At 42.7% G+C, this 144,179-nt stretch overlaps 1 protein-coding gene across 2 annotated transcripts; it reads right to left on the bottom strand.

Moving 5' to 3' along the window:
- Positions 1 to 23,900: 23,900 nt before the first annotated feature.
- zgc:172282 (leucine-rich repeat and fibronectin type III domain-containing protein 1-like protein) lies at positions 23,901 to 143,197 on the bottom strand. 2 transcript variants are annotated; one of them, XM_064301891.1, is made up of 7 exons: positions 142,209 to 143,195; positions 98,351 to 98,553; positions 74,983 to 76,380; positions 39,022 to 39,662; positions 37,493 to 37,606; positions 36,769 to 37,092; positions 23,901 to 24,292 (listed from the first exon to the last, which is right to left on the bottom strand). In XM_064301891.1, exons 3-5 carry the CDS (start codon positions 76,359 to 76,361, stop codon positions 37,539 to 37,541), a joined length of 2,088 nt encoding a protein of 695 aa, XP_064157961.1. In that variant the 5' UTR covers positions 76,362 to 76,380; positions 98,351 to 98,553; positions 142,209 to 143,195; the 3' UTR covers positions 23,901 to 24,292; positions 36,769 to 37,092; positions 37,493 to 37,538. The 2 variants fall into 2 exon arrangements, with proteins under 2 accessions (XP_064157961.1, XP_064157962.1); XM_064301892.1 differs by lacking the exon at positions 37,493 to 37,606 and having other exon boundaries at positions 142,209 to 143,197.
- Between the last annotated feature and the right edge of the window lie 982 nt (positions 143,198 to 144,179).

Below are 144,179 nucleotides of genomic sequence, written 5' to 3'. Positions count from 1 at the left end.
CGAATCAGGAAAAATAAATAAATAAATCACAACCAATCTGGCAGTTTCCACAGAGAGAAATGTCTTTGGAGGAAAAAGACTACCTCTGTAATGTGGATAATACGCTGGGGTGATTTGAGGACATATTGATCATTCAGTAATGTGCGGCATGTTTTTTTATGCCAAATCAATAAATCATGAAAATGCAAACATACATAAGCCCTGAGCCACGTCTACTACATAAATTGGACAAAACATGTACACATTTATCTGCTGTAGTGTTTTTGTTTGAAATGTAGCTTTTTGTCAGGTGATAAGTAGTTATTTCTGTGATTATGAAAAAAAAAAAACTGAAATGATAACATTTGACATATACAATCGATAACATCAGAGTTCTGATAATGGCAGTCTCTTTTCTCAGCTGAGAGAGCAGCTCTAATATAAGACAAATGCAGCTCACCCTTTTATAAACATTTTGCTGCACTGAACGTTCCTATTGCAACCGACAGGTTGATTGTGTTTGTAACTCTGAAGTACTGTGGTCAGCTACACACTTCATATCCTTTCAATATGTTACCACAGCACAAAACAAGTATAGCCCAATGTTCCCACCTCCACGACATGGTCACAAAACATGCAGCGAAAGTTCAAACTGACCTTCAAATTGAACAGTTCAATAGGCAAAATTGTCAAAACGTAACCCTCACTGAGGTCATAAGTTGGCTGATAAAGTTACCTCTATCCCTTTCTTTTCTTTTTATATTTATTTCCATTTCCCTCCTCATTTCCCTTTACTATAGACCCAAATCATGGGAAATCAGTACAGAAGTAACACTCAGAGAATTAATATTATTCTGGGTTTCCCACCTCTTGAGGTTTTCATAAGCAACAGTATAACAGGGCTCAGTTTGATCCCTTTAACATTTGGATGGTGGATATAAATTTAATCTCAATGAGAAGAATTTGATTTGATCATTTGAGGTGAGATTTTAAAAATATAAAAGCGAGTGGGAAGTAGGCCCACTAATGCACTTCCATTAAACTGTCATGTTTCTAGACAAAGCTTACATTTTATCACATTTTTTAGCAGCCCCGGTCAAATTGCATAGGCCTACTTTGCTGAGTTTCCAAGTGAAAATAATTTAACACAATCTCTGCAGGAAACAAAATTAAACATGAAATATTTCTGTTTATTTAAATGTACAATGACTTGTGTTTGCTGAATTGAACAAATAAAAAGATAATTTGGTATAAACAAATCTTCCTGTTGGGAGCAGGAGAGCATGCCAGATTGAGGACTAACTCGCTGCCGGACCCATACAGCATATATGGAGAGGGTGGGAGGGGCCAGGCGGAGAAGCCTAAGAAGTAACGGGAAACAGCCTCTACTGCACATGCTTGAGGGCAAAAGCCCATTGAATTCAGTGTGGAAACCCAAGGTGTTTTAACAACCAAAGAAAACTTAATAAGTCAATTTTTTTGTGATCATACATTTTATTATGTGTGGCCGTTCGTGACAGTGACAAAGCAATAGGCGTTCTGGTCCAGACGTCTTGGGAAAATGTTTTTTAAAAAGTACATATTTAATCATATATTACTTGCCTTTTTGCTTTTCATATGAAATGTAACAACCGTTGATCGAGCTTCAAAATACCATCAGGGAAGTTTTATTTTGCCATCAAAAGTCTAATATATCCCCATTCACTTTAATGGGAGCTCCAATGTTTTGCCCTCAGCATGCGCTGTACAAGGCTTACTTCCGAGACTTTGCAAACTTAGGTTAGCTGAAGGCGTACTTGCCTGTCTAATTAAATATGCATCTCTATGGCTGGAACATGGTGACAGTATTTGCTCTTTTTTAAAATGTATTATTATTATTATGATTATTATTAGTATTAGTATTAGCCTATTATTATTTGATCGAGTGTAAACCAGATTCATAACACTGGATAGCATTGGATGAACTCATAAATTATTTGGGGAGACAGTGTTAAAACAACACTTGTGAAGAAACCACTCTTATTTTTGTTGTAATTGATCATGTCCCAACTAAATTCAACACTGGCTGTTCAAGAAACAATAGCCGGAATAGAAATTTTATAGATCTTTATTTAAACGACCTGTACTTGGTTGAAAAAAGTTACTGAACTCCACTAATTACTTTGCGGAGAGTCGTCAAAAGAAAGAAACCAATGGAACTGAAGATACAATGAAAGTGAGCCATGATATTATTTTATCAATTCATGAAAAACTAACAAAATTGGATCTGTTTGACTCGCTCAAAAGGCAAAATGAACTATGGGGAATTAAAAACAATATATGCATCTTTAAAAACAACAAAAGGTGTGCTTTGTAATATATGAAACTAAAATGTCCACCAATTATATAATTTCACTACCCAGCATCGAGCAGGGTAGTGAAATGTTAAATTAGATTAAATTGGATTGGCGGCATTCTCTTCTCCCTCATCTCTCTAGCTAATGAAATAAACACCAACAGATTTATTTTCTTTTCCTCAAACATCCTATACATTTATTTGCTACATACTGCAAATGCCTCTGGTTGCTTCTTAGAAGACAGTTTACTGTTGGTAAGTGCTGTCCACAAATGTACGTTTGTGAAGATGCAGGATTCCATAGCCTGCTTGCCGTCCTCTCTACTAATAGCCTTTAGTTCTTCTTTTGGGATCTTTATTTGGATGCAGCAAATGTGCAAAATGCAAATAGGGGTTTCTCAATACATCAGCTGTGGAAGTTCACCACAGAACAACATTTGGCCATTTTGGTAGTTTTTTTTTGTCGTCTTCTTCCTCTTTCAGTGTTTTTTTCCCCCACTGGGAGCAACTAAATGTTTTCCTCCAAGAAGGGGCATAGCCTTCACAATGACTTTGATTGACATATGACCGCAGTAGTCTATACTTTTGCCCTTGCTGTGAAAGAAAGTGATTACCTGTTGCTCTTGGGAGAGTGGTTCAGTCTCGGAGGGTTTGCCACCTTCACTCACTGCCATATATAACCAATGTTTGGTCTCCAGCCTGCTGATAATTAGGCTGTTCATGCGGGTGTACTGTTCCAGGTTAGCCACTCGACTTTCCAAGGGGGGTAATCCTCTCCTTCTCATTTAGCATTTTCAGCTCCCAGACCTCTCTCTCAATCTGCATCATTATCATTTCCTGTTTCTTAGAGACAGCTGAAATCTCTGTTCGTTCAGGGAAATGGCTAGCTTTGCAATGTGGGTCAAGAAGAGTGGCAAGGCCTTGCGCTCGAAAAGTGGGTGTGAAGCACCTCTGCAGCTGTTCACTCAGGCTCGTTGTCGGTCTCTTAGCTTCAAGGCTCAATCATTAGCATCAGCACCATGACCTCCATCTTGAAGCATTGACTGAAAACAACAGAGGACAGACCATGCACCAAAGGAATGACCTCAGAGATGGAGGAGCTATGTTTTGACAGTGTCATCGCAGCCTCCTCAAAAGGATCAAGGACAGCTATTATGTCCACCCTCCACTCATCTGGATAGGTCTCTGTGGCTGCTTTGCCACCTCCCAAGTCCGTCGACTGTCGACTCATTAGTTGGACATTATTTCCAGCAGCCGAGCACAGCGCATAGCTGCTGCAGTTCCACCGCGTTTTGATGTCAGTGATAAGGGTCTGCCATAGGGAGATTGAGCTGTAACTGTAAGTCATGCAATCTGTGCCCTGCCCTGCTTGTTCTATAAATGAAGCCTGATTCGCTGCAGGCTTTAGCAAGCAGGCCATTCGCCACTCTGTGAAGCACTAGTGACTGTCACCACCATTTTGTATGCCCGTATCACTTTTCCAGCACAGCATTAGTCATATTTGTCGCATTGTCAGAGTCCACAAAAGCCACCGGGAGCTCTTTCTTCAGCGCTGTCTCCCTTGCCAGCATTTTACTTCAGAAGCAATCCAAGATGTTATGTGGCGTGTGTACTATATCAAAAGCGCCCGCATTTAGCAAGGCAGAAGAGCACCGATAAGACCCAGAGGGGGAAGGCGGTGGCTTGTGCTCACACCAGTGAGCAGTCATGCAGATTTAGACATCTGCGCTGTTTTTACTGGTTCAGAGATCTTTAGTGCAGTTTATTATGCCCCGCCCCCGTGGTGACATCACACACCCATTCAGCTCTTATTTTGCTCATATAGCTCTGACATTACTGATCTGCTGAAGTGGGTTTGTTATGGTTTTCGTACGGCAGCTGAACCCTTCAATTTCCACCACTGAGGAAGGCTCGAGTTCTTTACATATACTCTGCTCTGTGAGATTTTTATCCCTTGGATGATTGTCTAGAAAGGGAGTCTTAGCATGGATAGCTGATGAAATGGGTGACGAGCAGCCCTTGTTCACAGAGCCACATACAGTTGCATGTATATAGTACGGCTTGCTGAGGGACAGTTTGGACTAGCTGAGGGAGTGTCTGAGTCTGAGCCGCCAATCACTGTCTGAGGAAGTTTAACACATTGGTAAAGGCGCAGGCGGTTGTGCATGCAGGTTGTTTTTGAGGGATCTCCTTTGCACGCTGTGAAATTCTCAGACACAGAAGATCTTCCATTTCAAGGGTTGATCACCATTACTGTCACCATCAGTAGACCTAAGTGTAGGAGAGCATATCGGGGGTGAACGTCTAAGAAAAGGCTCATCCTCCTCACTGTCATGCAAATGGTTAACTGAGCTGCAGTTTCCCTCAGCATCAACATAGCTGTCAGGCTGTCAGTATCAATTCTGTTAGACACCAATGAGTCGTGGCCCATTGAAGGAGCAGGGGGCAGAAGCAGGGGCCGAAATGAATCAAAATTTTCATGCTGGAGGGGGACTTTTACCAAGTCAGCAACAATAGCATATAAAAACAAATTCAAAGTCACAACAGCTAGTGTAGGCTCAAGGCAATTAGCCAGGTAGATAGTGAGCTGACAGGAGGGAAGATGAGACCCTTGCTTTTAGCAAATGGTACAAAACTTGATACACCAGCAACTGCCTGTAGACAGTTAGCAAGCTATAGTCTACATATTAACGTAAGTGCAAGCTGAGGCAATTAAGCCAGTCAGCTAATATTGAGATCTGGGAACTCTGCGGGCAATTGTGAACGGAAGTCACTCATGTTTGTGGAGCCAGTTTGAGATGATGTAAGCTATATAGCATGGTTTGTTATCCTGCTGGATAATATACATTTGAAAAAAGGTAGATTATGCACATAAAGGGATGCACATGGCCAGCAACAATGCTTAGGTCTGCTGTAACATTCAGATGCTCAGTTGGCATTAAGGGGCCTAATGTGTGCTAAGGAAACATTCCCCACACCATTACACTACCATTACCATCTCACCAGTTTGCACCATTAGCAGAAGGCAGGATGAATCAATGGATTCATGCTGTTTACACCAAAGTCTGACTCTACCATCTGAATTAAGCAGCAGAAATCCAGATTCACCAGACCTGGGGACGTTTTTCCAATCTTCAGTCATCCTGGTTTGGAGATCACGTGCCCACTGCAGCCTTATTTTCCTGTTCTTAGCAGACAGGAGTGGAACCCTGCATGGTCTTCTGCTGCTGTAGCTAATCCACTACTAAGGTTCAATGTGTTGTGCATTCAGAGATGACCTAATGCACACCGCTGTTGTAAACAGCTGTTATTTGAGCATTTGTGACCTTTCTATTAGCTTGGACAAGTCTGCCTATTCTCCTCTAACCTCTCATTAACAGCCACAGTGTTGTTCTCAGTGTTCTCAGCCACAGAACTGCCACTCACTGGATATTTTCTGTTTATTGCACCATTCCCTGGAAACTCTGCACTTCAACCACATGTGAATTGTTTGAGCCCAAACATTTATATGTCTCACTGTATATATATATATATATATATGTGAATGTATTTTAAGGCCAGTTTCCATGTCAATGCTGATAAAATCTAAATGTTTTCCCCGGACTATTGGGGAACGTACACAGTTTTTATTTCGTGCTTTCAGTTTTATTTTCAGTCTCTATTATAAGACAGCAGGTTGTTCTCCATTCAGGTTGATAAAAGTTTTATGAGTGCATCTCTTCGTGTTTAGTTTTCTCACAGTGTGTTTAAATGTTAATGCGCGGGGCCACGGTACACATTGAAAACCTAACGTGCGGTAGGTGAGTTTGTGCATGAATGTCAGATGCCTGCTTTCGGAAAAGAGATTAGGAATGTCAGGTCTGTTCTGTTTAAGTCCTGAGATAAGGGGACAAGGCATATATTCTAAACTGAGGCCGGTTAAATGGATGACATTAAATGGATAGAATTGTTTGTTTTTTTGTTTTTTTTTACATTAGTTCAGGCTGTCAGTTTCGCATGCGTGTGGACATCATGGGAAATGTGCGTGTTCAAGTTTTTCTTCATCTGTACGTATGTCAGGCGAGGTAATTATTTATTATTATGTTGGTACTCCTTATGTCTTCATGCATTTATTTTTTTTTACAAAATAGTATCTGTTTCATTGGTTTTCAAACGTTTCTCAATGAATCATTTAGGGTGGTAAAACCTAAAGAGAAACAAAACTGAATTTTACATGCACAAACCATCAAAGACATCTGGCCTTCTTTTTTCAATGGAAATCAGTTAGGCCTTCATTACAGCCGTTTGGATTTAAAAAAAAAGTTCAATATCAACATTCAGAAAACATCTGTACTCACCATTTTCAGCCAAGATATTTCAAATGTTTCAGCATATTGCCTTTGTCTGTGAAATGCTGAAATTGATTAGATAATGCAATTCACTTTAGCAGTTGGGCAGTTATTATGATGGATTGCCCATTGCCATCAATATGGTTTTACTTAGTTTTCTCCAGGAAGAAGAAGAAAAAAAACAACAGACGAAAAACAAAAAAACGGTGTATATTTGACTACAATAATTAGACAATTAACTCTAATTAACGTGAACACCGGTGGTCATGAATTGAATTTGGTATACCAAACTACAATCAACACACAACACCTTCAGTTGATGAAGGGAATTTCCCCAGCCATTGGAACCTTTTAGCCTCATTTTAACTAAAAGCACTGAGGGTGGATCTCTTCTGAATGTAACCTTGTAATATAAGTGGCTTTCAGAAGATTCAGTGGGTGCCTATAAGAGGAAACCCTAACAGTCTTGGTTGAAAGTAATGAATTTTCTGCTCATCAATTCAAATTGTATTAAGTTTAGTGTTCTCTCACCCTAGTCTAGTGTAGTGTTCCTTCTGCAGTGTACCTTCATCTTACTGTTCGTCCAGTCATGGCCATCCTGCTCCAAAAGCCCGAGAGGACATGACTGTTGTATCTGACAGCAGATCCATTGTACTTTCTGGCTATTTTATTGTCAACTGAACGTGGTTTGAGTTTTGTTATTTTTTGCAATTCATTCCAATCCCCTTGATTCATTCAAGGACACGTAGCCAGATTTCATATATATATTCAATTTAATCTAACCGGATTACTTTGCTTAAATCAAACCTTAAAAGTTTTACGACTGAAAAATCCAAGAAATAGGAAAAGTTCTAGACTGAAAATGTCAGTGCCTGGACTGGAGGCAGGAGCTTTATTACATAGAATCTATTTGCCTGCATCTTTCTTCATAATTGCTTTTTATTTATTTGTTTTGTCAATTGTATTTAACCAGGAAGTCTCACTGAGTTTGAAAAAATAAAAGTTGCATACAGACAACACAACAACATTGTATCCAGCTAAACAAAACAACAAAAAAAGTGCTATTCTTTTCAAGCTTGACAAATACTTAGAAGCAGAACCCACCACAGTTGTTGCTGAAGTTCTAAAGAGTGATGATGTCACCACAGTCATTGCTTAAGTTCTAAAGTGTGATGATGTACGGTGGGCTGTACAAATAACAAAGCCAAGAACCCTAATATCAATTTTTATGTCCTCCCCTGCAAAAAGGCCAACCCAAAACTCAGAGATCCTGAATCAAGTCACTATATTTATAGTTACTTAGCCATTTTTTCCTCAGTAAGTACTTGTAACTTTCATTAGCTGTAGCTAAGAGGCTGTCAGAAACGGTAATTTGTATGGTTGTTGAATCTTTTTCCAGATGTGATGTGACATGAAACTGCATAGCTTGCAATGTAACATATCACATCCTAAAGAAACAATGTTAGCTAGCTAGTTAACATTATGCTAATTCGTCTGATTTAAACTAAAATGCATTGAACTAATGTTATTAGCTGTGATAGCTGCTGTTAATACGTTAACATTGATGGAATCGCTTGATGTGTGAACACAGGATAAGGAGTTCAGTTTTTAATCAGATGTAATATGACATAACGTATGCCTTGTTAAAATGGTTAGCAGTTATAATACTTATGCTTCCTGAATGTCACACATGACAGAGTGAAAGTTGCTTCATTCTGTCAAAAGCATTTGTTCTTGCTGCATGATAAAATGTAAAGGACACTGCACAATAATATATGTACTTTTTTCACCAAATTCTTGTCTCATTTTTAAATAGCATTAAAGCAAAGGAACCAAGAATTCAATTAATTAATTCAGTTAATTTGGACTGGTAATTATTAGAATACTGACATATATAGTGTTTCTATATAAATGAACACCCTCAAGAAGCAGGTTTTTTGGGATTTATAGAATTGAACAAAACCATGTGTAAAATCATCTGCATAAAGATTAAAACTTTACAAAAACCATGCAGCTACTGCAATATGATAAATGTACTGTATGTAATCAAATGATCTATATGGTAACAAAACAGCTTGCTGGGAATCAATTAAACCACTGATAAAACCTAAATCTAAATACAAATCTTGCTGTCTTAAAGCCTGTGGTAGATTCCATATTAGGCTATATTTGTTGTGAACAAAAGCAGTCAACCTTGCTGCGGTAAAAGAAATGAAACATCATTAACTTATTTTTTTTTATTATTAGGAAAAAAAACCCTACTGTGCCACTCTATTTTTAAGACATTTTTTTTGAAAATGTATATTTTCTTTGCGTATGTATTTTTTTAATGCATATTTTCTATTCGGTAACAGTTGTCATTGTTAGGGCAAATATGACTGCAATCTCCTCCTCCTTCATTTTTTCTCCTTCTCTTGGCTGTCTGTGGGTTTTCTGGCCTTCACCTTCAGTATTCTGTGCCATTGCTGTGGTTACCATCTCTCTGATCACAAAGGGGCTATTCACACGCACACGCACACACACACACACGGGGCTATTCACACACACACCCACACACCTCTGCCTTCAGTTCTCTCACTTCTATTCTTGTTTATTGCCCCTTGAATGAGTGTTTTGTCCTACAACCATTTTAACTAAAAATCTTTCTTGTACAATTCAAATTTACCCCCACCCATACCAAAATAAATATACACATAAAAAATACTTATTACAAATTAACGCAGATGTGAATATAATCAGTAAATTACTTGCCACCAGTCTTTAACCAATTGTGCAACGATTAATCAGTCTGGTTTTATTAAAGGCAGAGAATCATCCAACAAGCTTTTTAAACATAAAAATAATCAAACTAAAAATTAATGTAGTCATTCTGCCTCTTGATGCAGAGAAAGGTTTTGATAAAGTGAACTGGTCATTTTGTTCTTAACATTACAAAAATGTGGGTTCGGAGAATTGTTTATTCAGTGGGAATTGTTTATTCAATTCACTCTTTACACTGTTTATTGAATGCTTAGCAATGCTAATCGACAAAATCAACTCATAACTGATATTTAAACCTCAAATCACAACATCAGCCTCTAAGCAGATGATGCTCCTCCTACACAATGGTATTCCTTCACTGCAAGAAACCTACAACTTCATTAACGTTTGTAATGAGGGGTTTATGCACTGCAACCCTACTATGATATCCCGTTCTATGTAATTGTTGACAGACTGTTCTTGCTAATACAGTCTGAACATGTCCTGCATTGACATTTTCAGTCACCTGAAGAAGAGTTGCTCTTCTGTTTTTCCGTACGTATCGCACAAATGCACGAGCATCATGGTCATCGAATGTGTGCTTTCAACCACAATTTCTGACCCTATTTACTGATGTCTTTCCAGTAAGTCTAAATGCAGATGTCACTTTAGGCACTGTTCCTATTCAAACACTAGAAAGTTGAGCAGTCTGAAGTTCCTGCCATTCCAATAATGAAGCCTCTTTCACAGTCACTTAGATCTTTTCCTCTTGCCGTCTTGATCCAAAATCGAGGTCAGCTGGGCCTGCTCAGCATTTTTATACATCCCACAGTGCATGATAGGATGTCAATTGCTTAATTGTATCATGCAGTACACCTGTACGGAAGCATCTGCATTCGTTATGCTTCGCCACACATTTATTCAGGTTTTCTCTTTAATTTGTCACCCATCTGTGTATACCTTTGTGGCATAATCCAGGGTTATAATACAAAAAAAAAAAAAAACTTTTATAAAAGCTCACAAAGTATGGAATATAAAAATATTTATATTCATAATGTAGATATATGTAAATACATAAATGATAATGTTTTTATTATATTCACCTTTATATAGTAAAAAGTAGGCCCCAATAAAACAACGCCATACAGTACATCATACAAATAAATATAAATCCTCATATTCTGCATAACACAGCCCCAATAAAACAAATGCAAATCAATGAATGTAATAATATAGTTATGGACATTAAAAACTCACAATAACTATAAAATACACACATTTCCTTTAGAACGTGTAATAATTTCTAGTTGCACACTGACATCTTCTCTGTTCTGGCAGACACTACCCATCCCTCTTCCCTGACATTTCTGTAAAAACAGAATAGTTTTTGCAGCAACTTCACTGTAATACTCCCTTTCCAAGTTTAATTAGTTTCAACTGTGTTCACTATGGGGATGGCATGCTGTCTCTCCTTGACAGTTACTAAAACACACTTTTTCCATGGGGATGAAGCTGTAACAGCAATACCTTCCTTGCTTTCATTCACCTCTGTAACAAATCAGATGCCAAACTGTCTGTCTGAACAGTCTGCTCTGTTTAACTTTTAGGGGATTTCAGGTATCTCTTTGCAAATACAGTACATGGACACTGGACTTTCAACAGTGTCAAATTAATAAGTTGCTTAAAGGCTCCATCACAGAGCATTGCCACTGAACTGATTCATTTATGCATTTGTTTGTGTTTCAGTAGTGCAGAGTCTTTGCACAAAAGCCTTTTTAAAAATTGCACTGGGTTGTCACGAGTCAGAGCATTAAAACTTATTTCAATTGCTGCACGTTGTCTGGACAACAGTGGTAGAACGTTTGGAGCACCAAATATACTGCATGAACATCACCTAAAAGTATATGTTTCTAGTCTGATCTTTTGCCAAGAAGTCCACTGCAATACTCAGACACTAGAGAATTTGTCTCTGTGATATAAATATTCATGCATCTAGGGATGTCAGGTCATAGTAGAAAAATACAGAAGATCTGTCTGGGGACACAATGGGTGTCATGAAAATAAAGCATTAGATTGCGATTATTACTTTCAAAAGTAAAAGCAGATGTGCACCACAATGGAACCCATGAATTCACCTACTCAACTAAATGGGTAACTTGCGTGTTAAAGCTGACATGTTCCTTACCGTACGATAATTCTACCTGCGTTAAGAGTTTGTGTAAAGCTAGATCAGCCTTTTGTAAGCCTTGTCACGGTATGATGGGTAAAAGGACCATTTACCTTGTATAATCCATATAAGTACCCAGTGATCAACGTACTTTGAAGGCAATGCACTCGTAAGATGTGTCACCAAATATAAAGTACAGAACCAAACTTTTGAATTCTGAAGCGCTCAAAAAATTTCATCCTGTCTAGTGAAGCAGGACGAGCTACTTCTTTTTGTGGTTTCAGTGCGAGGATCCGTCTCTTATGAATATTTAGTTTTGTTCCAATGTACCAAGGTTGAGTATAATATGAGCTGTCTAATCACGAGGTAAGAAATTGATGCAGAACGCTTAACAGAACAGCATTCATATAATGTGGTTCAAAGCTGGTCATGATGTTACAGAGTGGCAGGAAAGAAAAAGAAGAAGGTAGGTAAAGATGAAGGTAAGCATCAGCAGGATTATCTGAGCTATTGTGGCACCAGTCCCTGGATATATGTGCTCATCCCCAAAATTCAGATGGAAAGGCTCCTAAAACATAAAATCCTTTTGTTTAGTTTTATACTTTACTCTGAGGATGACAGAGTGAGTAGGTACAGTAAGATGATACAAGTCACAAAATGATTTGAATAATGAAATTAAATATTGTTGTTTATGACTGTTAGGTGCAGTTGCATAAAGAAATGTGTAAAAAAAAAAAAAAAAAAACTTAATACACAATCTTCATCATCTGAGGGAAAGTTAGTGTCTCCCTGGAGTACAACATAAATAACACAATTAATACTACAGAATATTCATTAAATATAACTAAGAATGTAAACATTGAGTTTACAAGATTAAGAGATGGAAAAAAATAAAAATATGGAGCTGTATGCGACATGGGTTACATTCATCAGGGATGAATTTCACACAGAAATAAGGAAAAGTAGTTTCAATGGCTATGTACCTCAAGATTAATTGGGCCACCACATTCTGCCTTTAACGTGACACCAATAAATTATGCTCAGGCTCTCCAAATACAGCTGACATAAACTAAGTCAAGTTAATGCCTTAGAGTGAGTCTACCCTGGTATTTCGCTCAAAATATCAATATTTTATCATAAAAGGTATAATATATTTTGCCATATCAATACATGCGCCATAAAAAACCAAACCTGTGCTATGAGCTCCTCGTTTTCAATCACATCTGCTTTTGCTCTTTCCTGAGGGAAAAAATGAACTGTGTTATTACATGTGTAAGCCCCTCAATAAACACATATTTTAGTATTGTAAATCTGTGAAACAAATTAACTCTCTATCATATGCATTGTGACTCATGCATTTAAAAAAAAATTAACCACATAATCACAATAAAAACAGATATTTTTAATTTTTTTGGGATACTTGGCATTATGTTACCTTTATGCACTGAATCGCAATGGGAAAAAAAATTTGATGGGAGAACTTACTTTTATCAAAAGTAAGTTCACAAATGGATAAATGTAAAAAAGACAACATTTTTGCTGGAGTTTGTGTAAGTGTGATACCTTCAGGCAACACTACCAAAAAGGATCAATTTAAAGCAAAAACAGTTTATAAGACTTATAAAATCTGAACTGTGTTCTTGGCTAGAAATAGCTGTACAAAATAAGTATTGTACCTTACTGAACCTGTGTTTAGCAGTTGTCTATGACCATGAAATGCACTTTTTGTACGTCGCTTTGGATAAAAGCGTCTGCCAAGTAAATGTAATGCAATGTAATGTAACGAGAACAGGCCATTCAGCCCAACACTGCTCGTCTATTCCTATTTGCTCAAACTTGAGCTGCGTTACTCCTGTTTAACAATTTTCACCCACGGGCTTGAGCGACATGTACTCTCTGAGCCCCTCCCGTCAGTGTGATCGAAATCAAGTAACTGTTTCTGAACTGAAACTAAACTGGCAACTGGCTACGCTGAATAACTAATACGTGAAGGAACCGGATCTGCAATGAGTTACACAGTTGCTGCAGCCCTGCCACTCTTCCTCACCCCAGTGTCTTCGAATTGCAAGGACAAACACTTGCCTGAGTGAAACTTGAAGCTGTTGGCTTACAGCTTAGCCCAGCTCAGTTCTTCAATTGCATGATGCAATGTAGCCTAAATAAAACCTGAACGAAAGTGTATGTTTTCAGTATGCATTTCCCAACAGATTTTCTATCAATAAAGCCATGCATTTATTAGAAATTGTCCATACCGCTAAAAATTTTTCCGTTTTAATAAAATAGCCTATATATTCAAAACTCAAATGAACAAAATGAATTGAACCTACTGAAAGACTCAAATCAACAAGAAGTACTGAAAGATCCAATTGATACCCCAAAGTAGCCTACTGTACGAGGAACGTGGAGCGTAAGATGTTTTATGAACCAACTCCCTACCTGTCACACCGGTTCCAATAATAACAAAGCCGTATTTCTGTTGCCAACATGTTTTTAATCATGTAGGCTGTGAAAGGGCTTTTAAGAACTAGAAAGGAAACTGTCTTTCAAAACAGAGCTTTTTCCATGACCCATAGTTTTTCTCTGACGGGCCAACGTGACATGTCACACAATCACGGTCATTTTGTCCTTTTTGCAAATTAGAGCGAATCGCACGTAAATTCAAGAGTTTCTTTTGAGAATGTAAATCTAGTTTTTTAAATTGATGTCAGGCTCCAGAAACTGTATTGCTGCCTTTCTCCATTTCTTGTTTCACTGGGGTATGAATATGAGATTACGCACATGTAAAATCCCTTTGTCATCCGTCGCCATGGGGAAAATCAAAGAGCTTTCGAGCCAGAAGACTATTGTATTGTACTATTTGTATTGACCAATACAAATCAGGTAATGGATATTAAAAATACATAAACAGTTGAAAATACCACTGAGCCCAGTCAGGGCAATAATCAGAATAAGTGGAGTGGAACAGTTCCAAGGAAGAGGACGCTGAACTCAAATGTGCATTCGTCTTTGTAATGAGGGGTTTATGCACTGCAACCCTACGATAATATCCCTCTCTGTGTTGTCGACGGACTGTTCTTGCTGACACAGTCGGATCACCTCCTGTATTGACATTCTCAGTCACCTGAGAAAGAGTTGCTCTTCTGTTTTTCCTTATATTACGCACTAATGCACGAGCATCATGGTCATCATGCGTGCTTTCGACCACAATTTCCGATCCTAATCATAGATGTCTTTCCCATAGATCTAAATTCAGATGTCACTGAAACACAAACTAGTAGAGCAGTCTCTGTGACTGAAGCTCCTGCCATCCGAGCCCCGATACTGTGTGTGTGTGTGTGTGTATTTAGAATGCTCTCTGAAGCAAAAGTAAAACAATTAATTGTTCCCATCCAAGCTGTCATATTGGCCCATCCCACAGGAAAATGGAGGAGGGAATCTAACAGTACTACACAGATTGCATTTACTGTCCATAATGAGACCATTAATGAGGGTCCAGGGGAATTTTGCACCCACAATTTGTAGAGATGTGATTGGTGATTCAGGTGGTGTTGGCGTGGTAACCAACTATAATAAAACAGCAAAGGCTGGCAGGAAGGGATAGCTCTTTGTCTGTGGGGATTTCTTCTACATCCTGGCCTCAGTACTCCACATAACCTGTTGGCATGGCAACCGCAGGGAGTTTTTTTGGACAAAGCACATTTAAACAGTGAACGAGCATTAAAAGGGAAAACAAGTTCCTGCTCAGTAGGCCATCAAACCTTCACTTTCTTTATTTGTTCCTCTTTTTAATTTTTAGCTAGTGCAGCATCATTGCTGTTCTTACAAAATTATTTTTTATTTTATTTGCTTGCTTGCTTATAAGAAACTCCCATCGGGGACAAACCTTGCCCGAGATGACAATCTCATGAAAATGCAATGTAAATACAAATAAACAAATAAATAAAATGTATAGAATTTATTAAAACATAAAACATTAAGTCATATCACCTTCATGATTCAGAAGGATGCGTTTAATGTTGCCTCTAAGTTACTAATGCACTTCATCGTGCAAAAATGTGGGAAAAAAGTTGAAAAAAGTGTTGTTGGACGGTCGGACGGTTTAGATTCGCTCTGCGCCGCGATGCCACTGGCCGGCACTCTGATGAATGCGGCGTCACTGCCCGAGCAGCATGAATGAGGTCTGATCCAAGTTCATCGTATTCATTCGTGACTCCAAATCCGGTGGTCTGACCCTGGCAGTTTGTCAGGTACCTTTCGCTCGGCTAGCCACCACGGTTGTGCGGCCTGCGTCCAGTCCCGCGCCTGCCCCGAAGACGCGCCGCGGCTAGCCGCCGCAGCCCCGGCCGGTCTCTGGAGCCGTTTGCGCCCCGTCCTCGACGCACCGGTAAGCTGTTTGCTGCGGGGCTCTCAACTTAGAATGCAGTATCTGCATAACTAGTTGGTCTTATAACCTAAAGGCCACAGGTTCGATTCCCCGGTCAGACAAGTGTCGTTGTACCCATGAGCAAGGTACTTAACCTGCATTGCTTCAGCATATATATCCAGCTGTATAAATGGATGCAGTGTAAATGCTAAAAAAAAAAAGTTGTGTAAGTCGCTCTGGATAAGAGCGTCTGCTCAATGCCTGTAATGTAATGTAGGGAGGGTACGAATGAGGTCCCAGGGCCGGCGTGCTTGCCCGTCATGCGGAGGGGGTTATGGGATTACCTGCAGCTCCCTCTCCAGTAGCTCTCGCTGCTGCTCTCCTTATCTGGCCCGCACTCGGGGTATTTTTGGCGGCGAGAGACGGAGCAGAGACGCGATGGGGAATGAAAATGGCGTTGACAAGCTCTAAAGTGAGTCATTTCCCACGGTGCTCTGCCCCCCCCCCCCTCCCCTCCCCAGCCCCCCCCCCCCCCCCATTGCTTACTCTCAGCTCCCTCCAGTAATGGGACAGCCCGGTAATTCATCGGGAATGTGTCTGCCAGTCCTGGCAGGGAGAGTTTTAGTCCCCTCTGTGTTGTTTGCCCACTCACTCTGGCTTGACGAAGGCCAAACATGCTTTAATGTGCTCATTTAATTTTCTGTCGAGGCAAATTGAACATTTTTCTACACAAATGTAGGAACCCAAGTGATGGAAAGCAATACTTTAAAAACAAATTACAAAACATATTAACATAGAAACAGTGAACCAATAAGAAGCTCAGGTGTCTTAACCTCTGCAAATGACAGGTGGTTGTTTAAGAATTACCCCCCCCCCCCCTTCTTCATTCATATTCATACTGTTTACTCAATATAAATCCACCATCATGATGGAAAAAGTGAATGCAAAACAGATGCTACAGCTCATTTTATCCGTTTTTTCCTTCTTTTATCTTTTGCAAATATAAACCAAAGTGCGCTAATTGGACAATGATAATTTAACATAGAGGATCCTGGAAAAGCAATGCTCTAGCTTCTGCAATGACCATTATTCAGAAAAGGATAAGCAACAGATGAGCGGTCAGCGACTGCAACTCTAACAGAGTGCTCATTAATAATGCAGAGGAACTTATAACAGGCATCCCAAATGACCCTTCAGATGGGAAAGCACATTTCTGTCAATACGAGCACAAACACAAACATTTGAGTTGTCTCAGCTGACACTGAGGAAAATGGATAAGAATAGCATTTCTTCCTGTGAAATCCATCATGTTCACCCAAATGCAGTTAATATGGTGTAATCTGGACAGAGGAGACATTATATCTTATTTTTCTTTTTGACAGTACCTGCCATATTGTATACAGTGCATGTGCAGATCAATCAGAGAAGTATACAATCTTTTATCTATTCTTATTAGGTCTATGCTGGTCATTGAATATGTGTTTTAAGAGAGTATATGACACTGTCTCTCTCACTATGACACACACACACACACACACACACAAACACATTTTATCTTATCATGGCATTTTTGTGTTCAACTGCATAATGTTACCTTAATTTAAGTGACAAGTCTAGCAGCCATGGACAGATACAGAACAATGGATCCGTCTCTCTCAATCTCAAAGCTTTGCCTGAAGAAAAAAAAATAGATAAATAGAAATATAAAGGAAATGTTGCATTTTAAAATTCTAATAAGCAGTAAGAAAAGACTGTGAAAGATCCAAAACGTTATATGAGACTGCGCTGCAGAAAACTAACAGACTATAACTCCTAATTGATTTAGTTTCGTTTTCAGACGGCCATTAGTAGCGCATGGGATCCATTTGCACTTTGAGGCTCTTTGAACAGGCTGCCAGAGAGCAAAATATTGCATTATTTTTCTTGCAGGATGAAAGAGGGGCTGAGCATTAACTTCTTCCGAACTCATAACCGCGCACGCTATTGATTTCATAATGCAACTCTGACGTCTGTGGTGCATTAGACCCTGCCCTGCCTTACCCTCCTTCCCGAGTGGCCTCACAATCAGGGAAGTGCTCTCTGAATTACTCTGGCGCGGAGCATCCAGGGTTCGTCTGTAATCCACTGACCTCCCGCGGCTGCGGGTTTGTTCGATAGTGCGCGTTACCAAATGAAGAGCTTTTTTTCTCGTTCCGTCTCCGCTCTTGTTAGTTTGCATGTAATTTCGTTTGCCGAGAGCGTCATCTAATATCCAAATTTTCGTTGACCCCCCCATTTTCGTTTGGGAGTGAATGTGTGGGGCGACATGAAAGAGGAACCTTATTTTGGAAAGATGAGACCTCTCTGCTAGGTCCAACTCCCTGTGAAAATGGCTCTGAAGGTCATCTTCTCTAAGCGAGCGAGGAGGATGTGTTGTGTTACATGGAACAGGATACCAGGGTGTCTTGGGAAGGCGACTGCAAAAGGAAGCTGATTCGCTGGGGTGCACGGGTGAGGCTGATGCATTTCTGTTCCCACAGACCCCGCCCCCCCCTTCCCCAGCCCCTCCCTCGCCCCAACACTTGCTTATGACAGAGGAGTTGGTGTGGAGCTCTGCTCCCAGGTAAGACTGGCAGTTCTTTTATTCATTTATTTCCCCCCAGGCATCCGTGTGTGCTGTCAGGTTCACCAGCTTGGCCAGCCCTCATCCTGCAAGCCCTCTTCATCTCTCACGAACCCCTGGCCACTAGCCCCCACCCCACCCCACTCCACCCCCCTGGGCCGGAGCCAATGGCATCCCTGGACCTGGCTTTTTCAGCTCGGCCTCCCTGGCGCTCGATGCCCCGTGAAGGGCGTCGGCCTCGACCACCGCGCTCCCCGCCGCCCGTCGGGGGGGGGGGGGGACCGTGAAAAAGGTCACGCCCCTTAGGAGAAGCCCCCCCGCCGTTCTCCGGGAGGAGGGGTTTACACATGTAGCGCGCTCGAGATGGGCGGGAGCGTGGGGTCCCCGCCGCGCGGCAAACAGAAGTGACATTCACATGAAACGGCGGGGCGCCCCCCTCCGCCGCACGCTCTCTCCCCGGACCCCCACACCCCCCCCCCCCACCCCCCCTTTATCATGCTAATTCAGGCATTTGCGGCTCCCGCCCGTGCCCACGGAGGTGGTCTGGAGACGCCGTCGGGAAACGGTGCGACCGTTTGTAATCGCCGTTTGAGCGGGTCGTGTCAAACTCATTACGGCGAACGAAAGTGCGCCGGTGTCTGTTGTTCGCAGCGCTCTTGACTTTTGTTCTATTTTTAAATATGTCATTTTTCTTTTTCTAGACGCAAATGAAAGCGGTGCTTTCAAAAAGCACCAAAACGCAGTCCTGGGCCGGCCTCAGACATTTCAGCTTTCGGCGGGTTTGTGTCCTGCAGCGAAGAGAAATGAGTCAGAAAAAAAGAAACGTGCGATAAAGGGAGAAGAAGAACGTTAGAATGAGAACAATAAGAAGACAACTTAAGATGAAAAAATAAAGGAAAGGGTGTAGGAGAAGGAGAAAGACAAAAGAAAGTTTAGGGGTTGTCGGTGATGGAGTAAATGACTGCCTGATTGGTTGGAGGGGAGGTGTATTTCAGATGATGATTAAAGGTGGCAGTGGATGATAATTTTCTCAGGGATAAATTCCGGGCAGGATAATACTGATTAGAAATGATTTCCTACCATAGTAACAGTTGGGGCAGGTTTGTTTTGACTTGTTATGGATCTGGTGGGACTTTGCTGTCACTCTGAAGAGTGGACTGGTAATTGATCGCAGATTGCTTTTGTGAGACAATTATTTGAATTTTGTAATATAATTTCATAGCCGATAAGATGCAATAAGCCAATAAGGTAGGCAATAATGTTGAAAATTGAGTGCAAATGCTTCACTGCTATACAATGATGGAAGACAGAATTTTGCAAACATTGCAGTATGATCTTATACTGGGATCTGATGTCTCTGTGGTTTTTAGGGACTGCATTGCTAGACAGTACAGTATGGGGAAAGTTTTGATTTTCTATTGACGACATAGAATTTGTGTGGCAAAAAACTGATAGCAGTTAGAGGTAATTTCATTATTTGGCTACTTCCTGAACACAAGAGTTAAAGTAGCTGTTGACAGCATTAACTACAAGTTCAGGTGCAGATATTTCAATATCTTCATTTTGTTAAAAATGACATTTTTTAGTTTTAGTTTTCCCCCTGTAATGTGTTGCTATTTGATTATGTTCCCTTCAAAGCCTACAAGTCAGGCTTCCACAGACGTGAGTCAGAGGACCACACATCGTGTGCGGCTTTAGCAAGCAGACCACAGTGCCAGATCGACCAGCAGGGGTCAGCAGAGAGCAATGAGATATGGACCCCAGCGGAAATTAACCTTCCCTAACCGTGGGGGACACAACTGCAATCACGCATTGCCCTGCAGGTCTGCCAACCACAGTCGGTGCATGGTCATAATTCTCTTCCTGACTGTGGGGGCCATCCAGGCGCTAGAATGAGAAGAACAGTGCCTTCAGATGAGTCACCAAGCAGCCCTTTTCTTTCTCCCTGGTTTTCTTTTTCATCACTTGATCTTGCTGCCCCTAACAAAGTCTTAATTTTAACTACAACCTTTCAAGGACAACGTGCGAGGTGAATCATTTTTCAGTCACCATGGTGATTATTGTAATGCAGTATGCCAAATGTAATTATTTTTTTTATGGACCGCTCCAGAACAGAAAGAGTCCATTCATAAAAGTGATTTTAAGGGGTGCGGTATAGACGCTTTCATCGGATGCACGCGCGTTACCAAGGTAAGGCGCTTGTCCCTAAGTTAACTTCCGGTCTGTGTTTGTTTATTATTGGGTTTGTGTTTACTGGCTAATATGGCACCGATTACAAACGGAGTGAAAGTTAAACTGATGAGCAGACTGACGTTGGGCTCAGGTTGTTGTGCTGTGGGGTGCAACTTGGAACAAATGCCATTTCGAAAATTTGTAAAAATACATTATTCAACTTTGTAACCCCACTAGGAAATTGTGAAACGAATTGCTTGAATCCCTGCGATTATTATAGCTGGTGCTTGCCCATTGTTACTTTGTATTTTTGAAAAATAACTGCACATCGTTACCTATTAAAAAGTCCTGTAAAAATACACATAATAAACTGTATAAATAAATAAACCAACATCATACATACACATTTAGTAATACTAATACAGGCTTATTTACTATATCAACTTTAAGACTAGCAACACGCTCGTAATTATCTCATCGTGACCCATTAAAGCCAATGGCGCAGACGTTGCTTCATACTTTCAAACTGCTTTCCCAACGGCTATTTTGCATCCTGCGACTTGAGTTACAACAGTGAATATGTACGATTCCTAGACGTGCTGATAGGGACCACCCTTTCTCATATTAACCTCAAATACGCAAGACAGGACACTTATACAGTATGCTAGCAAATTTATGTTAAGTTCCATTCATTTATATAGGGTTGTGGATACACGTCCCCTTAGCAACCAAAAGCTAGCGCTGGACCACCTCTGACTTATTTGCCGGCACAGAAAAAAAATCGTGAAAGTGTTGAAAAAATAACCACGGGAGGATAACAAGGACATTTTTTCCTATTTAACTAGGTACAGGTTGTTACCGATATTTCACCTATTTCATATATAGTTGCAAATCAGTTTACGTTTTCCGGACTGTCGAATGAAGGTGGTCGAATAGGTGCTCTCACTGTAGCACTGACTTTGTTTCAGGTAACAAACTCATGATAAGCGATAGCTAATAGCTAGCTGACCAGTAACAAGCCTTCAATAGTTATGAACAATTAGCTAACTAAATTTATTGTAGCTAGCTAGCTAAAAGTAGCTAACATTGTATAAATTATACACAGAAACGTTAGGTCAATGCTAGTAGTTGATACGCTATAGCTACGTTTTGAACGAACGTTATGATACCTGTTTCCAATGACTTGACAGCGTTACATTGCCTGATAATTTTTTGTTGTGGTAACCTAGCAAGATGACCCAAACTATTAAGAGACACAATGTTTTTCCATGCATGCTATACAAAAAAATACCTATAGTAATTGCATTGGCTACACATGCTGCCCAGCACTAGCCCCATTTTGTGTCTCATGTAATCATCGTTTTTAAGCAATATCATAGAAAGAGTGCACTTTTTACACAGGAATGTGCATGTAACCCAGAACAGTTATGGATTATGCAAGGAATGTATGATGCTCCGCAAGGTGCAATACTGTCAACAGTTATCTGTTTCTGTCGCTTGTTTTTCTGGTAGTGTAACGTTATCGCATTTGAGTTTGGCCAAGTAACGGTCCTTTTCTTCGACTGGTAACCCCAAATAATACTGGCTTGTCATAGTTTTAACTAGCTAGCTAACATAATTTACTTGTTATTTATTTTGCTTGCTATCAGAAATAGTCTAAAGGGACTCTGTTGTTATTGATTGTTTGCGGAAGTCTGCCGGAAGTTAAGTTAGGGCCAGAACAACGCACATGCGCAGTAACGTTTGTTTATGTTGTCACCGTTGAAAGCGTCTATAGAATTCTGTCTCCAGTTCGAACATAATGGTCAGCTCTCCAATAGTCATATTATCCAATGTCTCTAACCTTCAAAAGTGTCTTTGACTACTTTTTTAAACTGTTATTATGTTAATTATTGTGGAAAATGCAGGTTCAGAAAGTAAAATTCCTCCACAGCATTTTCATACAATCACCTGAGTTTTCTAATTGGCAGCCATGAGGTAGAACTAGTAAGTGAAACCAGCTGGGTATTCATGGTTAGAAGAAACACATGGCCGGACTTCTACTCTCTGACCCCCTGGACTTTCCACCTCTGATAAGTTTGATTTGATTAACATATATACTACAAAATCTGTGATTACATACAGAGCTAGGGAACAAACAAACAAACAAACAAAAAAAATAAATAAAACAAGCTAGCATTACAGAACTGGTAGCATAACTAATTGGTTGGATGATAGTTTGCCAGCTTGTTACCTTATGAGAGCTAGCAATAGTTATATTCTCTCTCTCTCCCTGCATGGATCACCTGCAGGTTTAAAAAAAGAAGTTAATTTCTTCCTCCCTCCGATGGGAAACGAATTTGGCAGTTATTTCAAGGTGTTTACTCAGACGCACGCATCAAAGTCCCTCTGGCTCCAGGTAATGGCCGCTCGCACACCTCCCACTTGCTGCCATGTATGAGGGGGGAAAACGACAGCTCTGCACGATTATAATTATTCAGAGTCACCCCCCTGAAGATTAAACGCATGAGACAAATCCAACACCCTCACCCAGCACGTGTTCCCGCCGACTCTGCCACATGTGAAGCTCTGTTACTCAAACATCCGAATGCGCGAAACATCGAAAATCGAAACAGGTCTTGGACTCGCAAGCCAATTGACACGTCAAGGTCTTGTGTTTTCTTTTTCTTTTTTTTAAAATGAGTGCTCCACATGGTATCCCCGGAGACTCTGTTGGAAACAGCCTGCAGAACAGGATGAAGAACACAAGATGAGTTTTTCCCCCCCACTGTTGATCTGAATTTCATTTAATTGTTTTAAGATTGGGAGAAAAAGCAGAGCAAGAGAACAGGATTTCTTTAAAAAAAGGCTTGGTAGCATGAGTGGTACTTCTTTGTGGTGATGAATGACAGTTTGTGTTTGGGAGGTATAGTGCAGGGGTGAATTGTGCCTCATTTTCAGTTACGACTGGGAGGTTTTCCAAGCCGCTTCAGAGCAGCTGTCGTGCATTTATCACAAGACATTCTTGTGCGTAGACCACGGGTTTTAGAACAGCACATAAAGGATAGAAACCCTTACCGTGCATGCACACAAACACACGTACACACGCACGCACGCACATGCAAACACGTACACAAACACGTGCACATGCATGCACGCACATGAAAACATGCACACAGACACACACACACACGCACACTCACACAAACAAACACACACACAAAGAAAAGACCGCAGACATTTCGAATGAGCCCACTTTTTATTATAGAAAATTTTTTTCACACACCATAAAAATTACATGTACAAAACTATAAGATTTGAAAGTTATGTACAGATTTAAAAAAAAAAGGAAAAAAAGAAGCCAAAGAAAAATGACGAGGGAAATTAAAGGAATGGTGGTGGGGGGCAGAGGAGGATCATGGGAATTATTTAATCCAGGGCCTGAGGGCTGTGTTCGATGAGATCGAGTGGCGTGGCTGGCTTTTTTATAATGTTATCAGTGCTCGCTGGAGAAGGGACGGGGAGGGTGGGGAGGATTAAGGTGACGATGCTCCGAAGATGTGCGGTTTGCTTTGCCCGGGGTTTTTGGTGCTCGCGGGCTCTGGACGGACGAAGCAAGGCGCGCCACCTGCGGAGAGAACAGAGGCCTGGTTAGCCGACGGTGAACCCGGACGCTGACGCTGCGCCCCAGGGGCAGACAGCTCCGGGCCCCAGGGGCAGACAGCACCGGGCCCCAGGGGCAGACAGCACTGGGCCCCAGGGACAAACAGCTCTGGGCCCCAGGGGCAGACAGCGCTGGGCCGCAGGGGCAGACAGCGCTGGGCCGCAGGGGCAGACAGCACCGGGCCCCAGGGGCAGACAGCACTGGGCCTCAGGGACAGACAGCACTGGCCCCAGGGCAGACAGCCGGGCCCCAGGGGCAGACAGCACTGGGCCCCAGGGACAGACAGCACTGGGCCCCAGGGCAGATAGCTCGGGCCCCAGGGGCAGACAGCACTGGGCCCCAGGGACAGACAGCACTGGGCCCCAGGGGCAGATAGCTCCGGGCCCCAGGGGCAGACAGCGCTGGGCCCAGGGACAGACAGCTCTGGGCCCCAGGGGCAGACAGCACTGGGCCCCAGGGACAAACAGCTCTGGGCCCCAGGGGCAGACAGCACTAGGCCCCAGGGACAGACAGCGCTGGGCCCCAGGGGCAGACAGCGCTGGGCCCCAGAGACAGACAGCGCTGGGGCCCAGAGACAGACAGCACTGGGCCCCAGGAGCAGACAGCTCCAGGCCCCTGGGACAGACAGCTCTGGGCCCCAGGGGCAGACAGCGCTGGGCCCCAGGGACAGACAGCTCTGGGCCCCAGGGGCAGACAGCACTGGGCCCCAGGGACAGACAGCGCCGGTTCCCTCTGATCACTGTGCCTGCTCATTCTTCTGCCCCTTGGGGCTTGTAGGGCTGCAGTGGCTTCATCAGTGGCTAAAACTGATTCGCTGTCAAAAATGCTGACACCGTCACACGAGAGAGACTTTGCTGCTACCCTGCCTCCAAGTCACTCATCTCTGTTTGCCTGTTCTGTATATATATAACATGAACAGTAGGATGCTGAAGATTACCGAAACACTTCAGAAAAGATGAAAGACGTGAAAGACGTGCAAATGAGGTACTGATGAGGATCATCACATTGAGGTCGTGAGATTTCCACGTTGGAGATCGCACAGAAAAACGAACAAAATTACATTCGATTTTTAGTTTTAATCTAACATTTTTTGATTAAAAATGCTTAAATGGGTGTTCCAAGAATGACACTGGCAAATTTATACCACACAAGACTACATCACAGCAATGTACAACTGAATGATGACACTGCACTCGTATACTTAGCTTATGGATTTTCTGTTTTAAAAAAAGTTCTTTGAGGGAACTATTTCCCTTGTTTCGTGTGAAGCGAAAACGAAACAAAAAAAACCCCACAATTTCAGTTTACCAACAAACAGAAATAGTTAGCAAGAAGTCACAGAATATATTTATTCCTCTGCTCTACTATTTGAAGGCTTTAATTGGCTATGATTGACACTTTCTTACCCCTCCTCTTTAACTTTTGTCTCCCCTCCACCTCCATCCCTGAGTCAGACCAGAAGCAAACTGGTGTCCAAACTGGTATTCCAGGTGTCCAGAAAGTCAGATGATGGAAGACCAGCCAATCAGAAGAGGGGTCAACTATATATATATGAAACCATATTTAACATTTGTAGAAAATCAGAATAATTATTAAACTGAGTTAATATACACAATGGGGTTCACTTGCTCACCTCTTCCTCTTTGCTAGCCTGCTGTTTTTTAACCATTCCTGCAAATGACAATAAAATTGGAATGGAACTATACTCCAAAAAAAGCTATCATTACACCTGTTTAAATGTGTTAGAGTAAAAGAAGACAGCTTGCATATCAGTTACATAATCTGCTGTTTGTCCATGTGATAGTATTGATTTGTATGACTTTGTTGAAAGTTAAAATGCTCTAAAAGCTGACAAAGCAGCTCAAGGAAAACTGCAGGACATATTATATGAACTCGTTCTTGGGAAAAAAGTAAGTTCTGTCCTCTGATCCCAAGCTCTTATTTTGATATGTTCCCATCAGTAATCCTGTACCCATGCAGTAAGTTATATAATTTTCCCGCAGTAAGTTTGTGACTAAATTCCATTTCACAATTTGCACACGGTTATTTGCGTCTTATATCTAAATTTATGTTTTCACATCCCAAGTGTATGTGTGGTTGTGTTCTGCATTTTAAAATAACCCAAATATTTCAGTTACATTTCATCCAAAGCGCACGTGGGACACAGGACAAAACATTCACACAGAGAAAAAAAGATTGCCCAAAGCAAAAAACCTCCCTCCCTGCAGACTCTGTTCTAAAATTTTCATTACCGTGGTTCTAGATATTAAAAGAACCTGTTTAATACCTTTCACATTGAAGATGCTGCGTGTAATTTGGCTAATTTTTTTTTTGGGGTACTCAATTTGATGATGTGGGGGATTAAAACAGAGCTACTCTTGACTGCTGAGAGGCTTGATGAGCAGAAGTGCCATATTCTGTAGTGATTTAAGCATGACAATTACAGTGGAGAGCACACTATTCTATATCTCAGGCATTGTCAGGTCTACGTGCTCCCCGGATGTTTAATATTGAGTTTTTTTTCCTCTAATGGCAAAGTCCCACATTAAACTCTCTGGAAACAAAGAATCCACATGATTTATTCCTGTAATGTAATTGTGTTGGCTAGCTAGCTTGCTATCCTCTGAGGCTGTAAGTTTTATTTTTTCCTTCCCCCACACACGATAATGGCTGGTCATGTCAGCCAATAGCTGGCTTTACTTAAAAAAAAAAAAAAAAATACTTCTTTAAGCACTTCTTTGCTGGGCAATATCTCCAGTACAATAGTTCTTTCATTTAAGGGGCACAATGCTCAACATAAATCTTTCAACCGAGCATTCGCTGAATGATTTTGTTTTTTTGTAATTTGCGCCCACACAGTGCACACACCAGCTCTGTGGGGCTGCAAAGCTGCTGCATACAACACCGAGAGTCAGTGCGACTCCAGAAGCACACACACACATGTACACACGCACATGCACGTATGCACATGCACACACGCGCACACACAGCTGTTTTTATTCAAGAAAAAAGATTCAAAGCAGCACCATTTTGACTGAGTAGGGGAAAACACCTCCACAAATTGTAGAATAGTGAGGATAAATAATTTAAACGTGTCCGTTTTAACAATCCTCACAAGTAGACACCACGGGAAGCACGAGGTATAAATATATTACCTCATGTGATGATCAAATGGTGCAAAAGTATAATTAGTCTCAGAATTAATCAGTCTCATAAAATTAATTAAATCATGATTATAAATTTCAGTATTAAATAAAAACAATAACCAATGATATAACTGGTAAGCAGTCTTTGAGGTGGTAGGTTCAAGAATTTATCTGAATGATAATCGGATCGATGATGAGGTTTAATAAAATAGAATTAATTAAAACAAACAACAAACATATAAATTATTAAAGACTAAATAAAGGAAGATATGCTAGATTGTTCAGTGTGTGTGTGTCTAGTCATGTGTGTGTTCACCAGCGCATGTGGGGCAGGGAACAAAGGCTCTGTTGGAGCGAAATTATGAATCAACTTTTAGCATGTGCTGCTAAACCTGGTCTGGAAATCAGGGGAATGGCGTGGATAAAAGGCTACTGAAGTTAGCTACGTCTAGCTAATTTCAGCATACCTTTGAATTCTAAATACAGAGACCATATATCGAATGAGTATATGCTAGTGCATGAGAGATCACATGCACAGATCTCAGTGAAAAGGAACGCGTACTGTAAGCTAATGTTAGTAATAGAGTATATACATTAGTTATAATCTAAAACAACACTGCATACAATCAATAACACAGTTCCTTGAAAACAAAGAACAAACAGAAGTTTCCTAAGCTAGTTGTTGCCTGGATGTTTGTCAGTCTTACTGCAGGAACGCAGATGGGTCCAGGCTTGCCCAAAGGAACTTTGACTTGGCCATCGGCTCTGAATCTCTGTTGCACCGTCAGTAACAGTCAGTTGTGCTATTTTTTCTCTTGTCTGGTCCACTGGCTCCTCATTTTAAATTGACACTGACCGCAGCATCAGCAGGGTAAACCCGTGACCTTGTTTTCACCTTAGAATCAGTTAGATTCACCGTTCAGTAATAAACTGCTTTAACTGATAAAATAATTGCTGAGTATCAACTCAAAACCTGCTGACCCTACGGCTTAAAGAAAAGCAGTCAATACCAAGGGCCTACAGTCTGGGCTGGAATACTGACCCTGTAGATGGGAGCACTGCAGGGCTCTGGATGATTGGCTGTGGTCTTACCCAGTGAGCGAGGGTTTTGTTCATCGCCATTGTCATGGTCACGTGCAACAGCGGCTGCCAAACAAGTTCCTTTTCGTAGCGCAATGCTAATTGGCCGCTGTAGACATCAGGCTACTACATAACTACCTAACCTCTCACATCATTGGCCAGTGAGGGTGGTGTCAAAAAACCTCCTTCTTGAATGATAAGCGTGTACTTGCAGTCTGTCTGACCCCCTGCGTCCTGTGTGCAGGGGGGAAGCCACAGCTGGATGAACACGTTTCACAGAACTCGTTTCACACTCGCTAGTGTGCTCTCAAGCTCCCAAACCCTCAAAGCACATTAAACCAATGAAACAGGTCTGCAAACATGACTAGGCTTTCCAGATTGGGGGAAAAGAAAAACGAGGACATCGCCCAGAAGGTTTTCAGCAACCGTGGCAGATGGCGCACGTGTTTAAAGTAGAAAGAACAGAGTCTACAGGAGTATTCATGAACAGGTTAGGCCAATGGACAAAAAAATGTTTTCGCAAAACAAAAGTTTTGAGTGATTTTCTGCTTTGGATGTGATTAGACATGTGCCCAATACGGACAGTCTTGATGTAACAGGACCCGATATAAAAGGTCTCATAAATAATTCATGGTGTTGCAATAAAAATCATACAGGTGGAAGGGTCTCTACATGGGTTCATGTCTCTGTGGTAGCTCACAATAGAAAGTGGCAAGGGGCACATTTTATTGGGAAAAATTGATTTACTTGTACAAGTATTTCACCCTCTACTCTCAGTGCAATGCATTTTCATTATCTAAGGAATCAGAAGGAAGACTCTTCCAACAACTTACCATTACTTGTTTCCAGTATTGGCCTATAGGAAAAGTAAAAGCCACTTATTGTATATTAACAAGCAAATTAAAAATGTTTAAATACTATGTTATACTTCCAATTTTCTTCCTGTCTGCCACTAATCCTTAAAATGTACTCTGAAACCAGTTGGTCCAGGTTTGCTCTTACAAAACAATATTATAAAAAAATCCCACACACAATGACAAGACCCAAGTTAGCATAACGAGAGTGCTTCCTCAGCCAAGGTGCACGCCGAAAATGAAAGGTGCAGATTGTGGGTTTATGTGGAAAATTTACTGTTGCTTAGAATCCACTAAAGGTTTTCAAATGGGCCAAATGAGTTCTTATTCCTCATCAAAACAAAGAGCTTTCCGAACAGACACCTGCTGTTATAAAAGCAATAATTTGCGGTTTTCTGCAAAGTTACTGTTTAAATTAGTCACTCAGGGCTCCTGGCCCTGAAGTAGAAATTATATCCCCAGTTCTAAGCAATTTGGGTGAAATATTTGATGAAAGGGCTTTTAAAACAGAAAATCCATAAAGAACGATGCATAATTTTCATTCTTTAATGCAAACTTCAGTGCATATATGTGTCCGTTTTTGAGGCTGGAGTTTATTAATGGATAAAGCGTGTCTCCACAGCCCCTGGACACAGTGCTGCTTGTACTTTGAATCAATGCATGCAGCTGCACATTACATACGTGAGACAAGGTGAAAGATATTTATGGACTTCTGAATTCTAGAATTAATTCTGAAATTGCATGCATTATTTTGGGAGTATTAATGACAAGGGAAGATAGTTATATCAATATTATTGCAAAATAACTATATAGTGTATTGCATAGGAACATTTTATTCATTTTATATTTCTGTTTATTTAATAACTGAGGAAGCTAGACCAGGTAAGCTAGCTTGCTGTTTAATCACATGGCCGGAAGCTACAGAAAGAATTGTGTTTTGGCTGTTGATCTCACCCATCCATACACTTGATTTTTTCTGAGTATTCTTGATTTACTCATAGTAGAGACCACAGGCTCAAGTCAGTCCCATTCCAAGGTGTGCGAAAACAGGGAGCAGTACAACAGTTCACCCCCCTTTTCATTATTTGCCTTGCACCAGCAGCGGATGGTATGACCAGTACCATGACAATGTGGAATTGTGTGAGGGGTCCAACCACTGCAGGTGCTGGAACTGATTTTTTTCTGTTCTAAAAGTGTTTACACTGCAAAAACTATACATCGTAGAGCAAAGAAAATCGGCAGGTCCGTTCCCATTCCCATGTGCTATTCAGGTGAGAAAACCTACCCAGATTAGCCTGATGGTGGCGCTATAGACAGAAAGTGACACTGTTTCGGGCCGTAGCAGAGCTCAACAGTGTGTGTTGGAAGTGGACCACCTTTTCTTTATTGTGAGAGCTCAGCAGTGTGTTGAAAGAGGATCACCTTTTCTTTATTCTGAGAGCTGAGCAATGTGTTTTGTAAGAAGAGACTACAGAAGCTTTCAGGCTTTCTCACTCTGTTCTGTTTTTGAACATTGCTATTTTGTGGGTGTTTTTTTTTTTTTTTTTTTTTTTTGAGGAGTTTGAGTTCTGCAGTCCACCTTTGAAATGGCATTATTATTATTGCTATTAAATTATATGCTTTTACATATTAGGACATAACTAATCCTCATCTAGGTCTCACCAAGTCCTGAAGAACCAAATTCTAACCTCAATGACAAACACATCCTGAATCAGATTTTACTTCATTATTTATTCAACCAAAAATAAGCCAACATACAGAAGCCATCTGTGAAAACATAAATGCACCCCATGATTCAGTAGCTTGTAGCACCCACTTTAGTAATAACCTAGACTAACCATTTTATGTATGAGTATCAGACCCTCCCCTCCTTACTAAACTGTCTATTGATGATTTAGGGAATTTGTTTATTCACAGCTCTCTCAGAGTCCCATGACATCTCAATGGGGTTGAGGTTTGGCCATTCCAAAACCCTGATTCTTTTCTTTTTCAGCTATTCTGTTGATTTACTGGTGGCAGGGTTCGTACGGTCATGAAAAACCTGGAAAAGTAATTGAAATTGAAAATGCAATTTCCAGGCCCTGGAAAAGTTATGGAAAATAATATTTTTTGAAAAGTTTTGGAAAAGTAATGGAAATATAGCTACAGTTGCATCAAATACAATGGCTAATTAATCCAATCATAAAAATAGTATGTATAGTAATAAAACGTAAATTGGCACGTAACCTTCGCGGTATTTTGGTGGTGTGAGAAGTTAATTCGGTCTGGCTCAGTCTGTTTACAGGCACGCTTCTGCTAATGTAGCAGTTAGTAAACGTAGGCCCTACTGTGCCAACAATATGCCAGGGAAGTGTGCAGCTTCAATAATATATCAGGGCTCGAAATTAACTTTTTTTACTTGGTAGCACTGGTGCTACCCATTTCAAAAAGTTAGGAGCACCCACCAAAATGTAAGGAGCACCAACAATATATGCAATAGATTTTTTATTAATAAAAAATGACAATAACAGTACGGGTTACAAGTAACAGTTAAACTGTCACGCCTAAAATGTGTCGACTCATCAAGGAATTGCGTGTTATGCATTCAAACGACAAAGCGCTTCTCGTCACATTAATACCGCTAATTAAATCAACCGCCAGTAAACTGCATCGGAGAAATTAGCTGTTTCAACCGGGTCGCTACACAAAACGCTACGTTAATGTTTCAAAAAAAAATATGCCGTAATCGTTCGCTTCAACTTTTCAGCTTTCGATAACGCTAAAAATGAACCTAAACTTTTGTCTTCAGGTAACAAGTAACGCATTAGCTCTCTGTGTCGCGTGACAGTGGAGTGCTGCAAAAGGGAGTGATTGAAGGCTAATATTAACCTATTTAAAATCAGCATTAAAGGTAAGAATGTCAAGCTCACGATTGATTATGATTAGAAGGGTCGCCGTCAGCTCACAAGGCACATACTGAGTGTACTAACTAGCGAATGTACAGAGAAAGAGACGTTCGACTGAAAAAAGAAAAAAAAAAGGTTGCCCCAGAACAATTATTTGCACTCGCACAAATGCTCCCAATTATATTTCGAAGTCGCACAGATTAAATTTTGGGAGCATATGCGACCAAAATGGTCGCAATTTCGAGCCCTGTTTGAGACATTGACGAAAATGTTAAACTATTCGAATTAAAATATGAAAGAATGTATCTAAGTGTGTCTGTCTGGTGTGTATTTGTTTTAGAGAGGCACCATATGTTTCATATGCAGACCTAATTTTACTTAGTGTTACAATAAATAATTTTAAATCGTCCCGCTGAGATAAAGTCATTTGTTTTGGTCATGGAAATTCAGTTAAAGGTTGTGGAGAAGTCATGGAAAAGTAATTGAAAATCATTGGTGAAAAAGTGTATGAACCCTGTGGTGGGCTTTGGGTCATTGTCTAATTATTTTTACACCTTTATTTTACCAGGAAGTCCCATTGAGATCAAAATCTCTTTTGCAAGAGAGACCTGGCCGAGGTAGCAGCCGTATAATTGCATGATCCACATTTAGCCAAGCTTTAGCTGTAGGACAGATGGTCTCACGTTTTCCTCTAGAATACAGATGAATCCATTGTGGACTCAGTGATTGTGAGGCATCCAAGTCCTGTGGCTGCCAAAAATCCCCACATCATCACCCCTTGACCACCATGATGGTTGATGTTTGGCATGAGATTACTGGGCGGTATTTGAGTTTTGGCCAAACAACTCCACTTCAGTATCATCTGTCCAGTGGACAGTGTTCTGGAAGTCTTGTGGGTCGTACAATTTTGTCCTTTGAATGCTGTGTTAACACACACCAGTATTCTCCAGACTAAACTCTCAAAGTTTCTGCTTTTATATAAAAGCAGTTGCACTTCCTGTTTGCCAACTAATTGTGCACACTTGGTTAGCAGCACCTGATTCTAATTACCTTCTAAAATGATCTGGGAGCAGTAAGGGTGTACTGAGTTTTTCCACACATGGCTTCTATATAGTGAGTTATTTCTGGTTGAATAATAGAAAACACAAATGTTGCTTATTTATCATACAAATGCACTGTTAGGATTTTCTGAGGATTAGATGAGGGTTAGTTGTGTTCTAATAAGTAAAGCCATAGAACTGAAGCAGGGTGTACTTTTTCACATCACTGTCGTTCGCTAGATGACTTCCCAGTGTCAATATACCAACTGATCTCAGGGACAAATATTCTAGATTTCTATTCAAGGCTCAAGTAACTATCATTTCCCAATCTCAAATGGCCTGATTCAATTTACATTGTTTTTCTAAACCACATTGTTTTTTCCCCCTAAACTTTACCAATTTGATTATGCGTCTTTTAGTTTTCTCCAATTAGTTTTCTCCAAGCAGTCTGGTAAATTCAGTGATTGTCAGAATGAAGTTGTCAACAGTGTGCTTTTGAGGACCTAAAACTATTTGTCCTTGACAAATGAGACCTGAATCCATCCGAATGATTGCCATGGGTTGTAGAGTTTTTGGGGTCAAGGATCATTCATACAGGGCCATAAATTTCCCTGTACAGGTGTCATGGGAATCTGAATTGAATCCTATATTAATTTGCAATAGTTAGACGCTTGGTGGTGATTTCTTCCATATCAAATCCTCCACTGACATTTTTCTGACCTTGGATAATTAATTTAAGTGGGACAAAAGCATACATACTCGTGTTAGGACGTTCACTTTTTTTCACAACAATGTTGTTAACCTCTCATAACAAGATTACGCCAAGAGAGGTTAATTAGTATCAAGGCTTTCTCCCATGTAAACAAGACTGATAAGAGGATAAAAAAATTAAAAATAAATTAAAACAAAATACACGCAGGTATTATAAGGCTGTGTTTCTCACTGGGCCTGTGGTGATTAATGAATACTAAATAGAAAATTACTTCTCCTACAGAGATTAATGCTGTTTGGAGGGAAAAGGTGCTTTGCACATTTTAAAATTCAAGTGGCAGTTTGAAGTAAGGTTGTTATTTCAAGAAATACACATCGAAATCGATGCAGTGGTTTTTGCTTCATTTTGGGGGTGTGCAGCTGCAGTAAAAAAAAGAAAAAAAATGAACACACCATCCATCTTGACTTTATACCTCACTTTAACTTTTAATTTGGCTCATTTCTCAGAAATGCATCTGTATTGGGGATCGATAGCGCGATCTCGTGGTTCGGCCAGTGATTGGTATGCCCGCCATTGGTTTTCGGTCTTGCGAGAAGGCGATGAGGCGGGAGTCGGGGCCACAGCGGCTATGAATGGCGTAGACATCCACAAACGCCCGCGTACGAACAAGTGCGAACCGCGCGCGGACAGGCCCCAGCTTTTCAATCACTGCCACTTCTATAAATCAAGGCCATATTTCTTTTGTGTCCAACCATCGCCTCTGAACAAATGAGCGGGAGAAGAAATGTTCTAATACAGCCAGTGCCGCTGCTTTTCCCAAGGTCAAGCCGCTGGTATTGACAGAGGACCAATGCTATCTGGGGCTTTGTGTTCCCCCACACGCCTTCCCACCACTTTCATTGCGCTTTGTCATTTTTGTGTTTTGGTACTCCGCCCCCCCCCCCCACAACACCCCCCACCCCCCACCCCCTCACCCTCGCCTGCCAGCCACACATCTTCAGCCAAGCTCCACTCTGCCCCTTCTTTTTTTTCTTAAATCTGCCTAAAGGGCAGCTTGTGGCATAAATCATGTGTGCCGCGGGGAAATGCAGCCTTGTCGATCTATAATTCATGACTCTGTTGCTCCATTTCGTAGCGATGATATTTAATAGCCTGGCCTGTCAAGTGAAACATCGTTTGCGTGTAATCACGCTCGATCACCTTGTAATCACCTTGTTGTACAAATTGTTGGAGCACCTTGAGGTTACAGCCAATGAAACCTCTTTCAAGCGAACCTGGCTTTACATCGAATCGGAAAGTGTTATTTTGAAGTTAATGCACCTTGTCATGAACATATTTTGTAGGGCCCATATGCTATAATTTGATGTGAAATGAAGGCATGAAGCCAGCCATACAAAGAAATAGATACTGTAGAAGGCCATGATTTGTTCTACTTCAATTATGCCGCTGAAATATCTTTATTTCCATGAATGGTTGTCTTTAACTGGGAAAGAAATTGCTAAAACGACAGGCTATAATTTGCAACGCTGAGGTCAATTTGCATGTTATACTTCAATTATACCTTTGTAATACAGGTGCATTCCCTTTTGTTTACTCCCATGGATGGTTAATTGATTTAAATTGTAAACCCAACAAAACTGCAGCACACAAATTTAGAGTGAGCAAAGCACAATTAATGACAAGTGCTTACAGAGTTGGCGGCAATGTGTACGGATTCTAGGAGGCGTTTCTGCTCTGGCTATCTGTGTTTACCACCGCTGATGCAGGACACCCTGGAGTGCACCTCTCCCTCCGTTACTCATTAAGGTGTCAATTAACTCTGGACCTAATGTGGCCGATCGCTTGACTTCCCAAAGACCCGCGTGCCCTTTAATTAGTGCAAGTCTGTTTGCTCCAATTTACATGCCCAACTAGAAGGCTGGCAGGGGTTGTTTCTTTGAGAAAGGAATCAGTCAAAATGCTTTCCACGACAGCTGCTACACCTCAGTCTAGGGTTTCACTCACCTGAAGGGTTGGCTCGTCTTTTTGAGTTCTTTGCTAAAAGTGTATAAATACCCCTGCTTCACTGACTGCTGCAAATAAACTGTGTTGAGTTAGCAAGGGCATAGGCTGAGGACCAAAAACAGCTGACAAAAATAACCACCAGCAGAATAACCATCATTTTCACTAAAGATAGGATTGCAAAATGTGATTATGCTATGAAAGGTTCAACTAAAGGACGTGCTTTGAAAGCAAAGCCCCTCCCCCCTCCAAAAAACAAAACAAAACAAAAACAAAAAACAAAACAAAAACAGCTCACCTTGACTGAAGAATTTTCAAAAATAACATAGCTGCTAAAATTTGATCATCTAAATTACCTCAAGCTACTAACAATATACCTTGCTCAATTATGGTGGCAGTCTATCAGTGCCCCCCTGATTTGAACCAGCAATTATGTGCTTCTGTGGACTGAGGAATGTTTTGACTGCCAAGGACTGTCAGCACAAGATAGCTCACCCTCAATGGCAGTACTTTCCAGTCCCCTTTTTCATTTAGGAAATTCAGTTATCACAGTGAGATAACGTAACCACCATTGAACAAAGAATAGACAGACATCATTGTTCATGAAGCCTTGTGCTCCTGTTTCCACCTGTTCCTGCAACACATCCATCGCACATTTACGTAACTGCCACACTTATGTAAGCATCCTTCACCCCATCCTCCGCCACAATGCTCAATCTTACCTTCTGCATTGTTCTTAATCCTGGATTCGGGGGGCAGCCAAGAAGGTCCTCGGTGTGGGTTGGTGCAGTTGACAGACACACAGACAGTCTGAGCCACAGGTATAGAAAAAGGTGATTATGCTCCAAAGCGGTGAGGGGGCACAAGTGTCAAAGAGTCCAGTTGCCAAGCAAATGTTCGAATCCCTCAGAGCCGTGAAGGAGGGACGGTGGGAGTATTCTTGGATACGGTATAAGCGGAAACTGTGTGGTTCGGGGGAGTCCGGTGGGAAAGGATAAAACGATCCCAGCTGAGTCACCTCCACGATTCCATTGGCCTGGAATGTTCTGGAAAACAACAAGAGAGCCAAGATTACCATGTCAGTCACGTCATCGACTACAGCGCCGACGGGTTTTCAAAGAAAGGAAAAGAGAGGAGAGATCCACAATTTTGAAATGATTGAGGTGTCCCTGAGATGTGTCTGATTCTGATTTGAATGTGATTGCCTTCATTTTCATGAGATGTTAAGCAGACGCGCGCATCTTCACTACCGCGAGTGTGCTGCTTTGGCATGAGTGAGGGTGCAATTCAATTACAAAAGAAGACATGCCCCATTCACAATGCAATACAGGCTTAGACGGTCCAACAGCTGGAGTATATTTTTTAGCTTGAATAAGTGGCAGCATCACAAAACCCCTTTTTTACAAAGCGTATGAATGGAGTAGAATAGAGACAAGACGCCATTACTCTTCAGAGCGATGGCTGCTTCGTGAGGAGTGGCGGAGGGGAGTCATCAAATTTTAAAATCGCTCCAGTCGCGATGGATCTTCTTGTCTTCCCCGGGCTGAGGCGCTTGCGTGTCTGGGAGAGAGAGCGAGAGAAGGAACGTGAAAATCGAGCGATCAAACGAGCAGTACGCTTAACCGACGGGCCCGACGGGGAGTCCGGTTCGAGGACGCCGCCCGCGCTCAACGGGGGGAGGGTTATCGTCCCTGTCCCCCGGACACGAACGGGGCACTTTTAACGCATTTCGCTGTGTCTGGGTGACCAGAATGAATGCGCACTCTGTTGCGGGAGGCAGCTGGGGAGGTATTTAATTTTCCCCACCTCTATCGATTGAAAGATAAGCGCGTTGTAGCGCAGGAGAAAACAACTCCGCCAATGACCAGGAAAGAAATTCCAAGGTTCCTTTCTACAGTGTTGAGCCCACACCAAACTTCAATTTCATTCAATACTAGGCCTAATTTGATCCAGTGACCACTTCCTTAGGCAATGCAGTGAGCGCCAGTTTTGAGACATGTTTGTGGAACACTAGGTAACCGTTACTTACCTCTTAGGCAAGGGGTTCATATTAACTTGTTAAGGTATAGCTATTTGACCTTTCAAAGCATAAGAGGAGTGTGATTTTTTATGATAGTTAAGGCTACCGGTTTGTCTCCCCTTGTTTTCTGTATGGTACTTCAGTCCTCCACCAGCTAGGGGTTGTGATAATTTCTTTGTCAAGCCACTTTTCAAACAAGTATCCCATATGCACCAGCTCAATAATTTACATTGATAGAGTAAATCAAGTCTGGGTCACATGTGACTAATAGACATAATGGGTATTTGTCCTTAGAATAATTTAAATCATGGAACCATTTTTGTTTCTTTAAGAAGGAGAGCAGGGCAGTCCACCATTCTTTATTTATTTATTTGCTTTATTTTTATTTTTTTTTATTTTTTTACAAAAAGCTGAGAGGGTAACAAAGAAGAAAGAGAGCACAGCTGAGAAAGTGCCATTGCGGGTGATAGACCCCCCCCCCCCCCCATTCTCTGGACATCACAGACACCCTACCTGACCCTGCTGGGTTTGAACTGAAGAGCTTTGCTTTGGATCAAAGCACTAGGACATAGAGTTTCTGCTGGCCTTCAGTGTGTTTCAGTACCAGTGATTTACTTAAATCATTGGTTGGCAGCATAATCCACACACCTTGTTCTCAAGACCGTAATTATCAGCTGACTGAAAGGAAACCACAAATACCTGCAGACACCACGGCCCTCCAGAATTTGAGTTTGAGACTTCTGCTCAAGACTGATTACCTTTATAGGACAGCTTTTTAAGATATTGAATTAAACTGCACATGGATAATAGACAGGTAGGTGGGAGAGGTACTGGATAAAACAATGGTGTCAAAAGTGTTTTATTTTAGACTTACATATTCTGTTCTCCCACCGAAAATTCACATTTACATGTTATTCGCCAAGACTGAACACGAATATGAATCAGGTGCACTCACCACCAACTGCTTCTCCACTCTTTGTGTCTTTGGCGGACAGCGACGGCCGTCTTTTTAGCTCTATGCAAGTCCTGGACTGGCGCCTCTGTGTGGGCGACCGAACGTCCTCCGTGGTCATCTCCGTGATCTGCACCTTCTCGCAGTCCACCACCAAGGTCATGGTGTTGGGTTCCTTTACGGTGCTGGTGGGGGCAGCGCCTCCACTCACGCCCACGCCCACCCCGGAGCACGTCAGGACCTGCTCCTCCTGGCTCTCCGCCCCCTTGGAGGCGGACCTGGTGACCTGCCCCGTCTGCCCGCCGTTGGTCTGGGACCGGACGTTGGCGATGGTGACCTTCCCGCTCTCCCCGCCCTGGTGGCTGTAGACCTTGTAGCGGATCATGAGGATGATGATGAAGACCAGCACAGACGCCACGATGATGCCGCCGATGATGATGATCATGGTGCCGCCCAGGAACTGGCTGTGGAGCGACTGGCACTGGCTGTACTCCGTCTCAGTGGTGAACTGGACGCAGCCCACCTGCCGGGTGGCGGTGAGCGACGTGATCCCATCGTCGTAGACCGCCAGCACGCACAGGTCGTACTCCCGGCCCGAAACCAGATCCTTCACCAGGAAGTCCTGGCTGGTGGACGGGATCATCCTGCGAACGAGAAAAAAGCAAGAAAAATGTCATTGGGGCAGCATGATGGTGCTGTGGGTAGCACTGTCGCCTCACAGCAAGAAGGTTCTGGGTTCAACTCCAGCCTGGGCCTTTCTGTGTGGAGCTTGCATATTTTCCCCGTGTCCGTGTGGGTTTTCTCCGATTTCCTCCCACATGCAGGTTGGTTAATTGGAGACTCTAAATTGCCCATATGTATGAGTGTGCCCTGCGATAGATTGGCGACCTGTTCAGGGTGTATTCCTGCCTCTCGCCCAATGCACACTGGGATAGGCTCCAGCACCCCCCACAACCCTGCTCAGGATAAGCGGGTATAGATGATGGATGAATAACACCCTAATCACCAGAAGAGGCTAGTCTCTCTAGGCCAGAATTCCCCAGCAATGACACTGACAAAGCTCAACACAGGTTCCCTGTGTTAAAAAACAAAGAGCCAGGTGACCACGCGCTACCAGCTGTTGTCAGTGAGACAAATACAGACAGCATCTCCTGTTTGGAATGAGCTCTTCTGTAGCATTGCGTGGCCTGCACTCATAATTGGAAAAAGGGGCATGTATCAAAGAAGCCCATTCATTTCAGCTTCGGTGCTGTTTGCATGGCTGCTACTGCATGGCTGCCAGGGTCGCATGCTTGCCAGTCGCAACTGGAGGAAGGAGGAAGGGTAAAACTACAGGCAAATGTTTGGGAGAATTAAAAAAAAAAATGTAGACTGACAGACATGCATATACACACATGCATGAAAACAGACACTCTAGCTGAAAGAAACACATCTGGATGCAAGCAAAAGAACACTAGGGCAAGTTAATTAGACCACGGCCCTCAGTTCGGAGCTCTGATATCACAGGAGAAAATGAAGCCCAACATTTTGGCGAAGATTCAAAGCTGCTGAAGGCCACAGAATTAAGACATTGCCCTTTGTTTTCTCAGCTGTAATGAAGCCTTCACACTATTTCCCTAGCTTCTGCAAAGCTGTGCCAACATTGTGAGTTCCAGAATATCCGCAGTTCCCTAAACAGCAGTACGTTTCATGCTATGCTTTATGGTATGTTCAGCGTTGATGACTGTAGCCATGTTGTTCTGTTGTTGCAGTCATGGTTTTGTTCGTCCATAATTAAATAGAACATTCTGTGCCTTAGTCCCACACACATCTGTGAAGGAGCTGACCCACAATGACTCACTGGTGGGAAGGTAAGTACATTTGGAATTTGCTTTTAAATTCTGAACTTTCAAGTCTTAAAGGAAATGCATTCAAGAAATAGGACCATAAACCAAAACAACAGCAAAAAACCCCCCAAAAAAACGACCTCTTGACCACTTCCACTCCCCCTGATGAATAGCAGACTCCGCGCTAGATGTTAAGTGGATGCTCAACGCTCAATAGTCCATGGAACATTCTTTCCTGCCGTGGCAACCGATGGTGTCGGTGAACAACAGCATCTGCACCGCAGCCGGAAGATCGAAGCCGCAATCCTACCAGGACTTGTTTGTTAAACTGCACGTCTAATGATGCAGCGGGGGCGTTCGATTCAACAACTGTTACTGTTTTTTTTTTTTTTCCAGTTTACTTTGTGAATGCTCTAAATTTAGGTTATGGCAAAATACCCTGGATTATGTGTCTTGAGTATCTAAAAACTGCAGTGTTATTTAAATGCCATTTTGATTAAATCAACGTAACGTCGGCAGTTTTCTTGTGTATATGGTATCTCTAGCTAACAAGACTTTATTTACAATTTTAATATTCATAAATAAAGTCAGCAATAGGCAGATTATGTGGGAGTAAAATGAGGGTGTGTTTATTCAGACAAAAAAGAAAACATAATTGAATTTCCCTTTTAAGTTGGTATAAAACTAACAAAGAATATTGAAGAAAAATACTAAATGCCTCCATTTAGTTTACTTAATGGCAGTATTACACACAGTTGGACTCCTTGCATGAAAAGAAAATGGAAGTTTATAAAGTACAGACATATAATTGGAAGTTCAGGGGTTGTAAAATTCAGATAACTTAAATGAACCAAATCGATGTTTGTGTATTCATATTAGACGCAATAGCTGCACCATGGCCGCATAGATAAATTGACCGCTTAAGAAGTGTTGCCGAAACGCTGGTTTCGCTGCGAGCGGCGGGCTGACTCCAGGCTGTTCAACGGCAAGCGTTAGCCGAACAGCGAAGGTACTCACCGGCCTGGTGGAGAGGAGGAGACAGCATATGATTTACAGCACACCAATCTGTTCATGTTCTTCCATGGAACATCAAGGACCACGATGGAAATAAGTCCAGGACTTTTTCATGTTATCCTTGACAATTTCTTCACATGCAAGTCTTTTGATACGTGTTTTAATTTTGTAAAATTAATTAAACTAAACTAAACATATTGATTCAGGCTCACATTATTTGCGGTGACTGCTCAGTTGAAAACTAGAGTCTCAACATCAGTCAGACGACTAGTAACACAACAAAATGGATGTTAAAATAACAGCCCAATAAATCTGATCAAATTATAAATGCTGATTTAGGTAACTGATACATTCCTTCTCAACAGGAGCTCAATCATTCCGCTGTCTTTGCATAAGCCAAATCGTTAATGCAATTATTTTACATTGAGAAATGCACAGGTCTTTTGTTACGAGGATACAGCTGGGAATGCGGTGATTGCTTGTTGTTTATATGAATTAACGGCACTCAAATTAGGCTTTCATCGGTTCTGTTCTAGATTAGTGAAGCTTTTTAGAACACCCAGATGATTTGGCATATCCCTGTGATGAAAGTCTTAAATAATCCTCTAGAGCAAAGAAAACTTTCTTCGCCGGTGACGCATCGCATTAGTCAAATTACCAAGTGGCTCCTGTGTTGCATGTTCTAGCTAAAATATTAGCGTGGTCTATAAATTCTGGTTTAGTAATTACACACATCTACTCCATTGTGGGATGATGTGTAAATGGCCTGGAAAGTCAAGTTTTTGAGCCAAAAACACTGTAAATTAAAATTTTACCCGCTAGACACTGAACTCCAAACAGCAAGTACACTGTGTCTCCTAAGTCATATAGAGCCTGGTGCATGCAGAGCCTGTTTCCTTGACACTGTACTTTGGTAAGATTATTATTTTTAAATTCTATACCTTCACTGAAGGTAGAAGGGCAAGGTCTCAGCCTGTAAAACTGAACTGATAACATAACCTCTGCTCCACCATCTTTGTTTCATTTTCACAGGCAGTGAGAAGACATCAAGCATCATTACGATTTATAATCCTCCATGGGATTACTTCAAGCACGACACAGCTTTTCTTGACATAAGCAATTGAGTGCTGTGATGCAAGGTACTGAAAATTAAAGACTGACTATTGGCAGTTCATATCTCCACTGCGAATGTTGTGAAACATGAGCTGGGGGGTGGGGGGTGGGGGGGGGTGGGTGAGAATGCCTGCATCTTTAACATATTTAACTGTCCTAATCTTATTTTTCACAGCATCAGAAGAAACACTGAGTACTTTCTCATTTCATCTGTTACGTGATGTCGCCGTGCTGTGAAAAATCATCTTTGTTATAATTGGTCCCAGAAGACTGCTTAGCTGATTCCTCTCTCCATGTAGGAGAACCGAGGAAAAAATTAGGGAACAGGAGCGTAAAAGACTGCCTCCACTAAAACTCGCTCATTCGACATGAGTTCACACCTCCCCGTATCATGAGTTTGGATGGAGGGCTTCACTTTATGACCTTAATCAAGCGTAGGAGTTTAACTGGAGCAGATATAAAGGTGTTTAAAAAAAATATAACAATTGACAGAGTGCTAAATCACTTGATAATAAATCCTTAATCTCATTCAAACACTGACAGATGGTAGTGTCTTGGGCTACTATAAAGCTTCAAGCCTCTTTGATGTTCATTCATTTGACTCAACATGGCCTGTGTATTCCTATGAACCTGAGATGTTATGAGAGTGTCTGTTGACATGTGTTGAACCTGACAGAAAAAATGTGTGCTTCCTTCTTAGTCTTTTGTTTTATTCTCTGTTTTTCTTTAGTTTTTAAAAAAACATTTCATGTAGATAGGCTTGCATCTTTTAGGTGATAATTAACAAGATGTGAGTGAATTGGGATCGTGTGTTGCTGCTGACTTTACTGCGGGAGGAAAGTTTATACAGTTTGGGCGTGATGTCATATCGGGGACAGGCAATCGTGAGGAACGTCGGAAGGGTTGTAGGAAGAAGAACAAGCGAGCGAACAAGCAAAGGGGCGGACAGCGCTTTTGCCTATTGTTAACTCAACCCCAGTTATGGCCATTTCACCCCTGAAAACCTGAACGATCCGACAGTTGCCGACAATGAGGGCTGGTCGCCGTACAAGTCCTGCTCTGCCTGTACTAGCCGAGGTACAACGGACAAAGGTAATATTCAGGTTCATATTCAAAGCATTTCTCAGTGAAATATCAACAACCACCGGTCAGGTACATTTAAATGTGAATCACAAGTCCCTTAGACATAACAGGTTCAGGACAAAGAGACTCCCCTTGTTTCTCCTGACTGGAACAGAAAGTATCCACGCTCACACATTTATCACAGTGCCACAGCAAAATGGCAGACACCTTCATTTGCAGAGCTGTGAAACAGTCTTTTGCTTGCACTGCTCTCCATGGCTTTCCCTCCCCACTTTTGTTCTATTCTGCAGCAGCCAGTCATGTTTGTAGGGTCCTCGTTTAATTTCAGGAACGAGCGCACGTCCTCCCATGTGTCCGATTCCTGCCTCGGCAGCTTTTCCCTCTCTTCGTCCTGCGTTGTCATGGACACCCACCGGGCGTCTGGCACAGGCAGACCGCAAGCACTGGATCGACCAGCGGAATCGCGATAAAACGAGAACGGGCCCCAAAACTGCAGTCCTCCCGCCCCGGGGGGCACACGACAGCCAGTAAAGCGCAATCATACCAGCCCATTGGGCATTTCAGACCTCAATTCTGCTATAACAGCACAAGCCACCCAAAGGTTTATTCATCTCAGTTTTATAAAGAATTCATCATAGTCGCATGTGAAGCATTTACACAGCTTGCAGTGTAAAATGCGGCCTGGGATATTAAGCGGAACGTAAAAAAAACGAAATTGCCAAGGTGGGATGACATGGAGTAAAAATGTGCCGGGCTACTGAAGAGCTCCCCATGGCAGTCCCCTGAAATGAAATGACCCGTAATCGAATGCAGCTGTAATTGTGCTAAAGTAAAGTGAATTATTCACTCTGGCAAATTAGGCAAGGAGCCGAAGCCCAACAAATTGCTGGAGTTTATTTGTGTGAAACAGCGCAGACTGCGGCCGTGCGCCAAACACATCTGAACTGACCGTGCCATGGTTATCTCAGAATATAATGAATATTCTAATACGAAAATTTAAATTTTACCCACTATACACTGTGTCTCCTAACTCGCATATAGCCTGGAGCATGCAGAGCCTGTTTGCTTGACACCGTAATTTGGTAAGATTATTTCTTTAAATTCTATACCTTCGCTGAGGGTAGAAGGGCAACGTCTCAGCCAGTAAAACTGAACTGGTTATATAACCTCCGCTCCACAATCTTTGTTTCATTTTCACAGGCAGTGAGAAGACATCAAGCATCATTACGATTTATAATCTTCCATGGGATTACTTCAAGCACGACGCAGCTTTTCTTGACAGAAGCAATCGAGTATTTTCTATGTTGTACTGCAAGGTACTGAAAATTAAAGACTGACTACAATATTGGCAGTTCATATGCCTATATGAATGCTGAGATGAGAGAATGCTTGTATCTTTGACATATTTAACTGTCCTAATCTTATTTTTCACTGTATCAGATGAACCACAGAGTACTTTCTCATTTCATCTGTTACGTGAAGATGCCACATATGACCTGACCGTGCTGTGGTTATCTCAGAATATTACGAATATGCACAGGTGCGTACGGACAAACGGCACATGGCAACCATTTCATAAATCAACAAATAACACATCTGTCCAGGTGAGCTTAAACTGATTTAGCATTAAAAAAAGCCAACATGCCATGAACATGAGACACGTGAAATGATTGGCTGAATCAAGCATGTATTCATATATGTGCCTTTTTGTGGTCTGGGAAAAAGGCTTCCCTTGATTGTAATTGACTTGAGCCAATTTTCTCTCCTTGCATTTCCTCTCAGAAATCGGAATGTCTAATCATATTTTATAATCCTCTTTTCGTAGCTGGAACCACTTACGTGCTTTCAACAGGCCTCTGTCCCCTGAGGGGCATGTGGTCCGGAAGCTCGTTAGCATTAGATGACGGGCTACGTTTGTGCAGCTGGTGTGGGCAGCTCCTGGGTGAAGAGACAGAGACCTCTCCTGTCCTGGGCAGTGCCAGGCTAACGGGCATTTTAGCCAGAACATGCAACACCAGGAGCCACTCGGTAATTTGACTAATGCGATGTGTCACCTGCTCAGAAAGTTTTCTTTGCTATGGAGGATTATTTAAGATGTTCATCACAGGGATACGCCACAATCATCTGGCTGTTCTAAAAAGCTTCACTAATCGAGAACAGAAACGACGAAAGCCTAATTTGAGTGCCGTTAATTCATATAAACAACGAGCAATCACCGCATTCCCAGCTGTATCCTCGTAACAATCCAGAGAGCAGGGTTCACAAAAGAAACAGCTGCACACTCAAAGATTATCTATGTCATAATTTGGCATCAAATACTTTGGCAGACTTTGGCTAGGATTTATAACATTTAACTGACAACATAATTCATTGTGAATAATCTCATTTCTGACCAAAGATGAGCATTAAGGCATTTTGGCCTGTTGCCATAAATGACTCCTGATAACACCAGTGGGTTTCCATAGACCACTGCACAAGTAAATACATTCGCCAAGATTAATTCACCTCTTTCTCCAAATACTTCTTGAGTCTTATTTTTCAACAAGAAACATAAAATCAATTTCATGCTCCAAATACATAAGCACACTGAAATTTATTGTGATGTGAGTTGCTCATACATTTTCAGAGAACAGGCATAAATATTCTTTCAACCATAATATCCAACTTAGCAAAGCCAAATTTCCACACGAAAAATTTCTAAATTTGATATTTGAGGTTTGTCAGTGTTTGCAGGCTATAAATCAAACTATTTTATCAGTAGCCCAACTACTTACCTTGTGGTCATCGTCATACATATCAATGAACCTTGCTCATGCTGTGAATGTAAAAGTTGTTTCAAGAATTGCGTCCATATACAGTAGTTCCGAGACCTGAGTTAGCATATGTACCAGTTACCGAATCTGAAGAAGCAATAAAAGTGTGATTAGTTTCATTGGTTGGGGAACACTGGTCTTCAGCTCGGTGAGTTATTGTACCCCTTGTTCGGCATAACCGTGGATCGAAATTCTCGGCAGACCTCCTGTTTACATCAGCACTCTCTTCAATACATTGAATATCTTCTCCCCTTGCCTCAATTTTCCCTACTGTTTACCTACAATTAAACAATATTTTACATTGTGCTTTTTACACACCTACTTCCTAGTACACGTGGGAATCAAAAGGACTCCTCTACCACTGGATATAAGTCTGTTTTTCTTACTGCACTAGCTCACTAGCACAAGCCCACCCATTCACATCTACCACGCCCCCTAGTGGTGGGCTACCAGCATCCACCTCCATATTAGTGATGACATAATGGCTGGAGCTGCCATTCACTGACTTGTTTGAACCAAAAGATATTTGTGCACTGCTGCAAACCACCATGGTCTGCATTTAATCAACATTCATCCTTATGTAATGCAAGCATTACACTTTGTCTTCAAATACTCAGTTTGGCAATTTTCAAGTTACTACTGAGCGCTGAACTGTGTTTGTGAGCAATAATTTTAAAAAAGAATAATAATGAAAATTGTTGATTGTGAATCTGACAAATTATTGTGGCACTGAAGGCAAATGTTTGCTCTATCTAATTTTTCGTTCACAAAATCTCCATCACCAAGTCCATATCATTCAGTCAAAGGTGAATAGTTTTTTAAGGTAGACTTTCAACATGTATGTTCAGTAGATATCATCAGTTACTAACTGTGTGAATTAATGTTTTTTTCATGTAATGTGTTTGCTAAATATATAGCGAGCTTGGCACATTAAACATGACAGTGCGAGTTTAATTACTGTCATACAGTCCCATCTGATGAAAGGGATGCAACCATTTGAATACCCAAAAATAGACCACTAGCAGCCATTTTGTTGCCAAATTATGTGCATACCCTGTACAATTAAGAGAGGAATAGCAGTAAAACATCAAAACTTAAAGGCTTGTTTTGCTAATTGTTTGGAAAACAAAACAGACACAGACCTGCCAACCTGCACGCATTTTGTGTACCAACCACGCAATTCTTGGTCAAAATACGCAGGTACAAAATGCCAGCTGAAACTACGCAAAAAAAAAAAATATATATTATTGTAATTTAATTACGGAAAACAACCAATTAATACAAAACAATACCGTACATTTATTCTGTATTTAAACTACATCCCTCGGATTGAACCAGATGCTATGACCTTGTGCTTGTGGTTCTGTAACCCCTCCCCGACCCACTCAACATCCACTGATACACAGCGGTACTTTATTATCCACCAAGGCGTAATGCTGCATTGCTGAGGTAAAATGGGAAGTGGGGAGTAATAATCAAGCAGAAAAATGTGACCATAGTGTTAACATATAAAACGGTAAAACATGTTCGGTAACTTTACGAGATGATGCATTTCAAGGGGTATATCGTAATGAGATAAATTTGTGTATATAGTTAGCCGTAGTAGTAGCTCGCATGTGATTTAGCCTCGTTACGAGACGTGTGAATAACGGATGGAGTAATTTAGCTGCAGTTACTCAAACGCTATGGAGACTCCCTGTTCAAACTTTGAATCGCGCACGCTCTGTTGGAGCAAAGTGACCATTGCAAAAGTGTTTGACTATAGACTGCTAACGTAGCAAATAATTCCTATTATTGCAGCCAATCACCTGACCAGCCTTGCAGTTAGAAAATAATCATGACGTCAGATGACGAGGATACTAACAAGGAGAGAGAGAGAGCAGCAGACCTACTAAAAAGAAGCGAGTCCATGCCCCCCAGAAGTTCCTCGCAAAATATCAGGAGCAATGGCCGTGCCTCCGCCCCTCAAAACTTCCGCACCATGCATTTTGCACATTGTGCAATTATGATTTTGACATTAGCCACCAAGGAGCTTCAGGTAATAATTTGGCTCTAGTTACAAAAGCCTACATTCCTAGATAATTTTTCTATTGAATACTATTTTTTTCATTAGGCCTATATGATGTGTGCCTATATAAGCTGATTCAATCATTTAATTATTAAATAAAAATGGAAATCATGAACAGAAACTTGGTTTTATTCATAATTGACAGTGTTTTACATTACAACATAAGTTTCTGTAAATACTTGAAAATGAAAACATATGTTACAATATACAAAATAAATTATTTCCATTTTTATTAAATAAGTGAATGCAATTCACTTATGGTTATCAGTTTGTATAAGCACACATATCATATAATGAAATATTAATCATGAAAAAATTGTTTTAAGCAGGTGTACTTAAACTTTTGACTTGAAAGTTTATCATAATATAGCCCAGTGCAGTGCAAGTGATATTTTGGAATCAGGTCAAATTATACAATTTTGCCTGATCACTTTAACAGTCAAAACTAGAATTATGAAGAAAGGCTTGTGTGTGCGTGTGTGCGTGCAAAGCGAAGTGGTACATGCCAAAGCATGTGAACTAAGCGTTACACTGACTATTGTGGTACTCAAAATATTTTCCTAAGGTTGGCAGGTCTGCAGACACATCTGAACATATTCAGCAAGAGCTGAAGTCCAACAAATTGCTAGTTTGTTCATTCTGATCCATAAAAACACATTTATTCGTCTTTTTTGATTCAGCTCGGAATTGAATGATTTATGCTGGAGAAACTGAAGAGGATTTAGCTGTGTACTGATTTGCAAAGGTCATTGAAGCATCAATATCCACCAAGATATGCTTTTTCCACAAGTCTGCCATTATTTGATAAATATTTACAGTTGTGTTACTTGCAATGGGAAAACTACATTGTGATATCCATTTCATAAATCAGCATGGTCATAAGTATGGCCAGAGTAAGGTGAAAAAAAGACAAAACATGGATATCCAGCCAGATGTAGCTCAAATCGCCCAATCAGCCAACGGGCCATGAACATGAGATGCATTATTGGCTGAATCATGCATTCATATGAGTCTTTGGTGGTCAGGGAAAAGGCTTTGTTTGATGGTAACTGACTGAATTATCAGTCCCTATACATACACACACACACAAGCACACACACACACACACACACTTTTTTAGCCTACAGAGGAAAAGATTTGATTAGATTCACCAATTCCTCACCGACTGCACTGAAGTCCGTTTGAAAATAACTTGCTGTATCCAAGCATAAGGTTTTCCGAGAATAAATATTATAGATATAATCCCTGGTTATGGGCGCAGGTCTCTTTATTAATTGTGGCTGCCAGTCCCGCCTTGCCTCTGACTTTCACAGTCCTCTGAAGGATAGCTGGGAAAGCACATTCTTTCTGCTGGACGTGATGCTGGCCAGACAGCAAGTTAAGCCATGTGTGTCCCTGAAGCAATTAAAGGCCACGTTGCTAAGAGAAGGGGTAGAGACTCCTGGTGTTCTGACCAAGTTCAAAATCTTGGCCCAGGCCTGGTGAATAAATTAAACGATTCCCCGGATCGCCAGAACAGCCATGGGGACTGTAAGCAGTCATCCAGTCTGTTTAGAGTGTGACCAAAGTACATTCTAGTGCTGCCCTTTTAAATAAAATAGTTTTTTTTTTTTTCGAATTTGTTAATGTGTGTAATGATGCCACTGTTTGCAGCCTTTGATTAATTCATCAGCTTAGCAATCGACTGGAAAAATAATTTCCCACATCACTGAAACTTCCAAATCTGCAACAGCCTCGAGTGCTTTGACGACAGGGATTCCTGCGCAAGATTTAGTGCGCGGCCTGCAAATGAAGGGTCCTCTTATTTTATTTTGAATTATATTCATTGTAAATATCACCCCTTGAATTATTTGATCAAATTATTTATTAAGTGATTTTACGTGCATCGCATAACCTATTCCACTAATAATAGACAATAGCCGCACTCTGTCCCCAGCCCATTTGACATTATGACTCATAAGTACAGAATTAAATTTTATTTTTTTTTTTTCAGGCAGGCATATTACCGGGAACCTTTGAGGTGCCCTTTAATATGCCTTGATCCCTTTCACCCAATCTTTCCACAGATATCAGCGCATGCTGGCGGTGCGGACGGTAATTAGGCAGATTTCCCCTGGCTCCTAGCCTTTGATGGAGTCTGATTTTTAAAAAGTCTCCCCTCGGCATTGTTCTCTGAACTAGCGGTCTGCCATTCGTGTTTCCTACAGTAAAAAAATTCAGACATACACTGCAATGAAAAACAACACGGAGTACATTGCAAAAATACCAATTACGTCTCGTCCCCCGGTTCCTCATCTACAAACCCAGTGGATGACAGCCACCATTACTGGCGCCTGCTACCTCTGCTCTCGAGGGTAGGGTTACCCCCCTGCGCTCGGACATAGGGGACGCAGCTTACTGATTTAGCCCGGTCGAAATTCTGCCGGATTCAAAGAACCGAAACGCAGGGCAACTGAATCCAGCTTTCCCTTTTCCTGGGAACGGAGCGGAGGCCAGAACAGGCGCGGGTTTGTGGACGGGGATTATTTATTCACCCAATTATCTGGGCTGCGGGCTCTCCAGTACCTGACTCGGCTGCTAAGGAGGCTCCGCAAACAAGTGTCCTTGGAAGGTAACAAAGTTTCCCGCCGAGAGTACAGGTGTGTGCGTGGCTCCATAATGCTTAGGGACCGCTTTTTATCCAGGTCGCTCTGAGTGACCTTCCCGAGAAGCAGAGGTGAAGTGAAACCGGTTAGTGCCCTTGTCCATGGTGGTTTCCATGTTGTGCGTGTGATTCATGAGCCACACCATCCTGTGTAGCCAGTGTCATGCTTTCGCATTGAAACAACCCCTGCGTTTTGTGCATCTTAACACGACCTTGAGATTGATTAATGTGATGATTACTCAGATACGTTGAGTAGTGAATCACGCTACCCTTTGTGTTCAGGAAGAGAGTCCTGCCACATGTTAGGTCGGGACCTGCTATGTCCTGACAAACGCGATCTCCTCGCACACGTTTCAAACTCCAGTACAGTGCATGTCTCTACAGGTAACTGTACAGTTTTGAGGCAAAGCAGAACCAGCATTGGCTGTCCCTCGTGAGGCTCTGGTCAGCTCTTTTGCATGCTGGAATAATGCAGGCCTGTTCCTGCAATGACGCGTCTCCTGATTGGATGGACACAGCTCGGAGGGAATCATTGTTACTCCTTTATTCGGAGGACGGCCGAAGCGTCCCTGGGGCTAACCGAGGTAGCCGAGGAGCGGATGGGCAGGGCTAGGGGCCCGGGCTTCGCCACGTCGCGGGACGGGGGATGGGTTTCGTGGAAGGAGCATACGATTGGCATGGGGTAGGGAAGGACAGGGCAAGACCCGCCTCATGTCAGCGGTTTTGAAGCCTTCTGCTCTTTGCCTCAACCAACTTTTTTTCCCTTATAGGTCAGGACAGGACAGAATAGGCTGGCTCCCTCTCGACTGTCTCCTCTGAAGCTAATTGGACGTGCGCCACATCGGGGATACGGCGGCAATGCGGAATCACAGGCCCCATAAGCGGCTTAGTCCCTCTGATCTCCGAGCGGGGAGCGGGTCACATGGGGTACTCCGGACTGAAATCCCCCCCGTGTGAGCCTTCCCTTGTGCCCTTGAGGAAGGATTTCCACGTCACTCAAAGGAAATAGCCCCACGGCACTGCGTACAGGCCAGAGAAAAAAAGGTACAAGGTGAAAGAACTAAGAAACCCATAGTGTCACCCGTTGCCAGTCGTCTGCTTTAAGACAAAGAAATGCACTGTCTAGATTTCACGATGCCTTAAAAACGTGGATATTTTTCCCTGGTTGCTCAGCATGTGTTATGAAAGCCTGTTCTCTCTAGCCAGCAGAGGAGCTAATCAATTTCCACTGAGGCTCTGCTTCATAACATTCTCTACTGCCAACAGTTTCCTCCCACTGAGTCTCATTCACCCTCGACCTTCTCCCACAATTCCTTTCTTCACCTTCACCATGCGGAACATTATTCCATTGTTTAGCAGGACCTCTTATCCACGTGGGTTTGATAATGTATTTTTATATTTATTTTTTCCGGAGGTTTTTATTTTTATTTTTTACTCGAGGCTGTGTGGCAGCTAGCTTTCAAATCTACAACCTGTTTCTCTGGTTGACAAGTCATCTGCTCCTGGTAGCATATCCCTGCGTCAAACTCTATGTGATTAGTGTTTTACCACCACCCATAATGCCCAACATAATGACATCACAGATGCCCGCCAGCTACTTTGAACTGTGCTATAAACCATATCCTCCACCACTTCTTGAACATGTCTGATGATCCCAATTTCACTTTGTCTCTGTGTCTTTGCCTCTTCCTGTTAGACACCCAATCTATAAGCCCTCGTTCTGCCCAGGGAAGATGGGAAAATGCACCCAGCATCCCAAACAGTTTCTGATAATCACACTTTCTGACTGAAGACAGGTCAGTTAGGCCCCAGAATTTGTATTTATTTATTTATTTTTTGCCAAAGAAGAGAAGAGACCCAGAAAAAAAACTGAGTGTTTTTGCCAAAACTTCCATGTGGTTTCGGTCTCCCAATTCTCAAACGTCAATTATTCCACCGTCTGTCATAGCAGACAGACAGATGGAGGTCTGACGATGCTGTAGCACGTGTGCACACCAGAACATGTGCAAAATGTGGGCTTCTCAGTTCATCTGCGTTTACAGCTTCAGTAAATTCCAGCCAGGGCAGCTGAGTGTCACACTGCCTTATCAACTGTGTTAAATGGATTACTTTTAAATCAGAGTACCCATAGTCCTACACTGAACTCATGCAGGCACTGATCTAACACTGATAATCTTACTACGTACAAAGCATGACAAATTTCAGGAGAGGGCTTGTGTCTGGAGAGACAGCCATTACCAAAGAAAAATAATGATTGCGATCATGGCAGAGATGCCCTTTCTCCCTATTAGCCCTGCACATGTAACCGTCGGTATTACTGGAACGCGACAAAACTGCCACCGCAAATCAAAATAAAAAAAGAAGTTTGCCACTGCTTGCATGAAAGGAGAAGAAAGGATGGCATCTCGGAGGAATAAAGGATTTTTAGCAACCTCCTGCTAGCACAGACTGGGGATCGCGGATTGTTAGCGGGGGAAGGGAAAGGTACGGCAGGGGGCGCTCTGGGTCGATGCGAACGGCGAACCCGCTAGGTTCAGCACCCGGATGCGTTCGCTCCCATTTCCGCACAACGGCGTCTGGCGATGATGTGTGAAAGGATGTAAAACAAAGCTCGCGGCGTGAGAATGCGGAGGGACAGCGGGGTCTCCCGCTGAGGACGCAGGGACCTGTCCCCCGCGGGTAAATGGCGGCTCGAGCCTCGGGCGTTCAGCCGATGACGCGACGCCGGCGGGGACTCGGGGCAGACGGTAGCGGGATTGAGACGGCGTGTGACGGGCAGGTGAAACCGGGCGCTCGCGGCGAACCAGAAGGGGCCGCCGGATTGGGAGGCGGCTGCGCCTTCCCTGCAAATGTCATCTGTCTGTCCGTCTGCACGTCCGTCCGGTGCACGCGTGTGCGTGCGTGAGTCGGCGAGGAGAGTGACGCAACAGAGCGACGGCGGGCGGGAGGGGTTTGGTGGGTGGTGGTTTTAGGGCCGCGAGTCAGAATCTCACTGACTGATTTTGGCAGAATCAGATCGCTCCACCCCCCCTCCCCTCCCTTCCCCTCGGCTCAAATCGGAAGAGGAGGGAAATGACCTCTCCCCCGCTAACGCTGCCCCCGAACCGTCCGTCCGCCAGCCCGAGACAGACGGCTTTTCTGATCGTGAGAACGGAAAGCCGCCCGGCCCCCGGGGAGACGTAGCGTCGCGAGGATGATCAAGCGGATGATGGCGGGTTGGCGGGTTGGCGGGGGGGGCCAGATGAGAGGAAACGCTGAACCATAGCGGCAGTCCCACGCGCCAGTCGCAGAACAAAGCAGTCGGCGCTGACATCACGCCCATCTCAAATTTCGTCTATTTCCAATCAACTTTTCATTGTATTTTCAAATTGACATCATTGGCACAAAACCATCATCTTATAAAGCCGTGCGAAATGAATTTCTCCCACATAAAACTGATACAGATGAGATATTTACGGCTCATCACTTACATTCAAATCATACGCGCATTAGTATCGCTGCGGTAAGCTGTGAACTGTCTCTGTGGAAATGCTCCTAACCATTACCAGCAGTTCTGATGGCCCCACTTGCTTGCGTACCGGTGCCTCAAAATCTCTCGTGCGTCTCCTCGCGCCCTTGTCTGACGAGGCTCCGCCCACGCCGACAGTCACGTGACCTCGTTGCCGACAGCCAGTCAGGGCGTGCCGCGTCATTCCTGCCCGGGTTTCCTGTATGATCCGCGAGCGCGTTGATCACCCTGGTAACCTAACGCCAGACAAGTAATCGCTTGTGTGCGGCTGAGAGCCCATAATGCTTTGTGCAGCTCCGTGTTAATCTCAGAGTGAACTAGACCATCCTTCTCCATTTAAACGTGAGGAGCACATCATCCCTCCTGTTACTGAATTACTCCTGTCTGCTCAGTGATTCCAGTGCAGTTGCAGCCCAATTGTAGCTTAGCTCTCATCCCTCCTGCCAGGCTGGCACGCTAAAGATTTGATATTAAAATTGATTTTTAAATGTATAATGTAAAATAATGGGGGTGGGGGAAACTTAATTTTCAAAAGCTAGTAATAGCCACGGGTGGCCACGCCGGTTTAATTTTGAAGACAGGGAGTCTAATGGGGATGAAAATTGCACAAATGTGCTCAATCCAACTCAAGCATCTCACTTCTCCCCTCTTACTCGTGATTAAAATTTCAGGATCAGATTTCTCATTCTTTCTTCTTTCTTTCCAGCAGCAGAGCTGGCGACGTGCTGAGAAGACAGCCCAGCGAGCAGCCATCTCTGCCTTTTACCCTAGTCCTCCGACGCTCTGCGAAGCCTCTGGGACAGAGATCGTTCATTAGACCCTCCTCGGTTAACAGCCGAAGGAATCGTTATTGCCATTTAACCAGAATGAAAAGCTGACTGCCTCATAGCAGTCATTTTAATGTCTGAGGTCCAGTTCAGTACTCTGTTAGAGACCGACTGGAGAACAGGGATAAACAGCACTCTAACCAGGGAGATTAAACGGCCATATTGAGTCGTAAAAAAAAAAGTAGACCTTGTCATCCCTCTCTGGTGTTAGCCGGTTCTGTTTGGACCTTAGGGTGTAAAATAGAACTGCAACATTAGTAAATTAGACGGAGAGACAGGGAGAGAGACAGACAGACAGAGAGAGAGTGTGTGAGAGAGAAAGAGAGAGACGGAGAGAAAGTGCTAGAGAGTATGAGAGAGATGCACTGTACTCTAAATAGTGCATCACGGAGCAGGCAGCAGTAAATGGCTCACCCCTCAGTGCCAGTGCAGGGCCTTTATAAATCATCCTCCCCCCCCCCCCCCCCCCGGATCGATACGTTTGATATACTGAGACAAAAAACGATGGACCAGGTCGCCTCTTAGAATCCCCTGGTTACAGGCAGCACTGAGAGTTTAAGTGGTTCAGGAGCAGCTGTGTTACTCAAAGCACCTTAAAGCATTAAAGTGAATACCCAGTTATCTGTGCTTGTAAAAGGGGCCTAGAAATGGGCATCGGACGGACGTATACGAAGCACAATAGCCCATGGAAATAGTGTTTTTTAAATGTAATGCCGGACTGTTTAGAACCGAAGCATATTTCCTTTTATATTTTCTTATGAACAATGTCTGTTCTGTTTATAGTTCTCAGTTAATGAAGCAGATCCAACTGATCCAACTTCCTGTATATATATATATATATATTGTTTTTCTTAATCTGTTTTTCTAATGAAATGTCCTTTGTTGTAAAATCACCGATGTCTAGACTAATTTAGCGATGTTGCATAAGGCTTACTCAGAAAACAATTGGAGTTTATAATTTCAAGCTCTTACGCAAGCCTGCCAAATACATGCCCAGCAGACAGGATAAGGAGACACAAATAATTTTGCACTTAATATACTTTTCCGATCGAGTATTCCGTACCTTTTGAGCACCGCCTTTTGTCCGCTCGCATTAACATCACCGACGAGCCCCTTGTCTGCAGTCCCCCCCCCCCCCCCGCACACCAGTTTAATTAATCCTCCCGCCGTCAGAAAGAGGAGGAAAATGTCGACTCACATAATTAAAAATTGATTCCAAGCTTTCGGGAGACTGATGGGACACTTCGGACAAGGCGGAGTGGGTGTGTGTGTGTGGGGGGGGGGGGGGGGATGTGGGGGGGAGCACAGATCTTATCTGACACGGGGCCAGCCCAGACCACGGAGCCTCGAGCCTCGGTGTGACAGGCGAGGAGCGGGAACGCGTCGCCTGCCGTTTGCTCAAACCCGGCCCACCCATTACATTTCACGATCAGCTTCCATTTAAACCGGCAGCTCTCCAATCCGCATAATATAATGAGGCAGAAAGGACGAGTTCTTGCCTTTGCTAGCATTAAAAAAAAAACAATGACTGTATTGATACAAGGAAATGACATCAAATTGTAATCATCTGGTGTTTTTTTTTTAAAGCTACAAAGCTTTAAAGTTATAATTTTATAAATATATAATTATATTTTGAAGTTATTAAATGTAAAATATGAGCCATTTAATTAGCCTGTGGAAATGAGACAGCTAAGTAGTTCAGCAATGCCCTGCTCTCGGACCGACGCCTTTGGAACCGATCGCTTATTCTGCACATTGCAGAGTCGGCGTGCGTCACTCCACACGAGTGAGAAACGCAGGAGATGAGCAGCTCGTTTGGAGATGATTATCAGGTGGCTAACATGTGAGCTGCAAAAGGCGCTGCTGGTCCCTACTCGCCAGATGCCATGTTAATTGGAAACTGCTGATGTCGTGAATACAATGACCTGAAATGACTCTCGTTGGCCATCACGGATGTATTTCATGAAATAATTTCATTTCAGAACATTTACACAGCTGGGCATATGACACGCTGAAGGACACAAACAGAGTAACACCCTTGTTTCAGTTATGGAGCTTTTGGGTTACGATCCCAACTCCTCAGCTGCTGCACCAGCTGCTGCCTGATGTTGACGGTAGTGATGTCACTCTTTACATGGGGGGTGGGGGAGGAGCGAGTTTTGGCATCCTGGTAAAGACGCCTTGGGTCAGTATGTTGTAATTGTCAGCTTATTTTGAGTGAAAGGAAGTTATTTCAATGATAGCAACATGCAAGAGACACTAAAATGAAAATATAATACCAGTGATGTGCAGTTCACAATTGAACAAATCTTTCAAATAAACAAACTGTCTCGAGTTTTCTCTGTCAAAGATTTATTCCTTTATTCTCCCCCAATTCCTCCTTCATCTCCTTATCACACAAGCCAAATACAATGACTTCAGGCCAGAAGTCTGATGGCCAGAATTTGTGCGCAAAAAGCTTACTGAAAAGCCAACCAAATCGCTAGAAATGAACAACATCCTGAGTATTATAATCTGAGTCGTACGCACACACATCAGGCGAACCACTGAGCCAGCGAGCGAGAAGAGAACGAAGGAAGCCAGAGAGTGAACGGTCTGTGAGCTGGTATTTACATTACATTACATTACAGGCATTTGGCAGACGCTCTTATCCAGAGCGACGTACAACAAAGTGTATAACCATAACCAGGAACAAGTATGACGAAACCCCTAGAGAGAAGTACCGGTCCAAGTACAGGGAACAACCGCATAGTTCAACTTGGACCCTGGTGGTTAAACTGATTAACACTAACAACGAGAACGGCAACAACGCAATCTATGGAAAAATAAAAATAAATAAAAATACAAGTAGTCGTTAAGACTGGCGCATCAACTAAGTCACCTATTAAACAGCTGCCTAGTTACACCCCTAAGTTTAGTCATTTACGGGGGGGAAGGGAGGGATGGGGAGAGGTGCAGCCTGAAGAGGTGGGTCTTCAGTCGTCGTTTGAAATGGGTCACAGTCTCAGCTGTTCTGACCTCCACAGGGAGGTCATTCCACCATCGTGGGGCCAGAACAGACAGGAGACGTGTTCTGGAAGTGCAGGTGCGAAGAGGGGGAGGTGCTAGGCGTCCTGAGGTAGCAGAACGGAGGGATCTGGCTGGCATGTAGGGTTTGAAAATCTTGTGAAGGTATGCTGGGGCTGATCCCTTGACTGCCTGGTATGCTAGAACCAATGTTTTGAATTTGATGCGAGCTATAACAGGCAGCCAGTGGAGGGATTTAACTAATGCACCATGCAGCCAAGCCTGAATGTAATGCCGTCGGTAGTCAGCGCACAAGCCACAGAACAGACCAGAGTAATTAGTCTGTCACCGATAACGTTAAGCTAAATTTTGTTATCCATTATAATTGTCTGTAATACCATAGGAAACTATGTAATGATAAAAAAATGATTTCACAAAGAACACAATATGCATTGTGTCTTTTTTGTAGATATTGACATGAATCTATAAGAACTGATTTAGATTTTTTTTGCATATATTTCAGAATGCTTTATTTCCAAAGTGTTTTGTGTTTTTAACTAATAGAACTAACAGACATCAAAGACTTCATGTACATAACTACAGAAGCTACACTGCAAGATGCAAACCACTAGTTTGCAATAGTAGCAACAGAAACAGGAAGGCCAGGTTACAGCTTGCTAAGAGGTATCTAATAGAGCCTGAGCTCTGAACAAAGCTCGTGTGGACAGATGAGACCAAGATTGACCTGTATCAGAGATGGCAAGTGTGGAAGCCACAATTTTGATGAGATTAGATAGAAGATAATTCAACTGCATAAGGAAGGTGAAAGTCAAAAAAAAAAAGCAAAACAGGAATTTCCAAAATTTGAGTTCAAAATATTACTGCAAGATACAGAGAAAATGGGACTTCTAACAACTGTGCAAGAACGCATAACCACTGAAGATATCACCATCACAAAATCAATACTTATAGATTCTATCTTCTATTAAAAAATCAAGCTCCACTCTTGCCTCAGATATGAAGAAATCCATAGGTTTTTCTGCAATTCTTCCACTCTGGGAACTCAATGTCAAAAAGCCCTACTACAACCGGACACCTGAGATGTGGTGTAAGGTTTTATGGACCAAAGTGCCTGAATTTGAGATTTTCAGAAGTAAGAGAAGGCAGTATAAATGGACTGGTAAATGGACTGCATTTATATAGCGCTTTTATCCAAAGCGCTTTACAATTGATGCCTCTCATTCGCCAGAGCAGTTAGGGGTCAGGGGTTAGGTGTCTTGCTCAAGGACACTTCGACATGCCCAGGGCGGGGTTTGAACCAGCAACCCTCCGACTGCCAGACAATCAGTCTTACCTCCTGAGCTATGTCGCCCCATGTATATACACCGCCGTATAAAGACTTTTGGAACTACATCTACAATCATCAGTCAAGCATGGTGGAGGATCTGAGGAAGTTTGGGGTTGTATTACAACATCTGGAGTTGGTGATTTGGTTTTGATCATAGGCATCATGAATGCTGATAAATACAAACAAATATCATATCATGCATTACCCTCTTGACAAAGTTTTATTGGGAGCAAATTCATTCTACAGCAATAATGACATCAAGCATGCTGCTAAAACGATCAAGCTGCTGGTGTTCTCAGAACTATGGAATGGCCTCCCCAGAGTCCTGACCTCAGCATCACTGAATGTGTCTGGGATTACTTGGATCAAGAGAAGCAGAAAATACAATCAACTTCTCAGATTAAACAAGTTGTTTCAAAGAAGAATGGAAAAATATTCCTGCAGATTTCAAATCAAGTCGCCCAAAAAGATTGGAAGCTGTAACAAAGGTGTGTCAAATATGTGCTACTCAGACTCCAACTGACCAACTGGTCTGACCTGAACCACTCCTATAACAGTACCACCTCCTCAAACAACACCAACCATTCATTATATGATCCCCTGATCCAAAAAGGCGCTTGATAGGGTAAAACATTATACAATTCACCCACAGCATCTGTCAAAATGAATGGACATCCCAAAATCATTTCAATTACAAAGAGGTACTAAACAAGGATGCCCATTATCTCAACTACTGTTTGCACTTTTCGTTGAACCCCAGGCTGCTTCCATTATTCAATACGGCTGTATCTCAGGTATCCAAATAGTCACACCACCGTAAAATCAGCCTGTATGCCGATGACATCCTACTATACATTATGACCCCCTTATCCTTCCTTCAATCAGTCCATACTCTGATTAGTCACTATACGAGGGTGTCTGCATATCAACTGGACAAAATCGGAGAAAATATTGCTACAAGAAATTAATTGCAAGGTTTGAATGAACTATCCTTATCTCCGATCGGCCAAATATCCTCATACAAAATGTACACCCTCCCAAAAAGCAATTACCCATTTGCTATGACTTCTGTCACCCCATCCTTAGGCTGGTTCTCCTCTCCTAACAGTGCAGTTACTGGATTTTACTAGGAAAAAAAACCGAAAAAAAACAATTAAATTATCCACCCTCCAAAAGCCTAAACAACTCAGAGTACTCAAGTCCCTAATTCCTTTCCACTACTTCCTCGATCACCAGTTACTGTACATCTAGCACTGGACAAACAACACAAATCCACCATGGCTAGATATTAAAAATAGTTTAGTTCATGAATTCGGCATGGAAAATCTTCCATTCATAGACAAATCAATAAAACCCATAACTGTTTGTGGCATTCAGATCGCCGGAGAAGCAGATTGGTCTCGGCTGCGCCGGCTGGTGGAGAGAGCACACACACCTGGGTTGCGTTTGCTAATCAGCCCAGGTGCTTAATGGTGTGCTGCTGTCCACAGTTCGAGGCTGAGACTGGGAGCACACAGAGAGAGAGCAAGGTTTTGAGTTTCATTTCTTTGATTTGTCAGAGCTTTACAAGACACAGAAAGTGACCCGCCACTGAAAAGTTGGAGGAGCTGGTCACGTGAACATCTGGCCAGCTTGTTCAAGTTTCTGCTCTGTTTTGCTTTCTTTTGTCTTTGTTATTTTAGTTTTAATGTTTTTGCCTGGAACCCCTTGCGGGGGAAGGGTGAATATATTTGGTTATTTCATTTCTTGTTGGTGTGGGTGCGCTCTCTTTTCTCTCCATGCGGCAACCGACGGTGTTTTCCGGAACTGCCGCCTCTCCCTCCCAGGGGTGTAATGCTGACGTGTGACGCTGTTACAAAAACAATAAGACTATCGGCACCACCTTAACTACTTGGTGGAAATCAAATTAAAATCCCCCATCCCAGCTTCTTGCCATCCATTCATACCCAAGTTGTGGCATAGTCCAATGTTTTTAATTAAAACAAAATCTATTGTTCCCAACATGGAGTCAGAGAGGAGTACCCAGCCTAAGACAGCTATTCAGATGTTCGTCGTCATCCAAAGAAAATATAACAGCAGCAGCAGTGATTCAGTATCCCGTTAAAAGAAGTCATAAAGGAAAGATAACACAAGAAACCTTAACAATTACAGCCCCCCCCCCGCCCCAACTCCTAAAGCTACAATTCCTTAAGCCTCAATTTTTTTTATCTCAAATATACAAAATCTTGGCATCTGAAGATAGAGCAATCTTCCAATCCAATTTCAATCGAGAAATGAACCACAGACATAAATAACTCACAACCTGATATCAGCTGGCAAAGCTTAAGCAATGACACATTTTCTATGACATGCAATTCCAAAACCCAACTAATACAGTCCTTCATAGAACCCACATTTACCACACACAAACTCTACCACATGGGCTTCACCCAATGTAATACATGGTCAATTGGTGTTTACTTCCATGCTCTCTGGCTCCCCCTCAAGTCCAAAACTTCAGGTCAGAGGTCATGAGCGAGCTTTCCCAGATCCTTGGCCTCAGCATTCCCTTACGCACTATCATGGCATTACTTGGCAACATCTTCATATGACAAACACCCAAACATCTCATACCCTTCATATTAATATTACTAACCATTGCCAAAAAAGTCCATATTATTGAACTGGAAAGCCAGGAGCAAACTATCCACAATTCACCAGCACAGTTTCCTAACAGACCCCAAAAATTTGGAGAAACTCACTACGTCCTTGAAAGATAACATTAAATAATCTGAAGACACCTGGTCCCCCTTTCTATAATACCTTCAGCGCTGACTCCTCTTTCAACAACTTTCCCTGGTAGCCAAGACTGACGTATTCACACAATGAACCGTCCAACAGGAAATCACAATGTGCAGGTTCCTGTCTCACCAGCCATGTTTGTTTGGCCTTGTCTGTCCTGTTCTATAACTTTTATATGAAAATATGTATATTTATTTATAGCGAATGAGGTATTGATTCTTATTATATTTGTGTTTGTTATACTGCACTGTATATTGTATTGTATATCACAGTACTGTCTTGTATTAATAGCAAAAATTAAATAAATAAATAAATAAAAAGGAGCATGTAAAAAAGGCAAAGACTGGACACAAAATACTGAAAGTTCTGATATTTATATCATAGCTGTGGAGGTCTTTGTGTTAAATACATGTTTACTGAGTTGTTTTCTGACACTGAAAAATAAACAACTTAATGGCTGCTTTCACCAAAAAGTAAAAAACAGAATGGGTGGTCTCAGGCTTTTGTACAGTACTGTATATATTTAATGCAGGCAATTAATGCAAGATTTTGGAACAATTGCTCATTTTGGCATAAATGTAATATCAATGTAAAACAAAAAAGAAGATAATTTAAAGAAAGTATTTTTTTCCAAGCAGCCAGACCTGAATCTCGGGCGCATTCTCCTTCACCGTCTCCTCGTTACCGAATCTGAAGTCAAATATATAATGGGTTTCGTGACTTGCACTGAAGCCAGTTGCTAGTTATCCCAGTATTAGCACTGACTGTAGAAAATAAAAATAAAATAAAAAACACAATCTAGTGATGCTTCTTATATGCTTCTTTTATAATCACTTGTTTTGCTCTATCACTGTATTTTGCTGAATCCTTTTATCCATGAAGATTATTCTATATTAATGCGGTCAGCTTTGTAACTGAAGTCATTATTTACACAAACCACACATGTAGTGTGTATTTTATAGATATTTATGCAGATCTGTTAGGAGATAGATATAGCTTATATTTCAAATAGTATTTTAATTGCATTAAAGAAGGCTTTATTCCTACACTTTTTATTATATTTTAGCAAAAACAGATTATACCAGTTTTATAAATACATTATCTGTTTTTTATATAATACATTTAGGTAAATTGAAACAATCAGTCTTTCAGCAATGTTGAACAGAATAGACACATCACTTTGAGAGTAGTAGCCTTCAGCGAATGATCAATGAACTGACGAATGCAGAAGGACTTGCACACAGACTAAGTAACATTTCAGTTGTGAAGTAGCGAACCAATTATCAAATAAACAGGCCAAACAAACTAAGTAACATTTCAGTAGTGAAGTAACGAACCAATTATCAAATAAACAGGCCAAACAAACAAATCTTTTGAATGAAAGCAGCCAAAGGAACCAAAAGGAACGAAAGTTCTCATCCCTATATAATACATATCTATGCATTTTATATATTTATTTTATGTCAGCACCTTTTTTAATGGATACGAGTGTGGTATGTATCCCATAAACTCCCCTCAAGCATTTCTTAATCAGCAGTGCAGCCTTGGGAATTTGTTCCAAGACTCCATTTTCTTCAGCGTACATTAATTCTATTACATTATGCCCCTGCTTGGCAGGTGGCCCAATCTCGGGCAGCATGCGCTGATTGTGTTAGCATTTGCCCAACAGTGTTTGTTTAGCAGGCAGGCTTCTGCAGGTCATTCTACACGTCTTCCCATCTTCCCATTGCCCACTAATACAGCTAGGTGTTCTCTCTCCCTCGTCAGGCTGAGTGTAACATCCTGGGATAAACTGTCCCATCTGCTACTTAAACTTGCAACCTTCTGGTGAAAGTCCAGCTCCCTTCTCCCAAGATGCCAGAGCCCCCACCCCTACCCCCACCTTCTGGTTGATAATTATGCCCACGCACCAGTGCTTGCCAATGACTTCTTTCTACAGCAGTTGTTGAGGACTGCAAACATACTACCCGTTTTCAACTAAATGTAGCGTGTACAGATATGGCGAGGGGTATGCATTTCGCGAAGATCTGTAGGTATCCATGTGCTCAGCAGTTAGTATTAATGGTGCTTAGTGCTCTTCAGTCACCATCTGCCCTTCCAGTGCAATGCAAGCATATCAGACAGCTTCCCAAAAAGCAGCTTTGTTTACATTGCCAGTTTCAAAAACAGGGAATCATGTTAACCAAACTGAAAACTGCCTACGGTAAGTGTCGTTCATATACCTCTTTACAACGGTCAAATGGTGCAATGTGCCTCTTGCTTCATTTACACAAGCATCAAAGGGAATCAAAGTACCTACAGTACTAGAAAAGCAGTCCTACAACTAAAATGTTGCTGTCTGTCAACCATCGGATAATCCTGCCATCATATTTGTATTTTTCTTTTTCTATTTACATGTAAGATTAAAATACTGAATTTAGGCCTTTGTAACCTGGAGCCCTAACATCAAAGTATTCACCAACTACTTATTTCATTAATATTAATGTGTCAACATTGAGGCCATATGCAAGGTAAAATATTGGCAAGAGATTGTGAAGGATGGTGAGCACAGCATTCTTTTGTATTTGACCAACACTGTTGTTGCAAAATCTATCTCCCATTGTCCTCTGAGCCAAAATGGATGCCTCTTTTGTTTGCAGAGCGTCAAAGGGTTACCACCTGTATGACAATATGCTCAAGTTATCTGAAAACCAGCACTCATTGCTTTTAGATACTTAATTTGTTCCTTGAGACAATCCACTCGCTTAGGGTTGTAACTAGGAAGCTGTTTCCTAGGTGACTTAGGTGCATTAACTGTCTTAACTACTGCTTGTATTTTTTCCATAGACTGCAATGCGTTCTTGTTGTGTTAGTGTTAATCAGTTTAACCTTCAGGGTCCAAGTTGAACTATGCGGTTGTGCCCTGAACTTGAACCGGTACTTCTCTCTAGGGTTTTCGTCATACATGTTCCTGGTTATGGTTATACACTTTGTTGTACGTCACTCTGGATAAGAGCGTCTGCCAAATGCCTGTAATGTAATGTAATTTCCATTGGCTACTGTGACATTAACTATGCCTCCTGTTGGCCAGGATGAAAAACTGCATGAACAGTGAACCAACTTCCACTGTTTCAGCTTATGATTCAATAGGATGTTTTTTTTTTTTTTAGACTGAATACACACTATGTTCATCATAGAGATTCTGTATGTAGCCCTTTAACAATATTTTGTGATCGTGGTGGCAACTTGAGGCAGAGAACGGAAACACACACACACACACACACACACACATACGCACATGCATACAAGTAATGGCCGGGATACCGCGGGTGTAATTCACAGAAGAGCTGGGCCACACACATGAGCTTGCAGGCTAGCCAGCATGCATAAAATGTAGAATTTGTTCCGGAGGTTTATCGGCTTTCCTGGGGGAAACGTTCAGCAGAATTAATAACAAGCCCATGACCCCCGCTGTCTTTTTTCACCATTGTCCAATATGATGTTTTTCAGCCAAATTTTTTGCTCTTCTCCCTTTTTATTTATGTAAAAAAACATTTTTAAAAAATAGTCAGTCTTTCCATCATCTTTCCAAGGCTGTAGGAAGAAGTAACCGCCTGAAAAGAAGATTAAAAACAAACGTTCTTCTGAGAGAGGATGGAACTCACCACCCGCAAATGTGCCCAGATTGCTATCAGGGCCCCAATTTAAGTGCGTAGACACCAGAGCTTTGTGATCAATAGCACTGGAGATGGAGACACTCCGAATGTCCCTCAGAATCAATATAACCCAACTGGCTGCTTCCCTCACCAGCAGCCCTCCAGACGTTCTCACAGATAATAGTAATAGCTTTCCAAGTCATTATTATTATTATGATGGTTATTATTATCATTATTATTATTATTAGCTGATTTATTGTTTTAAAGCAACCTTATATTAAAAGTTTATTAGACGCAGTATAAACACTTAAACAGACAAAAAGATGAATTTGAGCCCTATTCGCTTTTGCATAACCTCAGATCTGGGGTGTTGCTTTTGCAGAAGATCTGTGTGCTATTTAAATCATTAATTTATATACTGAGCATTTTGATTTGCATTTCATATTTTGTTACTTAATTGGTATCGATATGTCCAACAATATTCAACTAAATAAACATTTAGAATAGGTTTAAAGCACATGAGAACTGCTCACATCTCAAATTGCTGCTTTACAAGTCCCACAGTTAAAACAAACGTGAGTATAATTGTTTTTTTTTTATTTCAGTATTTTATGAATGAATGGGAGAACTGCTCATTTGAATAAACAAAGGGAAAAACAAACAACAGCAAAATGAGATGCAGCTGACATTCTCACCCCCTTCAGCATAAAGGCGTCGAAATTAACAGGTTCAGCATAATCATTTAATGTGTATTTTTTTTTAAAACACATCATGACTCCACTTTACGCAGTGCCAAGTGCCGTCTGCACAAAACCATCGCTGTGTGGAAACTATTCACTGAGATATGGGAGCGACTGCAGAATCACAGCTCGCTGCAAACTGGTAATTTCTTCAGATGGTGCAATTAAAAAGATATTGCTTGAATGTTTGCAAATTGCATCGAGGGCTTTCTTATTAGCCCTGGCCTCATGAATACAGAAAGAGCGTTTGAAATAGTGCTGTACGCCGCATAGCAAACACTCCATGTCTGCTCGAAGTATGTGTCTTGATTTAAATTCATTTTGCATTTTGGGCGTTTGTGGTAAACTCAAAATTGGAACCCTCAACAGTCTGGGAAATGCCCTACCACATATAAGATACAGATAGTCAAGATAACTGGCCAGTTCGGAACCCACAAGTCTCTTGAACTACATGTGAACTGTCTTCCAACGTAATGTAAAGCCTGACTTGTGAACTTACATTACATTACTGAAGCAACACAGGTTAAGTACCTAGCTCAACGATACAAAGTGTCCTACCCGGGAATCCAACCTGTGACCTTTAGGTTACAAGACCAACTCCTTGGCGATTATACTACACTGCCGCCCTGAACTGATAAGAAGATAGCTGACCTTGCATGCTTTGAAGGAGAGTGCACATTTGAGCCTATCCCAGCATGCAGTAGGCGAGAGGCAGGGATACACCCTGGACAGGTGTATGTAAAAAGGGCCTATGTAAAAAGAGTTCCTTTAAAATGCATTCACACAGAAGGCATTTAACTGTGATTTTTCTTTCATTTATTTATGCATTCATTATTCATATTCATATTCATTGTATTGTGAACTATTATGCTCAGAAGGTGCTTTTTCATCTTTCTTTTGAACGGACATTTGAAAATGGAATAGCCAGTTTCATATATTTTAAGCAACCATGACCGTGTCTTCTCAGCAGGAATTCAGCTTTGTATTTGGGATGGACTGGAGTTTTTTTCTGGTTAATGACAACAGGTCATTAGCCAGCTTGCTGACATAATGCGGTGATAATATTGCATTTGCTGGAAATGACAGAAGCAATTTTTCCTGTAGTAAATCCACATGCTTCCACACATATTCAGAAGTTAAGAGTTGAAGGTTTTTTGGCAAGCATGGAGATGGCTGTAGAAGAAGCTGTCTATCTGTATGTCAAGACCTGAGAATTACAGATCTCCAAATTTCTACAGTTTTGTGATATTGAGCTTTACACTTCTTGTCAGTTCATTGGCTTTGTCATGTAGAACTTTCTAAAAACTGGGATTACAGAGATGTTCAACTCTTTACATTTTTCACAGCACACACATAAAGAATGATACATATAGTATCTAGTTGTGTATATATATATATATATCTCTTTTTGACAAAATGTACATCTCCAATGAACCAAGGCTAATCAGCAGAATGCTGTTTAATACAACTGAACAGCTTCTAGGATTGTCAGTTGGGCTGAACAGCCAGCAAATTAACAGATAAAATGTGTTGCCATGTATGGGGGAGTCCTGAAATGTTTGAATCTGGAATGTCTTTATTGGGTTTAGTGGGGAAACAGACCTATGTAGAAGTCATATATTTTCATTTAATATGACATGGATATAATTGATGTGTGTTCTGATTGATCCTCCCACTTTATATTGATATAGAATCAATATAAAATCAACGGTGTTACATAAATAAAACAGAAGACACAGTTTAACTTAAACTTCTCTGGCAAAAAGTGCAGACTCACGGCAAAACTTGGGCCTACCCTAACTCGTGAGATGGATGGGCTTGGACAATCCTCATAGTTTGTTGATTCTGGGCTGTAGTTGGCATATTGACAGTCATCTGTCATCTTCCCCATGCAGATGTGCACATTGTTTTGTTTTGAGTACTTTCAGTGTAGAAAAACCTACCTCACACAGCTGTGTTTTTGCAAATGGTAGAAGGCTTTGGATGGCCTTTTCATCTACCAGTGGGTATTCATTTTTCACAGACCTCCAAAACTCTGACAGGGATTCCCTCATTGGTAATTTCAATTAAATCCTCCTGTGACCTCAAATTAAGTCTCATTCAGCATAGACTGAAATGGATTTCTGATGCAATTCAAGTGAGTGTTGTCCAGCTCAGGCAAATGGTCATTGAAATATACTTTAAGGTGTGTTAGATAGGGAGTATTATAGGCAGGGGGACTGTCTGTAGTCGTGCTGGATGTTCCAAGTTCCTGGTGAAGGACTGGGAACATTTAATTCCCTCCTTTGTCTTTGTCTCCCAAAGATCAGTTTTTTTGTAGGAATGCTCAAACTTTATCCTGTTAATTAAGTATGCTGGAGTCACGGAAATGCATACTCTGATTAAGGACACGTAAACATTGACAAATGTCTGATAAGTATGCAAGCTTTAGAAACCACGATGGGTCTTAAAGACATTTGTTGAACAGAGAGATGAGAGAAACTCCTTCAGCAACTTGTGGAGTTGAAATACTCATTTGAAAACAGCCCTTTGGGATGACCAGAATGCAACAAGAGGCTTTCAAAATGGGCACCCATGTCATTGCAAAGTTTGGCAAACAGTCTATGCTTCAGGGAACCTGCTTTGATGTTGTTAACAATGTACTGAAGCTAGGGTTGCCAGACGTCCAGTTTTCGAGCGTAATGCTCGGCTTTGAAATGATTTGTACAGGTCTGGTTTGTGGTCCCGAATGGACAATGTAAAACCCGGTCTGAATAACTGATGGAAGAAATTTACCATCAATTACAAGTCGTTTATAATGAATTTGCATGTCAATTACTCCCCGATTGGCACTCTGGTCCAATGTTGGTTGTGAGGGGAAACCCCCTCCACCTCAGTCCAACATTCGTTCCAAAGGAAACACCCAGAACCACAACCACCCCCAGTTCGACAGCTCCCTACCTCAGTTGCGATTACGTTGTCTGGTTTTGAGAAATTCTAAATCTGGCAACTCCACTTGAAGCACTTGTTGCAATTCATCCTCCATTTATTTGGCAGCAAGTGCTTCACGATGAAGCACGCTTGTCGTAGCCACTACACCTGGAGCTTTCGCTTTTACGAGTGCTACAGTTCTGATTCTCCTGCCTTTCACGGCATCAACACCATCCATTGTCTCCCCAGCATATTGAGACCAGTCAATTTAATTAGGTCAATTTGTCCTTCCTTCAATTTCTTCACAGAACAGAAGCTCCTCGACAAACTCTACATCTCTAATAAATATGATGTAAACTATGAGCTGGGATGCATTAGCTGTCTGTACTTTCAGCTTTTTGTGACGCAAAAAGCTGGCTTTACTTGCTCAAGCAGTCGCTCAGTTATATCACCGGTCATGTCCTATATTCTTCTAGTGACCGTGGTTTTCCAAGCAGCATCTAGCATTTTAGTGTCTCTGGTCACAGGTAATTGCACAGCTAAAAAAGATGCCTTTATCATCTTTTTCTGGGACGGTTGCTTGTTGTTTGAAACCACTCGCTTGTTTAACCAGCTCTGATGTTTTTCTTTCAAAGAATTCAACAGGTTTGTCTGTGTGATTTTCATGTTTTTGTTGTACATGTCTTTTAAGTTTAGATGGTTTTAGGCATTCTTTGAACAGAACTTCCAGGCATAGTACTGTACGCCCTGGAGATGATCAAGGCATTGATGGATAAAAACTCAAACTTTATGTATGATGTTTCATATTTCCTCAATGTTTTGTTATTTTTTTGGTGATTTCTTTGGAACTTAACTCACATGGACCTGACGTGCTGACAACTACATCAGAATGTTTCTAATGGGAAAGGAACTGGTCTTGTAACCTGAAGGTCACAGGTTTGATTCCTGGGTAGGACACTGCCGTTGTACCCTTGAGCAAGGTACTTAACCTGCATTGCTTCAATATATAACCAGCTGTGTAAATGGATGAAATATAATTGCTATGTAAGATGTTATGTAAGTTGTTCTGGATAAGAGCGTCTGCTAAATTCCTGTAATGTAATGTGTCTTTGTTTAAAAAGTCAACCATGGCTTATAAATATTTAGAAAATATTTTAAAATTAGCTCGAAAGATGCTCCTACTTCTCGTGAACTTACTACTTGCTGGAGTGTAGCCGGAAACAGGCAACATATCTGTACAGTGCCCTTGGAGTACACAGTATCTTAAAAAAAAAAAGCAGTTTGGAGTAATTAAGCCAATCGATGAGTGAGTGAAACAGATAACATTACTGAATAATGTCAACCACGGTTACTAAATAATTATATCATTCAATAATTAAATAACATTTTAAATAATAATGTTTATTATATGCAATTTATTGTAATTAATGTATTTCATTTATTCATTTCAGTTTTTGCCACGGGCTCCAGTTTGGGAAGCATTAGCTTAGTAGTTAATGTGCAGACTCTGCGGGTAAATATAAGCAGCCAAAGACTTTGAAGTAAATACACATTTCCTTTTTTTTTCCTCACCTCTCAAGAAACTTCTCTACATGCTGTACAGCCATTCCCCAAAAGTTATGGCTGAAAGATATTTTATATCTGGGAAACTTCTATGCTGCCTGACTACCATCTGTCTCCAGTCTGGGAGTAAAGATTGAAAATGCAAATTAAACTGTCACCGTTGTTATTTATTTTGCATCGTCATCCACTGTACATGCCATTCACTTCTCTGCACTTCTCTTCCGTGACAAATTTACTCTTGATTTAACCAGACAGTTCTGTCCAGGATTTGCCCGCATGCAGAATATTTAAAGTTGCAGGGGGCCGCTGGGCCTGTATGGGTGTGGCTGAATTCAGTGAAAGCCACACAGTCATTTTAGAGGTAAGTGCTCTTCTGAAGGGGGTGGCATAGAATGCACTGTGCTGAACGTTGGGTTCACTTGGACGTTATTCATGTCTTTATTAATTGACTTTCTTGATTGTTTTGCCTTCATAAATACATTATTGTGGTGGTGACAATATCCATCCATCCATTATCTGTAACCGCTTATCCTGGGCAGGGTGGCAGGGGGTGCTGGAGCCTATCCCAGCGTGCATTGGGCAGGAATACACCCTGGAGTACACCCTATCGCAGGGCACACACACCATTCACTCACACACTCATGCCTATGGGCAAATTAGAGTATCCAGTTAGCCTACCTTCATGTCTTTGGACTGTGGGAGGAAACCGGAGTACCCGGAGGAAACCCACACGGACGTGCAAAAGTTTCCTCCACGCAAATTCCACACAGAAAGGCCCCAGGCCAGATCTGAACCCAGCGCCATCTGGCTGTGAGGGGACAGTGCTACCAACTGCATCACTCTGCGACCCCGTGGTGGTGACGATATTATTCATCATAAATTCCTGCTGAGGCTATGTAGCTACTTTGACTGAATCCAGATGGGAGAGCGGACATTCAGTTGAAATCAATGAGTACATTCAGAGGCAAGTGTCGATGCACTTTACTCCCATCTCTGCAGTCTTCTCATGCCAGCCCTTTGCAGCTGATTACCACTGCGCCCCTTACGAACTGCAAGCTGGACCACAGAGGCTTTAAACTGAGTTTAATTAGCTTTCACACCTCTGTCTGTCAGTGCACTGATTCAGGTGCACTCATAGTTAATTAGAAGGCTTATGAGTGATCCTGGGAGTGACAGCAATCAATAGTAATGAAAACACACATCTCACGTATGCATCGCAACTTGCATGTGTGAATTAATAAACGAATGAATGAATGATTGAATAAATAAATAAATAAAAATGCTGTAGAAAATAAACAGCACAGGCAATGAGCTATACTGTATACTCAAAAAAGGCAAAATTATAGTATTTTAAATGAATTATTGTTCAGAGAAAAAGTGTTATTTTTAACAAGTTTAGTTTAGATTTTTTTGTTTTTGCAAAATTGAGATTTTCAGCTGTGACCCCAGCTTGTACATATCTCTGTGGACACCAATGGAGAGTAAAGGCTCCCTGTACCTACGGTATACTGTCTAGGCATTTGCAATGACTGCGATGCATTTCATTAACATTCATAAACATAATATATATATACATGTATCCCACTAGGACGGAAAATGTCCCTTTTGACTTTAATTCTGCACTTTTTGTTATATTACCTCATTGATATTGCATTTTGATCACGCTGGCATATTCAGATTTGGCATAGACTATGCTATTGATGTCAAAGAGCTTATATTAAACTTTTAATGCATGTATTCTTCATGACAGTGGGGATGGCTTGCACTTTTGTTCCACGGGTCCAATTTAATGCATGGTTCCATTTAGATATTCCTCTCTTTTTTGTATCTTTTTTTTTTTTTTTTTTCTCACTACCTCTGTGGAATACATTTAGTGCAAGCTGGGCATCATAAATCATGTAACAGGGTGATATCGAACCATTTGCTGAGAGAGGAACGCAAGTATCAACGCCATGAAAGCAAATAGGAATAACAAGGGCATTGGTTCCTTTTGCATCACTGCAAATGAAGGGGAAGTGAAAATGGATGGCTCCTACATTAAGTTGAATTAAGCTGATCACATGCTAAGTAACTGAGCGAGTCAAATTCAGCCATTGTTGCGAGCAGGAATGGCAAGAGTGATGTGTGGTCATTTAAATGTGGTGCGGTAGCTACAGCCAAGTGGCCATTAGGAAAATTATACACTGAACAACCCATCTGCATTCGGTAAATGAGAACACAGAATCAAGGACATTGTTCTGCTCTACCACCATTAACCGAGGGGCATTTTTCAAATATCTTGTCGTGTTGCGTTGGGCTCATTTGTTAAATCAGAAGTGACACTCGTTTGATCAACAATCGTCATAGGCCTTGGACAGCGCTGTGACTTTATTCCCTGATTTTGGGTCCCTTTCCAATAAACCAGCATGCTGAGACCGTCCAGGTGTGCCTCTGAAATGAACTGGAACACAACGGTTTTTCCAAAGCTCAGAAACAAAATGGCTGCACCCTGACTTTCAGGGACAGAAAGACTGTTCTTTATTCTCAAACCATACGAATCTCCCAGTTCTGACTACGAGCTTCTTTTTTTGCGGTCAGAACAATAATCTGTTTTATGTTCAATAGAACAATTTGCTTCGGCTGCACATTTGGAATATAAGCTGGACTCCTGCCGTAGAGCCTGACAAACAAATAACTCCCAAGGCAAAACCAATCACTGCATTCTGTAAAGCCGCACTATTACACAAGCAGGTTTGAACTCAATGATCTGTTGATAGAACCTTTAAATTATCCTTATGCATGCCATACTTTGAGATATACAATTATGTTCACCAATGTTCAGAATATATGACATCCTATAACCCGTGAGATTATAATTCATTATAATAGCATATAAAGTGTAGTAGATCAGGGCTATTCCGCTGACAGCTTAACAGCTGAATACAGCTTGGCATAAACACTCTCCTGGCTCTTTGATCAGTGAGAATTAAGGGGAAAAAAAGCTCCATATATTTAGAAGATTTTGAATCTGAGCACCATCAGGAAGCAATTGCAGAACCTTGCAGCAGATTACAGTAAACAAAATGATACGATTTATTTGTCTTACCTGTAGACTAGGGTGTCATCTGAGGAGCTGTTGTACTGGACCTGGTACATCCTAATCCCTGGCACATGGCGCTGAGAGGGCCATTTGATGAGGGCCGAGTTGACCGTCAGTTCGGCCAGGACCACCTTCCTGTCCGGCGTCCTGGTGTCATTTCCTGATGCGGAGGTGGACTTGGCGGAGGTGAGGATGTCCGACGGTCCCGGGTCAGGCTCCCGGGCGCGGTTGGTGCTGTTTGCCAGGTGGGGGAGTGGGTTGACCACCAGCTCCACGGTGCCCGTGGACTCCCCGGCTGCGTTGGAGGCGATGCAGGTGAAGGTGCCCGTGTCCTTGAGGGAGGTGATGTTGATCTCCAGGCTGCCGTTGCTGAAGGTGGTCATGCGGGAGGTGTTGGAGATCAGGCGCCCCTCGGGGGAGATCCAGTGTATGTCCGGGTCAGGGTCACCGTTGGCCTTGCACTTCAGTCCCACCGGCTGCCCCTCCATGGCAAATGTTTTCGGGGACTTCCTGGTCATCACCGGCGGGTCACAGATGAACTCCTCCTCTGGGATGGTCCAGAAGTACTTGGCAGTGAGGTCGGGCGGGGAGGCACAAGTCTCCAGATCGTCCTCGCGGGTGAGTCGGCGGAGCCAAAGCAGCTCGCAGTTGCAGTGGAGGGGGTTTCCCCCAAAGCTGAGCACTAGCGAGGAGAGCGGTGAACCCCTGGACTTCGCATAGACAGGGATCCTGAGGAAAAGAGGATCAGGGGGGATCTTTTTGAGCTTATTGGAGGTCATGTCCAAACGGGCGAGCTTGTGCAAGTTAGCGAAGATCCCTAGGGGAACGTGCTCTATCAAGTTGTGGTCCATGTTGAGGGTGTTGACATTGTTCAGCTTGCTTATCGACTCCCAGGGAATGTTGATCAGGTTGTTGTAAGAGAGGTCCAGGTCCTCGAGGGTCCCCTGGAAGTCCTCAAATGCTCGCGGTGAAATGTCGTGGAGCTGGTTGTTGCTGAGGATCAAGTGCCGGAGGTTGGTGAGCCCACGGAAGTGGTCATCGGCCACCATGGTGAGCCGGTTGCTGTCCAGGTGCAGAGCCCGGAGGCGGTTGAGGTCCGCAAAGGTGTAAGGCATAATCTGGCTTATGGTGTTGCGGGACAGAGTCAAGTGCAAGAGGCTAGTCATGTTGGCGAAGTCCTTTCTCCTCACCACCGTGATGAAGTTCTCCGTCAGCCGCAGCTCCACGGTTCGGCGGTCGATGACCGTGGGCACAAAGAGCAGCCCCGTCTTGGCACAGAGGATGGCAAAAGAGGGCGAGAGGTTCTGGCACATGCAACGCTTGGGACACAGCTGCCCCCTCACCGAAATGGCGAGCACCAAAAGGGAGAAGATGAACCTGTCCATCCTCCGGTCGTCTACGAATCTGCAAGACAGTGAGAGGGAACCGTATCAGAATCTATACCTTCACGGCAAGACAAATGACAAGACTGAGACGAAAGAAAATGACCAAACGAGGCCAATAACTTGTACACTAGCTTATGGCTGCAATATTCTAATTCATTTCACAGAGTTTGTCATCCGTTATACTTTCAAAAGAGAAACAAGCTTTCTATGTTAAGCCAATTTGTACATCAACTTGCTCTTACCCCATACATTATGTAGTTAGTGTTGTTTCTAATCATTTTAGTGAAACAATGAAATGAAAAATTGTGTAAAAATGAATGTCAATGGAATTTAAAAATGAGATACAAAGGAGAGAGGAATACAACCAGACATTTCAGGAACAAGAAATAAGATATGCTGTAACCAAGACAATATTTGTCAAATATCCACATAAATCAAAGGATCGAATTGACGCATAGTGAGTGAGATTGCAAGCAAAATACAAGGGTAAAACAGATGATACTGAAACTACTATTTATTATTCATTGAATAATATTGATGCCTGTCATGTTGCAAAGATGACAGTCTCTCCTCGTTTGGTCCTGTGTGCAAAGCTTGGAAACCCTTAAGGGTATGTTTAAGTTTTCATACCTGGCCCAATTCACCTGGCCCCGATTTTTTTTTTAATGGATATGTGGCCACGTGTATTCAGAGACACTGGTACACATGTACAAAATGAACAGATGTGTGTGGGAAGAGCGAAATACAATATAGAAGAAAAAAAAAACATTCTAATACAAAGAGATCTGATCTGTGTGTCCACACCAGTAAAATTCAGAGACGGCCAAATTAATCGAATATTACGTGTGAATTCTGTTAACAGATGGGTCAGGTGCTCATAAAGAAACAGTCAGCAGTCAGTAGAAAATAGTAAGTCTGCTTTGATGGAAATAAGACTGATGGAAAATTATCATATCGTATTTATATATCCTCCCAATTCCCTCTTAATTTCATTGGTAAATCTGTTCCTTATGTCTTGCTCAAACATGCTCGTCCACTTCATTCCATGTTCCAGAGATTGATTTAACGACAAGTGTATTGATGCTGATGGCAATAAACTGATTATGTGGCTATGCCCAAATACCGTACCAATCAAAATAAACCACAATCCCCAGGGTCACATGTTCTTTTTAATATTCTCTTCCATTCCTTACCCATTTTCTCCATCTTTTAAAAAACAGTACATAACCACAAGGCTGGCCAAATTCTGCACGATTCTATTATAACCAAATTAAATTATAATGATGGGCCTGAAAGAGTTTCAGAATATAATAAAAATGACAAGTGTGGGAAGGGAAGTCTCTATTAAGAATCAATCTTAAAGCTGTTTTATAGCTTTCATTTTGAGTCAGGGGATATTAGATGTCGCCTCACTGTCACAACTGTTTTCTTTTTTGTTTGTTTTTTGTTTTAATGTGAAGAACTGGTAACTATGGAAACTTCATCAGACTATGCACAATTCTTCAAATGTCATTTAGAAAAATAAGAAATAATCAAAAAGATTCATCACTGTTGTTATCCAAATGTTCTAAACGCACAAATGCAGATTCATATGCACATGATCGAATGCTAAAATAAAAGGTGATAATTCTTGGAACATAGCAGACCCTATGAAAGTAAAAACATTGTAGAGTACTCATTTACTATTTATATTTGTTGCTAAATTAAAAAATAAATAAAAGAAGCAGTTCCGCGGACTGAAAGCCTCAAAATGAATTCGGGAGCATGTGCATTCAATCAAAATCGACAATCGGAAGTCGGAGTGAATGTGACTGCCTCGAACGAAGACAAATCAATGGCTGCAGGTGGCATCTATTCTCCCCGTACCGGTGGATGTGTCTTTATCCTCAATTTTTGTGCAAGTGCATGACCCACCGCTCAGAAAGGCCTGGATAACACAAAGGGGTCCCATCGGTGCAGTTTGCTCACCCAGCAGGGCACCACACACTCAAGAGCTGGTCGGCTGGACTTCTTCTGAGTACATACTGCTTTCTCCAAAGGACTGCGTTCATAAGGTGGGCTATCATTCGTACCATCTTGTAAACGCTGTTCTTTTGACTCTCAGACACACAGTACGCACGCATGCACACACGCACACGCAAGTGCGTGCACACACGCGCACATATACACGCATGCGCATGCACATACGTACGCACATGCACAAACAAATACAGTATATATATATATTCTCACATTTCATATTGGCAAACTGGAAATGTGTTATTCAGGCTCTCCCACTCCACTCATCCATGCATACCCCAGTGCGTCATATACGGCATCCCACCCTCTCTTCATCTTCAATTTTCGTACACAAAAGACCGGAGGCTTTCACAGACCTAATGATCAAACTGCAAAACATCGACTGCGAGGCTCTGAACATACTACTCTCCTTCTTCATGATTTTTACTCTAATATGCTCAGAACAGAAGCCCTGTGAGATATTTAGGTATTTCTCCTGTAATAGACAGCACTGTCTAAATGCAAATACAAGTAGTGGTTTTTTGACGTGAAGCACTTACTCAGATAACTTACATCAGACATGGGAACTATATCTTGGCTAAACATGGTCTGAACCTAGCTTAGAGATTGGTACTTCACTGCCTAAGGGCAGGGCCAGTTGCCAAGACCGTATATCCTGAGAGAACGGTCTTCCTAGAGATACCACTCTGCTCCTGGAAGGCGTGATTCCCGCAATGCCGAAGTTTAGCATGGCCACATAAAAGCGGCACTTTCACCTTCTGACTTCTTCACCCACAAGAAGGTCATCACACATTCAGCTACCGTTTCCAGGAAGGAATCTATCTACTGTACGACGCCCTAGCTCTCAGCTTTAACTTTAACTTCGGGGACACTGACACAGAAACTATTGATATAAACTATAAATAATGCACACAAGAGAGCCAGAGATTCCAGCAGAAATGGCTCGCGCTGACCCATGTCAGAACCTGCATCCAAATGCAGCATTAAATATTTGCTCATAGCTGAGAGGGTTTGAAGAACGTTTCCCTTTCGACATGTTAGCTTCTCCCCCAGCTTCACTTAACATTCCAAGAGAAAACTTTTGATGCCCTCAATTGCAATGGCAGCAGTGGTATGTAGCTGCCAAGGAGGCTGAATAGGTTCCTGTGCAAACACTTCCCTCACCTTTTATAAGTCCAATGGCTACACTCAAGGCCTGTGCTACCTCCCGTACATAGACAAGACATATCAGAGGTTGTTCGCCCTTGCCAATGGCCACGTAGTAACAGCTCTACCAGAATCTTCCACTGCTCTCATTATTCCACCTAGTCCACTAAGACTTGCCGGGTTTGGCAAATTTGTGGTCTGCAAAAAAACTAATTTGCATCAGGGCACTGCGTCATTGGATGGCACATGCACTGGTCATGTTGGAGAGGCACAGAGAGTGTGGGGGAGGACCAGTTATTTGCCCTTGTGAGGGTACACATCTAAGGAAATGCATGAAATATAGTTATTTTTAAATTTTCTTTCTTAAAAATATATTTTGGTGTCCAGCGTGGGGCTGAGCATGCCCAATTCACACCCTAATTTGGTAACTGTAACTAAGTAACTGTAGCTACGTTAATGTGCGACTCCCACTGCCGATTCGGAGGCCTGAAGACCACCGCGGTTCCCCTCTGAAATGATGTGATGTCATCAGCCTGCCTCTTTTCACATGGCAGTGTAGACCCAAGCTTGTGCGCAGTAAAGCTGGAGGAAGATATTTCATATGCAGCTTTTGGCATTCAGCCAGGAGGCGGCTAATTTACGAGCGTGGGTCACTAGGCAGCAATGAAACGCAGACCCCTAACGGAATGAGAGCTCCCGTAACCTGGGCAACGTCCCGTACCCTGGGCGGAGCTACCGGCCACAGTCGGCACTTGCGTGGTCCAGATTCAATCAGAGACGGTAATAAGTGGTGAATTTTTCTTTTTTTTTTGGAAGGGTTCCCTACCAGCTGGACACGTCTGCGGTGTGGGGAGGTCTCGTCGGTTAAGAGGATGACAGGGGCACTTGGGGTGGGGTAAGGGGGGGTAGGTGGAGGTTGAGGAGGAGGGGGCTGTTATCTTGTCGGTTAAGAGAATGACAGGGGCACTTGGGGTGGGGTAAGGGGGGTTAGGTGGAGCAGAGGAGAAGGGGGCTGTTATCTTGTCGGTTAAGAGAATGACAGGGGCACTTAGGGTGGGGTAAGGGGGGTTAGGTGTAGGTTGAGGAGGAGGGGGCTGTTATTATGTATATTTGCATTTATCCGTGTATATGTATACATACAGTGTTCTCCATAATGTCTGGGACAAAGACATGTTTTTCTTGTTTTTCTTGTTACAATTTTAGAATTGTAACAAACAATTTCACATGTGGATGAAGTGCAGATTCTCAGCTTTTACTACATTTTTATACATTTTGGTTTCACCATGGTATCCCAGGTATAAGAGAGCTTTCAGTATCTAGTTTTGATTATAGGGGTTTGATTTGCTTTTTTTATTGGCATTTGTCAACGTGAGGACTAGAATACTCAACGTGCCTGAAAATTCAAGCCCAACCCAACCGGCTCAAGTAAGCTAAACCCCGAGCTCGGCCCGGCCCACAAAAAAAAAAAAAAACTGTGAGTCGGTGTTTGCCAGAGAACAGCAGTGCGGCTTGCACAGGCTCAGACTGCGCACACACACACACACACACACACACATTACGCAACGAGGAGAGAGAGGAGGGCAGGAACTCACACCTATTATCAAAAACACTTGAGGATTCCTTCAGTAAACCAAAATGTAACTAAAAAACAGGTAACCTGAATCGACAGGTAATCGACAACCAATTCAAATGCCTTCCACACAACTGACTCTCCCTTTCCCTCCTGAGAGAGCAGAACACATTCCCCCATCGCTAACTTGTTTTTTATTACTGATTCTGAATTCATCTTGTCACGTCTATTTCTGACTTTGTTTGTGTTGTTGTAAACTCACTGTTGATAGTATATCCCCCCGCCTCTGTTCCGTTCCTGTATATCATAATCCAAATGATGCGTGCACTGTGTCCAAAAATCTATTCACCCTGAAGCTGTACATTCGCCGTGTAGTTAGTTCCAGCAAACTGGACTTCTTGGGTGATTAAACATACATTTTAGCAGCTAGAGAGTTTGAGTGTTTGATCGACTCAGAAAGTAGCAATCGGCACAATGGACAGTGCTCATAAGAGAAATGTGAGTTTTTTTTACATGTGAGACATGCAGACTCCACCTAAATCAGTTATCATAAATGCTTGGCCCTAACCCGACCTGCATATGATTTTGAGACCTGCAATGAGGACCAGGCTGCTCCTTACACTGGACCAGACCTGGGTCAAACACGTATTTTTTATTTTGGATTCAAATACTTTTCTGTACTCTTTTGATCTTGCCTGGTGTAATTGAGCCTGCCAATATGACTGGACGGCGGGGTTTTTGAGAGTATTTCATTGGTTCCAATACACCAGACAAGATCAGTAAAGTGTAGAAAAGTATTTTAATTCAAAACAAATGCGTATTTGACCCAGTTCTGCACTGGACTGTGGTTCTAAGAGGACACGGCTGCCCCTCCCGCCTTAGAAGTCTTGCCATTGTTCTACCGAGGCGAGGAAGCTTGTTTGACTTGCCGTAAGTGCGGGTGCAGTGACCCTGCTTGAGAGAGGCACTCTTTACTCTCAAAAATTAGCACTTGCTTTTCATGTTACGGAATTAGTGAGCCGCGAAGGCATCGACACGCCGATTTTCAAGGGAAAGCAAGCGTCCAATCCGACTGGCAATAATAAAACCACCCCCCCCCCCCTTCCCAGCCACACTCACGGGCGATTTATTCTTCATTAGCCGCTGCTGCGTTGTAGCGCTCGAGTTTGACTATTGCGCCTCGACTGTGAAAACAGGGCCCCTCGTCTCTTTCCAAAGCGCTCAACTGGCCACCCACCGAACAAAGCTGGAAGACAAAACTCATCGTTCGCAGGCGTGCAGGCGCTTCCGTGCAAGGGCGGCCCACTGTGCTGCTGCCAACGGTTCCCCCGCCACGTTGAAAACGCCCGCATCACACATGCCGGTTCCTCTCCGCTCCATCTCGCGGCTAACGGCTTCATAACTTCGTAGCGCGTGGGACGGCCCGTGGGGTTTGCTACGCGGCATTGAACACGCTCCTTTGTTTGCTCCGTGCGAGTTTAATAAAGGACTGCACGGGTCATCGTATCTCTTCCTGTTCCTTTTTTTGCTCTGCAAGGTATAGCTGTCGCTATCGAGGGTTACAGAAACACGATACTTCATGTTCATCCCTCAGTCCTTGCGGTGTGATAACATCGGAAGCTTTAGTAGATTAAAGTATTACTTAGTACAATGTTAAAGTTATGAAAGAACATTTGAGATTTACATACAAAATGGAAACATACACTATAAGGGTAATTTTAATCTAAGCACAGTGCTCACACAGAGCTCTAATGGAGTTTTAAAAACTGAAAACCTTTGTTGTACAATATGATGCAATCTAAACGGATCCAGAAGGATACACCATAGATTGCCGAACTGCTCCCTCTTTACTCAGTTAAAGTGTTTGTAATTACCTTTATGGCACTGAAAATGTCAAGAAACGTTTCAAAAAACGTTTCACGGCAGTGCAGTCAAGAATGCAGATTTAAATGAAAGCAATTTTGCAAATCAAAGGACCACTTCTGACCTACGGTGAAACTAAAAAGAAATTGAAATAAAATAAATAAGGGAAGAAATAGCTAAACACTTTGAAAACAAAATTTGAGCCAGAAGCTCTGTGCATGTCACACACTCACATAAATAAATACAGTGTATGTGCAATTAGATATTTCAAGTTATATTTCATTAAAAACTTATCATTCAGGTCTGGACACTGAGGTTGAGAGAGAAAGACAATGTGTGTATGCCCTCCAGAATAAGTGCTATGAAACTCACAAGCCTCAAAAAAGCAATTAAAGTAGATGAATCCTGTTAAGGCACTGTTCTAGACAGGCTGTGCAGTCTGGCATCGAACCCAGACCCCGACATGGCAAAACACAGCTGGCTCAAGCACCGCCTGGGGGGCAAGGGGTGCTGATGGAGGGTTGCTTGGACTGCGCCGCCAAACAGCGTCCCCTTCTGGTCGTTAGAATGCCTGCAGTTCACTGGTTAGCTCAGTGGTAACCAACCCTGTTCCTGGAGATGCACCATCCTCTAGGTTTTCATTTCACCCCTAATTTGGCACACCTGATTCTACTAATTAGCAGCTCAATGAGATCTCCAGCTGTTGAGTGAGGTGTGGCTTTGTTAGGATTGGAGTGAAAACCTACAGGACGGTAGATCTCCAGCTGTTGAATGAGGTGTGGCTTTGTTAGGGTTGGAGTGAAAACCTACAGGACGGTAGATCTCCAGCTGTTGAATGAGGTGTGCTTTGTTAGGGTTGGAGTGAAAACCTACAGGACGGTAGATCTCCAGCTGTTGAATCAGTTGTGCTTTGTTAGGGCTTGACTGAAAGCCTACGGTACGGTAGATCTCCAGGAACAGGGCTGGTTATCACTGCCTTAGCTGCACCTTCCTCTGACTCAGGTCAAGAAAAGCCCAAGTCTGTAGACTACAGCGTGATAACAGGCAAGCAGCTGAACTTACGCACTTCGGAGGAGAGCGCAAGCTAGTCTTGCTCTCTCCGGAATTGATTGCAATCAGCAATGAGTGGTGAACACCACTGGGCCTTCCACATTGGGGGTTAAAAGGGAAAAGCATTAAAAATAATCAACCCGGTCGCATAATTTCGAGCCTTTTTATTAAACGCGGCCTATTATCTGGACACCATGGAGTGGAGCGACAACTGCGTTCCGCAGTCTTTAGTCGGACAGATTTGTGTAAATATTTTAATTGGCTGCCACTCATTGAGCAGTTGGCATGGCTTTTAAAGAGAAAGTAGGCAGTGACGGAAAACCCCGTGTTTGCAGTCGGGCAATTAGCGCTTACGGGTAGAATCGCTGCCCGCCGCCAGCGAGCTCGACTCCCCGTCAAATCGGCAGTCATTAGAAGTCACCCTCGCATGCAATTTCCTGCCTTTAATAATTAACCTGTGGCGTATGGCTGAATGCCCGAATTAATGCACGCATATCGCGCATTCTTCCTGTACCTACGCTGATATACTCGTCCGTTTCTAAACGTGCACGCAAATGTGTGTGGGAAAACTGAAGGGTCTTAAAATAGAATGTGTTTGTATTTCTATTTTAGCACCACGCACATAATATGCTCAAAAACATCTCTGAAATATAGTGTGCAGGTTTGCCAGAGGCATTATTACCATCCGCTAATCTATAAAGATGCAAGAAATTCAGGGTTTCGCAGTTATAAATACTGCTTTAATATGGTCTCCTTAAGGCGGTAATCGATAGTCATTCGTGTTGACAGGAAATGTATTGTGAAAAAAAGCTTGTCGGAGGATATTTTTCCAAACACGTCACATTCATGCATGTCAGGTTCTTGAACACGGTAGGGGGTGGAGGGTGGGGGGCGGGGGTGGGGGGCTGGATTTCCCGGCTCATGAAATAGCCACACCTTGTGCTCAGTCACCGAGCTCCTCTGCTCCTGCCGGTTGGATTAATGAATTAACGCCGTAGCCTTCCCGTACTTGCCAGCGCTAGCACTGAAGCTGAAGCAGGGCGCTAAGTAGCAGCACCCTGGTGGTTAAGGGCTACAGCAGCGGTCAGCTGAGTCGGAAAGCCTTGGCAAGAAGCACTATTCAGAGGCGAACATTCCCATCTGGGGACCTCACCGTTCGCCACCAGTAACCTGCGGCCACCCCATCCCCTACCCCCCCCCCAAACGGGAGGATTATTTACAGGACGGGCACCGGAGCGTCCCCTCCTAACTGCCTCCCGCTCCGACAAAATTCCGGGCCCTTGGGGCCCCTCCACAATAGAGACAGATTAGGCTGTTTGCTCTTGACAGGAGCACCGGCGGGGCTCGGGGAAGGAGGGAAGGAGGAGGGGGGGGCGAGGGGGCGAGGGCAGAATCGATCCGAACCTTCGAGCTCCCCGGGGGAGAAGACAACAAGCCACCAGGCGACTCGCCGCCCATCAGGGTCCGCTGAGAACGGAACCGGCTTCGTTTGCTGTCCCTCGTGGGCACACGGGGGGATTGGGGGGGGCAGGGGTGCTCAGGGTAACAGTTGGGGAGTGGGGAGGGGGGAGGAAGGGGTTCACAGTGACACGTTTCTGCTCCTCGGCGCGGAAGCGCGGCAAACCGACCGCGGTTAACGCGGCAATCCGAAAATAGCCCGGAGAGGACGACCCGCCTGAGACCCGCCGGCGTAGTCAGCGCCGACCCGCGGGCCCGCCGCTTCCTGCCTGCGACCCGTTATGACTGTGAGCCCCGGTCCGATCCGCACGTGGCAGTCAAGCGGAAAATGAATATTAATCGTGACGCAGGACGAACTGAAAAAAAAAAAAGAAGAGGTCAGCAGACCTAATGAACCGTGGCGGATTCCAGAAACCCCTGAAACGAGCGACAACGTGAGCGAACGCTCAGGGCCCCTTAATTAGATTTTGCGTATTTTACCGCGCGCGTTGTTTTGTTTTTTTTTTCTTTTTTTTTTACTCATGCGGACATCCGTGAGAATTTTTCTGGCTCGACTGGGAGCCCGAAGGGCGTGGAGGACGAGGGCTTCCCACGGGGCCGTGCGCACCATCTGCGGCCCGCGCCCGAGCGCATCCGTTAGCGCGGCTCCACTCAGCCCCCGGCCCGCTGCGCCACCGCTGTTTCACCAGCAGGAGGCGCGAGTAAACAGAGTGCCTCTCCGGGGCCGGCCCATTCGTCATGAAGACATCCACGTCCACTCGGGCAGCCGCGCCAGCTGACGGGGCTCGTCTCTTAGCAACGGCGGCTCAGCAGATGCAGGAGGCTTGGTATGAAAGGGGAGGGGGGGAGGGGGGGAGGGGGGGTGGGGGGGTGGGGGGGGGGCTTAGCTGCAAGTTTAAACATCGGGAGCCTGTTTTTAAATGTCGTCTATGCTTGTCCATCAAAGCTTCAAAGGGCAAAGCAGTTTCTTAGTAGCGCACAAAGAAACACACCAGCTTTCCAGTAAAGCCTCTGTACAGTACTTTCTAGAAAGTATCTTCCCAAACCATATTAGTTTGGTTAGAGTTCAGTTCCATTTAATTCTGTCATTGTTTTTTTTTTTTCGTTCTTTTTTTCCAGATACTGCAATTCAATCAATATCATTCACCGGGTTACATTTTCTACAAATTATTCAGATAAAGATCCTACCGCGAGAGCAGTAACGTGACTGTTCTCTGGGCAGATCCGGAGTCTGTGCTCTGCGAGCCCACTCCGTGGCATCTGTGATGCGCGGAGCGTGCCGGTGGAAGAGGAGAGGCAGAGCCGGTTCGGTGCGCCTGATTGGTCCGCGGCCGGCTGCCTCGGCACCCCGCGCCCCATCCTAATGAGAGAACCCCCCATTCTGCCCGCACTCAGATCGCACGGCTAATTTCTCGCTAATAACCGTTTGGCCGCTCGCGTCTTCGCCGTTCGGCGTTGTGATGAGTCATCGGCTGGCCGGATCGCACCCTCGCAACGGCTCCATAGCGCCCGTTTAGTTAAAAATGCTAATTTTTTAAAAAAAAGATCCACGGTTGTGCCCTTTCTACAGGCTGATACTCACAGAGCATCATTGGAGTTTTTTTTCTCTCCCTCCGCCTTTTGAAAGAGCCCTGCTTGGTATGCAGCAGCAAGACTCGGCTCCATTCATGATCGCTGCATACAGCTCTCCCTGTGGGCCGCGGTCTTTGAAGAGCGAAATAAAATTGTTTAAAGACACATGCCACGCTTTTAATGCTTTCTCTGAAGACTATTCAGTATTCAGCCCCGCCTACTCCTTTCCATGAAGCTTTAACTGCCACTGTCTGATTAGAGGTCAAACCAATGTACATATTGGAATGACATGATAAGAGGAGGGAAATTCTAGCGTGCCCATTGTAAAAGGAATCTGTCACCTTTTTTAAATGAAAATATGGGCCATATGACAAAAAATGCTTTGTTACTCTTAATGCGTCGTCAAACACAAAGCTACTTCAAATTCCAAATGGGACAGTTAAGCATCAGAATGTTTTTACATTAGACACATTCATTTCGTAGTCATGCATTCATTATTAATTGGAAAATATCTTTGCGTTCACATCAAAGGTTTCTTGGTCTCTAATCCAATGCACTCAAGCCATGTGGTCCCTTTCCCCAGATGTCACCCAAAAATCATTTGATTCTGTTTAATGTTTATTTATCATATCAATGCAACAATTTAATTGAATTAAAATCCATTTTCTGTGATCTGCAGGTTCAAGCAATGTTTAATTGACTATACAAAGTGAAAGAAATTGATGTAATTGGCACTGGCGAAGAACCCATAATATTTCCAAATGGCATGCCTGAGGTGTGGTTGAGTTACTACTTTTTTTTCTTTTGGCTTTCCATTTGGAATATATAGCTTAGAGTCTATGTGAATAGCATGAGCCACACACAAACTTCATTTTTGGGCTACCAAACGGTATACTCTCCAGACAAAACAATAACATGATTTTTATCGGTCTCTGATATTGAACTCTCTCATGAGCACACCGTTCCCAATTTCACCTGGGCAATGGGATCTCAAGTTGAAACACTTAATTACATATTTGAAATTTTAAAAAAGAAAAATTAAAGTGATAACCCTATTGCAGAGTCATTGTGGAGGAATCCAAGGCACCTCAAGCCAAATGCAAAAAAGCAGATCTTAAATTAGCGTGGGAGGAGTAAACTAATGCAGTTAACGCATGCAGCTAGCATGTAGCTATCATTTTAATTACAGTCACGTAATTAAAATGAAGATTGTTCAAGTTTTGTTTATTGTCATTCTTATCATTACAGGTGGGATGTAGGAAAAATAATGGAACACACTACCCCTGGGACCACGGGGATAAACAATTAAAAACAGAAATAAATACAGAAATTAACACATAAGAAAGCAAGCATTTTTCCTGCTTGGATGATTTATATCAAAGTCAAATTGGACATTTGATGATCCACGAAAATGATCGATTGGCTTTTGAACACATTATGATCATGTGTGTGTTGCTTGGGGAAGCCTATATATCTATATATATATCTATCGGAGGGAGGGGCATACGTTTATATGATTCCAGGAAACCGTACACCATGGGGTTAGGGCAGAGGTGTGTGCTTGGGGTGGGGGGCGGGGCGGGAGTGGCGTGACCATAAAGTATAGGAGAGACTTCTTGTATAACTGGATTGTCATTTCATCAAATTCCTGTATGAATCTGTGACCGATTCATCCACCAGAAATACACTAGGGCTGGTTTCATAGATGGCTTCAGATACTGTTCTACAAAACATTTTCCCTTGAAGAGACGTGCACAGCATACAAATTGCTAGCAGACATAAGCGAGGAGCAAAGTGCTTACAGACGAGTTAAAGCACTCCTGGAACCATAGCACTGCAGCTTAAGTTGAACTTAGCTGAAGGAGACCTTGTAGCCCGTGATGCAACTTTTTGAAACACCGCAAGTTTCACAGTAAATTAATAAATAATTCTTAACAGGTGGGATAGGAATTGGTCTGCACCACAGAAGCAGTTCTTGTGACACAACTCAGTGTATTAGATGCCAGTTAACCAGGGAAGGTGGTACTTAATTACATATTTGAAATTTAAAAATAAGGATTTGTGGAAGAATCTATGGCACCTCAAGCCAAATGCAAAAAGCAGATGATGTTAAATTATCTTGGCATGAGATACTGTAACTAATGCAGTTAATGCATGCAGCTAGCATGTAGCTATCATTTTAATTACAGTCACGTAATTAAAATGAAGATTGTTCAAGTTTTGTTTATTGTCATCCTTCTCATTACAGGTGGGATGTAGGAAAAATAATGAAATACAGTACTCGTGGGACTACTGGCATAAACAATTAAAAACAGAAATAAATACAGAAATTAACATAAAAGAAAGCAAGCATTTTTCCTGCTTGGATGATTTATATCAAAGTCAAATTGAACATTTCATGATCCACGAAAACAATTGATTGGCTTTTGAATACATTATGATCATGTGAGTGTGGCTTGGGGAAGCCCCAGAATTAGCCATACTCCGGACTACGAATTTTGACATAGACCTGGTCTGAGTAGCCAGACGGTGAAGGCGTGAGTCTTGGACTATGTTGGCATCAAAATTGCAATGTGCTGTCCTGAAATTACAGTGCGCAGCTTGATTTTCACTGACACTCTCCCAACAGCGCATATCCGCCCAAATCGGCACACACCGAGTCACCAAATTACTAAATGCGCTCAGGCGCGTCAAAAATCCATGATAAAAATGCCACTTTGCCAGCCAGAAAATAGATCCTTGTTCTATCTATACATCTATTTATCTATCAGAGGGAGGGGCATGAGTTTATATGATTCACACCATGGAGTTAGGGCAGAGGTGTGTATGTGTGTGTGTGTGTGTGTGTGTGTTTGTGTGCTAGGGGGGCGGGAGTGTGACCTTAACGTATAGGAGAGAGTTCTTGTATAGCTGCATTGCCATTTCATCCAATTCCTGTATGAAGCTATGACTGACTCATCCATCAGAAATACACTAATGCTGGTTTCATAGATGGCTTCAGATACTTTTCTACAAAACACTTTCCCTTGAAGAGATGTGCACAGCGTATGAATTGCTAGCAGACATAAGCATGGAGCAGAGTGCTTGCAGACGAGTTAAAGCACCCCTGGAACCACAGCACTGCAGCTTATGTTGAACTTAGCTGAAGGAGTCATTGTAGCCTGTGATGCAACTTTCAGAAACACCGTAAATTTCACCGTAAATTAATAAATAACTCTTAACAGGTGGGATAGGAGTTGGCCTGCACCACGGAAGCACTTCCTGTGACACTACTCAGTGTATTAGATGCCAGTTAACCAGGGAAGATGGTACTTATTTGCACCAGAAACAAGCCTTGCACTTTGTCCTGTAGAGCTCACTGAATTATAATAATCAAGAGAGATAATTTACCTTCGTGATTGTCTGGGTCTGCCATGTAGGAGAGGATAAAGGTATAATTGCATGTTAAGTGTCTATGGTAATATGTGTGCTTAGGAACGGGGTACATCAAAAGCATTCATTAAACGTTTAATGGCAATACCTTGGGTTTATGAACTCTGTCATACAAAATTTACAAAAAAGAGATCGTAATCATACAATGTATAATTTTTTTTTTTTACACCTTCTAAAGAATGGGGCATTATTTGTCTGCCAACTAATTAATTAATTTTATACAGCTATACATATATATACACATATATATATATATATATATACAAATCTATTATTGTAATAAAAAATAAAATAAAAATTCAACATTATGGTGACTGAGAGTTTAATGCACCCCCTTGGAGTAAATGGCCTTGTAACGCACTGCTCCTCTCCCCTGCTCCTCTCCTCCCTCCACCTCCCCCGCAATCTGAGGGCGAAAGGGTGCCTCTGCTTCTGTCTCCTTTAATTACGCACCACCCAACGGAGGTGGCTTTGTTCAGACACCACTGACTTTATTAATCGAGCCCCTCCAATTTACTTGAGATGCCTGTGCGGACAATTATTCAAGCCGTATACATTCTCAAATTCTTCAAATGAAGATGATCACAGCCCAGAATGGAGCTGCCTCAGGGTTGAAGGTGACGCAAGGTCAAACCGTCTTGAGGGCTTTCCAGTGAGGTCATTCTTTTGGTCCTGCCTCCCTGGGGTCTGTGGTTTGATGAATGAACACCCTTTAATTCCAAATCCTTACTTTCTGCTCCAGGGACTGACAGATCGAGAGATAAGAAACTCCCCAGTTTTTATCTGGTACCTTTGGAGCTTTGAATTATAGTGTTCTTTCTGTAAAGGCTGTGATATTTTTTTGCTGTAAATCTCGAGTTTCAAATTCCACAGTGCAGCATTACTTTGCACTATACTATCTGAACATAATCTATGCTTATCCAGACATCAAAAAGCTATTTAAAGAGAAAAAAAATTGCAATATTCTAAACCTAATCTTCACCGCGTAATGAAATTATGTATACGAAGTTAATACAATTCCATGCAAAGGCTGTAGTAAACGTTGAAGCAAGAGACAACTAAGGAAGTAATATAAGTATTGGTTTATAATGCAGTACTAAACCTTCCACATATTTACTTTTATCCCCCTGAATATGGGTTGTGTGAAACCATGGTAACAGTAATCAGATGAGATGGATTAGAAAGGGTATTCTGCAGCAAAGTATAACATGTGTGCGCATACGCCCTTAACCCTTATTCCAAAACTCAATCCTCACAAATCCGTTACATCACAACATGATGAGTAAAGCTTCAGACACCTCATAGAGAGTGCACACTGTTTCAGCTTAAAATTATTTCAGGAAAAGGGTTTATTTTTTGTCAAACAGATTATACCAGTGAAGATCTTCAAGAAGATACTCAATGAAATTAAAATGGAGACGATGAAAAAGACCATCTTCGACCATTCAAAGTAAATGGGTTGTCAGAAAAAAAATCGGCCAGCAAAAGTGACATCATCACATTGGTTGAGTAAACAACTGCAATCGGTGGGTTACTCAACTTTGCTGGATCTTTAGCCCAGAAACCTTATGAAATGTATTGGTATGCTAATAAAGACCATTTATCCTGTTTTGGAACTCATCACTACTACACACTTGTGGCCTTTCTACATGCCAGGTAACAGAGAATGCCTAAATGCCATGTAACAAAGGATACATAACCTCACGATTCTTCCACACAGGTGACAGTGACTCCAGTATAACCAATGGTCTGCACAGTCCCCAGATCTAAATTCAACAGTTTGGTATTGGGTTGAGTTTGACCGGAAGGTTCATGATCCATGGTGCAGTTGAGTCAGCATGGACCAAAATCCCAAAGGAATCTTCCCAGCACCTTGCTGAATCCATGCTGTCAAAAATTCAGGCTGCTCTGGAGGCCAAGGGGGGTCTCAGACAGAATGGTTTTAGATCAGTGTCAATAAGACTAAAATAGGATCGTCTGCCTAGTTTTTCTTTTTTCCTGCAAAGCTACACCCACTTCTGGTTAAAACCATGCCCACTTCCATTTTATCCAAATACAACTCATTTTACTGTCTGTATAATGGTGGGATAGCCATGAATTTGCTATGCACATCCATGATCCAAAAGAAGAATATGATTTTGGTGATCTCATGACCTTTCCTGTAGCGCCACCATCAGGCCAAACATATCTCGCAAAAAGTAATGATGGGATTAAAAAGACATTTTCTGAGGAGAGATTGTTGTGCCTTGGCATAGGTCTACACAGTATTGAGTGCATTATTTTTAGTGATGTCATAGTCTGACAGGTGAAATCGTTCCATCATAAACAACCCAAATACCATTGTGTGGGAAATAAGTGAAATTTATGTGAGAACTTAAACACACATATTCAACTAAATTAACGAATCGATGCATTGGATGTAACAAAAATCAGCATACACTAGGTCTCCAGTTTGAAAGCCACTGGTATTGTGGTTGATTGAGTTACCAATCCCTGAGTATTTATGGGTTATCACAACATCAGACATGGTACCTGTCCACATGCTACACCTGTTTGCTTTTTTTTTTTTTTGCCCTGATGGTTGACTCTGAGGCCAAAGCCTGGAAGGCTTCCCCCCCAAACCCCCCAACCTTCACCTCACCGCTTTAGTGTTTCAGCCAATCGTACATCACCAGGCTATTCTGCAAATTCTGCAACTGAGTTCAGTTACCCAGCTAACTAGCCAACTGTCATGCTAATACCACTGCAAAGGTAATTCCGCTATTAAATATGTTTTTCACATCTGTGAACAACTTACTTAATGGCCAGAAATTATTTCTTGGATATCTAGCTTTGATGCAAAGCTAAAAACAAAAGCTGACAAGCAAGATAGCTGGCTAGCCAGCATCTCTAGCTTGGTTTAATTCAATTTAGTAACATCAGAACATTAAATAATGCACACAAATAATCATAAACAGAGTGTACATATTGTGTTTCTGCATTATAGTATTTGTAAGGTGATAGCAAAAGTTATAAAATAAATTTGACATCTCATGTTTGATAGAGGGTGATAAAATCTGATCTGGGTAATCATATTAATGGAATACTAGACTTGGAGGCTGACTAGTAAGGTTAAGCTTTTCATACTTTTAGCTACAATGGCCAACAACCTCCTAAAATTAAAACTTGTAATAATAATTATAATAATAATTATTATTCTTATAATTATTATTATTACAAGTTTTAATTTACAACCCAGTGGTTATAAATACAATTATAAACCATTCTATTATATTTATTCATTCACACATCCACAGCTTCTTGATGGCATAAAAAGGCAATAGTTCAGATAAGCATAATCTCAAGGCCTAAAGATTGCAGGTCATGAAGTTTTGTCATAACAGCCACGTTCGATAATTTCACAGCAGCAGTCAGGGTTCAAGTTCAGAGCCGATTCCCAACCGTCCCATAGGGACAGAAAAGGAGCGAAGTGAAGTAAAGGCAAGGCTCTGAGGGCTCAATGACAGGATCAGTGTTCACACAGGATCAGTGTTCACACAGGATCAGTGTTCACACAGGATCAGTGTTCACACAGGATCAGTGTTCACACAGGATCAGTGTTCACACAGGATCAGTGTTCACACAGGATCAGTGTTCACACAGGATCAGTGTTTGAATGCTGTCTGACAGATTCCCCTTTGATCCAAGTTCTATTTCATTTAAACATTAAATAAACATGTCCTTAGCTTCAGTACTGTAGCGTTGAGATTTAGCTTAATTTCTGTTGGGGAAATGTGGCATATAATAAATTCATATAATAAAATGAAAACAAAACACATTCACACATTCTATTTGTACTGATTATCATTTCTATAACAAGCCACAATGTAAAAGGTACTCAAACATGTATTTGTGGCACACATTCAGTTACCAAAAATGATTACCTGAGAGGTCAGCTCACTTTCAGAAATCACAGAAATCTCTAGAAGGAGCTAGGAACAACATACTTTCATGCAACAACGATGCTTAATGTCCATCAGTACATATATGAGCAAATATACAGTATTTCAGGAAAACAAAAAAACATTTTGGTTTTGGATGAACTAGTTCTTTATTATTGATCTATTGCTGGAAAGTGACAAACAGCACAAGAGTGAATCACGTTTGGATATTTATTTTATCTGTACACTGTAATAGGAATACTGTAAATTTACAGTAACTTCCTGGTTGCAATTGGCTTGCAAGTTACTGTAATACATTTCACAGTATGTTTACTGTAATAACAATTACAGTACTTTCATTTACAGTAATCATTCAGTTGAAATGTATTAAAGCACCGTACAAGCTAATAGCTACTTACAAGCTTATTAGGTTGAATTATATGGGGTCTGTCTCTACCTCATCCCCTTGTTACAGGAGTTTCACAGGGATGTGTACTGGGGCCTCTGCTGTTCTCCATTTACACTAAATCTCTTGGCTCAGTCATTACTTTACATGGCTTTTCTTATCTCTGCTGTGCTAATGGTACACAACGCTTCTTCTCCTTCCCTTCCTCTGGCAAGCAGGTTAATGAGAGAATATCTGACATCGCAATGCAGATGGGGATGGCCAGGCATCACCTGAAACTCAGGCTCGACCAGACAGAGCTGCTGTTCATTCCTCACAGGACCTCCGTACTAGGATAGCTCACTATCACTGTCAATGGTGCTACAGTGGCTGCCTCTCACTCTGTGAAGAACCTGGGGGTGGTCCTGGATGAGCAGCTGGACGTCAAGGAGCACATCATAGGAACATCACGGTCCTGCAAATTCCTCCTGCACAACATCAGGTGGATTTGACCATACATGACCACATACTCCACCCAGCTACTCTTCCAGGCTATGGTAATCTCCCGTCTGTATTACTACAACTCCCTTCTTGCAAGCCACCAGTCTGTGCCTTACAACCACTACATCACATTCAGAGTACTGCTGCAACTCATCTTCAAGGTGAGTTTTCCCCAAAATAACACTTGGCAACCATATGATATTATGGGTCTTTAGAGGTGTGAAATACAATATATTGCATACTACATGCTTGTGGAAGACAGGCTGAAATTAGTTCACTTTCCCCCTGCCTGTCCCCCTCCCTCTCCCACTCCCCCTTCCCTCTCTGCCCCTCTCCACAACCCTCTCCTTGCTCTCCCCTTGCCACCTCTGGCAGCATGAGGTCTGTAAGATTGTAGAAAATAACTACATTAGCTATCTAGTTTACCAATCCATTGATTGAGTACCACTGATTGAGGTTTTCGTCAAATACCGCACCCTTATCAACATGTAAAACACATCCCGTAATCTCACATGCCAAATGTATCATTCAAAATCAGGCCTACTCCTTATTTATAAGCATACTGAATATTATAAAAATATTTTGAGAATGTATTTAGATGCTCACCGATATAAAAGTCATCGATTGAACATGCACTCTGCTGCGGAGTTAAAGCCATTTTCACTGTCCTCCTCAGAATTATTCACTCAGACAAGCGATGTCTTCCGAGGCCTCCAAATGCCAAGTCATCTGTTTAGACTTAGGCTTTGCAAAATAATTATTTGTTATAAAGCAACAACATTTTTAGGCATAAAGCCTCAAGACATTTTTTTGCTAGTGCGTAGTTTTTTCACCCTGCGTGCTTAAAAAGCTATGATTTGTTTAAGTAGGAGAAACAATATGTCTCATTTTATGCAAGCCTTACAACCTATGCAACATTAGAAAATGTAATTTCATTGGCTAAAATGCTTCTGTCACTCGTCACTATAATAGTCCCTGCTAGACCCTCAGCAGTCTGGCTTCCGATCTGGGCACTCAACAGAGGCTGCCCTTCTGGCTGTGATGGAAGCACTTGCCACTGCAAGACCCTCACGCCTCTCCTCTGTCCTGATCCTCCTAGACCTGTCTGTAGCATTCAACATGGTTAGCCACAAACTACTCCTTTCCAGCTTGGCTGAGATGGGCACTTCTGGGACTGCTCTGTCTTGGTTTACTTCCTATCTTGCAGATAGGTCCTACCAGGTCACCTGTATGGGGTCTGCCTCTGCTCCTCATCCCCTTGTTGTTGGAGTACCACAGGGATCTTTACTGGGTCCTCTGCTGTTTTCCATATACACCAGATCTCTTGGTTCGCTTATTAATTCACATGGCTTCTCCTATCACTGTTATGCAGATGACACTCAACTCTTCTCCCCAACCCCCCCCCCCCCCCCCCCATCTTGTTTCAGAGAGTCTATAGAAACTGGAGATAATCTCATTCCTATGTACACAATACTTTAGGCGTGTATTCAATGGCAAAACAGACAACAATGAAAACTGTGTACTTAGAGAATTGCTAAGTACACAATAGACAGTCTAAAGATGCTTCTCCAAGTTATCACATTTTTGGGACAAAAATTACTATAGATTTTGTTTGCTGAATCCTTGATATAGACTATACCATGATTTGTGTCGTCTGTGGAATTTCAAAACGCATTGAAGGTGAGGACCCCCCCAAGCTTGTTTTTCCACCCCACGTTACAAAATAAGAAACTGTTGTTGCTAAAAACATTGGCATCGTAAAATAGTTCATAGAGTTAGAACCGTGAGTTCTAACGCTTTCAAACAGGAAAAATCGTGTATTTATAGGAAATGTCACTGTAAAAACATAGAATTAACTTAAAGGGTTAAGGAAAGCAAATGAATGAATACAAATCCATAATGTTATATTATATAACAGTGCCTTGCCATCTGCACTACCGAATAATGAACTGTGCAGACAGAGCAGCGGATCGTTCACCTCACGGGCCACAGCAGATAAGAGGACATGCAAATGATGTCTGTTATTTGTACTTCCTTTCCGCGGCGGCTGGTTTATCGCCTCTCCCTCGCACCCCGTCCTGCAGCCGCGCACAGAGCACAACGCGCAATTACCCCGGCACAGAGCACCTCTCACATAAGGACAGCCTGGTCCTGCGCTGGTCCTGCGCTGCCGATTTCCCCTAATTAGCCCGATCTCTTTCAGCTCGGACCTGAACGCAGGGACGGGAAATGCAAAGAGCGAATCGGCGGCGGCGGCGACGAAGACTATAATTTCTCGGGAACGTTTGCCCGTCAGGTTCTAAAGTGCGGTCTAACCGGCCACTGTAATTGGTAAAAGGAGAGCACAGGCATGCAGAGAAGGACGGCCAACTCGGGTTGAAAAATCTCCAAGAATTCAAAAGTCTAGTCGCTCTGTGATGAGTCGTAAGATTAAAGCTTGACCCGGTTCCCTGACCACTTTCATTTCCCTCGATAATGCGAACACTACCTGGAATTACTCAGCACAACTGTAATTACCCACTTAGTAACCCAAGGCAGCCAATTAAATTGATGGGCTCTGAATAAAATGGCAAATTTGTCATGAACTGAGAGAAAAGAGCCATTCCATGAGAGCAATTACAATGTTAACGTCACACGGCTGCATTGTAACCAATAATGGCAAATTGTTTAGCGTGAGCCACTAACAATAAGCGGATACACTGGAATGTTCCGCGCAATTATACATAGTGTTGCCATTTGCCCTGAAATTCATAAAAGCACCGACTATTCCCAAAATGCCGCTTTTTATCACCCAGTGGAGCTGCTTTTTTTTTTTTTTTAGAACAACAGCTCATGGCTTGCAGCTCTACACTGATGTACTGTGGCAGTACTTCATTTGCAATTTCATAACTAATTGCCTACAGCTGTCATTTAATCATCGCAATGCTTACAAAAAAAAATCTTTAAAAAAAGAAAGAAAAGAAAAAACAAACTGCGTTTTTTTAACATCTCTAAACGCTGAGTGAAAATCGCAGCGGTCGGCTCCCCGCTCGCATCACACGACCGATCGAGCGTGTTTTGGCGCGTGCGGTACCTCTATCTGGTGTGGCTTGGCGTGGGGCAGCACCTCACGAACGCCCCGCCGGGGGTGGGAGGCAGGGGGAGCCGAGCGGACGTAGGCGGCTACATGCGGACGGAGTGCCAGACGGCGGGGCGTGGCAGCAGTGGCCCAGGGGCATGGGTGCGGGCGCGCAGTGCTAAAAGTGCAAGCTCTGCTGGGCGAAGCTGTCCATTCACCTGCAGGGAGAGGAGGGCAGAGAAGGGGTTGTGAAGAACAAAAACTGAATCACTGGTGGATGATATGGAGCAGAATGGTAGCAATTACAAGCAGACATCCTGCACTTCATTGCTGGTGCACTCTGCCAGTGCGTGATGAAGTCAAATGACGGGACCAAACCACATTTGTATTTCAGGAATGAACAGAATAATCAGACACAGGGTGGTGGGGGGTTACCTGAGCTCAGGATCAAAGTTGTTATGCATAATAACCTGTTCTCATTTCTCTCTCTCTGTCTTCCTCGTTCCCTTTCTCCCTGTCTCTCTCGTTCTCTCTCTCTCCCTGTCTCTCTATCTCTCGTTCTCTCTCTTTCTCGCTCTCTCTCTCTCTCTCTCTCTCTCTCTGTCTGTCTCTCTCTTTCTCTCTCTCCCTCTCCACAAATCTAATTTATGACAGCCCACAAAGTAAATTCTCATTTTATTTATTTATTTTCACTGAAAAGACTTATCTCCTTCAATGATGCCAATATTAAAAAAAAACAAAAAAAAAAACACTCTTATCCTTTTTTTATGTGTTCCCCAAATTCACCAAGAACTCAAAGCCACATTTCGGTCAAAAAGGATTGGACCGTGAAATGATTGTTACCCCAGATTTTCACCACACACAGCATTCCTGCAGTTCTCTCGATGGAAGTCATTCATTTTCAATGGAGAGAGAGGAGATCCATGTAATTCCTACTGCACTCTGCCAAACTGCGATTAAAAATTGTCCTTGACACTCTTGCTCGGCTAGTAAGTTCTTGTTTAGACCAGTGGTGCGCAAACTATGGGTTGGTCAGCCAAACTTAGGTCACGGGGAATATTTATTAGGTTGTGGTATCATGTAGTAACATTGCAATGCTATTAGGCATGTATGGAAAATGGTGTTATTATTCATTAATATTATACTGTGTTTGTGCAAAAAAATGCTAAACAGAAAAAATAAAACATTTTTATTGTTTGTATCTGACAGTATTTCATATGATCATGTAAATGCTTTAATTTTGACTGGCGCATCTTTCCTTCTACACTTCACAAGACAGCGATTGTACCAGATTAACTTGTTTGTTGCTCATTCGACGTAAGATATTTAATGACTTTAGCCAATTATTGCATCCGGTCTTTTTGTGCTTTTGACATCAAAAACAAATAAATAAATAAATCTAGAACATTGAAATATTGGCTGTTTTGAAATATTAGCAATATATAGAATATATTATCACATATATTTGTTTAAAGTTTCTCCCCTGGGAAATGGATAAGTGGAAGAAACGTTTTGTTTTATCCTACGGTTTTCTGTGTGGCAGCTTTACCCATACTAAGCTTCGTTGGTAAAGCCTTACATGATGTTAATTTAACTATGCTTCCTGTGATTAATTGCAGCTAATTTCAGTAACTTTGTCCTTACATCTAACTTTTAGGTATTAAAACATGGCTGTTATCCAAAGTTTACCAATTAATTATCAATTAATTATTTTTAATGAAAATGACATCAGTTTGAATCACAAAAAGCATGGATGATACCTTTAGGGCATTGCTTAAAAGGTTTGTACACCCCTGCTCGAGATGCAGCCAAGTATTTTAAAAGAAACCAATTAACTTTGCATTGCGCATCTGTTTAGAGCAGTCTGAATTCGTTTCAGTTTGTCAATGGAGCTACATTGTATTGCACACAAAATCCAACATAATTAAATTAAACACAACTCCTCAGATCCCTTATTAACTGTCTTCACTGTGCACGGCACAGGTCTGTCACATTTTGAATATTCAAAATGCAAATTGGAAGCAGACAGTTATAGTCTACATTATGAGAGAAATGTTTCCAATGGCAAGAAATGCCCTCTGGGGTTCTTGACAAAACCCTTTGTGATAAAATTTCCTTTTCAAGCAGATAATTAATTCATTTGCTGTTTAAATATGGATCCCACACTCCCCCCATTTTGTCATTTGCTTCCACATATAATATTCAGGTTTCACCCTCGGTGGATAGTTATGCTAATATGGACACATTTCTCAGTTGAGGCGGAAGTATTGTACAGAATACACATTCAGGGCTTCGGCCGGTGCGTGGTGTGTGGCGAGCAGTCACATTGGCGAAACGGCATTTTCATCAAAGGTTTTGACGCGCTCAAGCCCGTTGGTAATTTTGAGGACGCCGGCGTGGTAGTAGAGGCGCAGTTGGGAATGTGTCAGGGAAAATCGAGCAGTGCACTGCAATTTCGGTGTCAGCGTAGTCTGTGATTCGCGCCTGTGCTGCCCGCCTGCTCAGACCAGGTCTAAGTCACAGCCCTGCGTAAGGTGAGTTGCTAATAATTGCTCCCATGATCATAACCTATTCAAAAGCCAATCAACCGCTTTCATGGATCATATGCTGTCCAATCTGAATTTGAAATAAACCCCCTAAAAAGGAAAAATGCATTGTTCATTGTCATTTTTCTTTTTTATATTAGTTCCTGTATTTATTTATGTTTTCAATTGTTTACGGCTGTTCTTACACTGCACTCTGGTCCCACTGGTATTGTATTCCATTATTTTTCTTACACTCATTTGTAATGAGAAGAATGCAATAAACAGAACTTGAACAATGTTTTTATTTCAATTACTTGACTGTAGTACACTGTATTAGACTATATGCAAACTAACTCCATTAGTTATCACCTCATGTGCTATTGTAACATCATGCAGTAGCGCTCAATATCAAAGAGATCGATAAAGAAAAAGCCATGTTATTGTTTAGTCTGGAGGGTATACATTAGGTAGACTAAGAATAAGTTAATGGGGGGGTCATGGTATCTGTGTAGCATGTAGGCATTTAAAATGGAGGAGCCAAGAAAAAGTTTTACTCCTCCACCGCACTTCAGGAGTGCAATTTGGAAATACAGCATTATGAGTTCTATTCCATTTGGAGAAACAATAATAGCTAAGGAGAAAATCGCCTGCAACATATGCAACTGCCAGCAGTCCTCCAATGTAACCCCAAAGGGGATTCCCCTCTAAAGGTTTGCCAGTTCAGTTTAGTTTAGGTAAGCTATGCATTTCTTGTGAATCAATTATGGACTTTGTGCATTATCATTTTTTAAATTTCATTTGACCAACAGTCGAGTCAGTTTACTGCTAGGAAAAGACACATTGACATTGTAATGAGCTTCCCTGGTTCTGTTTAATAAAACTTCAAGATGCTGTTGTCATTATTTCTTAGTTATAACATGGTGCATTTAAGACACTTAGCAACATGATTAATGGGGAACCAAATCTGGCACATAATAATTATGCATTCAGGCAATGTTTTATTGAAATTTTTCCGGAAGAAAATTCAAACGTATTCAAACAAATTTATTTTATGTATGAAATTCATTTGAACTATTTTTTTTTCTGCAAATGAAAGTCTTGGGAGAAAATATATCTTTGTCTTCCACTGCAGTGGTAGACCACAGATATTGGTGCACACACTGGTGCACCAAGTGCATGACTCTTAAAGGGAATGACAAGAGGTGATTTGATTGGCTATGATTGGCTATCCAGCTGCAATACGCCTACTGATAATGTACTCTGCCTGTATATAATCCAGCCCACTTTCCACCTGTGCCATGCACTTTGTGCCCCTTGCCTCTGTTCATGAGAATACCTAAATTCAGTAGCCACGCCCAGTGCGCCCATTCAGACTCCACCCATGCACCATCAATCCCAGAAAATAGAGCCCTTACACTCACGATTTCCAACAAGCACTAAATCTGATGATGACATTATGTTCATTTGTCCAATAACTTTCGGTCCCTTGAAATAAGGGGACCGTGTGTAAAATTGCTGTAATTCTTACACAGATCACCCAATATGGATGCAAATACCTGAAAATTAGTCTGCACTTTCATCTCATACACTTTAACCTCAACTTCATGGCCTCCAGTATGCTGGAGTACGAAGCAAAAATAAAATAAAATTGTGTCCCTGTCTGAATACTTCTGGACTGTGCTGTATATGAAATGCAGGTATGAGATCTGCATAAAGAGAACTCTGGGCACCATTATAATAATTTGAGCCGCAACTCAAAACGGAAAGCTCCTTGTTCAATGTGAAATCTGAAAATGACACATTTCAGGCAGGCTGGACCTCCATGCCCGCTGCTGTAAAGTGCCGTTCAGGGGCTCAGACATCTGGCTGACGTTAGTGGGAGGAAGACCGAGCCCTCCCTCCACACCTACCGGCTGTTAGGGGGATGTGGGAGGGAGAGATGGCAGACATCTCCCTCACCTCCGAAAGAGAGGAGACTGACAGGCGGCTGGGAGATGACTGTCATTAGCTATGGGCAGGTGGCTCGACTACCCCCCCCCCCCCACCCCCACCCTTTGGCACCGGCTCCCCGTCTCCGCCCAACACCTGCTGCCGAGCAACAGATCTCCACCTCTTCAAAAGGAGCGCTTCTCAAAATAAAGTTGTTCAAAAGGCACATTAGACCCAGTGCATGCGAAGGCTCCTTTGGAGCCAAAGCTTTTCGGTCCAAGTCAAAGTGCCTTTGGTGCACTTCCTGTTTGAAGTCAAGCTCTTCCTGGGTTGGTTCTAACTGATGAGATGACACATCGCGGGTCACAGGAGAAGCATTGGTTGTGTACTGAGTACACATAAATAACAGATTCAATCTAATGCACTCTATATGTAACTTCAGTGGTGCACTTCAGACATTGATTATGGAAGACCATAGATTTCTCTGAAAAATCCTCTACCTTAAAAGACCTGAGATGAGTTATCTTAATAACTGTGCATAAACAGTTCATAAACAGTGTTGCACCATGAAATTATTTTCAAATCAGAGGATGTGTTTAATTGTGAACTGAAATGAAAGTGCTGATATATTCCAATTCAGTTCTTGAATTTGAACTGAAGTAGATGATACAGCTACTTCATGATATAGCATTTGAATTAGAATTAAAGGAAATTTAATGAAATTGCAGTGCCTGTATCAATTAACCATTTACCAATTTAAACAATACTCTCATATGAATGATGTTACTATGAAGCACGGTAGTCTGCTAAGACTAAAAGATAAGTTGAATGAAGTCTATGATACTGATACAATTTTAGATATTTGATACGCTTCTCAGAATATGTTCTGTAAAAATAACAGAAGACAAACTGACAATGGACAAGGTTTTCATAACACTGGGATCTGATCTAATGTAATTTTTGCAATGGGTGATTGATTGCAGTCCTAAGATGTTTTTGAGAGCTCAGATGCATATTGTGAATGAGGTTTTCATTCTCTATAAATGAGTATGATTTATTTAAATTATACTTCCTGCCATTCCAAATCATCTTCAAATTTGCATCCTGGGTATTTTTTCCCCCCAAATTCCAATTCCAATTGGAACTGACCTTAACCCTGTTGTAAATGTATTACCATGTTTACATACAACAGTAACCTCCCAGTTATCATGACAATCACTGAAAAGTAAAGGGAAAATGAAATGTGATAACACAGCTGATTTCACCAATGACATAGCTGATAGAAATTTAAACATTTCAGAATGCTGGTTTATTTTTTGGGAGAGAAATAAAATAATTTGTATAGGTTTTCATACAATCCCTTCAGTGTATTTTGACTTGAAGGTGCGCAAGTCAATGCTGCCCAGGCAGAATATACATATGCAATTTTAATGCAAGAATACATTTTCATACGCAGTTCAGGGTGCGGCTGGCCTGCCATTGTGTGCATTTGACAATCTTTAACACTTATTCTGTGACAGAAGAAAAAAAAAAAAAAACATGAATAATACATCCCTGCCTGCGTATGCATGAGTTTACATTATGGATGGGATTTTTTGTTCTAACCGATTCTCCAAATGCAGTTTCCGAGATGCGGCGACACTTTCCTTCCCCCGACTTCCAGGGTACGCGAGCGGAAAATCCGCCACACTCCCCTGCATCTATCTCCGAGTGCAGCGGGGGAGCTCTGTAAGACGGATGCAAATTTGCGGCTGCCCCCGTCTCCTGCACACCGCCGCCGTTTTAAGAGGCCGTGCGTGCGCACCTGCGGCGAGCAGACAACGGCGTCTTTCTGCGCGGCGGTAGCGGCCTTCGGCGCGCCATCAGCGCCTCTGTGTGATCCGCCCGGGAGGCGACGCGACCGAGCGACCCTCATTTACACGCGAGAGCACGGTCGCGGTCGACAGTTATCGCTCTCAGAGCACACGGAGTTCATTCAAAAGGCGGTTTGTTGGGTGTCAGTTTCCCGCTCTTCGTGATTTTATTTCATTCATGAAACGTGAGCAGAACAAATCTGTGCATGAATCGTTAGTTGAGGGAAAATCCCAAACATTTGGGGATTCATCAAACTTTTAGTAGCTCCGATTTGTTCTTACATCCAACAGAAATTTACACTCGGTCAAGACCAAGTATATTTTGTTGTGTATATGAAAACACACCAAAACCTTGCTGTCCTTTGTGATGAAAACATAAATTCATGCTCCTCTGCTGAAAATGTCAGATGAATACTCTGAAATATAAATTTCCTAAACTGAAACAACAAACATATTCTGGGATTATTCTGTTACCAATATGAGAACGATGATTAAATATATTTTATGGCTTATAATGAGGCACACGTGATAATTCAGCATGTTGGAAGCACGTGGATGCGCATGGACGTACAGGGGGAAACCCTTCTCTGTACCCCGGAGAAAGTCAGCAGAATTATTTTGGCTTGCTGTGTCCTGCACAACCTCAGCCTGAAACATGGTCATACGTGATCGACCAGATCCAGGTCTGCCAGATTAACCTTGTCCCCAATCCAATAATGTAGCTCCTGTGAGGGCTCATCAGTAATTAAGTCATTCTGAGGTATGTTTTGAATAAACTTGCCTACTGAGCATCGCAGTACAGAAAGAAGCAGCCTGATTTACCGGTTATTTATTGTCACGAGTACAAGAGCAGCCCTGTTACTGCTCCGGGGATTTTTTTGTGGAGTATTATTTCTTTATATCAGTGTGTAATTTATCGTTTTAATTCCCTGCTGAATCTTTTGTCCCTCAAGCACTATGTCAGTGAGCACATGAGCTGGTGTCTGGGTTGGGGAGGTGTTGGAGTTGCCACAGCGATAACACATAATCCACCTGCTCATCTGAAGTTAATTAATATTTAAACCCCACCCGTCCCCATGGGCCTCATATGCATGGGAATTTCACAGAATTGGGCCTTCAGTTTACAAAAGCTCCCCACTAAATAATGGGCCCTTTCAAACATTGCAAACTTACCACCTGAGTCTCCGGGAAAGTTTCCTGGTTGAAATAATACCTTTCAGACGGACATCAATTCATTAACATCAACACTACAAATGTAACAGCCCCAGTCTCCCATGGTGTTCCCCAAGGTTCGGTGCTAGGCCCTCTCCAATTTATCCTCTACATGCTTAAAAACATTGCTTGCCTATATCAATCACATCCTTTCTCAGCTGCCGAAACCCCTATCACCTCAAGACTTGACTATCACAATAGTATCCTTTACGACACTTCCTCCAAAACCCGAAAAAACCGCAATATGTCTAGAACTCGTTTGCTCATCCACTCCCGGTCAAGAGACCACATCGCTTCTGTCCTTCAAAACCTCCACCGGCTCCCCATTCAGCAAAGAATTCAGTTCAAATTACTGCTCATTACCTATAAAGCTCTCAGTAATCTGGCCCCTTTATATCTTGCCAACCTTCTGTACCGCTGTACACCCCCCCCCCCCGACCATCCAACTCTCCCTGGGCATCTCCTCAGTAATGGCAGCTAGGCCGTCATCGGTTTCTGACAGGCTTGCAGATCCTCGTCCTCATCTTGTAGCTGTGCTACCGCATCTAAATACCGCATTTCTTTGACTCCGTTCTGAAAATCATTTTTGCTTTCTTTCCGGCAGCGCGCGCGTGACAGATGTAACTTCATTTGCTGCATTTGCTACCACCTGCCAGGCTTTACCTTAATCTGTCCTCGTCACGCCAGCGCTCGCGCTGCTGAATAAAATATTTCGTTTTCTCCATTCTACTTCTGTCAGCAGGATGCCGATTTCAACTTTTTGAAACTTTTTTTTCTTTTGTCACTTTGCATGATAAAGTCTGGGCAGATTAACAAGAACACTGTTGGCATGGTCTGATATATGGGTTTGGAATCATGCTCATTACACAATCACGTGAAGCGCCTCTAATTTAGTTTCGTCAATATACGCATGTGGCGGCAAACATAAGGCATTCACAACGCGTTCCTGAATCCGGAGTGAGTTTATCATACGACAGCAAATATAGGAGAAATATATGAAAAAATTGACAAACGAGACAATGTGAGCGAAGAGCAATGTTTCAGCAAACTGTGTGCTCTGGCCCGCCGGAGGTAGCAAAGGGAAGGTGTGTCCCAGGTTGTTCCAAGCAGGGGTTTCTGTATTGAGCTGGGCCAAAGACCCCCCCATGCCGTCGAAGCGCAACCCGGCCATGGTGCTGCTCTTCAACACCTCAGCCCTACAGAGAGATGTGACCTGTTCTCCAATGGACCTATTACAGTACTGCAATGTGTGCATGTGTGTGTGTGTGTGTGTGTGTATGTTTGTCTTTGTGTGTGTGTGTGTGTGTGAGGTGTTGGAGGGGAGTACATTAGCAGTGGTGTAAGAATAAATAAATCTGTCAGTCAGCCCACTGACCAATAGGGAACAAGCATCTGCATGACATCAGGAAGAGGGGAGGAGTCTGAGCACGGTGGCCAGTAGAGAAGGGCTACCAGGATGATGCCCTCCCCCCCCTCCCCATATGCACACAAAAACTGGTCCGGGCGCAGAAACTTCTCCGCACACACAAAAACTACTCCGCACACACAAAAAATGCTCCACACGCACAAAAACTGTTCCGCACACACAAACCTCTCCACACACACGTAAAAATTGCTCCACACACACAAAAACTTTCCAGCCTTCACAATATTCACGGACATTTCTCATGACAACCGAAGCATCCGCATTCCCCGGGGTTTCAAATGACCATTACAACAGGAGACATGTTAATAAATTGTATCCAGCCAGACAGAAATGTGGAGGCATTAAGAGAGCAATTAAACTGCTTTCATTCCGAGCGTTTCAACAGGTCAAGTGCCACATTGGCACCAATAGATCTGTAGAAGTCAGCGAAAGGGTGCTAGGTTAATGCTCCTGTAATTCCTTCGGATAGGTAATGGTGACACGCTCCTATAAGCAGGACGCGCTGGTAAATGGCGCATCCCCCATCTTTTATTATCTCCAGCTACAGAGCAGATGTTGAGCGTCTAATAGCAGCCAGATGTGGCCTCTGCAAATCACAGAGAGAGAGCACCATCATTACTCCAGGGAAGATAAGTGGATTTTAATCGTGTATTACTGAGGTCAGAGGTTTGCTTCCCGTGCGAGAGCCTGAGGGATCGTCGGCATGCCACCGGGGACGCGTTACGTGCGCTTGGGTCCCCGATTGTGTACCTCTGCTACGGCTCCCGGGCAGAGCCGTCTTTGATCTTTTAAACTTGGCAATTCAGAGATTTTCTTCTTTCAGTGAAAAACAGAAAAAGGGCCCACCCTCTGTCTCAGCTCCAGAGTCCTGCAGAAGATGTTCTTCACACTAATAATGATCGGAGCTATATATAGCCTCTGCTTTCCTTGTGTTGCACAGGACTTAGCGCAGGTCCTTCATGCACGGTCATTTCTAGCCTTGCTTAATCAAAATGAAATGAAAAAAATAGCATTTATGGAAGAATCACAATTAAACGCAATACACTGCCATATTGAGCAATCTCCCTAGCAACTCCAATGGCTGAGACCATTAGAGGTCATGGTACAAATGTAAGCTTCAGAACGGAATGGTTTAGTCTACATTTCGGCTTAGCGTTTCAGCGTTGCTCTAAGCCTTTAGGTTTAATACAAGGACTTAAATAAAATGTATTTATCATCATTTACCCATACACTGTGGTGCTGAGAGGAATTTTATATCACGTTAAGTATATTATCTATATACAATCTAATGGCATCTGGATAGGATTATAATCCTCATCTGTTCATGTCTTCATGTCCACATACTCCCTCTGAGTTCTATTTCTGTGGTCTGCGTAGACACTGTATGCAATCGTGGGCTCAATTTGTGGTGCTTTATCTTTGGGTATATTTATGAGCAAATACATTGTGACCTTTGGCCTGCAAGCAGACTTAGCTGGTATTCTGTTCAATGGTCTGAATGTACAATGTGTTGAAGCTCCCCTGCTCCACCTCCAGACTGACTTTGACTGGCGGGAGGCCCCTAATTTTACCTCGCCCCCTTCCCAAACCTAGCGCTACCACGGCGACGAGCCGTTTTTCCAGGGAATGACGAGAGACCAGGCCGGAGGGGTTGGGACGTCATGTCAAAACACCTTTCTTCTCCTTCTCCTCCCTACCGAGGACAGAGGGACAGGGAGCCTTAACCCCCTCCACCCCCGCCCCCACCCCGACCCAGTGCCAATGTGACTTCACACAGGCCAATACACGCGTTTCCTTCTCTCCATCACGTCGTGCGAAGAGCGCAATTATCCCGCCGATGCAGACCCTGATGGACAGAGGATCGCGCTCTGCTGTGTTGATCCTCATCATTACGGCTAAACGTGAACAGAACGTCCCGTGACTGTTGCAAGCCCGCTAATAAGAGCGCTTGTTAGAACGTCCAATTTAAAATTGTGCAGCTGTGTAGAAGAAAGGGGGGACTGTGACACCAGTCAGAGGCGTTTGAACAGTTCCCCGAAGATTAAACGTACAGTGTGTACTTCTTCAGGTAGAGAAACCATTATAACACTATCACATTCGCACCCATTTGGTTATCAGTGTCACACTTTGGATAAAAGCTGTTACATTTTTTTTAGGAAATACTGCAGGAGTTAAACATGATTTGGAATTTTGAATGGGACAGGTGAGATGTTTTATGTAATTCAAGCCAAATTGAATTTATCAGTCCCCCCATTTATGTCAAATATATCTCACTACCTCCACACAAGCCTACAAGATTAACAGATTTTCAAAAAACTGCTTTTTTCCAGTTGCTTTTATGATGTCACCATTTCAGACTCACACAGAGCTCCTCGGAGACCCATCAGATGGGAAACATTTGTTCTGGAGGATGGCCGTTCATCAATACTCATCAATAGAGAATTACTCTATTTTTAGTAGCTGTACCCTTCTTAAACTGCAATACACAGTTGTCAGTATTTCAGCAGATGCTTGTAGTGTCAGATTTAGCTAGACCATGTGTAGTCACTGAGCAGGTAAAAACACAGAAGTGATTTTACATGATAGCCTGTATAAATATTAGTCTTGCAATAGCTGGATAATATGCCTTTCACCCTGAAGACTCACATAGCCAACCCCTGAAACAACATGGATACCCCAAGATTTTGTTGCCTTTTTCTAATTGTGAAGGGAGAGCTTCACTCGAGCCACTAACAGCTCACGGTTTCAAATCGACTGACCACAGCAAAGGTACCGTTCATGCATCTAATTGCCATTTCAATCTCCGAAATGAGTCAACAGAATTAATGGCGACTAATCCCGCTGAAAATTCGGCATTTACACACCCAATTGAGCAAGCAGGCTAAATATTGCTGACTTAACATTCAGTGTATGTTCAGCCCATTGATTAGACTACTGAGCTGTGACAATGTCAATGACAAGTCCGAGATTAAAGCAAACCAAACATTTCTCTCATTTTATAAATTGCCAAATGTGCATTGCCTTATCAGCGTTAGAATGAATGCTAATCCCCAATTAGACACATTAAAGGACAATTGTACAAAAAGACAAACAATACCTTTTCCCCGTTTTTCAAGATGATGACTTTCAGCTGACATTCGTTTGAAAACTATCTCTGCATCTGGCTTTGGTTCAGCGTACAACATCTGGCACAACAAGATTATTGAAGAACCACCAGAGTTAACACTGAGTACATTGAGAGAGAACCACATCCACATGTACACAGGAGCGTGTTGATACTGCTTTCTTAGTACAAATGTCTTTAGAAGGGTTGCTTCCTCCCTCTGACGTGAAGCTCATTATCTAATAATGGGGGCACGCGCATTTGTAAAGCAGCTCTTATAAACTGCGAGAGGCAGCAAAGACACGGGATTTTCGAGCCTGGTAAAACCTCACAGGGCTTGGAGCCCAGCTCAGACGGCAAATGTTCCCGAACACCTTGCGCGGTGGCTGCTAACCGCACAAACACTTCCCCCTGCCCGGGCTTAGGAGCGTTTGTGCGCTCTCAGAGCCAGATTTACTGAGCCTTTAGCGGCTATTTTCAGAAGCGCACATGACGCACTCTGCCCCAGAAACACGCCGTCTTCTGTGTCAAACAGGCGCACGGCGCTGGAGCCCAGCGCACGTGTGATCGACGTGAATCATCGCAAGATGCGCGTCTGTCCTTAATGCATTTTTATTTAAGGGAGGACCGCGCAAATAACAGGCGAAGATATAAGCGTGGCTGATTCTGTATTTCCATATTTACTTACAATTAATTATTGCGCAGACTAAATTAAGCAGGCCTAAATTAAGGCACAAGCAAGACAGAGGCACAGACATAGTCCTAAAATATGCACAGCGAAAATCTTTGCAAAAAGGATCACATAATTTCAATTTCCCGAGCAAAAAATCTTCAAACACAGTACATATTATTAATATGAATACCTATTCATTATTGCAGCCAAGCAATAATGGCTGTGTGTCTGTCACTAAAAATATTGGCTAAAGTCACACAGCAGTCATGGTAAAGTTGTTAAAAATTACAGAAAAATGAAAAAAGAGGCAGAAATCATGGAGAGTTTATTAATTTATCTATTATTTAATCATTTATTTATTAAATTAACCAATGGATCTCACGTGCAGCAGTGGAAAATGATTGAAAGAACATGCTTAGCTTTAGCAACAGTAACAAGGGCTTGAAGGTTCAAAAAATCAGTGGGCAGTTGCCACTAGTACCACTTGCCACTCTGAACCTAATGGTATCTATGGGTCAAAGACTTCAAGCAGTGATTGCAAGCAGAGGATATGCGACAGAGTAATAAACAGGACTGCTTTCGTTTAACGGAGCGTTGCGTGGTTCAGGCAGGCCATACAAGTCAAGCCCCGCTCAATCAACCGATGGCTCGGCTGATTAGTGATGGTCGCCTTTCACAGCCCATTCACATAAACACGCTGGTCAATTTAAACAGTATCACCCTGCTCGTGAAGCTGCTTCCTCCTGCACGCACGCTTGCTGCACCCTGCCAGCCTAAACCGGTCTGATCCCCGGCCTTCTGGGTGTGTCAAAGTGGCTTTGAGCAAGACAACGAACCACAACGAGCTGGTGCATTGCATGGCTGCCTTGTGTCGTTGGTGTGTGAGTGTGTGTATGTGTGTGTGAATGGGTAAATGAGAGACAGTCATTGTAAAGCACTTTGTGCAGTAGTTCCTGGAAAATGCTCTATGAAAAAAAAATGCAGTCCATTTACCAAACCTGCTTCCTCCTGCATGCATGTTTGCTGCAGACTGCTAGTCTAAAGACCTGCCACCACCCCAGCTCACTTATGGGTGGCACAGTGGTGCAGAGGATGCCACTACCGCCTTATGGCAGGAAGGTCCTGCATTTGAATCCGACCATATTGTTTCTGCGTGAAGTTTGCATGTTTGCATGATTCTGAGTGGATTTTCACCCACATCCAAAGACATACTGTCCTGTATAATTAAAGGTTAATGGTCCTCCTTGCTGCTGGAGCTGTTCTGTGTGCACCCCTCTAGGGGGGTTTTGCTGCTGCCCTCCCTGCCTTATCTGCTTGCATGGATGCCTGGGCCCTTCCAGAACAGATCCATGTGGCAAAACATAACTACTTTGTCTTTAAAGATTGTTAATAAACTTTCTAACTTTGCTGACAGTGGTCCTGACTGAACATAACATTTATACGTCCCAAACATTATTGTGTCTTCAAAATTGTGGAATGCGGAGCCAAATGTTTGTTCGAAACATTATAGAGGGCACTATAATACACTAATATATATATATATATACATAGTGCCCTCCATAATGTTTGGAACAAAGACATATACACACATATGCCACTCTTCAAGGTCAGACTATACCAGAGATATGTGTATGTATGGGTTATAAAGAATGAATGTCTGCTATTTAAGACTAATAAATAGGCTCCATTCTCCAGATAATTAATGCTTATGCTGAATATACAATACACACTGCATTCTTTCACAAAGACCGATGTGGCTGCTTGATTGATAGGTAGTTCCATACTGTAATCTCAAATGGTGAAAATATCCAAGCACAAACGGGAAAGGATGTTAGCATTTTAAATACTGACAACAATTGTGGAAAATCTCTGAATAGTAGATGGTTTGCAATGTTTAAGAATCTGGCTGAAAGTGAATAAATATGTAAGAGTAAAGTTGTTGCTGCTTAGGCAGTAGAAAAGACTGCAGCGGGACACAAGTAGAACATAGAGTTTGCAGTTATTCAAAGGAAAAAAATAAAATTAGGAACTTGCAATGGGCTATTGGAGACACAGATTAGATTAGATTAGATTAGTCAAGTATTCTATTATAGATTTAGTTAGGGACAGCACCAATGGTCTGCAACAGGAAAAAGCTGTTCTTCCTGAGTAAGTGCCATTCTGTGTATGCGCATTGGTTCTGACAAATTATAGCAAGGGCTTTTTGTGTTTACAAGCGATGTCAGGTTATGCAACAAGGTAAGCGACATGCTAATGTTGTCATGTACAGTGTGTTTCTTTCACTATATGAAATTTCTTTATGTCTCTTTCAATAAACTCAAGCAGTACTAGACCAGCAAATTATAAAATATAACCCTTAATGCAAGCTTTTGACTTGTCAAGCTCCCGCTGTGTCTTTGGTTCACACGTCCATTTATTGAACCGATAACCGAGGCTATGAAATAGGTGAACAGAAACATGTTACTTAAGAGAAGGGCATATCAATTGTAATAACTTACAGTATTTTATAATAATCCCATTAAAATATATAATGCTTTGCTTGACAAACTCAACCCACAGCCAGTCTGGCCCTAATGGTATGCCAGTGTTCAATTATATTTTCATAACACGGATCCAGAGATGCCAAGAACAAGCTCTCATTTTTACAGTAACTTCATTAAATCAAAAACGTGATTTCCTTTTCTTTTTTTAATAACGACTTCAACTGAGAAATCAAATTAATATTCTTATATGCATGCAGCTATATTCTAATCAGTATTGCTTCCAGTGATGTCATCCATTTTTTTAACTCATTGTGTTCCAAATGGATGAATTATGATCTCAACATCTAAGCACATATGTTTGACTGAACAATTTAACAGTATATCATTTAGATTCTACTGAATTGTTTTTAACTTGGTATTATCCAGATTTAAATGTGTTTTCATGTAATTATACTGGCAGTTATGCATATTTGGCAATATGCATATTGAAAATAGCAATACAAACAAAGATGCACAGAAAGCACATAAAAAGATGGATTAAAAAGTAGACTGAAACCACAAGATAACATTGATGAACCCAACTAAAGTGGAGATTTGTGCATTTCTCGATGAAATTTTAATATGCTGAAATCCCTCACTGGCAGATATGTGTAATTTGCACTATGGTGGTCTCCACAGTCCAGCAGTATAATCTATGTTGATATGTATCCTGTGTTCATATTGGAAATAAACATCTCACAGTGCACTCATTGACTAAAGTTAAAAACTCATTTTGTGTCTGAGGGTAGCAATTACAATGAATCTCTTATAGATATACAATCCTAAATCCAAAGTGCAGCTTTTACAGCAAGCACTCATATTATTATGTTTTTATTGTTTTTTTTTTTTGTTTTGTTTTTTTTTTGTTTAGTATTTTTACATGTACTTTTATTGCATGCATTACTACTAAAATATTTAAAGTAAAACTCCAACCCATAGAAAACTCCGGTTGAGAGACCAAGCAAGTGCAACTTCCTCCCAGCGGAATCATTTCAAAGGCGGGCGTTGAGGAAGCTGGCCGGCGGGCATTTCAGCGACTCTGGGGAGCGGATTGATCCGGACAGAATCGATGGCGTGCGGGGCGGACCGGCCCCAGACAGAGAGGGTCTAGACTGAGGCAGAGCTTTTGAGCGCTCCTCAATTTTCACAGTCTGTACTACCTGGTAGGAGGGGGGGAAGGGGGGAAGGGGGGGCGTACCCAGCGGGGCGGCGCGGCATCGACATCACTTCCTTTCCAGGACCGCTCTGACGGCGGTACTGCTGAATGCGGCAGTACTGAGAAGCGGCAGTGAAGACCCGTCACTCCAATCTTGTTTCTGGGCGCCCCTAAGCAGCTGGGCTTCGATATTAGGCGGGTTGCATATTGGGTGGCAGTGTCGTATAATGGCTAAGGTGTTGGTCTTGGAACCTAAAGATCGCAGGTTTGAGTCCCCAGTAGGACACTGCCATCGTACCCTTGAGCAAGGTACTTAACCTGCATCGCTCCAGTATATATCCACCTGTATAACTGGATGCAATGTAGAAAGTTATGAAGTCGCTCTGGGTAAGAGCGTCTGCTAAATGCCTGTAAGGTAATGTACTAGAGATGGTCACCAGGCCATCACATTTATTTCTATTTTACGGTCACTTTGTGCGGTCCGAACCGCTCGCCCATTCCTCCAGCTCCCCGGTTCTTCCCGTTACATCCGAGAGCGTAACGCAGGCGGAAAGCGTTCCGCTCCGGTAATCTTTCCCGAAAGGAGACCGCTTGGATCGGCCCCTACCGAAAAGAATCGCTTTCCCCCTCTCCGCGCTTCGCATCCCGACAGGACGGGGCGGAAGGAAGGAGGGCGGAAAACAGAAACAGAAGGCTCCGGAAAGCGCCAGTACCGATGCGGCTTTCGGTCTCGTCTGATGGAAAGACCTTTCTGCCTGTAATGGGGGTAGCGGAGAGAGAGAGAGGCTTTTGACATTTTGTGACTTTTTTCCACTTAAATGGTAAAAGGACTGCATTTATATAGCGCTTTTATCCAAAGCGCTTTACAACTGATGCCTCTCATTCGCCAGAGCAGTTAGGGGTTAGGTGTCTTGCTCAAGGACACTTCGACATGCCCAGGGCGGGGTTTTGAACCAGCAACCCTCCGACTGCCAGACAATCAGTCTTACCTCCTGAGCTATGTCGCCCCTGTAGCCACTTACAAAGATAACCATATATAATGCCGACTATATACTTGCTTTGCCTTGTGTGCAGTGCAGTATCCACTCAGCCCAACCTCCCAAGATGGCTGACCACCAAATTCAGGCCTTGCTTACTCACTCACTGAATCCTGTCTTTCCAAGCCAAAAATATTCAAACACAACGTGTACGGGCTGTCATTGGATCGTAGAAACGTGTTCTTGTGTTCCTTGGCAGCTATGGAGCTGGGAATATTAATATTAATATATTAATGAAGTGTAATTGTGATGTTCCCGGAATAGACACTTAATTGGCCATCTTAAATGCCAGTGCCATTTAATTTTATTCTCCTTACCCGGGAATAAATTGATTAAAGCGAATGTTTAAAAAAAAAAAGCTGAAGTGTATCTACCCTCTAAGTTCCGTTCTACTTAAAAAAAAAAGGGAAAGAAAAACAGTCATTAATTACAGCTGCCTACCTGGGTCTCACCGTCTTAAATAAACATGTATTTTGAGCTGACCCATATATTCAGAGTATTACACACAGCTTAAAAACATCCATAACATAACAAGTAAAAAAAAAAAAAAAACTACAGAGGCTTGCTCATGTCTCCTCTGAAATGCAAAACATATCGTTCCAAAGGGATAGTTCAATCTAAGCCGAAATTTGTTAAGTGCATGTTTTCTTTCACAATTCAGTCATTAAAATATTATTATTATTATTATTACTACTATTATTAATATTGTTATTATTATTGTTATTATTATTATTATTGTTATTCTTAATAATAATAATACAAATAAATTGATACATAAATAAATAAACAAATAAATAAATAATAATATAACATTGAGCCGGATGTTGCTTTGCGACACACTGAAAGGCTATAAATAATGCTGGCAAACAGGGGCCAGACATGCTGGCACGCTCTGCTCTGTAGGAGAATCAGTGGCTGCACAGCAGGGGTGTGGCCCCACCTCACCCACCCCAGCCCAGCCTAGCTTACCTCCACCTCAGCCACCCCAAGCCCAACTCTTCCCCACCCCCTCCCCCAGCCCAGCTCTTCCCCACCTCGTCCCACCCCCCATCCCAGCCTAGCTCTCCCCCACCTCGCCCCACCCCCCCCCCCCCCCCCCCCCCCCCACCCACCTCAGCCCAGCCCCCAGCCTCGCCCCACCAGCCCAGCTCTCCCCCGCCTCGCCCCACCCAGCCCAGCTTTCCCCCACCTCAGCCACCCTAAGCCCAGCCTCGCCCAGACCAGCCCAGCTCTCAGCCCCGCACCTCGCCCTCCGCCCACCTCGTGCTGCACAGGAGTCCTGGACCTCTCCGCAGCTGTGCTGGGGACAGGCCATCTTTTCTGCTTGCTCGCTCGGGCCAGGGCTCCATATCACCCACAATCCCACAATGTCAAAGCAGCACAAAGCAGCAAAAACACGGTCTGGCAAAAGCATCGAGCTGCCGAGGCTTTTCAGCTCAAATTACATCCGAGCTCTCCCACCCTCGTTTCGCTTTCTGTGTCATTCCAGCTAATCTCTGCACATGCTGGCTTTCTTGATTGCCGAGTTTAACTAAGCATTCATTTGCTTGTTCACACGGCCGGCGCTGTCCAAAGCCTCCCCGAGCACTGCCTCGCTCGTTCGCCGCAGATTTCTGCAATTCTCTCTCTCTCTCTCTCAAAAGAGGAAATGATTAGCACCGTAGTCTAAAGCTACTGCCCAAACAAAGGAATCCCTGACATTTTAGGATTTAATGCAGTCCTACACAATGCAAATTATCAAATTAAAATTACATTTTGAGTTTGATGTCCTTCGTCTAAGCCACATTGCAGGCAATTTTAGGCGCGCAATAAGAGAAACAAACAAAATGTTTCCATCTCCAACGTGAAGCCAACACCTCTTTCTGAGAAAATCCAAAGGTACGTGCGCCATTTGTACACGTTTGTAAACCGCCATTAGAAAGACGGATTACAGGATGTCACTTTCTCATTTATCACTGTAAACCATGTGACCTTCACCAAACGGTGCAGACGCATCAGAAATATGATAACTGAAGAACTAGGTACACCTCTGGCGATCACCTCGAACAGTTCCCCAGCCAACATCTCTCTGCTTCGTATTTTCCGCCCGCCTTTCACGTGTTTGTTTTAATGCAGTTTTATTGTGTGTCTCCAGTGGGTTCTGCGCTGCGTGGTTGTGGGTGGGAGTGAGATTAATGGAAGCTGAATTGTGTGATTCTGTTCCTGTAGGAGCTTTGTGACAGTGTAAAGCAGGAGAAAAGAATGTTTTCATGTAGATGGCTCTCTCTTCTCTCTCTCTCTCTTCTTTCTCTCTCCCCCCCTCCCTCTCTCAAGCAGGAGACATTGCTCCTACATGTAGACTCCAACTTGATGAATGCTCTCCATTGTTGATTGCATCTCACAATGAGTGCCATGTTCAAAGAGCTGTGGCTGTCTTTCTTTTTCAAAAACAGACCCACAAATATACAGACACGCACCCATGAACACACACACACGCACGTGCAAGCACACGCACACCATGCCAATTAAATGCATAATCAGGTGACAGAAGCTCAGTAAATAATAATAATAATAATAATAATAATAATAATAATAATAATAAAAAAGCAGCTCATTTTACCACATGAACAATTCCATTTAAGTTCTTTTAGGGCCCTTAAGTGTCTTCTTGTCAATATAATTTGCCCATTCAGGGTCAAGTGCCACTGGCCAGTCAATGACATTCAGTAAATGCTGACTTCATTATTCCCAGGAGCAAACTCATTCAGTCTGTATGACATACCAAAAGAACCGTGTAGCACAAACAGACAACTTTCTGGGCAAACGCAAGCAGCCTAGCATATGTGAGATTAGCAAAGGGGGGCAAATCAACCATCAGCATATAAAAATGAAAATGAGGCAGCTTGATAATAAGCCACCCCATCCACCCGGGACTCCTTGATCTGTGATGGATGGATGGATGGATGGATGGATGGATGAAAAGGATGACGGACACAGGCTGCATTCATGCTTAACTGGAACATATCCCTTTAAAGTCTCACAATATTGCGAAACCTGTCAAAAATCGGATGACGTATTAGATTCCTTGGCAAGGCAAGTGGCAAATTTGTCTCATTCAACAGATTGGAGGCATCGTGCCGTCGATGATGATGATGATATTATTTCCAGAACTGGCCTTCGCATTTGACACATTTTCCATTCCACTGAATCTAGCTGGGAAGAAAGGCTTCTGCCAAATGCTTCTGAATATCAAATATCTGCATTTATCTGGGGTGACTCAGTCGCTTATCTCTGGAGAAGCTGCCCTAGCAACTGCGACCCTCAGCCTAAGATCTCTCTCGGTTACACATGAATCATTAAGCAAAAAATCTTATGACAATGGTTTCCAGGGCCTTAATTTGAGTAATAATTATGTAATTATTTGAGAAAAAATTGAGACAAAAATGATCTTCTTATGCTTACCACTTGAAGAAAGAAGAAAGAAAAAAAAAAAACAATGCTTTCAATCAAGTGGGAATGCAATGAAATGCAGACTTTTCCCAGACAAAGAAATCCGGACCATGATCGTGATTGTTCTTGACCTCGCTCGACTCCCGGGATACGGGTCGTCACGGTTTTCCTGAGCGCGGCGTCCCGGAAAAACGACCGGCTGTTGGGGGGCGCAGGCGTTAAACAGACGTCGCTCTGGATGGATGAGGGCGCCTCTGGGAGATGGAGTCTCGCTTTGGATGAGGGCGCCTCTGGGAGATGGAGTCTCGCGGCCCCCTCGCTCCCGCTGTCGGGAAGAGGTTAATTGGCGCCGCGCGGCTGGGGCGCGGCTCAACAGCGTCGCCGATGAGGGGCTTGGAAGAGTCCGCTTGGATGAGGCGGAGATGAGTTCGCCGCTCGCGTCGGAACAGGCGGGGCGGTGGGCCCTGAGAGGCTGCAGCGGGACGAGCAACGGCCTCTGTGTCCACCGAGAGAGAAGCCCCGGGGCCTGCTGCCCATCACACCGCCGCCAACCGCCACCCCCAGCAGCGACACGCCAGTCGCTTACTGGTTCCGTTGATCGCTCAGTCACAAAAACACCCCCGCCTGTCTTCCGCTACATCGGCGGAGCCGGCTAGCGGACCTCCGCTGATCCTTCCCCAAACGGGAGGAGTGTTTTCCCGCCTCCTGTCTGCAAAGAGGGGTCACAAAGGGTCAGCACACTGCCCCATCCAATCAGAAATGTCCAAGGCCTTTCACAGTCAACAGGCTTCCAATAAGTCCACTGAAAATAATCTGTAGCATTAATTTAGGCCCAGGGGGGTTTTGATTTTGACCTCCTTATTTTGACCTGCATTTTGATTTCCAATTTGAAAAAAATGAACTTCACAATGGTTTCAAAAACAACTGGTTTCCTTTAATAAAATGTCATAAGCAACTGATGACACGCAAACCGCCCTCTCATTTGCCCACAAAGACGTAAGCCCCAATCTAATAGTATCTACCTTCCTTTTCCCCCTTTCTTTTATGTTAAAAGAACTGTTTTTAGAACAGTAAATACATATGAATACAGTGAACTGAAATCTCCCTCTAACCATGAAAAAATACTTTTAAAAAAACCTTCCCTCATGGCCGCATTAAAAAGAACTGATTTATTCATTTCCTAGTCCTTTGGGAAATACTGACAGCCAGCTATTTTTGTGCAGACACCTCTTTTACATGAACTAGATTTCCGACAAGAGCATTTAAATGCAACTTGAATTATTATTTTTTTAAATAGAACGGTTCTGTGAAAGTCATTCCATTAATGCACAACCTCTTGAACAAGGGGTACACAAAATACAATACAGCCGAGTTGATTATTTTGGTTTTAAAATTATTCAGGTCTATTATTCTTCAACGAGCCAAGTGTATAACGATAAGAAACGGTCCATGTGACTAAACTAGACCACTGTCTAGAAGTATCTATGGTGAAAACATGGCCCTGTGAATATAAAATGAGACGTGAAACCTCTTCGCTTTCGCGAGAATTTCAGATCCTCGCACGTGGCAGGTTTCGGACACGGTGCGGGGAACTCAAGGCCCCGCCTCTCTGGGAAGCGAGCTCCTGTTGATGCGCGCGGCTCACTGGAGCGAGCGAGAGGCCGAGCGAAAGGTTACGTTCGCGCGGAGGGGACTAGCGCGACAGCGCCGCTCAACTGCCACCTGATCTGTGGGGTCACGGAGTCTGCGGGTTTCCCATTCGCGCAGACTCGTCACTTATTCCACCAATCATCATCATGATTTATCCACCAAAGCCCCGCCCCGCCACCCAGTTTACATAGACCCGCTGGACTGTCACTGATAACAGTCTTCGGGGGTGACGGAGTCTGCAGGCTTCCCATTCGCGCAGACACGTCACTTATTCCACCAATCATCATCATGATTTATCCACCAAAGCCCCGCCCCCCCACCCAGTTTACATAGACCTGCTGGACTGTCACTGACAACAGACTTCGGGGGTGACGGAGTCTGCGGGTTTCCCATTCGCGAAGACACGTCACTTATTCCACCAATCATCATCATGATTTATCCACCAAAGCCCCGCCCCCAACGTAGTTTACATAGACCCGCTGGACTGTCACTGACAACAGTCTTCGGGGGTGACGGAGTCTGCGGGTTTCCCATTCGCGCAGACTCGTCACTTATTCCACCAATCATCATCATGATTTATCCACCAAAGCCCCGCCCCCCCACCCAGTTTACATAGACCCGCTGGACTGTCACTGACAACAGTCATGATTCTGCAAGCACAGTAAGACCTTCCAAACTACCTAACAAAAAATAAAGCATTTGCACATGTATTCTGAAATGTGTTTTTAAAGCTCTCTTTGTTGTTTGCCTTTCGGTGATTGCTTAATTCAAGTTTGATGGAGAGAATGAATAAGTGATTTGGACTGAATGCAAGATTAGGTACTTTAATCCTGGGTAGGACACTTAATCCACTGCTACATCCACATCAGCATGTTTTACTTTTGCATTTTCAAATAGCCAATCAGCCAATAATCCCACACCTCGTTTGACCATACAACTTAATACAACAAGCATCATTTTAAAAAGAATAAGCTTTGTCATTGTATGTATGCCTTGCCTGTCTACTCACAGTGTTTGCACTGTGAAATAAATACAATTTTTACATATTAATTGTTGCAGTTCAGTCTTGCCTTCCAGTCAGTTCCATCAGTATTTGCTATATGCGTTTAGATTTTCAACGTGTCATGTCATTTATGTATTTATAATTTATTTTTATTACAATTTGCAGTGGTTCAATGTTCACTTGTGTTAGAGCATCAGTGTTCTCTTTTCACAGATTTAAAGAGTGCTTCCCAGCTGTGGTCATGGAGGGAACTGGTGCCGATCAGTTATCAGCTGACTGTCCCAGTCAGGCAGATGTGGTCAGAACATCCTCATTAAAGTCGTAATTGTCCTGAATTAAGGTTTTTTTTTAAATGTATTTATTTATTTACATCTATAGGCCACATAGATGCAGAAACAAGGGACTGAACATATGGCAATTATTATTATGATTATTATTATTATTATTGGTTCAAAGAGTTCAGAAAATGGTAATATTTTTAAGACAGCCGGAAGACAAATCGGACTGCAACCTTCCAGGCCTGTTTCAGTCGCTCTGCTTAACTGTTTTACCAGCAGCTGCTGTAAGCCACTTTGCTGAATGCGAACACTGTGGTGTAAGGGTAGTGCCCGTGACTGTGGCGGGGTCAAGCAGCACAGAAACACTTCCTTTCACGTATCCCGGTTAGGGTTGCCCCCACAACCCGGTTCTAAACAGGGACCGGTTCTAAACGAGCGAAGCCCGGAGCATCGGTAAGGTCCGATGTTATTGGTTCTGCTATCTGTTCTGGAGAAAATGGGTGAGATTTCCATAATGGCAAATATAGTTACAGAAACGTCACATCAAGCATAATCTTGCCACTTTCTCTCTCTGACCCTGTTTACACTTTACATTAACATGCATTTTTCATAATCCTGATAACATATCCAGATACAGCTCCCATAAAAGGAAAAAGAAAGTCAAATGGCCAGACCAGATCACATTTGTATTTCAGGAATGAATTGACTACTCAAACACAGGGTGGGGGGTTACCTGAGCTCAAGATCAAAGTTGTTATGCATAATAACCTGCTCTCATCACATCTCTCTCTCTCTCTCTCCCAATCCCTCCCTCTCCCCCTCCCCCTCCCCCCCCCCCCTCCCTCTCTCCCTCCCCCCTCCCTCCCTCCCTCTCCCTCCCCTCCCCTCCCCTCCCTCTCCCTCCCTCTCCCTCTCCCTCCCTCCCTCCCTCTCCCTCTCTCTCTCTCTCTCTCTCCCTCCCTCAGTGCCAGGTCTTTGCACAAGAGGCAGGGCTGTGCTGTGCCTTCACCACAGACACTTTGATACCCACACACTGATCCTGACACAGCAGCCTAGAAAGTAAGCGGCGTTCACAAGCACGCAGTCTCTCATCCCCACGGCGGAAAGAGAACTAATCGGTCTAAAGAGCAGCTACATTTCACACGAGTCAATGGCGACGACGCTCGTGGCCACAAGTGTAATTAAACCCTTGCCAGTACAGGAGGCGAAGCGAGCAATTCATCAAAACAACGGCCCAATGTAAAATAAATCTGTAGAAATGTGCAATTTTCTACTACTTTGCTCGCAGTCATCCATTTCTCATCCATGGCCCCATCCTCATCCACTGCAGCTATTCCGTACCAGAGCCGCATATATGGAGTTCGCTAGGCTAGGCTAATAGGCTAGGCTCATAGCAAATCATCACAAATAGGCTAATTAATGAAAGCTAATTGCTTTGCTATGCATGCATTTGAAAGATTTGGCAAGTTTTTGAAGGCGACTCAGCCCACTCCACCTCCCTCTACCACCGATCTCAGCCAAGTCCAAACTCCCTTCACGCTACTGGGAGTGGGAGGATGACCGGGGGGGGGGGGTTATCAAGTCCAAAGGTCTGTGACCCAGTCACTCAACAGTGAATTCCAAGGGCTTTAGGTCACAGCTAATCAGTCTGTCAGTGAATATACAGTTTTTTTGTGTACATAGTAGTCAAAAAGAGAAGCAGCTCCGTTGTTATAAGTTATTGAAACAGCTAGTCCCACTACTCCACGCACAACAACAACAACAACAATAGTAATAATAATAATAATAATAATAATAATTTTGTTTTACTGAGATGATCAAGGTTCTCAACTCCAGATATGCCCCACCCTGCAGGAACGTCCTCAGTAACAACACACTGATTCCTGCCCAGTATAATGCTGAAAAGTCCAGTGTTACCACAGAGCTGAAAGATGTTAGCCAAAGTTAGCTATTACAACTGCTGGGTCGATCCGAATAAATCAGGATCGCTACCTTACAGTTTCAGCACATTACGTAAGTTAGGGCCGTGAGAAACAGAAGGTCCTTAAAACTGTTTACCAAACACAAACAGGAGATGTAGTGGCAGTTGTGAATTCTGAAATTTGAAAATTCTGGAAGAATCTTGCGTAGAGGTTGGCAAGATTGCTGCAGTGGCCGTTGACAATGATTCCACTATGGCTGTTGCTTTAAAGAAACTCTGTCCAGAAAATTGTATGCTTTGCTCACATTCTCAACATAGCAGTACAAAAGATCTATGAAATCAGTTAAAGAGATCTGGATAAAGAGGTAATCAATGGCTAAAACAGTCCTGAAAGAAAACCAGCAGCTCCTAGGTAAGGAGCCCATTAAAGCATTTCATTTCAATAATTTAATTAAATATTCAAGTGTGATTTGATGTTTTATTTTCATATCAGAACTTCCCCAGCACACACTGATCCTTGACATGAAGGCAAGATGGAATTCGCTCTTCCGTATGGAGAAATATTCGCGAAGCAATACCCAGCAATCCCAGCAACCCAATCCTGCACCCATGGACCCATGACTAAGGAAACAGATGGAAAAGGCCAAACAGGGCCAGCTGAAAGAAAGATTTCGGAAGGCTGAGGAGATCATACAGCTCATGAGTGCCATGTAGACATCTACCCAGCGCATCTCCTGTGACTCCTGCCTGTAGCCAAATCATCCAATTCTCAGGAAACTTGAAGACCTTATCATGGTGCAGGAAGGAAGACACACTGTTTGTGTCAAGAATTGAAGCCAAAGTTTGTGAGGTTTGCCAAGTGCAGCCAGCCCTCGCACGGCCAGGATTTGAATTACTGCATTTCCAATGAGTGCATTAGCAAGGCATTTCACAGTCCCTGACCCCAATTGACTAATTCAGCAAAACTTGATTTAGGAGAATGGGGTGCGGGTTAAAGATCTGAAAGACGATGGAATTAAATGGTGTGGAATTAAATCGTTTGGGCACTGAAACTGTGAACGGTGATGTTAAAAAGAAGAAGGAGTAAGAAGATCTGAACACTGTAAAAATCTACAAATGATCCATCCATTATCTATACCCGCTTATCCTGGGCAGGGTCGCTGGGGTGTTGGAGCCTATCCCAGCGTGCACTGGGCGAGAGGCAGGACAGGTGCCAATCTATCGCAGTGCACACACACCATTCACTCACACCTATGGGCAATTTTGAGTCTCCAATTAGCCTACCTGCATGTCTTTGGACTGTGGGAGCAAACCGGAGTACCCAGAGGAAACCCACGCGGACACAGGGAGAACATGCAAACTCCACACAGAAAGGCTCCAAGCCGAGATTCGGAACTACAACCTTCTTGCTGTGAGGCGACAGTACTACCCACTGCACCACCGTAAGCACAACCCTTTTTTTTTTCTTTTTACAGGTATGACTCTTTGATATCGCACTCACACAGGTGTGGACACTCATGTTCCACACCTCACACAAATGAACATCCCACTCTTCCTGTGAGGAGCATGAACATCTTGCTTTTAATCTTTCCACGTGAATATGGAACATGTGAATACGGTATATGGAATTCAAAATTACTTTTTACCCAAAAATGTACTTTTTGCTGTTCAGCAGTCCCAGAAAATGAAAGTTATTATGTAAGACAGTGTTTCTCAAGCACTGTGCAGCAGTCTACAAAGCTAGCTAATTTAGAAAAGAAAGACTGGAGAAAAAAGTTCTCAGACAACTGTTAGCCGTTTCCTAACAGCAGAAATAGCTGCTACACAGAGCTGACTGAAGAACAGTGCTCAAAACTGGGCTATTTGGCAAACTTTTGTAGTCAACTCAAACTGTATATGGAAAAGCAAGGTAGAGATGAAAGTCTCCGCAATTTATTCACACAGTCACACTGCAAGGATTCAAACCTGAGCTTGCCCTCTGGCTTGTACCTGTACAAAAGGATACGCTAAATGTTTCCCTTGTCCAAAGCCCATTCAAACAGCACTAACTGACCTTCTCTCTCAGCATTTGGAAATACTCGACGAGAAGTATAAATTCTACTTTTAATCAGTGTCTTACGCAGAGTTTGATTGGGCCCTTGACCCAATGAGTTCCTCCGCGATGGAAAGCAGAAAACCCATGCCCCTTTAAGCACAAGGCGGCTCACTGAAGAACAAAATTAAATACGGCGACATTTATTTGGACGGTGTTCAGCTGGCCGCTGAAAAGGAGCGTTCAACAGTCACAAATAACGCCAGTGCAGTTCTGTCGCTCGGTTTCCAACACCTGTCTGTGCCAAGCTCAGCTTCTGAGGCCTGACATACTGCACACGGAGAAGAGAGACGGGCTGACAGGGAGGGGCTCTACGACTCGTTCATTTCACTCGTCGTAAGTGCACGATTCCCATGGAGAGTGTATCCTATTTACTTCACCATTATATAATAATAATAATAATAATAATAATAATAATAATAATCGTCAGTTTGTGTATGTGTGTAAGAGGGAAATTGTGTGTGTGTGAGAGAGAAAGAATGAGTGTGAGTGTGTTTGTGTGTGTAAGAGAGAAAATGTGTGTGTGTGTTTCGGGGGTGAGTAGAAAGTTATTTGTTTTTGGCTTCTGAGAAACTGATATGCCACAAGATTTTGAAATATTATCAGCGTGCTGCAGGAGTAGAAGGGTACGGAAATGCTGATCAAAAAAAACAAGCTAATTTAGAGCTTGATTACATTTGTCACTCAGGTTTGGTGGGAAAGAATCATTTACAGGGAACGCACTGCACACATAGCATATGGTGAATGCCATGTTTCTCCACTGACTGCAGAAAGTTTTATTTATTTTTTACTATAGTCAGTTTGCATTAGCGAGCAATAGCGTGCAAGTGCCATATGCTGTAATTCTAAGGAGCACAGCAAACAAACTGAGCGCAAAATATAGTCTGCTCCCGCAACTGGGTGAGCAAAGGTCTGTGACTGTACCCTACAAAGACATCTCTATGTGCTCCCATATCTTCATCCATCCATCCATCCATCCATGATCTATTCCCGCTTATCCTGGTCAGGGTCGTGGGGGGGTGCTGGAGCCTATCCCAGCGTGCATTGGGCAAGAGGTAGGAATACACCCTGGACAGGTCACCAATCTATCGCAAGGCACACACACCATCCACTTACCATTCGCTCAAACACTCATTGCTCAAATACCTTGCTCTTTCAAATTCAGCCGCCTCACCATTGGGCCTAGTCCTCAGTGCTGTGCATTTCCCTCTCAGCGGAAACACACACAGAATACCCTGCTCCTATCGCTTCCGCTGTTTAAAGGAAGCCGGCAGGGATTCAGAGGATTTTGTGGGCGGGGCCAGCGGCCGAAGCCTCCCTTCACTCGCCGCAGGTAATCACGTTTCAGCCGCTGTGTGATTTCTCTGACCCCGGCGTGAAATCGAACACGCCGGCGACGCTCCTGGCTCCCGTCCGTCGCTCGGGCGTCTCGCCGTTTTCTCGAGGGGGCCGTGGAGCACGACCGCCACTTTCGAAACGAGCTCCGTTCGTAGCGGGCGTACACCGAATGGCTGAATTCCAGACGTTATGTGCAGAGAGAACGGCTCACATGGCGGGCGGGGTTTATACAGTCACACGCCGCTGCGTCGCGGCCTCTGACAAGTCTAGCCTCCATTTGCTGCCTCATTCATTTCGACGGAATGTTTACATTTATTCTGTGCACTCTCGCCATGTAAAATGATGACAGTACCACTTACTTTTTCAACTCAAATTTGCAAACAAAGAGCGCTCCAGTTAGAATAGTAACCTGGCTTAATGCAGTGATAAGATGTTCCTGTTTTAAATGGCGCTGTTGTAGGCTTATGGAAATCTATCTTCAGGTCTTACAGAAACAAGTGGTAGAAATACATCAGACAACTGCGGGGACTTTACAGGTGATGGAAATTGTGGGTAAAAATGCTTTTTAAGCGATTAGGTTCCCACTTGTGTGCTCTAATGCATTTCCTCTCATTGTATGAGGAGAAGAACAAGATAAATTGTATTTGGGAAAAGGTCTAAGAGCAAATTGGATTCCCCTCACAAAGACACAGCAAATGGAGGCAACTGTCAGTCAGTGACACAGGACCGATTTGCATGAGGAGAAGGGGATTATGGCAGCCAACGTCTCTCTGAAAAGAGCCTGCTCTCCAAGCAACACGTCAGCTGATGTCACAACGTCATTAACCAACACTACAGCTCACGTCAAGACGTCATTAACTACCACTCCAGTTCATGTCACGACTTAATTAACTAACACTCCAGCTTATGTCAAGACATAATTAACCAACACTCCAGCTCATGTCACAACGTCATTAACCAACACTCCAGCTTATGTCAAGACATCATTAACCAACACTCCAGTTTATGTCAAGACATCATTAACCAACACTCCAGCTCATGTCAAGACGTCATTAACCAACACTCCAGGTCATGTCACGACATCATCAACCAGAACTCAAGCTCATGTCACGACATTATTAACCAACATTCCAGCTCATGTCACAACGTCTTTAACCAACAACTCAGCTCATGTCAAGACATCATTAAGCAGAGGGTCTATTGAAACCTGCCTCATGACAGGTGGTGGAGGATGAAGTGACTCCTGGGCCTGTGGTCCAACAGAAGTTTGTCATTTCTTCCAATTCGTCATGCCTGTCAGTGTTCCACAATCTTGTTCTTTCGATGGCACGATCTTCCTGGCTGTTCCTCGTACAGACCTCATATAAACCCTGCAACATGAGCCACAGTGTGACAGTTGGGGCAGGGTGGGGGGGTGTCAGTGAAGGTATAAACCTACGTACAGACCTCTTAAAACCCTGAAACATGAGCCACAGTGTAACTGTGGGGGCAGGGAGGGGGGTATTTGTGAAGGCACAAACCTACGTACAGACCTCTTATAAACCCTGAAACATAGCCACATTGTGACTGTGGGGGCAGGGAGGGGTGTGTATATGAAGGTGTAAACCCACGAAGAAAGGAAATCTCGAACCAGTGCCTTCAACAGTCTCTAAGCGGACAATGCGGAGGCCCTCTCACCAGGAGTGACCTGCTGGGAGAGAAGCTCACAGCCAGCCGCGACTTTTCAAACTAACAAGTCTGCAATATCTGGGCCAGAGCATCCCAGGCTTCAACCCTTTTTTTTTTTGTGGCCAGCAGTTTTCTTTTTTCCGTCATAAACCCAACCTGTTATTTGTCACAGTTGGGCGGTGAGCTGTAGCAGCCGACTGGTCGAAAGCCTAAAGTGCCCGCTCGGCCCCCGAGATTGTTAGATTAGGGGCAGGAGGAAAATAATTGAAAACACAGCCAGGTACAGACTAGCGCGGCACACCGTGCCCTCACAAAACCCAGGCCCTCACGATGCCACACAGTGTTTCAGATAACGTGTGGACTCGGAGAATTTCAGGTTGCTCAATTCGCGTGTTATCTGCAGGAGGAGATTAAGTTGTATTGACATATTGCCGTGGAAGAGTGAATTGCTATGAGCATATCAATCCCTATCATTTTTCAGCAAATGCAAAACAAACTAAAAAAAATAAGATACTCTGTGGTTTTGCAACAGGCCATCATCATAGCCTACCCTGTAGCTTGCGGCTTCCATTCAAGTAAACATTTCAGCGGACACAGGAGGGCTGCGCTCGGTGTATAAACGGAGTAAACACGGTGGGAAATGATAAAGGAATCCTGCCAGATTTCTACCTGATTTACTAACATTAAATCGCCTTCCTTTGAAGGATATTCACTAAGGTGAATAACCTTCAAGGTGAATTACCCAGCATGCATTTTAGATATTATGCGCGTTACTGTGTACCAGGGAAGGGGGTCCATTCCATTAAATTCAGTCGATTCAGAAAATGAGCAGAAGGGAATTTCATAAATTGAATAGCGCAGGCGAGGGTCCACAAGGATATTTTAAAGTACATTTTGATTCATATTCAAAACTGGCAAATATGAAATGCAGCTGACCCTCAAATCGAATGTATACTGGACCTTGGACGGTTGGAAAAATCAAAGCTAGCAGCTCCGAACAGCCCGGAACATTCCAACATACTGTATGTTCAATATGCAACACTGCAAGGGTCCAACCGCAAGGTAAAGCCTGGATGTACATTTGTAACAAATTCCCCCAAACCACATGCATATAATTAATGTCAATTTATTAAGGCAAATACAAGGGATTTACTGCTGTATGTATATTAAAACTATGTATAATGTATATTAAAACTATAACAATGTATACCATAGTACTGTATATTTTTGTCATATACTGTGTGTGTGTGTGTGTGTGTGTTAGGGTTACAGAACACTGCTTTTAGAACAGAGGCTTAACCTTGTTAATGCAGTGGGCGTATGCCAGGGGCTGTGCATCACATTACCTAGTATAGGAGGTATAAACAAAGCATAGGGTCTACACTGCGGGGCAGTGCTTTAAATTGCAAAAGCCAATGCATATGCAAAGGCTGAATGAATAAAACACACGTGATTAAATATTCCTTGGCTCAGCCATTAGCATACATTATACATGTGCTTAAACACACCGAGACTGTAAAAAAGCCTTTAAAATGCACACGAGGGTTGACCGTCGACATGTATGGTCATGAAGGTAAGTGAGTCCTTTTCTCGTAGGCGTGTAGGCCGGAGCTGTAAGGAAAACACAACTTAAAAGCCCCGGAAATATGTTTGCCTCCACGTAGAGACCATTTACAAAAACCGGTCGCGATGCTGTCAAGTTCACGGCGTGTCACTTAGAGAGAAGCACACCGGAGGCAGTACCGAGTGCACTGGTGTGAATGAGAGGTTATCATCTTCAAGCGCAATCATGTTATCCTCACAGTTTATTGTTTTTCTTTTCTCTTCCCCCCCCCCCCCCCCCGAAGCCATTAAAACCGAGACACATAAGCAGATATTATGGCTGGCTATCAAATGATTTTTTTGAGAAAGAGTTAGTCAAACGAATCATTTGAAATTATGTCCATTCATGTTCAGATTTGAAAATCAATGCTTGAGAGCACCAGAGTATCTGGGAAAGAGTATTGACTGACCCCGTAATGTAACCAAGGAACTTATTTCATTTAAATGACCAAGGATTTTGTTAAAAGCCATAAATATATTCCAAGTTACTTGATTTTATTTTAACGGATTATCTATTTACTTTGAGTGCCTAAGGTATAAAAATGTCCCAGTAGACGCTAGGGAACTGCTTCCAAAGGATCAAGCACAAGATTTTAAATGCAAATATCTTTCAGCCATTAATGCTAATCAGTGTCCACTGGGTGAAAAACAGCAAAAGCAATATGATCACCATTGTTAAGCTCTGACCGTTGGTCTGTGTTTATTAATCATGTCTTTCTGTAGCCAAATCAGCATATGTGGAGTATGTATGGGGCGACATAGCTCAGGAGGTAAGACCTATTGTCTGGCAGTCGGAGGTTGCGGTTCAAACTCGCTGGCGTGTCAAGTTCCTGAGCAAGACACCTAATCCTTAACTGCTCTGGTGAATGAGAGGCATCAATTGTAAAGCGCTTTGGATAAAAGCGCTATATAAATGCAGTCCATTTACCATTTACCATGCATGATCGGCCCAATGAAGCTAGCCTTATTTACACATTCAACGAAACAGGAAGTTTCTGCAGATTGTTTTTTTTTTTTTTTTTTTATATTCAAGGAGAAAAACCTCAGAGGTGAGAGGGGGGCTCGGTCAGGTCCTGGTGGTAAAATGGAAACTGGATCTATCTTCGAGTTTCCGCCACTGGCTATAGAAGACAGGTCGGTCACAGCAGATGAGCAAAACCTGGATAAAATAATAAAATTGAACGCCTCTACACCTGTGCACAGATGGTGTATTATCTCACATTTACCCCACTATAGGTGGGGTGTATATGGGATGACATAAAATACTGACAAGATCAACCCCACAAATGTTTCCATGTTGGCAGGCTAACAGTTTCATCTTCCAGGATATTCCCATTGGTTCCCAGTCTTTCAATCACTTATTTATTTTTGCAGCATGGGTTTTTTGTGCACCCAGAGGATTAAAAATCCTGATTCAATCAACATACTTCATCAACACTGACTTGCATGCAACTGGAATTTTTTTTCTCCATAAGTTTGGAGAATTCAGCGGTTGTTAATTTCCTTGCTGACCTGGATTTGAGTAAGAAAACATTCCACTTTCAGTTGTAAATCACAGTTAAGGCCAAATGTTCATTAAAACCAGGCTTTGAACTGAGGCATGAAGATGCTTCAGTGGCAGTTAATCTCCTACTAGATCATGTGACAGATATTAAGTTAAGGGCCAGGACGTACCAGGAGAACAGCTGTTGGCCCTCAAATGGCATTTGAGGTGGCCGCACTGTTTTCAGACTATATGCCTGGCAATCTGCAGTGAGCCTTTCCAAGGATCTGGAGACAGATCCAGGGGCACACACCATGGAGGATCCAGATAAGGGGTGGGATCCAGGGGGCACACCAGGAAGGATCTGGGGGGCGGGGGGGGGGGGCAGGGGCACACCATGGAGGATCCAGATAAGGGGTGGGATCCAGGGGCACACCATGAATGATCCAGAGAGGGGGGGGGGTTTCAGGGCCACACTATGGGGATCCATAGAGGGGGGCGGGATCCAGGGGGCACACCATGAAGGATCCAGATAAGGGGTGGGATCCAGGGGGCACACCATGAAGGATCCAGATAAGGGGTGGGATCCAGGGGGCACACCACAAAGGATCCAGATAAGGGGTGGGATCCAGGGGGCACACCAGGAAGGAAGCTTAACATAGCCAGGGTTTCTTGCCGTTAGCTGGCTTGAAAAAACCTAATAACTGTAATCAGGCTTAATCTCTATCACAAAGGTGGTTTTTCACACTGGATGGTGTCAGATCTTTAGACAAAATGTAATATTAGACAAAGGGAGTAAACACAAAACACATTTTGAAAATAATCTCTTTTAATTAATTAAGAAAGTCATCAAACACCCATATCACCCATACCTTAAACTTAATAACTGGTTGCCCCACCTTTAGCAAAAATAACTACAACCAAATGCTTATAATTTGTTATCAGTCTTTCACATCGCTGTGGATAAATTTTAGCCCACTTTTCTTTGCAGAACCACTTTAATTCATGAACTGCTTGTTTCAGGTCCTGCTACAGCATTGGGGATAATCTGTAATAGAGCATCCAGGTGCTTCATTGCAAATGTGAGATGAGCATTGATGTTTCTCCTCCTTAGCAGTGGTTTCCGCCTGTTTTATTCCCTCATGAATCTCATTTTTGCTCAGTCTCTGTCTCATTGTACAGTCATGAACACTGACCTTAGCTGAGGCTAAAGAGGCCTGCAGTTTTTTGGATGTTCTTCTGGGATCTATTGTGACTTCCTGGATGAGTTGTCATAGTGCCCGTGGAGACATTTTGGCAGGGCGGGCACTCTCGGGAAGATTCACCACTGTTCCAAGTGTTCGCCATTTGGAGATAATGGCTCTCACTCAGTCCAAGAGCCTTATAAATGTCTTTGTAATCCTTTCCAGGCTGATATATTTCAACAACTTCTCATCCCTTCTCAAATTCCCTTTGATTGTGGCGTAGTGTGCTTGTAGAAAGTTTGTTGTGACTATAACATTCTGATGGTAAGGTTCAATATGAGTAAGGTGTAGATTCAATCAGCTGAATCTAATTATCAGTTATCAGGTTCATTGCTAGATTGAGTAACTAATGGGGAAATCACTTTTTCACGTGGGAGAAACAGGAGTTTGATCATTTTTCTCAATAAATCAAATTATGAATTAAAAATGTTTTGTGTTTATTTTGTGTTTACTCAGTTTCTTGTTGTATAATATTACATTTTGTGTTAAGATCTAAAGCCATTCAGTGTGGCAAATCTACAATTAAAGAGAAAATCAGGAAGGCATATACTTTTACATGGCATTGTACAATTACCACTGTTGTGTATCTGCTGATGTTGACCAAGATATTGTTAAATGTCAAATGTCTTCTAACCCACCCTAAATCATGTGAGGTGTACGGATACGACATCTTATAAACTTGTATTCTGGCCACTCGGGAGATGCCCCACAGATGGTGACTTTCCACGATTTTGCTCATGGGGATGCTCTGCCACTTGTGTAAGCAGCACAAGCAGTAAGTGAAGAGAGGCAAGGCAGAAAGGAGTTTTATTGATTGAGGTGCCTACCCCCCAGTCTGCAATCTCACCAGCAACCCCCCACCCCCACCCCCTCCCCAACATCTCACCACCCCTCCAACAAAGAAATCCTGGGGAAAATGCTGCAATGGTTACCCAGTGCGAAACAATGTGTTGGGGGGGTTCTGAATTTCTATTTAAAATGACGTGCTACCTAAACTATAGCCAAGATATGCTTTTAAATACAAAGTTGGGAAAGCAGCCACGCAGAAGACTTCAAAAGCACATACTGAGCCCTACATAAGAGTGAAAATCACAGAAACGCGCCATATGATGGGTAGTACAGAGCAGACAACTTCAAATGCATTGAGAACAGACCTGGGTCAAATAAGTATTTGAATCCAAAACAAAAACGTTTCTGTGCTCTATTGATCTTGCCTGGTGTAATTGAGCCTGCCAATATGACCTGAAGATGGGGTCTGCACTTTTTGAGAGTAGTTTCATTGGTTCCAATACACCATACAAGATCAGTAAAACGTAGAAAAGTATTTCAATCCAAAACAAATACGTATTTGACCCAGGTCTGATTGAGAATATGCAACAACAATAAGGTGCTGGGATTACTGAATCTTTTAAAAATATATGTATTCTATTAAAAAACAGGCAAAAGATCAAATCTGTTTTATTTAAGTGGCAACAAAGAAAAATTCAAGAAAGCTGTCCTTTAATAAGTACAGGAACACCTCTGGTCAAATTTTGTTGCCTTGTTTTGTCACACCTTTTCGAAGTGAAAGCTCTCATTGATGTTTGCTGAGAATTAGATGTGCTCGGGCTCAATCTGCTAATGTGGATTCTACAGGTTTGTCACTCACAGTCACTGTTGGTGATTATATCTCAGATGATTTTGGATCATTCCAGTGCTGCTGGAGAACTTTTCTAAACCCTGCTCAAAGTCAGAGCAAATGGCACCATTTCCTCCTGTTCTTTGCAAAGCATTTTGGGGGATGCCCATTTGATTTTGGCCATTTGTGCATGCAGACACCGACATCATCACCTGAGAGATGTACAAGGAACACATTTCCCATGTCCATATCACAACCTCGCTCAGACGTCAAAACTGACACCAGATCAGCACTGATGCTTTCAAACACCATCTTACGACAATGCACAGTGCGAACAGGACACCATAAAAAAGAAAGTGGCTAAAATAATTAAAATAACGTCGGTGCTTAAAAAAATGTGTTTAATCGCTTAGAGATTTCCAGTGATTAATCGGCACAGCCCTAATTACTACAGCATCTCAAAATTAATTTTAGTAAAAGCGGAGCAGGAACACATCTTGTAACCCGGTAACGCGTGCAGCAGGCAGATGCGGATGGTGATGGGATGTCACGGGTTATTTATAACCTCAGCAAAGGCTTCCTGTGGCGGTGAAGGGGGGGAGGGGGGTGGGTGGTGATTACTGAGGGTCTGGACTGGAGCGTTCTCAGGAGCACTGCACGGATACGTTTCTGAGGGTCTGATTTACGGTCCTGCTCATATAGGTAAAGAGGGTCAAGCTTGGTGTTAATCATTATCTATCCGCTTAGCGGAAACCACCGCCTTGTGCTACTTATACTTCTCATCTTCATGACAATTTGCACCGTGCCGTATTTACTGTGCAAGTCCCTGCAGCTTCACCGCAGTGGTTCAGTGTCAAGAGCGTCAATGGCAGGGCCCCACAATAAGACCTGTGCGCCACAGGTGAGTCATAGTCTCAACCTCAGACCAGTGACAGGTTTCACGAAACCAAAAATACGCAGAGCTACTCTATTACATCTGTAACTCACAGATTTGAGCCAATCATTGTTTTGTTGAGGAGTGGAAAAAAAAAAAACCCTTCCAATTGGTTAACGGGAGCTCACTGGCAGCTCACTGCAGCTCGACCCGACACAGGGTTCATGGAAGCCTCCTCTGGTCATCTCCTCCTCAGAGAGCAGGAGCGAAAGGGGTCAGCCTGGCTCTCAGCTTGGGAGTTCCAGTTAACGGAGCTCGCCGGCAGCCCATCGCAGCTCGACCCGACTCAGGGTTCATGGAAGCCTCCTCTGGTCATCTCCTCCTCAGAGAGCAGGAGTGAAAGGGGTGAGCCTGGCTCTCAGCCTGGCGTTCCAGCTGCGTGCTGTGGCTGGGTCAGGCGGTCCCCCCGCTGTTTAAGCTCCTCCGAGGGCCAGCGCTTTTCACAGCACACAGCCCAAGAGACCGAACGGGGCTCGATCGGGATCAGCTGAATAATTGAGAGCCTGCTGACTGCAAACGCACTGCGAAATACCCACTGTCAAGCATTAAATCCAGAATGTCAAGTTGCCGGAGTCAGATATGTTTCGGGGGGGTGGGTGGGAGGTGGGGGGGGGGGGGGGGGTGGAGCTGGGTGCAGTAAGAAGCACGCGGAGCCGAACAGCAGTGTAATTAACTGAGGGATCAACGGCTACTCCACAAAGCACAATTAGAATTCCCAGGCACCTCCACCCCTGGACCACATTTCATACGGTGACTACAGAATATCTACTGCAGCAGCAGAGCAGAACTGGTCTTTCATTTTAATTTACAGACAGGAACAGCCTGATAACACAGAGAAGAGAATGATGAAATCATCAACATTCATGTGATGCCACGTGGATATCCAGGAAGTAGCTCTCCATGCACCTTCTCAAACAAATAGCATTTTCTCACTTCCTAACAAAGGTGAAAAAAATCTACACTCTGAACCACCAATGGCAATGACCAAAGAAAATTGGAAATGTTTTTTAACAAGGATAATTGTAGGTTTGACACAGTGAATGACATGTCAAAGAACTACGTCCCTTGTGTGAGCTGACAGTGAACCACCAATGTCAGATTGACATGGAAAATGTCACACTGCTCCACTGTGACAGCTAATGACCAACGGCACCCATGTCCTTTGACATAAACGAAAATGTCACTTTGACCTGAATGTTTTATGTCCACTGTAAGAACTGTTAATTAATTCTCACAACGTTAATGGAAGGTGGGCTTGTTGAGAACACGGGCCCTCTAAAAGAAGTGTCCTCGCGCCCTTTTTTTATTCAAATCTGAGGTGAACACATTGGTGTAACACTAAAAGTAGCATCTCATGAGTTGTGTCGTTAAAGTTGCAATTTGAAATCGCTATTTTTTTTCCCACTCTGTCGTGGAACTACAGTAATTTTCTCAGTAAGATACAAGGGTATCTGTTCTGAGGTGCACTGTAAGTTTCGTGACTTCCAGTGCAACGAGACAATTCATGGTCGTGACTTGATCATGAACATAAATGCTCTACCACTCACTCAGTACACAGCCCTGTACATAGACCAATTCAAGAAGAATCCCATGCAACCAGTGCAGAAGAAACAATGCTCTCTTTCACCCAGCCACCTCCATCCTATAGCTCCTCAAACTGACTGAGTCTTCCGCAGAGCGAAGCCTTTCAATGCCACCGACCTGTGGCTCTGACGCGTTTTTAACAGGCTTCTTCCACGAATACGCACACAAGATGAGGAGACAGAGCTCGTAGGCCTCTGAGAAGAATGCCCTCCTGTTTGCACGCATTGGCGGAAGCTTCCGAGCACACAGCGGAAGACTTCGACAAAGGACGGATCGCGGAGAGATCAAACGCATACGGCCTGCAAAGCGATCGATAGCCACATGTCCCTGGGCACCCACTGCATTTGGGCAATAAAAACCTTGGCCTGACAGCTCTGTTGCACTTCATCCTGAGCAAAGCAAAGCAATTCAAAAACAATTATATCTGAATCCTGTGGAAAAATCTGCTAACATCTTCATTCAAGCGAAACGCAACACGCTTTATCATCAACACATTTAAGGGAATGTTACTTTTTGCCGCCAATTCCACATTTATTTTCAGTGACCAGGAGCTGATGTCATTCCATAAGTCACAAACAAGTACTAAAAAATAAAGTATTAATATGGGTTTTAAATGTATTTTTCAGATTAAAGGGCAAAGGGCACTGGAGTTAGATGGAAGGGTTCCTAAGCTTTATCTGCAACCAAGCACAAGCATTTTCAAGGCTGTGGGCTTTTTGTTTGCTGGGCTAAACTGCCAGCTTAGAATTTCTAAATTTTGATAATAGTATGCTGGAAAAAAATGTGCATGGACCTGGGTGGAGATTGTCATCACGACCCAGGGGGGTGAGAGAGAGATTGGAGAACACAGTCCAAGGGGTGGGGGGAGGGGGCTGGAACCCCCAATTTTTGGGTGTACCAGTCAAAAACTGGGACTGCCATGGACTCCCAGGAGACAGCATACCCCCCAGCAGGGTGTACTCGGAATCGCCAATGGAAATGACAGCGGGAAATTATTCTTAATTTTCCCCTAATGTGTTTGATTCAATTTGATATAGTGAATGACATGGCATATCACTAAAGTTACTGTCCATTCACATAAATGATAGTGTCAGCTTAACAAGGGAATTATTACTCCAAGCCATCATTTCCAAGGCCATCACCTTGGTAGCTGTTTGGTGCATTTTAAGAATCAGTCAGGCTTCATTATCTAAAGCCTTCTGAATCTTTAGGCAATTTATAATTCTTCTTCTTATTATCATTACTATTAGAAGTAGTAGTAGTAGTAGTAGTAGTAGTAATAAAAGTAGTACTAGTAGTAGTATTAATAGTGACAGCATATGTTTTACCTGGCACTATTCCTAACTCTGGTACTCACATAACAATAAAAATGTAAGGTTTGAGTAACTGAATAGGAGAATTATTATTATTATTATTTTTTTTCTTTATTTTTAAATACCAATTTTAAAAAAAATTGTTGTCTTCTCAGCATCCCACCCGAGGGTAAACGGGGTTGATGGCCTCCTGGGTGTCATCCAGCGTGTCAGGCTCTGAGACCATCCCAGAGACGCTGAATCTCCCATAGATGGTATGTGGCTTGGGCCTCTTCACCACCACACACCAGATGTTAATCTTTGGATAAGCGCGTCTGCCAAATAAATGTAATGCAATGTAATATTCAATTATGTCATCCACCCCCATTTCCGATTCCACCTTGACGCTTTGTTGCGGTGCTGTCGTCTCCAATTAATGAGATTGAAAATTCATACATGTGCTAACAAGGAGACCGAGCAGGACCACCTAGAAGAGGGTGGGCGTGGAGAGAGCTGAATGCGTCTGTTGAGATTTGCGCATTGTTGTACCGTGTACTAAATATAGCACCCCATGAGAACCACTGAAAAGGGTCCAATTTAATCAATCAAAAATATTCTACTGACATTCACGAACCACTAACAGTAAATTTTAGTTTTAAGTTAAAGGCAACTCAAATATACTCACATTGTAGTTGCACTGGGGAAACAGTGTGGCTACAATGGCAACCCCCAACCCAGCAATTTTTATCAGATTTGATTTAGATCTACGTTCTTTCAAAGGGCAACCAGAGAGGAGAAGCCAGTTGGCAGACAAGATCAGAATTAAACCTGTACCATTTCCTTCCACTGCTCCATCATTCCAAAGCCAAGCTACCCAACTGGGACAATTCGAGCACTTAAATGGTGAACTCGCGAACAGATGGCCTCGCCATGTGTCGTCCTTCTAAAAACGTGCCCATACAGATAGTGGTGGGTTACCGCTCGTTTGAGACCCACGGAAGCTCAGCTGGCGACAGACTGCCATTTTAAGCAACCCGGCCACCCTCTCTATCACAGAGCATTCAGCGAACAAAAGACAAGCTGTCAATCTTACACCATGAATAGCGGATCTCTGGAGATAGATCACCCGCACGGCACCTACGCGGTATGTCAGCTTGAAGTCTGCCGAACTTTAAAACATGTCACATCAAGCCCGATCTCCAGCATCTCTCGAAATAGCACAGAGAAAGAAAATCACGGAGTTGTGACCCGTCTCAGAGATGGTAGTATGTGACTGCTGAATTTACAGAAACGAACATATATAGGCTACAATTTGAAAAAAAAATAAAAATACATTAAAATAAAATAAAAAAGAGAGAAGTTATGGAAAAACACGTTCGTTTCAATAAATTGAAATGTATTGGCCAGATAGATTGAATGTGCGGACAAAACGGACATACTGCATATTGCAGCACAGTCAGAACTTCTTTTCAATGGGCAGGCGGAAAATATCGTCTCAGGTGCAAATTAAAGGGGCCAGTGGCAAAAGTAATCGCGATTGGAACACCACAGCCCCCTACCTGTGACGAAGAATAAGACATGATCGGGCGCTGCAGTTTGATATTCAGTAGGCTATTATCTTCAATTAATACATTTAAGATATGCCGTATGTGTTATTACAATCACACACACGTACACACACACACACACACACACACACACACACAAGAATGGATGATTCATTAATTATGTTTCCGAGGTAACAAAGTGTGGTATATTATTGAATGGGAAAAACACGTTACAAACCACGGAAAGCCTAGCATATTAAAGCACATGTACTATATATGTGGTACCAAAGGCTAAGATATATGTAAAATTAATCCAAAACAGCTCAAATGGAGTGAAATGCGATCCCCGCAATTAAAAGGGCGCATTCCAATAGACGTTGTAATCACTCGTTTAACAAAATTTCATTTTCGAGTGCATTTGTTTCGGAATCGCAGCATGTCCAGCACACCACGGACCATATCTTGGCTTCTACCAATTGGTAATGCCAGGCAAATTGCTCAATCCCCTACCTAATCCAACATAACATTTGCTTCGTGGTACATAGCAACCGCTGGTAGGCTATGGGGAAAAATAGGTATTCTCCCCAAGTTAAATGCAGAAAACACATCTAGTGAAAATAGCCAATTTTCTAATGGGGCTCGGGGAAAATGGAACACGCGTATTCAACCTTTTATAAATTAACAATAATTATGCTGGGGAATGTTTTGGCTGTAAGAAGTTTAAAAAATAACACGCATTTTAATATTTTACTTTAAATGAACAATATTGTGTTTTATGCGATACGGGTGCACTTCGGTGTTACCATTATTTTAAATAACCAGTTTATTGCTGAGCAAACGGTATACTATGGGGACAAACTAGTAGGCTACTATACAATTCTCTCATGAGCACCAAATTTAGTTTATATAGATTTTGCTTGGGATCCACAACCATGCCGCAAAGTAACGTTTTTTGTCCCCCCCTTTGGGGCAACTTGACTTACCAAGGTGCAGACGCGCTCACAGAGTGTGCAACCTCTATAGAAACCAAGTCTCGCCCTTTTCTGATGCAGAAACGCGCACCAATGCGTTTACCTTTGTAGAAACATTGCTTCATTTGAGACGAAACTGCAATATCCACCCCAGATAAAAACATGTACGATACACCACAGTATTAGAACACCACTGCTATGTGTTCTTTGCACGACTTGAGCAGATGTTAGCACAGAATACAACATCACTTACCACCGGATACACGCTCGAGATGCAAAGAAAAAAAAACCTATAGGCTACTTCAGACCGCAAAACCGCTTCTGCTAGATAATCCACAACTGATTGGGAACCTTTCATACAAAATTCCTCGACATGTAGGCGTCACAAGATAACATCGTGGATGAGTAGAAACTTCACCAATAACAAATTTAACCATCTTTATTTTAGTTGAACGTGATCCTCTGTTTCAAAAGAGCTATATGAAAGCACTGCCGCTTGGACATATTGTTCCACTCGTGTAAAAAATGCGGCTGGGTAGGTTATATTTTTTGCTACACTGCACAGCTGACCAACGAGGCACTGAGTTTGTATGTGGACTCATATATCATAACCCTATTTTTTGCCCATCCCTCTTAATTGTCTTACATTATGCCCATTGTTACATACAACTTGAGCGTTCCGGAGACTCGTTGTTTAATTCCACGACGTGTATTTCACAGCACAATACCATCATACCCGAATGTGTTCCAGACCATATCAAAGTCGTGTAATGAAAATATTACCTGTGCGACGGTGCTTTTGAAAGGAAAGTGGTTTTACATGTGAACGCTGATGGTTACTTCTCTTCGTTTAGGTCGAGTTCCCTCTCCTTGCAGTCCTCTTTCCGACTTTAACAATCTCCTGCGCTGTCCGTCAGCGCTGAGGTGTAATAACGCGAATCCAATGGACTGTAGTAGACGGGTAAAATCGTAAGAAAACGCCGCCGTGTCGTTTTAAGTTGCGGAGAGCAGAAACACAACCCCATACATTGCCTTATTTTTTCTCGGCGGCGATAGGGAGCTGAGAACTCTTAACGACGTCTCATTAGAGTTCTTGCGTTTCAATTAGTCCCATCTAATTCGAAATCTAATCGAGTCTTTCATTATAGAATATTTATCGATATCTACAACTGGCATGGCTTGGATGTCAAAAATCAAGGATATGCAGAATAAAAGATTATTTGTTCTCGGCACCCACAGAAAAAGATGGTAAAATTCCCAAAACATGTGCTTGTAACCCAGTAGACAGATTATATCCGCGTTTTGTGGTCGTTGGTGTTGTTTTCAACAAGCAGGAAAATCCTTTTCAGGTACATCCGAGGAAATATGCGCTGCTGTACCTGCACCCCGTCTTTTACGCTGCGGCAGCAGCGAACATTTAACGGCTCTCGTCCCCCTTACATAGTTACTGGCATTGTAGGGATAGATTAACGCTGCCTTGCAGTTTTACCACTTCTCCGGGTGCGCTCAATATCCCCGCGTCCTTCAAAGTCAAACAGCTATGTAGCAAGTGGAATTTATTTGCCACGCAAACGGTATCCGTCATTAGTGATATAAAAATTAAATCCACAAACTTAGTCACTGCGTGATTTCCTTTGGCAAAGAATTAATATAAAGAGATGAATTTACCACAGCCCGAGAGAGTGTGGGACAACCTACGCAATCCGCTGATCAAACCTTTATATCAAATCAGCTGTATTGTCATCTTGGGTGTGTATCTTCGGTTTATGGGAGGAGGTTGAGGGTGTTCATGGGCGTAGTTTTCTAATATGAGCGACTGTCAATCAACCTTGAAGCGTACAAACTGTAAAACGGCATCGTCATAATTTAAGACAACTACAGGATTCAGATTCAGTTCATGAAAACGAGTGGACAAATAGGTTATGTATAATGACAGGATTACGCGACGTTACGGCACCTTACCAAAAACGATCGTAGAAAAGGTTCGCAATCCTACATTCAGTATGAAGCTGAACATTAATTGCGATAAAGTCATCCCTTGTATCCCCGATATCACCTATGTGAATAATAAAACAATATTATAAAAGTATTATCTAAATCAATGGTATTTGTCAATGGCAATGACTGGGTACTATTAGGTCGTTTTGAAATAAAATACTTATTTAAAATATTTGTAACTCTTTATCACAAAAGCACCACAGCTTACTATGTCCAGATAATGACATGAAAGACAATGAAAGAATACTAATCTACAACATCTAATAATAATCTATTGTAGTAAATTCCAGTTAGTCATTAAATTTCTAATAATAATAATAATAATAATTCATTTATTTTTGAGTTAAATACATTACCTTACAAATCCCCTTTATTCAACTTAAGATTAGTTGGAGTTATACTTTGAATATTGGTGGCTAGGTCGGTTTGCTTGGTAAAAGAACTGGGCCTGTACTGTACAGGTTGCTATTTAAAATCTTATTTCGGCACTGCTGCATTGCAATTCAGCAAAGTCCTTAAGTTTAAAGTGAAAAAGAGGAAACCTCATGTAATTTACCGCCAAATTTCAGTATCCGTGCGCCATTCTGTGCTCGAAGGCTTGTCACATATACACTCCACAGCAAGGGATGAATTTAGCCGGTGATGGGAGGAAGATTTGATGTCTATATTGAAACAGCCGTGTTGGGAATTGTGTGAGGACATTGGAATCTTCCCGAGGTTTCTGATGAATAGCATCTAGCCCAAAGTGAACTTGGT

The sequence above is a fragment of the Anguilla rostrata genome, chromosome 12, assembly GCF_018555375.3.
Source record: "Anguilla rostrata isolate EN2019 chromosome 12, ASM1855537v3, whole genome shotgun sequence".
In the NCBI taxonomy this organism is placed as follows: domain Eukaryota; kingdom Metazoa; phylum Chordata; class Actinopteri; order Anguilliformes; family Anguillidae; genus Anguilla; species Anguilla rostrata.
Note: the sequence above shows the minus strand (reverse complement) of the source record. Positions and strands in the feature narration are given on the sequence as shown.

What these genes read in the sequence shown, in the direction of transcription:
- zgc:172282 (XM_064301891.1), bottom strand. Translation starts at nt 76,361, where the DNA reads ATGGACAGGTTCATCTTCTCCCTTTTGGTGCTCGCCATTTCGGTGAGG. An exon ending in GATGACACCCTAGTCTACAG is followed by an intron (nt 39,663 to 74,982) that starts GTAAGACAAATA and finishes TCTCGTTCGCAG; the next exon opens with GATGATCCCGTCCACCAGCC. An exon ending in GAGTGGAGAAGCAGTTGGTG is followed by an intron (nt 37,607 to 39,021) that starts GTGAGTGCACCT and finishes TCTCTCTCCCAG; the next exon opens with ACACGCAAGCGCCTCAGCCC.